The 121,896-nt window shown below is 44.5% G+C and overlaps 1 protein-coding gene across 2 annotated transcripts; it reads left to right on the forward strand.

Moving 5' to 3' along the window:
* Positions 1-37,334: 37,334 nt before the first annotated feature.
* LOC138549734 (4-hydroxyphenylpyruvate dioxygenase-like protein) lies at positions 37,335-121,049 on the forward strand. Of its 2 annotated transcripts, none has more exons than XM_069642360.1 (2): positions 37,335-37,511; positions 119,423-121,049. In XM_069642360.1, exon 2 carries the CDS (start codon positions 119,448-119,450, stop codon positions 120,705-120,707), a length of 1,260 nt encoding a protein of 419 aa, XP_069498461.1. In that variant the 5' UTR covers positions 37,335-37,511; positions 119,423-119,447; the 3' UTR covers positions 120,708-121,049. The 2 variants fall into 2 exon arrangements, with proteins under 2 accessions (XP_069498461.1, XP_069498460.1); XM_069642359.1 differs by having other exon boundaries at positions 119,426-121,049.
* The last annotated feature ends 847 nt before the right edge of the window (positions 121,050-121,896 follow it).

The following is a 121,896-nucleotide window of genomic DNA, read 5'->3' on the forward strand; positions in this document are numbered from 1 at the left end:
TGGCCATTGAGCCACCTTAAGCAGCCTATCGCCAGCCGGTAGGCGAAGCCGGCCCACTCCCAGCAAGGCCCAGGATAATAAGGCCAATACCTGTCTTCACCTGTCCTCAGCCTTCCTCGCCATTCGCCCGGACCCCCTGCCGGATTCCAGACCAACCACAACGGTAAACGCCACTTCGCTTACGCAGCCCGTGGATAAATTGAACTGCTTTGATTCTTGAAAAGGCTTTGTTACCACAAGCTTCTTAATGCCATTCTCGTGCACTCATGCCTTATTGCATGATGTATCTGTGCCCAAAGATACTTCGCACTGCATATGTTGCTCCCCTTGCTCCTAATCCATGCACAGCATCAAGCGCAACTCCACACATACCTCTGTCCTCCCCCCCTTCGCAGCCATTCTGTCGACAACGCTGCCCGTAGGTTTAGATTTGCAACGGTGCATCACTCTCTACTGTAAACACTTTACCATCATTTTTATGCTCTGCATGCTTGGCCGCACCTACCTCTCTCCCCAATCTGATCTACATGCTCTCCATTGAACTTCTGCACTGCCTTTACCACTAGCCTTACACTATGACACTCGCTAACTCTTGAACCTAGGTGGCTGCACCTATTGTTACCTCATCTTGCTATGGTCCCCCATGATCAATGTCTTGTGTGCTGCCTGAGATTATAGTCTATAGACCTGAGCCATCTGCAGCCATTTATAGGATCCTGCTACGATGCTGCTGGCCTGCTATGCATACTCTCCAAGCCGCACTAGGTCAGCCCTCTCTGGGGTTATTTCTTAATTGACCCTGCCGCAGCAAGCCTAATTGTGTTGTGCCTTAAGGTCGCTTACAGACCATTCAATTGTGTTGTGCCTTAAGGTCGCTTACAGACCATTCAATTGTGTTGTGCCTCAAGGTCGCTTACAGATCATTCAATTGTGTTGTGCCTCAAGGTCGCTTACAGACCATTCAATTGTGTTGTGCCTTAAGGTCGCTTACAGACCATTCAATTGTGTTGTGCCTCAAGGTCGCTTACAGACCATTCAATTGTGTTGTGCCTTAAGGTCGCTTACAGACCATTCAATTGTGTTGTGCCTTAAGGTCGCTTACAGACCATTCAATTGTGTTGTGCCTTAAGGTCGCTTACAGACCATTCAATTGTGTTGTGCCTTAAGGTCGCTTTCAGACCATTCAATTGTAGGTTAAAATTGCATTTAGTGATATGTTTCTAGTCGCTAAAATGGAACTTAGAACCTAGCTATGTTTTTAGTTGCATTCTACAACTGCATACCTTTAGTTTAAAGCTGAATCTAGCTGTGCCTCGATTCGCATGCCGCAACTCCCTATCTTCAGGTTAATAGCGAAAGCTATATCTAACTGTGCTGCTATCTGCGCACCTGACTTAGTCAGCTAGCATGTACTCTCCAAAATCAAACATACTAAGTATCACTGCACTAGATAGGACAGCTAATTTACCTCTCTACGCTGCCTCCCTCATCATATTAGTGGTATTATCACTCTCCTACCTGACCATGCCTATTTCTCAACAAACCATTGGACCTACAGTAAACCAATATCAAGATGATACTACCACATACAGGGCCTGTAGTACCACAGACAGAAACCTCAAACTTCGTGCTCGCCTACCAAACTTGTACGAACTACCAGCAAAGCATATTGAACAAATCAACTTCCTAAAAATGAACATACAGCCGAAAACCACTGCAGAACACACTAGGAAAGCTCATATCCCTAAAAGACCCACACAAGAATGCTCCAAACCTACCATTATAGCAAGCACCATGCTCACTAAACATCACCTCAAAGGTGCACTCATAAATGCTAGGTCCCTAGTCGCTCATGCTACAGAAATCTCAGATATTATTCTCGGAAACCACCTACACTTCCTAGCCATATCAGAATCATGGCTTCACGATGCAGTGGGTCCCGCCCTCTCCTTAGCAGTTCCCGACAATTATACCATCATACGAGCTGACAGACACACCTCCCGAGGCAGGGGTCTAGCCATTATTGCCAAGATCAGACTCGACATAAGAGTCTCCACATCCCCCATCACGAAATCTTGTGAATGCCTCTCGGTCAAAATAGCCACCGCCAGCTCCCAAACATTAAACATTGTCCTGCTCTACAGACCTCCTGGTCCTATTGGAACCTTTGTTGAGGACCTCTCCACCACCCTGTCCAACAATTTGAAAAACACCTCCCAAACTATAGTGCTAGGAGGCTTCAACCTAGGCTATAATGATATTAAAGACACCCAGTCCACAGCTACTGCTCTGATCCTAAAAGAGCTGGGCTTTGCCCAAAGAGTCACCTGTCCCACTAATAATAAAGGTCGCATCCTTGACTGGATAGCTGATCACAACTGTGGAGTAACCATTACAGACACTGTTCCCCACATCTGGACGGACCACTTTCTACTTCTATTTACAATAGATACTAACTTAGCCACAGCCAAGCCCACACCTGCCCCTCCTATACCCATGAGGAACAAAAAGGTAATAACCACAGAAAAATTGTTGCCAATCATACTACCCCAACTAAACTCGCTCCCAGCTAACACGGAGCCTGATCTGCTAGTTGATCAATTCAATGAAACTATGAACTCAGCCCTTGATCACATAGCACCGCTCAAATTACGGACTAGTAAACCGAAAAAACATCTCAACTCATGGTTCACCCCCACCTAAAAAATCTCAGGTTAACCAAAAGAAAACTAGAATCCAAATGGAGACTTACTCCTACAGTAGAAAACAAACTAAACCTTGCAAAGATATCATCCCAATACAAAAAAGATATCCTACTAGCCAAACAGGAAAAATACAATACCAGAATATCCCAATCTAAATCAAGTGTCAGAGAACTGTTCAGTATCTTGAAAGAGCTGGAAACACCCATCATTCCCCAAGAAAACTGCACCAAGGACAGAAAATGGTGCTCAGACATTCAGTTTGCCCTTACCAACAAAGTAGTCAACCTACAAACTAAAATCGCCTTCAAAAAAGCATCTCTCACACCTCAGGACGCTCTAACCCCAGCACCCCTACATAAATCTAAACAAATAACACGTTTCTGCTTCTCCAAGGTATCTACCATTGAAGTCGAAAAAGTGATCCTGGGGCTTAAACCATCCAACTGTAAAGGTGACCAATGCCCTGCCCAATTAATTAAGGATGCTGCGAGAGAACTATCGCCATTCATAACTAAACTCATCAACTCATCCTTCACTACCGGCATTGTACCGAAAAATCTTAAAGAGTTGTGGGTCCTGCCACTCCTAAAGAAGCAAACCCTCGACCCTGCCATTCCCACCAATTTTAGGCCTATCACAACTGTGCCCTTTCTTCTAAAGATTTTAGACAAAGTGGCATACATGCAAATACAAAATTTCCTTGAATCCAACCACCTGCTCGGAACCCGCCAATCTGGATTCCGTCCCCAGCATGGAACAGAGACTGCCCTTATCGATCTCAAGGCCCAAATAGATCAATGTAGGGACAATGGCCAAGCAGCCTTACTCATCTTGCTAGACCTCTCAGCAGCGTTCGATTTAGTCGACCATACAGTCTTATGCAGCCACCTAGACTCTGCTGCTCACTTCTCTAAAGAGGCCATATTATGGATCAAATCCTTCCTGAATAACCGCACCATGAGAGTCTTCTCTCCATCAGCCTCAGCTGACCCGATCCCTATAACGTGGGGTGTACCCCAGGGATCTTGTGTATCACCAACCCTCTATAACATATTCACAAAGCCGCTCTTTGACGAAATGGATCATCTGGGTATCGCCTACACCAACTATGCAGACAATACCCAGATCCTCCTTCCGCTTTCAGGAGATTACGTCGTGGATCTGGCTTTAGTGAATAAAATTTACAACATCGTTCAGGCATGGATGGCCACACACGGCTTATGCCTGAACGACGACAAAACTGAGCTCATAATCCTAGGCACCCCGAGATACATAACTAAACTTAACACTGACTATGCCAGCTTCATTATCGATGGGAACAATATCAAAGTAGCAAAGGAAGTCAAGACCTTAGGCTTTTACCTTGACGCCACCTTAAACTTTGGCAAACAAGTCAACTCCCTAGCCTCTTCTACAGCATATACTTGCAAACTCATTAGAGTCAGCAAGCAATTCCTCTCTACAGACAGCTGCATCACACTTGCCAGAGCCCTTATACTGTCCAAACTGGACTACTATAGTGGTCTCTACATTGGGGCTAACAAACAGACTACCCAAAAAATCCAGGTCCTACAGAATAATGCCCTGAGAGCAGCGCTTAAGATCAACAGGAAAGAGCATATCTCCTCTATAAGAAGAGAATATAAATGGCTATCCACTCAGGACAAAATCCAACTCAAAATTGCCTCCCTTACTCACAAGTGCCTCAATAACATGGCACCACCCTACCTCATGGACAGGCTACACTTAAGAACCTCACCTAGACCAACAAGAATGGCCAATGCGAATTGCCTCTATGCCCCTCGCTTTAAACGGGCCACTATTGGAGGACATAGCTTCGCAGTCAAAGCAGCACAGCTTTGGAACTCCCTACCACATGACATAAGAGAACCCCAGCCCTTTGCGAAATTCAGGCAGAATTTGACCAAGTGGCTGAGAGCTAATGACATCTAACTAATCCGACCTGCTTGACCTGACTGTCCCTACTAGCGATCCACCTGCATGCCCCAGCTCTGATACCACGTTCTGTATTTTACACCATTGTATATTACTGTACTTATTCCACTGTATATCACCTCCACATTGTTAAATATTCCTGTACCCTTATCACCTCTTGTCTGGACCTAGCTCCAGCCCTGCTCAGTCTTGCTTATTGTATACTGCATTATGACCATGCACATGTACCTGTATATATTTTATTTATTGCAGAATGTACTATGATTATGTAGATGTACCTGTAACAAAGTTGAGCATATTCTTGTCTTGTGCGCCCTGATGCTCCAGGGCTTGGCGCGCCCTACAAATAATAAACTTAACTAAACTAAACTAAACTAAATTGCATGATCATGGTTGATGCAGTAATCTACGATATGCTCGCATGGAAAATGGGTGATGGGTTAAAAATAAGGCTAATGTCATGGAATGTCCGAGGCCTAAACAATCCAATGAAAGCCAGGAAGGTAGGCAACTATGTCACCAGGCATGGGCCACAAATATTGATGGTGCAAGAAACGCACACACAGAAATTGGTTAATGAGAACTTACTAGCTAAATGGGGGAAACTGCGATACTATACCAATTACTCCTCACAGTCCAGAGGCGTGTGCACCCTCATACACCATTCACTGGGCTTTCTTGCAAAGGGCCACTTAGCGGACCCAATGGGAAGATATGTGCTGGTCTGGGGAGAAATTGCGGGGAAACAATAACCCTGGTGAATACCTATGGTCCCAACTTAGACGATCCTGATTTTTACCTGCAAATGCTTGAGATCCTTGCTAATCATTATGCGACCACTGTTATATTGGGGGGAGACTTCAATGTTGCGATAGACCAGGCCCTGGCTAGATCTTCCAAAGGGAACAGGCCACCTCCCAGAGTAGCATTGACCTTGAAACAGATCCTCTCGCAATTGTCCCTGATTTTTGCCTGGAGGGTACTTCATCCAACCAGCAAATGATATACATTCTACTCCTCTGTGCATGACAGTGAGTCACGTATAGATTACTGGTTCGTGTCCTCAGACATGGCACCAGCGCGGCAAAATTGTGATATCCTGCCCCGTACGTTATCGGACCACTCCCCAGTTATACTGGAGATTATACTGAAAGAGGCGCCTAGACCGGCGCGAAGATGGAGGATGCCTAGAGGTATACTTAGTGACCCAAATGTTGTCGAAACCCTGCATGAAGAAAACGCTAACTTCTTTACAGACAATGTTGGGTCCGTAGCCCAGATATCAACAGTATGGGAAGCATTTAAAGTCTGGGTGAGAGGGGCCTTGATGTCCAAAACCACTGGTCTTCTCAGGGGCATACGCATGGAACTGAAGGGGGTGGAAAGGGAATTGAACGAACTGGAAGAAACTTATAGCCACACACATAGCGGGGACACACTGGCCAAAATACATAAACTCCTTAGAGATTTCGACATGTTAGCAAAGCGGGAAATACAGTACATGGCAGACCCGGCCCGGGCGCTCAGATATGATGAGGGTAATAAGGCAGGGAAAATGTTGGCCAACTTGGTCAAACAAGAGAAACAAGCAATCCCGATTGCCGTGATCCAAAAGGCGCAGAATGAAATAATCACGAACGAACATGGAATCAATGACGAATTTGTTAGATATTACAAGAATCTCTATACGAACAGAGATAGGAAATCCCCTGCTGAGATTAGACACTACCTCGCGGCGCTAGACCTCCCCAAGCTCCCAGAGGAGAGAAAATTGATACTAGAACAGCCCGTTGCAGCAAAAGAGCTTACCGAGGCAATCAAGGAGCTCACATCTGGCAAAGCGCCGGGCTCAGATGGACTGGGCGCTGAATTTAATAAAGAGTTTCGGGAGGAGCTGGTCCCGGTGATGTTGGAACTATGGGAGGAGGCCCTGGGTAAGCTAATACTGCCCCCACAATGCGAGAGGCTATAATTACGGTATTGCCTAAACCGAGACACCCGCCACAAGATATGGCATCGTGTAGACCCCTATCCCTGATAAATGTGGATGCTAAGATATTTGCAAAGATGCTAGCGAACCGCATGCTACCCTTTACACCCACGCTGGTACATGCAGACCAAAGTGGGTTTATTCCCCGAAGGTCCACTGCCCTAAACCTGCGTAGGCTATTCGGCATAATGGCACAAATTAACCCAAACAAACATGCTGTGGCGGTGTCTCTTGACTCCGAAAAAGCGTTTGACTCAGTCTCCTGGGAATACCTCTTCTTGGTGCTTGAGGCGTTTGTAGTGGGCCCCCACTTTATCAAGTATGTCAAACTGCTATATACCGCCCCTGGGGCGAAAGTATGCACAAATAGAACCATGTCTGGGCTGTTTGAGCTGGGCAGAGGAACCAGACATGGGTGTCCCTTCTCCCCCATTCTTTTCGCTTTAACAATAGAACCCATGGCAGCTGCAGTTCGGTTGAGACATAACAACAGAGGTATAACACTGAAAGGAGCCACCCAAATAATATCACTGTACGCGGACGATACACTGCTTTATGTCCGCGAACCGGAAAAAAACATTGACCCCATCATGGCAGACATTAACGAATTTGCACAGTATTCCGGCTACACGATAACATAGCTCTCAACTCACCCGCTTTTGGCGGGTGTCACCCGCCTTGCAAAGGGCTGACTCACCCGCCAAGCTTCCTGCACGCCCATTCTTTCCAATGGGCGTCTCACCCACCAAAAACAAAATCGGGTGATTTCACCCGCCTTTGCGAGACAAATGGTTGATAGGTATGCGATAAACAACTGAAAGTCAGAAGTATTTCCACTCACCCCTTCCATGGAAAGCCCCGCTCTGACATGCGGCCTCAAGTGGGCGGACCAAAACATTAGATACTTGGGGGTGTTGGTTTCAGGTGATAGGCAAACCCTTTATACGGACAATCATGAACTGGTACTGCAAACAATCAATACCAAACTACAGGTCTGGAGACACCTTCGAATTTCATTGCACGGCAGAATCGCAATCCTTAAGATGATAGTACTCCCGAAACTGCTATACCTGTATGTAAATATCCCCATATGGCCGGGAAAGGAATTCTTCTCCAGACTTAGGTCCATGGAGGTGTCGTTTCTCTGGAACGGGGGGGTGGCCAGAATCAGCTGGGAAAAGATGACAGAACCATATGAAACAGGCATTGTACCGAAAAATCTTAAAGAGTTCTGGGTCCTGCCACTCCTAAAGAAGCAAACCCTCGACTCTGCCATTCCCACCAATTTTAGGCCTATCACAACTGTGCCCTTTCTTCTAAAGATTTTAGACAAAGTGGCAACATGCAAATACAAAATTTCCTTGAATCCAACCACCTGCTCGGAACCCACCAATCTGGATTCCGTCCCCAGCATGGAACAGAGACTGCCCTTATCGATCTCAAGGCCCAAATAGATCAATGTAGGGACAATGGCCAAGCAGCCTTACTCCTCTTGCTAGACCTCTCAGCAGCGTTCGATTTAGTCGACCATACAGTCTTATGCAGCCACCTAGACTCTGCTGCTCACTTCTCTAAAGAGGCCATATTATGGATCAAATCCTTCCTGAATAACCGCACCATGAGAGTCTTCTCTCCATCAGCCTCAGCTGACCCGATCCCTATAACGTGCGGTGTACCCCAGGGATCTTGTGTATCACCAACCCTCTATAACATATTCACAAAGCCGCTCTTTGACGAAATGGATCATCTGGGTATCGCCTACACCAACTATGCAGACAATACCCAGATCCTCCTTCCGCTTTCAGGAGATTACGTCGTGGATCTGGCTTTAGTGAATAAAATTTACAGCATCGTTCAGGCATGGATGGCCACACACGGCTTATGCCTGAACGACGACAAAACTGAGCTCATAATCCTAGGCACCCCGACATACATAACTAAACTTAACACTGACTATGCCAGCTTCATTATCGATGGGAACAATATCAAAGTAGCAAAGGAAGTCAAGACCTTAGGCTTTTACCTTGACGCTACCTTAAACTTTGGCAAACAAGTCAACTCCCTAGCCTCTTCTACAGCATATACTTGCAAACTCATTAGAGCCAGCAAGCAATTCCTCTCTACAGACAGCTGCATCACGCTTGCCAGAGCCCTTATACTGTCCAAACTGGACTACTATAATGGTCTCTACATTGGGGCTAACAAACAGACTACCCAAAAAATCCAGGTCCTACAGAATAATGCCCTGAGAGCCGCGCTTAAGATCAACAGGAAAGAGCATATCTCCTCTATAAGAAGAGAATATAAATGGCTATCCACTCAGGACAAAATCCAACTCAAAATTGCCTCCCTTACTCACAAGTGCCTCAATAACATGGCACCACCCTACCTCATGGACAGGCTACATTTAAGAACCTCACCTAGACCAACAAGAATGGCCTATGCGAATTGCCTCTATGCCCCTTGCTTTAAACGTGCCACTATTGGAGGACATAGCTTCGCAGTCAAAGCAGCACAGCTTTGGAACTCCCTACCACATGACATAAGAGAACCCCAGCCCTTTGCGAAATTCAGGCAGAATTTGACCAAGTGGCTGAGAGCTAATGACATCTAACTAATCCGACCTGCTTGACCTGACTGTCCCTACTAGCGATCCACCTGCATGCCCCAGCTCTGATACCACGTTCTGTATTTTACACCATTGTATATTACTGTACTTATTCTACTGTATATCACCTCCACATTGTTAAATATTCCTGTACCCTTATCACCTCTTGTCTGGACCTAGCTCCAGCCCTGCTCAGTCTTGCTTATTGTATACTGCATTATGACCATGCACATGTACCTGTATATATTTTATTTATTGCAGAATGTACTATGATTATGTAGATGTACCTGTAACAAAGTTGAGCATATTCTTGTCTTGTGCGCCCTGATGCTCCAGGGCTTGGCGCGCCCTACAAATAATAAACTAAACTAAACTAAACTAAACTAAACTAAACTAAATTGCATGATCATGGTTGATGCAGTAATCTACGATATGCTCGCATGGAAAATGGGTGATGGGTTAAAAATAAGGCTAATGTCATGGAATGTCCGAGGCCTAAACAATCCAATGAAAGCCAGGAAGGTAGGCAACTATGTCACCAGGCATGGGCCACAAATATTGATGGTGCAAGAAACGCACACACAGAAATTGGTTAATGAGAACTTACTAGCTAAATGGGGGAAACTGCGATACTATACCAATTACTCCTCACAGTCCAGAGGCGTGTGCACCCTCATACACCATTCACTGGGCTTTCTTGCAAAGGGCCACTTAGCGGACCCAATGGGAAGATATGTGCTGGTCTGGGGAGAAATCGCGGGGAAACAAATAACCCTGGTGAATACCTATGGTCCCAACTTAGACGATCCTGATTTTTACCTGCAAATGCTTGAGATCCTTGCTAATCATTATGCGACCACTGTTATATGGGGGGGAGACTTCAATGTTGCGATAGACCAGGCCCTGGCTAGATCTTCCAAAGGGAACAGGCCACCTCCCAGAGTAGCAATGACCTTGAAACAGATCCTCTCGCAATTGTCCCTGATTGTTGCCTGGAGGGTACTTCATCCAACCAGCAAATGATATACATTCTACTCCTCTGTGCATGACAGTGAGTCACGTATAGATTACTGATTCGTGTCCTCAGACATGGCACCAGCGCGGCAAAATTGTGATATCCTGCCCCGTACGTTATCGGACCACTCCCCAGTTATACTGGAGATTATACTGAAAGAGGCGCCTAGACCGGCGCGAAGATGGAGGATGCCTAGAGGTATACTTAGTGACCCAAATGTTGTCGAAACCCTGCATGAAGAAATCGCTAACTTCTTTACAGACAATGTTGGGTCCGTAGCCCAGATATCAACAGTATGGGAAGCATTTAAAGTCTGGGTGAGAGGGGCCTTGATGTCCAAAACCACTGATCTTCTGAGGGGCATACGCACGGAACTGAAGGGGGTGGAAAGGGAATTGAACGAACTGGAAGAAACTTATAGCCACACACATAGCGGGGACACACTGGCCAAATTACATAAACTCCTTAGAGATTTCGACATGTTAGCAAAACGGTAAATACAGTACATGGCAGACCCGGCCCGGGCGCTCAGATATGGTGAGGGTAATAAGGCAGGGAAAATGTTGGCCAACTTGGTCAAACAAGAGAAACAAGCAATCCCGATTGCCGTGATCCAAACGGCGCAGAATGAAATAATCACGAACGAACATGGAATCAATGACGAATTTGTTAGATATTACAAGAATCTCTATACGAACAGAGATAGGAAATCCCCTGCTGAGATTAGACACTACCTCGCGGCGCTAGACCTCCCCAAGCTCCCAGAGGAGAGAAAATTGATACTAGAACAGCCCGTTGCAGCAAAAGAGCTTACCGAGGCAATCAAGGAGCTCACATCTGGCAAAGCGCCGGGCTCAGATGGACTGAGCGCTGAATTTAATAAAGAGTTTCGGGAGGAGCTGGTCCCGGTGATGTTGGAACTATGGGAGGAGGCCCTGGGTAAGCTAATACTGCCCCCACAATGCGAGAGGCTATAATTACGGTATTGCCTAAACCGAGACACCCGCCACAAGATATGGCATCGTGTAGACCCCTATCCCTGATAAATGTGGATGCTAAGATATTTGCAAAGATGCTAGCGAACCGCATGCTACCCTTTACACCCACGCTGGTACATGCAGACCAAAGTGGGTTTATTCCCCGAAGGTCCACTGCCCTAAACCTGCGTAGGCTATTCGGCATAATGGCACAAATTAACCCAAACAAACATGCTGTGGCGGTGTCTCTTGACTCCGAAAAAGCGTTTGACTCAGTCTCCTGGGAATACCTCTTCTTGGTGCTTGAGGCGTTTGTAGTGGGCCCCCACTTTATCAAGTATGTCAAACTGCTATATACCGCCCCTGGGGCGAAAGTATGCACAAATAGAACCATGTCTGGGCTGTTTGAGCTGGGCAGAGGAACCAGACAGGGGTGTCCCTTCTCCCCCATTCTTTTCGCTTTAACAATAGAACCCATGGCAGCTGCAGTTCGGTTGAGACATAACAACAGAGGTATAACACTGAAAGGAGCCACCCAAATAATATCACTGTACGCAGACGATACACTGCTTTATGTCCGCGAACCGGAAAAAAACATTGACCCCATCATGGCAGACATTAACGAATTTGCACAGTATTCCGGCTACATGATAATATAGCTCTCAACTCACCCGCTTTTGGCGGGTGTCACCCGCCTTGCAAAGGGCTGACTCACCCGCCAAGCTTCCTGCACGCCCATTCTTTCCAATGGGCGTCTCACCCGCCAAAAACAAAATCGGGTGATTTCACCCGCCTTTGCAAGACAAATGGTTGAGAGGTATGCGATAAACAACTGAAAGTCAGAAGTATTTCCACTCACCCCTTCCATGGAAAGCCCCGCTCTGACATGTGGCCTCAAGTGGGCGGACCAAAACATTAGATACTTGGGGGTGTTGGTTTCAGGTGATAGGCAAACCCTTTATACGGACAATCATGAACTGGTACTGCAAACAATCAATACCAAACTACAGGTCTGGAGACACCTTTGAATTTCATTGCACGGCAGAATCGCAATCCTTAAGATGATAGTACTCCCGAAACTGCTATACCTGTATGTAAATATCCCCATATGGCCGGGAAAGGAATTCTTCTCCAGACTTAGGTCCATGGAGGTGTCGTTTCTCTGGAATGGGGGGGTGGCCAGAATCAGCTGGGAAAAGATGACAGAACCATATGAAACAGGGGGGATAGCGGCGCCAGATTTTGAGCTCTACTGCATAGTGGCGCAGGCTCAGTTCGCAAGGTACTGGTATGATGAGGTAGATAATTCACCACACACCTGGATAGAGGAGTTCACCACTGCACCCACAGATATCAAATCAGTCATTTATGATACGAGAAACAGAGATACATGTGAATTTGACCCTGTGAGCTGCACCGTTAAGGCCTGGGGGGCGATATTTAAAAGACTGAATATAGAAATGCCATTTAACCCCGAGACTCCCCTTTGGAACTATCCAAACATCCCCCCTACATTTGATACTAGTATACAGGAGGCCTGGGACCCTACAGAGAGATGAAAGTGGGAGATATGTATATAGAGAGGAAGTTCGCAACCCTTGATGTATTCACAAGAGGCGTGGGAGGAGGCCCACTCCGTATATTACAGTACTATAGAATGAGATCTGCATATCAAGCATGCTGGCCATCATTCCCTGACGAACCCATCTCTCACCCTTGCACACAACTGGTCGGGCTGGGTATCTCCAATTTGTATAAGGTAATACAGATCCACACCCCCACGGCCAACCGGGTGAAAGAGAAATGGGAAACAGATATGGAAATGCAAATACCTGACGACAAATGGGGCAGATATTGTGCACTCACGAAAAAGGTATCCCTCAATGCGGGACTACACCAGATACAATTCAAGATTCTCAATAGGTTACACTACACGCCTGCAAAGGTTGCTAAATTCACACCAGACGATTCAGGCAATTATCCCAAATGTGGGATTCCGCAAGCGGGATCCTATCACATGTATTGGAAATGCCCGGAAGTGGCACGGTTTTGGGAACAGGTGGCCGCCATGTTGGCTGAGGTCACACAGATTCCTCCCCATTCGTCTCCCGAAAAATATCTGTTCGGTGACATCGGTAAATGCTCGGAAAAAGTCAGAAGACTGTTTAATGTATCCTGTATTATTGCTAAGAAATGAATATTGCAAGTATGGAAAAGCTCAAAGCCCCCTACCATGAACACTTTCTTGCGAGAACTAACATACATCAATGAGTGTGAGGAACAATATGTGCTTACCCAACCCAGCGCGAGCCGACCGAAGGACATCCTGGACCCTTTCAGGACATATCTATGTGACATGCTTACGGACAGCGAAACAGATATGTGAACGATGAACTGCTTAACATGTGATGATGCTATTGCTGTAAATTTACCATGAAATGCATTTGGGCTACCTACTTTCGAAAGAAGGGAGAAGGCTAACGCCAGAACGCATACAAAGTATTTCTTGTATGCCTATTCCAAAGACACAGAAAGGAGTCAGAGCCATAATAGGCATGGCTTCATATTGCCGACAATGGATTGGTAATTTTGCGTTAATTGTGAAACCAATGGTGAATTTGACTAGAAAGGATGCGGTTATGCCTTTACAGTGGGATGAGGAATGTCAGAAAGCATTTGATCAATTGAAAACTGCAATATCTTCGGCTCCAGTTTTGGGCACGCCGAATTATGAGAAGGTTTTTAGACTGTTTGTGTGTGAAAGTGAACGATGTGCATTGGCGGTTTTGACACAGGAACAAAGTGGAAGAAATAGGCCATGCGGCTATTTTGTCTTCTGTGCTGGACCCGTTAGCGCGCACTACCACAATGTTTGCGATCTGTCACAGCGGCTGCTGCGTCAGTGAAACAAACGGAAGGGATGGTATTGGGGCATACTTTAATTCTGATGGTGCCACATGCCATGGACGTTCTATTAAATAGGACACAGACGCAACACCTCACCTCTGCTAGATTGACAAGATATGAGATTATCTTGTTTGTGCCCCATATCCAAATTATGAGGTGTAGCGCTTTGAATCCTGAAGAATTAATGCCACTACCCATACAAGAAATTGGGGAGAATGAATCACCCCCCAAACGATTGCTTAATGGTCACTGAGGAAGAAACCAAAGGAAGAGTTGATTTAAATGATATTCCACAGAAAGAGCCAGATGGAGAGTTATTTTGTGACGGCTCATGTTTTAAATTACCTGACGGCACGACAACTGCCGCATACGCTATCACTACCCTAGAGAGCGTTGTAGAAAGCAAAAGAATCCCCTACAATTCTGCACAAGCCGCAGAGATAATAGGATTAACCAGAGCATGTGAGATTTCTGAAAATTTGAATGTGAATATATATACTGATAGTCAGTATGCTTTTGGGGGGGTTCATAACTTTGGTCGACTCTGGGCTGAGAGAGGGTTTTTTACATCACATGGTGCCAGAATTCAACATGGCCCTTTGATTGTACGATTGCTGTCTGCACTCATGGTTCAAAAACGCCTAGCAATAGTGAAATGTGAGGCACACAAAAAGGTAACATGCAAAGTAGGAGAGGGAAATGCGTTTGCAGACAGAATTGCGAAACAAACTGCCACTGATTTAAATACCAAAATGATGATGGTTCAGACTGAGGAAGTACCCTGTATGATAGAAGATGTAGTTGCCACTGTCAAAGAAATGCAGGCCGATGCTACGGCCAATGAAATACAAGGGTGGGCAGAGGGCTCTGCTGAGATAGATCTGGAAGGTTTTTGGGTGGACAAGGGAACTAGAAACTGGATGTTGCCAAATTCCTATGTGACTGCAATGGTCACAATGGCCCACAGCCCTACCCACATCTGTGCGAAAAAGATAATACAGCACCTATCTACAGTATGGCAGAATGTAAACATAAAGAAGAATGCAGAGAGGTTGGTGCAGAACTGTATCACGTGTTTACAACACAATGAAGGAAAGGGAACAGTGACTCCAATAGGCAGTTTTGGCCCGCCCTCTATGCCTTTTGAGGTGATCCATTTTGATTTCATAATGATGGAGAGATGTCAAAATTTAAAATACGTCTTAGTGGTGATCTGTGCATTCAGTAAGTGGGTGGAGGCATATCCCTTGAAGGACTGCACAGCAATGAGAACGGCAAAAGTAATGCTTAAAGAATATTTTTTCCCATTTTTGCTTGCCCCGTGTCTTATGGTCAGATAATGGCCCGCATTTTGTGGGTGCAGTGGTGTTACAGATATGTGCAGGTCTTCAGATCGATAAGAGAGTCCATAGTTCAAGGCATCCGAGTTCGGCCGGTCTTGTGGAGAGGCATAACGGGATTCTCAAGTCAAAGATCAGTAAAATATGTGCGGGAAGCAAGTTGAGTTGGGTGGATGCATTACTAATAGCGCTATTATGCATGCGTACGTCTGTACAGGCTAAAACTGGGCTCTCCCCGTACGAAATCGAAATGGGGAGGCCGGCAAATGTTTGGTGCGCACCTCAGCCAAAACGGCTTAGAGAGGTAGAAAATCCTTTGCTTAGTACTTATTGTGGCCTTTTAATGCAGAAATCCATAAGGGAGGGTTGTAATGGTTCTAATGGTTGTAATGGAAGGGCATGGACTGACTTCCTGTGTTAGTGATGGAAAACTAGGGAACTCTGTCCCAATTATCGTTTCTCCTGGCAGACCTGGAATAATGGCTGAGGGAAAATGATAGTTGTTCCTTGCACATGGGTGGGAATGGCAATCTTAGTGTAGATCTCTTGATCCCTGTGGACACAGGTAATTCTCAGCAAAGGGGCATTTTTCAACTTCTCAGGGGGAACAAAATTGACTTGTTCAGACGTTTACTTACTACCAGAGTCTACCAGAGCTTGTACAGGGATCCCATTCGCTAGCACTGGTTCATGAGTTGACTTAGTCAATGTCCCACAAAACAAATTACTTTGTGTTTCAATAACGTCATAAGGACTTGAACTTTCCCACTCTTCCCCTGCCATACACCCAATATCCATGAATTCGTCCTTTCTGTTTTGTGGGCAATTTCCTGCTAGATGTCCAGGCTCTTTTCAGGATAAACATACAGAGACCATCAGTTGAACTGGTCTGTTGTCTTCCTTCCTCATTTTTTCCCTCATTTTAGGGTCTGGTTTTCTTCCTTATTTTCTCCCTTTCCCACTATTAAACTCCTTGTATCTATTGGTGAAACTCATTCTTTCTCTTGGTTGGAATTTCTGGTGGAGGGCCCCTCAATTTGCCCCTCCTCCACTCGGTGTTACAGATAGAAGTGGCTATTGGCATCAGCAAAGTTTTGGGCAGTTTCAATAGTTACAGCTAGTGTGGGTTTGTTGAGTTATAAAACAGTCTGTTGAACAGAGTCAAGGAATTCATACATTTCTCTATGTTCAGAGCTTCCAATTCCTCAGGAAATGTTTCTCTTCCCAGCCATAAAGACATTGGGCTACATTACAAGTTTTCCGGTCTGGAAACAAGGGTGCCGGTAAGCTCACCGGCACCTTTGTTTCCGGATCGGCAAACTCTGAGTCTGCCTGCCATGGCGCTGTGCCCCTCAGGTCTGATCCTGCCAGGCGCTTTGGCCACGGTAGGCAGCTTGTTCACGGAAACACTGGCACCATTGCTAGCAGTGCCGGTGCTTCCGTGTCCCCACTCCCATAGAGTCCCATAGGATGCTATAGTAATGGGGACTTACAATTTTCTGGCGCCTGGTTTCCTGGGCCGCCAGACTCGAAATGAGCCAGGCATGGGTAAAATATTACGGTCCGGCGGCAACCCGCCGGTAGCACCGACAGGGTTACGGCCGGACCCGTAATGTGGCCCATTGTGTTCTTAATTCGCTCCCCAAATTCCACTAGTGTTTCCTCTGGGTTCAATTTAATACTTCTCAGTCTCCGTCGATAGAAATTACTAGTCTGTCCCACTCTTCGTAAGAGACCTTCCTTGATTTCAGCAAAGGTGGATGTCCCCAGGAGGTTCAGTAATTGGTAGGTTTGTAACTCCCCCTTCAATAAAGGACTAAATAACAGAGTTTCAAATCATCCCACCATCGAAATTGGGTGGCCCCTCTTTGTAAGGTTGAAGAGCCCCCATGTGGTATATTAGGTATTTATTGAGCGGCAATCAACCTGTCCAGCCATGTCTGGAAATGTTCTGCAGCTTGTATTTGGTGTGCCTCCAATTGGGCCAACACGGTTTCTACCGTCGCCACGATGTCTTGAGTCAAGATGGTTTTGGTTGGGGTCTCCTCAAAATCATAGAGCAAAAATAACTCCAAGCCCTCTTCCTTTTCTGGTCCTGATTCCACCTCGATTATGTTGGGTGGATGTACTCCCTTTTCAACACTTGTAACTCCAACCAACTCTGGGGAAGTGGAAGGTGTAGTTAGAGGGAAGAATTATTTTTTAATGAACAAACAAACTTAATTTCCCTGCCCGAATTAATCCTTGTGGTTTTTAAATATTCAAGAGGATTCTGTCACCTTGTTGTAATAGTAAGTGGCAAGAGTAAGAGTGTCCAGAAGGATTTGTGATTCATATATTAGATCCTGACACTTAATCGGAATCTGACACTGAGTGGCAATTGAGGTTTTGATTTTTGAAATGTTCTCCTGAGCCTGAGCTTTTTCAATAGTTTCTTTTCCTGAGGGATGATGGACTATAAGGAGCCTTTCGGCTCCTTTCTGTATGGGTTCACCAATTTATATCAATTGGGACTATCCCCCTTCTGACTCCATTTGTGAAGGCAGCGGGAAGTAGACACAGACAACTGAGTAAAGCTTAGGTTACAAACCTTTTTTTTATTTATTTTTTTTAATTACTTGTATTTAATCATAAAAAAGATTTTTACAAGAGCGCTTTCTAAACTGAGAGAAGTCCTTTCTGATTTTGTCTGATGAGTGATTCGTGCCTTGCATTTTACTTCGTTGTTTGTGCATTTAGATCCTAACTTCCGGAGTATCTTTTATTCTTTCCAAAGCCAGGTTTAAAAGTTTAGCAGTCGCCGTGTGCCATCGAGTCTTTTCACCTGTAATCAGGCGCTTCCACCAAATACCTTCATTCCCTGCAAATGATGCGGCCGTCAGGGTGGAAAAGTAGATGATCCTGGCCTGGTGAAGAGCAGGGCATCGCATCAATAGATGTTTTATCGATTCAATGTCATCAGGATTTCAACAGAGTCTACAGGGTAATTTCTCCAAGCCCGCTCTGATCGCTAAGATTTCTCCAGTCGGTAAGACGTTTAGGCGAGCTTTTAAAAGGGTTCTCATCAGTAGTTTGTCAGGGTATTTTTTACAGTACGCCATCGGTTCTTTTAATTTGTTGGTGTTCATGGGAAGGTGTACTAGAAGTTTACCCAATGAAGCTAAATCAATCGTATTGATCCAGTCCCAACATTCAAGTTTTGTTTTTATCCTAGTTGGGTTTTCTTTTAGTTCTGCTTCAGTACACACTATTTGCTGTAGTTTTTGTTTTTGGTCCGCGGCCCACTGATTCATAGTCCGATTTGAACCTTTTTCCAGTTCTGATGCCATTATTTGGTAGATTTTGAGACTCTCAGGGTGAATAATTTTTCTATATAGTTGCAGAGAGCTATGATCCACTACAGCCTTCAAAGACAGAAGGCCAGGTTCACGCCTGATTGGGGCGATCGGGGTTAAATTTAGAAGACCCAAGACGGCTCTCCATACATGACCTTCCAATTTTTGCCAAATTAAGGGAGGAATGGAGGCTGTGGCGTCCATGCCATAAGTCAGTGATGGAACGATCTTTACCTTATAGTAGTTTATAGCAGGTTGGAGTGAGAACTTTCCATATTTTCGATCAACCATTCTTAGCTGTGCTGTCAAATTTTTGGTTTTCAACCATAAAATTTCTTGCACACTGCCAGATTTCTTCGAGCTATCCAGGTGGACACCCAGATATTTGAATGAGTCCACCACTTCAATTTGTGTTTCGTTGAGATGCCAGTGAAACCGCTCCTTTTTTTTGGTGGCAGTTTTTTGTAAAATCAATATCTTAGTTTTGGCTTCGTTAATCTCCAGGTTATTTTCTTGAATATATGATGACAAATTATCCAGTTGCCGTTGGAGGCCCACCTGGGTAAGATCGAGTAGAATTAGGTCATCCACGTACAACAGTCTTGGGATTTGTGTCACACCTATTTTAGGTGGAAATGTTCTGGTCTTGCTTTGACTATCCTTAAAGTCTCCCAAGAATGATATAAACAGCGCCGGGGCCAAGGGGCAGCTTTGCTTTACCCCGCGACATGTTTGGATGGGTTTTGATGTGAGGCCTGCGTTGTTTAGGCGGACTCTTATACAAGTGTCGGTATGAAGGCTGACTATGGGCTCCAAGATTGCATTTGGATAGTCCAGTCTTCAGTTTCGCCCAGAGTTTCTGCCTGTCCACTCGATCAAAAGCCTGAGATAGATCAACAAAAGCAAGGAAAATTCGAGGGCCACCAGTCAGGACTTTTTCTTTGAGTATGGTCAAACAGATAAGGTTTGCGCGGGTGTTTGCGTTCTTCTGAAATCCAGTCTGTAAAGGATCAAAGCAAATTGCTGAGGCCGCCCATTTCCGAAAATGAGACAGAAGGATGGAGGCGAAAATCTTCCCGAGGACATCCAGGAGAGCTATCGGCCGGTAGTTCACAGGGTCATCTCTTGAGCCTTTTTTGAAAATAGGGACGATCAAAGCTTTTGACCATGATTCCGGTACTGTTCTTTTTTCTCTAGATAGTTTGAAGATTGCACTTATGAGATTAGACAACTCGTCTGGATGTTCCTTTAGATTGCAGTTTGCTAGGCCATCCGGTCCGGCTGCTCTTGATGAATTTAATTTCATTATTGTGAATTTGATGTCACTCACGTCAGACAAATCCACCCATGGTGACTCCGCCGCTCTGAGAAACGCATCCTTGTTTTCTTCCGGTTGTTGGAACAGCTTCGTAAAGTGAGCATTCCAGTTTTCTTCTGGAACTGGATTTATCATATGTGAATTAGAGGTCTTGTTTGATTTGTTTATCAGTGCCCAGAAGTCAGGGGATTTTTTGTTTGCTAGTGCCTTCAACATCTGCTCAGTGTCAGCTTGATAGAGCAGGTTTCTTGAGTGTTTCAGCCATTGTTTGTAGCATCTGGTTTCCACTTTTAGAGTATCCCAAAGTGATAGGAGATTCAAGCCTCTTGCTTCTCTTTTTCATTTTCTTAAGGCTCTGCGTTTTACAACCAAAGTTGCATTGTATTCGTGGGTGTGCTGGGTCAACTGCGTGTTCAGTGCTTTTCTTGGCTTCTTAAAGGCCAGGAGAAGAGGAATGTAGATCGATCTAGCCACATCATCTTGCAATGTTGGATCAGAGATTAAGGTTGTGAACTGAGCTTTAGGCTTGGAGACATCTGAAGCAATCATTCGTAGACGGGTGTGTTGTGAATTTGTCTCAATTTCAGGAGCGTAAAATTGCGATGTGGTCCCCTTATGTTTGAATTTAAGATGTAGTAGGTTATGATCACTGTGTTTTGTTTTGATGACATTGAAGGAGACGATGTTGGGATGTAGAGAATCGGAGACAAAGATGTAATCAAGAGTTGCCGCGGATGCATCACGTTCCCAAGTCGGAAGCAGAGTTTCGTAATTCGTCACTGTGGCCGAGTTGTGAAGATTGCAAGATTTCGTGATTCTATTCCAGGCCAAACCCCTATTTAACGAGTTCGAGTTTGTAGATGGATTTCTTTGGTTCGAGCTGGGCCCTGCGCAGTTGGAGTTTAGGTCACCACAAATCATGATGTCGAAAGATTTGTAGTTTATAGCAATTTCCTCGATTGTGTTTGTTACTTCTTTGCATATGTTTTCTGTTGAAGTCTTTTGGGGATTCCAATACACGTTTATTATAGCTACCGCATCTTGTGTTCCAGGCTTGGTCTTGAGGGTTCTTGAATCCCATGTGGTCAGAACTGCCAGGATTTCATACATCCTCTTTACCACCGTTGTGATTTCTACCCCGGAACCAATCCGGATTGCTGTAAGTAGACCTGATGACGGGCGGCCAAGTGGTCCCTTATGGGCCGGGGATATTTCAATACAGTAGCCGTCGAGTGTCGGTTTTTCACGCAGCCAAGTCTCTTGAAGGCATATGATGTCGTAACAGCTGAGATCATGGCTCTCAGAGTTGGTGAGGTGTATGTGTCCCCTGGTGTTCCAAGAAGCTATACTTAAGATGTTGTTTACTGAAGTTGTCGTCGACGAGTCGGATGCAGATAGCCTTGACTTTGCATCTCCAGGTGATTGCTATTTTCCTTGCCCTGGCGTTAGAACATTTATTAAAATAAAAAGAAGGTTGGAAGAAGGCCTATCTTGCCTTATGCTAAGGTGGGATTTCCCTATCTAACTGAAACTAATGATAGTCTGTGTCAGGAAGCCCAAAGCAAATGTATGTCTGTGTCCAAAACCTATGCTCGCATCTACTAGTATATAATGTGTAGGGATGTCAGCATCAAAATGAGAAGTGTTCAAATAGAAGTTCAGAGCTTCTTACAGCACTTGCTATGAAAATGTGTTTTCCCTTCTCAAAGATTCAGGATAGTTCACTTTTCCAAAAATAGCGGGGCTATTCTCCACGCTTTCAAGTCTCTCGATGTTTCAAAACAACACAATTCCTTGAGATACTTCCTCGCTTTTCTGTCTGAGTTGCCTTTCACCAATTTCACCAATATAACAGAGTCCCTTTCATTAATATTAGATCACTTCAGTTTCCCTTGATTTTCAATCACAAAATTATAAGCGAGTTAGGTGTCTTTTCCGTTAGGTGGGTGTACTTGGTCTGGGCGCAGTTGTCAGACCACACGGTCCAACCATTACAGGTCACGCAACCGACACAACTTACTTGCTTCTTCACAGTTATACTGCCACTGTTTCAGGTTCACAGTGATATTGGATTTATCCTCTCAGAGCTTTCTCAATACTTGTTTAGCCACCATTCACTGGTTATACTTTCAAATATTCTCAGAGCTTTTCCCACTGCTTATTCTTTCAAATTATACAGTTCTCTTCAGTTTACACAGTTTACAGTTCCTTATTTTCAGGGAATCTCACCAACTGCTTTCAATCCAATTGGTATTCAGTCACACTTGCTTTCTTTCAGTTTGGTATTCAAAAAAGGTTTCACTTCTTTCCAATCAGTCACACTGAATAAACACACACAGGTTACTCTCTTGCTGGGAAGTTGCACCCTGTTCATGGGCGTATCCACAAGTTCAAAGATTTCTGTTTCCCTGGCCCTATCTTGGCCTTGTTATTTTCACCTCGTTTGCAGCTCGGTATTTACAAAACCCTTTCCTTCAGTTTTCTCAGCAGCTTTAAGTTATCATACTTATCAACAGTATTTATTTCACGCGGGGCCGGCATTCCCATTGACAAAACGGTCCCAAGTGAGGGACCGTTCACCTGCAGCAACTATGCGCTCTACTCCACAGGGTCGCAGAGTCAGTCAGGCTTCTTTGCCTCACCGGGTACACTGTCCGCAGGTGCTGTTCTCTGCATCGGCAGACTCTGGATGTCACTGCTCCCGGCTCAGCGTGCCTTTCATCCAGGAGCTACGCCGCCTAGGTTGTACGGAGAAGGAGTCTTCCTGACTCCATGAGGCAGACAGACTCGCTCTGCTACTGGAGACCATTTGAATGATCCCGTCACAGTCAGCTTCCGCTGCAACTACTCTGCAGCTCATTGGCACTTTGGGCACTTGTCTCCCTCGCTTCACCTCTGGCTTCTCCTGCAAGTATTCCACAGGCAATCTCTTTAGCCTCACCTGAGCGGGCCATTTATTCTGCCATCTGGACCTCAGGTGGAGGCAATGTTCCTTTACTGCATAACAGTACTCAGCACCCTCAGGACCGGCCCTATCCCTTGCCGTTCCACCAGGCTACACCATCCTCAGGAGTGATACGCTTAACTCCAGCGTTCTTAGCTAAAGACCACATATGCATCAGGCAACTCAACACCTCGCTCAACGAAACCTTTGACAGCCTCTCTCTAAAATTGACCATCACCCCCACCAACAGCATCACAGTCCATGTCGTCTATCGCCCACCCGGCACCATCAAGACTCACGAGAAAGGAAGATCTACTCCAGACACTAGGTCACAAGTCAAATCTAGCTGTGTTCAGTCTTGCACTCAATTCTAGCTGTGTTTAGTCTTGTACTCACCTTGTCCTGTTAGGTGTAGGCCTCTCTCCCACTATACAGGATTCCCAATTCTAGCTGTGTTTAATCTTGCACCAAAATCTAGCTGTGTTCAGTTTTGCACTCAATTCCAGCTTTGTTTAGTCTTGTACTCACCTTGCATTGTTAGGTGTAGGCCTCTCTCCCACTATACAGGATTCCCAATTCTAGTTGTGTGTAGTCTTGTACTCACCTTGTCCTGTTAGGTGTAGGCCTCTCTCCCACTATACAGCATTCCTAATTCTAGCTGTGTTTAATCTTGCACCCAAATCTAGCTGTGTTCAGTCTTGCACTCAATTCTAGCTGTGTTTAGTCTTGTACTCACCTTGTCCTGTTAGGTGTAGGCCTCTCTCCCACTATACAGGATTCCCAATTCTAGCTGTGTTTAATCTTGCACCAAAATCTAGCTGTGTTCAGTTTTGCACTCAATTCCAGCTTTGTTTAGTCTTGTACTCACCTTGCATTGTTAGGTGTAGGCCTCTCTCCCACTATACAGGATTCCCAATTCTAGTTGTGTGTAGTCTTGTACTCACCTTGTCCTGTTAGGTGTAGGCCTCTCTCCCACTATACAGGATTCCTAATTCTAGCTGTGTTTAATCTTGCACCCAAATCTAGCTGTGTTCAGTCTTGCACTCAATTCTAGCTGTGTTTAGTCTTGTACTCATCTTGCACTATTAGCTGTAGGCCTCTCTCACACTATACAGGATTCTCGAGTCTAGCTGTGCTCAGTCTCATACTCAAACCCTGTTTAGACTAACTTGACACACATCTAGAGGGGAACAGACCGTGATAGTATTTTACCAACCTCCCCAATACCTCACATAACAACAGAGGCAACTGTGTCCTAGACCCCCCGACAACCGTACACCCAGTATCCCCAACCCCGCCTGACAGTGCTCCCTAGGATACATACCGAACCTACCTGAAGAACAGACAGCAACAATGAAGAACCCAAGCCAACCAGCAATATAGGAACCACCAATAATGCCCCAGCACAACATATTACAGTCGACCACTTGACCCGTTATCTCTGCACCGAGCACTGAAATGCCCCGGAACCGGAAGGAGAGCCGAGAAAGAACACAAGATCACTCCACAATGGACATGGACACACAAATCCAACTTACCCCAGCTGTAACAGCCTCAAATGCAGGAAATACCCCGCCAAAAACCAATAGAATCAGAACAAACTTCATAAGAGAAAAATCCTTATATCTCACACCATACCTCGCAACATCCCCAGAACCTGGATACCCCAACAATACCAAGACATCGAACCATGCTAAGAATAGTCAGAGACAACCAGAAAAAAGATGGGAGCACCCAAGAAGAGGGTGGGAAAACTCCAACCCCATACATCACTAGAACAGAAGGGCACCACCAAAACCCACGACACGCCAGACAAAACGACGATGTACGAATAACCAACAACCCAACCATTTACCTAACAGACTGATTCAATGAAGAAGCCTTTGCTGATCTTCAGCCAATCGGCAGGAACAGGGAAGCCCTTCTACTGAACAGCCAAGCTTTCAATCTAGCAAACCACTTCAATGAAGATGCAGCCCTCGCTGATCCTCATCCTCATCCAATCAATGCCAATACAGATGCACCACAACCAAACAACTGCAAACCAAAACAAGGAACAACTAATAAACTAAACCATGCCAAAAAGATCCACTGCAATTTAATCAATGCAAGGTCAATGTCCAAACATGCCACCAAAATATACGATCTCCTTTGCGATGGAGGGATCCACATCCTATTTGTAACAGAAACATGGCTAGACGACAACTACAATACAAGATCACCCTCAACAACTGCCTGCCTGAAACCTTCAGATGCGTCCAAACACGCAGAAAACCAAAAGAGGAGGGGGGAGGGGGACTGGCAATCATCCACAAGGAACACCTGGCTATTAAACTGGAAGACCCACTAAACATTGATAAATGCAAATCCTTAATCATACGCCTATCAGTGAACCCCAAAACAAACCTGAAATTCATACTGATATACAGACCCCCAACCTACGATGCAACCTTCGTATATGCCCTCATGGAAGCAATAACGATCATAGCCATCAAAGATAACCACCTGATCGTCCTCTGAGATTTCAACCACTGGTTCGAAGAAGAAACCCCAACCACACAAAAATCTCTAACCAGCCACCTAGCAGCAATGAATCTACAACAACTAGTCAAAGGAGCAACCCACTAAGCAGGGCATACACTGGCCGCAATCTTTGCAAACAAAGAACGCCTTACCAAGGCACCCGCAATTCAAATTCTGTGAAGCGACCACCTCATCATTCACTTTATAATCAAAATGACCTTGCCAGTAAATGGGCAACAAGACAAACCAACTACCAACATGGAAAGAAACTGGAGAACCATCAAAAACTCCAACCTAATTGAAATCCTGGAGCCCAGCAAACCGCAACCAACATTTTTGGAAGAAGCTGACCTGGACAAAAAAGTAGCCCTGCTCCACTCCTGGATTGTAACAACTATCAACAATATTGCCAAAGAAAAACCTTTCACTCCTTCTCATAAAAGAGCAACGGCAAAATGGTTTACACCACTACCCAACAACATGAAAAGGAAAAACCGAAGACTAGAACTAGATTGGAGAATAAAAAATGACACAGCGAAGAAGTGGAATTCCTGCAACATAACCGCGCTTATAAAAGGGAAATACAAAAACCGAAGAGAAAACACTACGACAACCGAATCTTCGAAGCAACAAACACCCAAAAAGAACTCTTCAAAATCATAAATGAAATAAATAATCCACCGGGCTGTAACAACACACCAACTCCTTCGACGTAACTATGCACTGACCTTGCAGACCACTTCAAAAACAAAATCATCAACATCAAACAAACCATACAAAGCCGACCACCAGATCATACTACGATCCCCACCTACCCTCAGGAGGAACATCCGAACATACTGCAAAACTTTCCCCAAATATCAGTGGAGACTTTCGTCAAACTGGTACATCAAAGCAACAACTCAGGCTCTCCTGAGGACCTCTGCCCCCTGGAGATATACAAATCAATTCTTAAACAAGGAACTCCCATGGAATACCACAGGAACATCCTCAACCTTTCAATCGCGATAGGGAAAGTGCCACAAGCCTTCAAATCAGCGTACATCAGGCCACTATTAAAAGACACAGTGGGTACCGCAGAGAACCTCTCCAACTACAACCTATCTCTAACATCCCGTACACAGCCAAGCTGCTCAAAACATACATATACAAAACGACCCAAGTATTCATAGAAGAGCACTGCCTATTAGACCAGGCACAAGTTGGTTTCAGACCAATGAGCGGAACAGTATCAGCTATCCACTCAATATGGGACGACCTAAAAATAATCGCAGGCTCGGAAAACAGTAGTGCCTTAATACTTCTAGACCTATCCGCAGCATTCAACACAGTTGATCACGACATCCTCATAACGAGATTAGAAGGACTCGGAATAACAGACACCACTCTACTGTGCATCAAATCCTTCCTAACAAACAGAATAGAAACCGTATGGCTCAAACCTTTCAAATCCAACCCGAGAGACTCCACATGTGGAGTAGCACAAGGATCATCCTTCTCCCCACTATTATTCAACATCTACCTATCTCTACGAATCAAAATCATCAAAAGTCACGGCCTCACCTGCTACAACTACGTCAACGACACACAAATAATCTTCAAAATACAAGACACTCCAGAAACGCTAGAAAACTGCCTTTGTGATGTATTCAACTGGATGACCTCTAACTACCTCAAAATCAACCCATGCAAAACAGAAATAATGATCAGCACGGAGGAGAAAATGACTTCATCCCTTGGCCAAGGGAACTCGGAACAACCCCAGCACCTTCACCGACTATAAAAAACCTGGGGCTCCTGATGGACAATAATCTCACCCTAGAGCCACAAGTAAACGCTCACTCAAGAAATGCTTCTTTCTCCTGCGAGCGGCAAAAAGGATCCTACCATTCCAATCATTTGCCAACAAAATAACCGCCATTCTTGCGCTCGTCATGTCCAGAGTAGACTACGCCAGTAGCCTATACTTGGGTATGCCTGAACGACTTCTAAAAAAACTACAGCGCATACAAAATGCGCCAGCCAGATTGCTTCTCAAACAAACTACCCCGAGGAGAACACATCACACCTGCGCTAAAAACACTACATTGGCTACGAATTAAACAACAAATAAAATTCAAAACAATGTGCGTCATTCACAGAGCAGTACACAACCAAGGCGCTGAGTTCCTGAGAGACGAATTGTGCCTACATCAACCAACAAGAATGCTCAGATCAAGCAATGACATCCTCCTGGAACCAAAACCCTACAATAAAAGTAAACTCGGAGGATCTTCTTTCTCTCACCTGGCGCTGAATACTTGGAATGACCTACCAAAGAACATGCGCAGCACAGGAAACCATCTACTATTCAGGAAACTACTCCAAACATGGCTTTTCACTTCATAACTAGAAGAACGCCCACTGGGGGACACACACAACTGAAACAACGATGAATGAAGAGACAGACCCCGATTCACACTAAGCAATAGACTGGGAATAGATTCTAAGAAAGACACTCTACGACATAGCGAATGACTAACCGAGAGATAGCCATGATAGCAACTAAACACTGAATACTTAGCAACACCAACACGGAAGTACTAGGATGAATCATCATCAACACCCATCCCTTAGCTCAGAAACCAGAGGGTGAGGAATAGACATACAATAGTGTATACCAAACTGAAGCCAACAGGACACCACTTTTTTTTTTTTATTTATTTGGTTTGGCTGATAAAATCAACCTTTCAAATACAACAATATACAAACAATTACAATATAAAAATGTCCAATATATGAAATTCATAATTCATAAGGCGCATATTTAAACACACTAATATGCAATTAAGATGACAATGAGGAGATTACATTAGTCAAAAAATTCAAAATACATAGATCGCAATGGTTAAATACTAAGCAGATAATCATTCTATTTCATTGTCAGCATTTGGTAAAATGGTGCTTAAATATTGCGTTATTGCCACTCTGATTGCTCATTTCTTGCTTCTGAATAATTTTATCCATATTTCATTTTCATCTATTGGGGTATAAACACATAAAAGATCAGTCAAATAAATGTTTCTTACTGAGATTAGAGCTGGACAGCTCACTATTAAGTGCTGCAGAATTTCACAAGAATTCATGTTTTGACAAAATCGACAATAAATGAATTCCTTGGGAGCAATGCCTCTCCTTACGAATATATCCATTGTCGGTAGAAGATTAAACCTAAACCGTAGATATAGACAGCTAATGTGCAGCGATGGGAATTTAACCAAATAATCTGCCATTGTCCGTAATCTTTTTGGCCCGAACCACTGTTCATTAAAGTCCTTATAAGTGCAGCATTTAGCGGTGTTACATATCCAATCATACTGGAATAACTTTAACTTGGCTCGGTCAGGGTTTGTTAGCAGTGTTTCAAGAGATATGGATGCATCAGCTACGGCATTCAACACAGAAGTACGCCATTTAGATACAAAGAGAGTTGATGAACCCACAAGATTGGTACGCAACTGTGCTTAGGATGTTAATGTTTGTCAGTGCCAATAAGCATTTTCTGAATAAGGCACACAACTTCCACAACGATTGTGTAAATAGCGAAACCAAACCCAATTCAAAGCGAATCATGGGAAGAGGAGTACATTTCGGAAGTTTCAGCACAGACCTCCAGAATCGTGCTTCACATGCATCCCATATATTACTCTTCATTGGCATTTTAGCATCAACTCCATACAGTAAAATTGGCACCACTTTTGCGTGATAAAACAACATAATATGGCTGTATGAAAATTTACCATACCTATACACTACTATGTTAGCCTGAGATTTCAATGTGTTCAGTTTTAAATTCAGGGAGGCAATATAGCCAGTTTCACTAGTGGTGTTGTAGAGGGTTAAGCCTAAATATTTATAGTTTGTGACATTCATTAGTGCAACATTGTGTAGATGCCACTTCTATTTTTTACCATGGGAAGTGTTTTTGATTTTTTGACAGACCACAACTTGTGTTTTCTCTAACTTGATGGTAAGATTATTTGCTGAGGAGTAAGTGGATAGCTTGTCCAATAAGTTTTGTAACCCACTTGGGGTCTGTGACAAAAGGACTAAGTCGTCCGCATACAACATCCAAGATATACGTTGGTGGCCCAATTTTGGAGCATCACTAGTGATGTCTGCAAAAGATTCTCCAAGATCAAGGATAAACAAATTAAACAGAAAGGAAGCAAGGATACAACCTTGCTTAAGTCCTCGCCCTCTAAGAATCATCTTAGAAAGTAACCCTTCCATTGTAAGCCGGACTTGCCTCGAAGTGTTGGTATGAAGTTGCTTTATGATAGATATGAGAGACAAAGGACACGCAAAGCAAGTTAATTTCTGATAAAGTAAATTACGATGAATTGAATCAAACGCAACCCGGAAGTCAATAAATGCTAAATATAGCGGTTGACTCCGGGGTTTGGCTGATAAAATCAACCTTTCAAATACAACAATATACAAACAATTACAATATGAACATTTCCAATATATGAAATTCATAATTCATAAGGCGCATATTTAAACACACTAATATGCAATTAAGATGACAATGAGGAGATTACATTAGTCAAGAAATTCAAAATACATAGATCGCAATGGTTAAATACTAAGCAGATAATCATTCTATTTCATTGTCAGCATTTGGTAAAATGGTGCTTAAATATTGCATTATTGCCACTCTGATTGCTAATTTCTTGCTTCTGAATAATTTAACCCATATTTAATTTTCATCCATTGGGGGTATAAACACATAAAAGATCAGTAAAATAATGATTTCTTACTGAGATTAGAGCTGGACAGCTCACTATTAAGTGCTGCAGAGTTTCACAAGAATTCATGTTTTGACAAAATCGACAATAAATGAATTCCTTGGGAGCAATGCCTCTCCTTACCAATATATCCATTGTCGGTAGAAGATTAAACCTAAACCGTAGCTATAGACGCCTAATGTGCAGCGATGGGAATTTAACCAAATAATCTGCCATTGTCCGTAATCTTTTTGGCCCTAACCACTGTTCATTAAAGTCCTTATAAGTGCAGCATTTAGCGGTGTTACATATCCAATCATACTGGAATAACTTTAACTTGGCTCGGTCAGGGTTTGTTAGCAGTGTTTCAAGAGATATGGATGCGTCAGCTACGGCATTCAACACAGAAGTACGCCATTTAGATACAAAGAGAGTTGATGAACCCACAAGATGGTACGCAACTGTGCTTAGGATGTTAATGTTTGTCAGTGCCAATAAGCATTTTCTGAATAAGGCACACAACTTCCACAATGATTGTGTAAATACCGAAACCAAACCCAATTCAAAGTGAATCATGCGAAGAGGAGTACATTTCGGAGGTTTCAGCACAGACCTCCAGAATCGTGCTTCACATGCATCCCATATATTACTCTTCATTGGCATTTTAGCATCAACTCCATACAGTAAAATTGGCACCACTTTTGCTTGATAAAACAACATAATATGGCTGTATGAAAATTTACCATACCTATACACTACTATGTTAGCCTGAGATTTCAATGTGTTCAGTTTTAAATTCAGGGAGGCAATATAGCCAGTTTCACTAGTGGTGTTGTAGATGGTTAAGCCTAAATATTTGTAGTTTGTGACATTCATTAGTGCAACATTGTGTAGATGCCACTTCTATTTTTTACCATGGGAAGTGTTTTTGATTTTTTGACAGACCACAACTTGTGCTTTCTCTAAGTTGATGATAAGATTCTTTGCTGAGGATTAAGTGGATAGCTTGTCCAATAAGTTTTGTAACCCACTTGGGGTCTGTGACAAAAGGACTAAGTCATCCACATACAACATCCAAGATATACGTTGGTGGCCCAATTTTGGAGCATCACTAGTGATGTCTGCAAAAGATTCTCCAAGATCAAGGATAAACAAATTAAACAGAAAGGAAGCAAGGATACAACCTTGCTTAAGTCCTCGCCCTCTAAGAATCATCTTAGAAAGTAACCCTTCCATTGTAAGCCGGACTTGCCTCGAAGTGTTGGTATGAAGTTGCTTTATGATAGATATGAGAGACAAAGGACACGCAAAGCAAGTTAATTTCTGATAAAGTAAAGTACGATCAATTGAATCAAACGCAACCCGGAAGTCAATAAATGCTAAATATAGCGGTTGACTCCGGGGTGCATACTGAGATTTTAACATATTCAATGTTATGATGTTTGGTGCTGTTCCTAAACCTGACACAAACCCAACTTGAAAGGGGTCCCTTCTCTTTAAGCTCGATGCCAATTTATTCAAATCTCTGAGTACAAAACGATTGAAGATTTTGCCTGCCAACAAGGCTATGGGTCTATAACTTGCAGGATCGGATCTGTTGCCTTTTTTATAAATTGGAAGTATGATTGAATGTCTCCATGAATCGGGTAATGCTTGCGTTTGAATAATATTTGAAAAGATATTATCTAATATTTCAGACCAGATTTCCGGATGTTGCTTTAACATGAAGTTCGAAAATCCATCAGGGCCTGGAGCTCGTGATGGACTTGCCTTGTTAATGAAAAATAAAATATCATCTTTATCAAAGGATAGAGAAAATGTTTCTGTTAATTGAGGAGTTCTTTGCGTGACGGGGCTTGAACAAGGGAGATATAAATTTGCGAAATGTTTCACCCATGCCTGTTCTGACACATTAGTAGATTGATAGGCAATTTGATGGCCTGCAGTTGTCTGATTGATGACTGACCAAATTTGTGATGTGTTCTTTCCTGCTAACGCACTCAACATATTTGAGCTATCGTTATGAAATAAGACCACTTTATATGTTCTTAGCCAGTTCTTATATTGTGTCCTTAATTGAGTAAGGACAATATATCTTTTATTTTGAGGCAGTCTGAAAGGCTTGCCGTTTTTCAAAACGAAAAGTCCTTTTTACAGCTTCCACTTCCTTATCAAAAACATGTGTGGTTTGTCTAGAAATTACTTTTGATTTATACGTCTTATACTGAAAGAGTTGCATTAGATTATGATAAGGAGTTTGATGCCGTTGATCTGCCTTCGTGTTAGTCAAATGTATTGCATAAAAATGACTAAATCTTTTCAAAGATGTTGCATTCCAGCACAATCTATTACCACCAGGGTTTACTGTTATGAAGTCTAAAGTATTTTGAATTACCAGAATATCTGCTAATTCGCTTACGTTCCAGTACATTGAGAGGCTGTAGTGGTCACTCAGAGTTGTTGGATTTATTTTGAAATCGGAAACTTCAGACATAAAGGGTTGATTCACATAAATGTAGTCAATTATCGCCAAGGTATTACCTCTGTGCCACGTTGGTTGTGGGGGTATATCGCTAGCAAATGAGCCATTTAACATTTGGAGGTTATGTGTGTCAATGAAGTGATTCCATAGTGATAGTCTGCTATTATACTTGTTGTGATCAAAATAATGCAAGATTAAGTCTCTTGTTATGATGACAAAAATAATGGTCTTATCGAGATATACTAGGTCCATTAGGGAATTCATGTCTCTCATGAATAGGGCACCACTTCTCCCACTGCCTTACTCCCTCTCCACTTGACTAACCCTACCCGCCCTCATTCTTGGTTGCAGATCCGCCAGAGCACCTGGGGACCAATTCCATTGGTGACGGTGTGCTATATGAATACCTTTAACATAACATAACAATATAAAGCCCTCCTCACAAGTGACTCTCATTGGGGATCTAAATATCTGCCTTAACGACCACACCAACCTACATGCCACCTCACTATCAAACTCACTACCGCCCTAGGCTTCAGTCAACACATTTGCAACCCTATGCACATTAAAGGATGCACCATGGACTGGCTAGCAGACCTCAATTGCCATATCTCAGTCAAGTCCAACACTTCCTGCCTGTGGTCAGATCACCATATCATCGCCTTCCTGGTCCCTCTTGGCATGCGCACCAAACCTCCTGCCAAGCGACTACCGTTGTCACTGGCCGGCAGTTCCAGGAAACTAACCAAGGATAATCTCCTACCTTTCCTTGATGTCGTAAACCATGAACTCTTAGAGGCATCAGATCCACAGATCCTAGCTGATGTCTACGGCAGTAAACTAACTAATGCTGCTGACTCCATTGCCCCTCTAGCCCCAAAAAAGTGGAACCCGCAGCTCCTGCCAATTCTTGCTACACCCAAGATCTCTCTGACCTCAAAACGAAAAAAAAGACTTGAGAAATCTAGCTGGAAAAACACCCCCACCACTGCCCTTAAACAGAAGTTCACCACCCTGTCTTAAACAATATAAACAAACTGTCATCCGGGCTAAAGCTACCTTCAACACAAATAAAGAGAGCCTTGTATATGATGGTAGCACAGCCCTCTTGAAAACAATATTACTTCATATGCTGGAGGAAGACAGCTGGTGCCCGTGGGGCACCTATGACAGCGTACAGCCACCTATGCATCCAGTCCAAATTTGAAGCCATATATTCAAAATGGAAAAGATAAAACTACAAGTTACAGAATTCCAAGATTTAATTTGGACTGGGACACGTCTCAAGGGTGGAATTGGGAAACCTATAATCATTATTGTACCTTTAAGTTTTGTTTTTTTCTATCAAGTTCTAGAAGGCGCTTGGCTGAAGGGCCAGGAGTGGCTGAAGGTGCCAAAAAGTACACATTGGCAGCCGTATGAGAAATAAGAAAAACACTGGTTCTGCAGAATCATAATCCCTGTCCGCCTTTGTCACTGTGCGGTACATTTGAGTGGCACATCGCTTGGCAGGGGAGCCGATTTAGGAAATTCCTGGGAGGTGCCCAAATATAGGAAGGGACATCACCAGCGGTTATATGACCGCATTTGTACGTTGTCGCCAACTTGTTGCGAGGGGGGTGGGTAGGTAAGCCCTGAACAGGGGAAACATTGGCTAGCATGTACTGCATATACTAAAGTCAAGTAAGAAGGAGGTTTAAACCATCCCGTTGCATTCCAGTAGGCCACCACTGCCCCTACTCCACCCCTCTACAATCATCCAGGTTGTAGTAGCCCCCAAAAGGCAGAGCAACACAACTAGGATGGGAGAACGAAATGCCATCCCATCCTGTGAGTGTGTCAAAACTCAGAGCAAAGACTATGCGTGTGCCTCCTACCTTGGAGCACAATCTCACTAATTTGGTGCAAATCTCGCAAGTGGGTGCATGTGAATCCCATGCATGTGTGTGGGCTGCAGGCCCCGGATCACATGCTCACTCCTTCAGTGTGAAACTCTGGCCAAGGCTCTTTGGGCAAGCATTCAGGATGGGTCTCACACCTTTAAACAGTGTGATATATTGAATGTGCACCTCACTCCTTGGAGCATAGTATACCCATTGCTGGTAATCTCACTCTTGGTCATCTCAGTGACCCCATGTATATTAATGGCGACAGTCTCACAATATATTTTCTCCCCTTTGGTTTTGTCTTTTTGTTCTTTTTATCTCAGTTGAGGCATGTTTTCTTTTTCTTGTTTACTATGTTTCACTCAAAAGAATGTCACAAAGAATAATGAAGCCTCATTTGTTTATAAATGGCAATAAAATGTTACATTGAAAAAGAAAAACACTCTGAATTCTTACTCCAGTGTTTTCGATTTATAGATCATACCATATTCATCCATTGTGTGTGCAGGGGTGATAACTTGTGTCTGAGAGAGCTCATTCTTTCATTAAGGAGAGATAAAGGGGTAACAACCCCCTGTAGGTGGGATCAGGCTCATTTTGCCCCATGGCCCCTCACTCCAGAATGAGTGAGCAGGTTTTAAGACCCTGCTGATTCTGCTATCTTACAGGCTCGAGCCTTATCTCCCTTGCCCCATCACGGCTTCCAACATTCTGATCGGCAGCTTAAGTACAGCAGGCAGCTCGTGACATGCCTGTTGCCAAATGAATGTAGCCAGATCTACTATTTAGACACTGGGAGAGTGCCATGAACCCACATTGGTGGTGAAGAAGCACTCAACATACAGAACACAATGGTATACTCTTGCAGTCCTGCTGAGAAATGACAATTTGGTCTGTTTAAATGTAAAGCAGAGTGGCTGAGGAGTGCACGCATTGTGCCATTAAAAATAAAGCAGCTGTGGTGGGTGGAAGTGCTGCTGCGGTGGCATCAAGAGTATGCAATTCCCTGCGGGGTAGTGTTGGTCATTTCCTATTGGAAGTATAGCAGCCCGATTGAGAAGTGCCATTAAAAGTGAAGCTGTCCAGTAGGCTGGATCAGTGCTGCCCCATAAAAGGTGTAGAGGCCTCTGTGAGAAGTGACAGTACTATCCCAACGGTGAGAAGTGTAGTATTTTCACATTAACTATGCTTAAGCACTTTGGATTATTGAATAGTGCTGCAACATTCTGAGTAATTCCATCCCTTTAAATACACTAGCTTGTATAACCACGACAGTGTTGAGTTATTCTGATGATGATATCAGACTTGCTCAATAGTTCTGGTTCTCTATCATTAAAAGTACTTCAGATCTTCAGAGTCTTGGGAGGATAGCTCAGGGGCAACGTGCTTGCCTTGGAAGCAAGACAACATGGAGCAACACAGGTTCAATCACTCGGTCTGCGCTTAGAAACCTCTGGGTATTACGTGCATAATAAATAACCAATTAAAATTTAAATAAATCTGCTGAGAAGTGCTGTGGCCTTGTCAATAAGAGTGTAGCAGCTCAACTGAGAAGTGCTGATGTTGTCCCATCAAATGTATAGCAGCCCCACTAAGATAAACTAGCATTGCCTCATCAAAAGCATAGTATTACAATTATTGAAGCCCTGTTGCCAAGAGGGGTGCACAGATGTACAAATACATCCAACCCAAAACTATTTTTAGGAATTGAGGGACAGACTTGCTTTGCATCTGTTCCTCCATTTCTTAAAAATCGTGTACTAATACACCCAATCCAAAAAGATTTTTAGAAATCGAGGGACAGAGGTGCTTTGCATCTGATCCTCCATTTCTAAAAATCGTGTACTAATACACCTAACCCAAAAAAGATTTTTAGAAATTGAGGGACAGACTTGCTTTGCATCTGTGCCTCCATTTCTAAAAATCGTTTTGGGTTGGGTGTACCTCTACATCTGTGCACCCCTCTTGCGAAGGCACAGATGTACAAATACACCCAACCCAAAGGGATTTTTAGAAATTGAGGGACAGGCTTGCTTTGCATCTGTTCCTCCATTTCTAAAAATCGTGTACTAATACACCCAACCCAAAAAGATTTTTAGAAATCCAGGGACAGAGGTGCTTTGCATCTGATCCTCCATTTCTAAAAATCGTGTACTAATACACCTAACCCAAAAAGATTTTTAGAAATTGAGGGACAGACTTGCTTTGCATCTGTGACTCCATTTCTAGAAATCGTTTTGGGTTGGGTGTACCGCTACATCCGTGCACCCTGGTGCACAGATGTAGAAGTATACCCAACCCAAAACGATTTTTAGAAATTGAGGGACAGATGCAAAACAAGAGCATCTTGCTTTGCATCCGTCCCTCAATGTTTAAACATCGTTTTTCACCCTGCTTTCACCGGGGCCGCCAGAGAGACACAGTATGGATGGAATAATGGGCCATCCATGCTGCGTCTCTTCTCTCCGGCCCGGGTGGGGCTAAGCCCTGACTTCATCTGCGGGGGGTGCCCAGGCCGCTAAGCCCCGCGTACCCGTCGCCCCTGGACGTCGCCTGGTCGAGGGCAGCATCTCTTCGCTGGGGGGTGTCACCTTGAAGTTGGTGTCACCTTGAAGAGCAAAAAGCCTGCTTTCCCGCCCCCTTCCCCTCCCCCGCAGTGGAGGGTGCGGCCGTTAAACTGTCAGACACTTCCTGACGCATGTCCTCGCGTGCACCGCAAAGCATTACTGGGAGTCGGTCCAAGTGACGCAGTCTAGGTGAGCAACTACAAAAGCCAGAAAACTGCGAACACAAAAGCTTAGCAGTAGCGGACGTTGGGCGAACGCTTCGGTGCGGCTTTATGCCATATAACGACAGAAATGTCCTCCATTCATTCATTCATTTTGCCTGACCTCAGTGGAACAATCATGTTCCTCTGCAAACCCGGCGCATGCGCGTTTAAGCTTGGAACTGTTATGTCAGTAAGACACAAACTACGTATTCAAATACATTTTGTATGCGGGTATCGTGTTCCTATTTTTTAAACTATGTTATTTAAAATGTTTCAATAGTGTGCGGGACCGGTGTTATGCAATGTTTGGTACCCCATCCCTTTCCGGTATCCCCAGGTCTTCGGCTGTGTTCGGGGAGCCACCTTCTCATCGCTAATTGGCTGCATTAAGCCTCTCCTCTACTTAAGTGCTCCTCTACTTTTTTTAATTAAGTTTTACCACTCCTTTACTTTTATTTTAAAAAGAAACCGTTCCGGAATGGTTTCGTTTTAAAATAAAAGTATAGGAAGAAGTTGAAACTTGCACTTTCACTGCAACGCGGTCAACGTTTCCTTAAGCAGCATGTGCAAGTGTTTGGGGGGGGTGTATTGTGTGTGGGAGGTGTTGTGGCAATGGGATTTGTGGGGAGTGGGTGCAGCATACTTGCCAACATTCTGTGACCAAAAAGATGTAGTATTTTTCAAGTTTCAAAAATAATAATTAGCATAGCAATGACATCACAGGAAAATACAAAACATACAAACAGAACAATATGGAAAGATGTTGAATTGTTAAAAATGTAGAATTCTGAATGGTAACTTAACACCAAATTGTCGGCAGATGCTGTGTGATGGTGTTACACTCTGCCACTTGCTTTCACTGGTAGTTCACCTAAGGGTTGTCCTGGCAAGAGTGCAGGAGAGAGTCACGTAGCTGACAGGTCAGTGGATTGGTCTGAGTCAATCAAAGTAATCACCTACCAGTCCACTGTACAGACAGACTAATTAATGTGTTGCATTCTTTGTCCTGGAGCCTGCCTTAGAGTGTCATAAATTACTTGCCACTGTAAAAAGCAGTAGGATCTGTCACTGAAATCTGTAGGCGGTAGAACTGCTTCAAAAGCAGTAGCCTACTGCCGAAATCTGTAGGGTTGGCAAGTATGGGTGCAGGCCAGCAGGGAACGTAGCTCCACTACTTCTTTTTGTAGACTTCGATCACTGGCGTACACCATAAAGATATATCCGAATGACAGTTGTCCTGTTTGTCTGTGGCAGCTGACATTACTGTTTACTGCTAGCCATAAACCGAGGGTGAGGCCAGGTGGCTAAAGGAACAGAAACCACGGTAGCGTCCAGATTCCTGGGCCATTTACCACCCCGACCAGAACATATACAAAATGCTGCAGAGCAGTCCACGCTCGTAGAGGAGGTTCTCGCCATCGGAAATGGAGACAATTGTAAAATTAGCCTTCTAGGGTGCGAATTGTGCAATTTGTCTTGTTTTATGTTTTGGTTACTTAGAGCCATGAAAATAGTCTGTATGCTCACATGGATATGAGGGGCCATACGTTGCTTTGGTTAAATATTGATCCCTCTAAATCTGTGTGCATGGGCAGAAAGGGCAAGGACCCTGCACTCATGTACTATGTAATCAGCCAACGGCGGGGTGCAGAAAAAAAATATATAATATTTGTTTAATTGTATGTGCAGGAACGGTCGCAGGACTATCTACACACGATGTCCAAAGGAGCTCTGCACTCGGACCATCTGACTGCACCAGCATTACATCCTCAAGGAGGGTGTGGGGCTCATAAGACAAACACTGTACAGTGCCTATGGTACACTAACATTGGGTTTGGTGAGGTTATTAGTAGACTAGACACAGGGTGCAGAAAGAAGGGGCAGTGTATCGACCTGATAGCCGAAACGGAACTGTTGACTCATGCTGGGAAGGCTCAATTGTGTCCTGCACTCAGGAGTCCCGCCTTGTCCCGTGCTCAAAACGTGGGCAAAGAAGACCCCTGCCAATCACAGCCTGACATATTATTTGTGAACACTTCTTTCTTTTGAAAATCCTGATGTTGTGTCCCCTCTTTATTTTAGTTGCCCTGTTTAGGGGAATCGAGTCCCCTTTCTATTGTTGTGTATGTGTGTGGGTGGGCTGCGACCCACGGGAAGTAGAAGGGCGGGGTTACCGCTGATGCGCCAGTTCGCGCTCATGATTAAAGGAGTTTTTGAAGCAGGACCCGCGGGCTCCTGCGTATTATTGCTATACTTGATAAGCCTTGTTTTATTGTCTTGATTGCAGCCTCCGATGCATGTCGGGACATAACAATGGCGACAAAGGTATTCCCGCTGGGTTTTTAAGCCCAGCTGACCCATTTCATCGCGTGGCGGCACAGTGCGAGGGCCGCACCGGCAAGTCTGCTGTTCCACTGCCACATCGCACGCTTGCATCATTTCGCGCCCAGGCAGCGGCGAGAAGACAAGCCCCGCTCGCATGCATGCTCATTTGTCGCGGCACCGCCACGCAGGAAAGTGCAGCCCGGGACACAAACTGTCCATATAAGCCACGTGGGCCCCATCCATAGCGGCTCACCGTTCACGCTGAAGGTTAGCCGGAGCTACAGGGTGTGACTGACATCAGGGCACGTCAAATCACTGAAAATCACACGTGACTGCCATTATGTCTGAAGACAACCTGGATAGTAGTCTTCAAAGCCCTCAAACGAGCTCCACCCCGACACCGGCTGGCAACAGAGAAGTAGGCACCTCTGAATCTTTGCAACTCCAGGCAGTACTGCATTTTGACATGACAGATACAAATAGCCTGGCACCTAGGTGGGCCAGATGGTTAAAAGAGCTCAATATCTACATCGACGCCTCCGGAGTGAGAGAAGAGCGTCGGCTAAGGGGAATCCTGCTTGATTCAATGGGCCCCACGGTACGTGATAGCAAAAAGTTGCTGCAGAAAAGCAGGACTCTGCGAGGGCTAATGCAGCGTTGACTCTGCAAACTGAATCGCTTGGTAAAATCACCATCACACAAAATGCCAACACAGCAACAGTATGCCCTATTCGCACTCCGGCTGACTCATCAGATCAGAAGAAATGCTACGGATGCGGGTTTCGATTTCCTCATGTAGGGCCGTGCCCTGCGATAGACCATCATTATGATAAATGCGGGGGAGAGAATCACTTCCAATCCGTTTGCAAAAATATAACATTCTTCCGTAGTGCAGAGAATAACAGAGAATCCTGGAAACAAGATGACAGACATTCAAGGCGGGAAAGTCCACGCAGATACTCCAATCAATCTACCCCGTCCAGCAGACGGCGCTCACCCAGCTCATCCAGAGAACACATGTCATCCACTCGGTGGCCGGAAGAAAGGAAGGACACCTCTAACCAGCACCGGAGCCGACATCACTCTCCGCACCGCAAGCCAAGACAAAGAATTAGATACCTGGACGAGTCACCACAAGAAAGAAGGACTACCAGATCATCATCATCCAGCGGGGAGAGAACACGAGCCTACGTGCATGCCATAGGCAACGACACAGCAGCTGAATACATCCCCACATTATTGCTTCAACTCAATGGACACAATTTGGAATTTCTAATTGATACAGGTGCCACTGTCAACGTCATAAGTGAAATAGTATATAAGGATCTCGAAATAAAGAAAGAATTACGGAAAGCTGACACATTAATATACCCATACGGCTCAAACAAACCGCTAGACTGCAAAGGCATGTTTACTGCAAAGTGTCAATATAGAGATCAAAGCCAGAAAGTGCAAATATACGTGATCAAAGGAGAAGTACCCGGAGGAAGCCTCCTAAGTTTCCGAATGGCCATACAAATGGGATTGATCAGCATTATGTATCAAATCATGTCGGCATACACAGTCAATGTGAAGGACATGATTCAGAAAATGTTCCTGTCCATCTTCAAAGGCCTGGGTTGCTTAAAAGACAGACAAATTAAACTACACATCAACCCGCGCATACCTCCCACAGCTCAACACTATCGAGGAATTCCCCTCAACATACAGCAACAGGTGGAGGATGAAATACATTCGCTGCTACAACAGGACATTATTGAGCCAGCGTCAGGCCCAACACCCTGGGTTTCACCAATAGTACGGGTACCCATGAAAGATAGCACATCAAGCATACGCATCTGTGTAGACATGCTTGCCCCAAACGTGGCCATTGAGAGGGAACGACACTTAGCACCACGCATGACTGATATGATACACCTTTACATGGAGCCACTGTTTTCTCAAGCTCGACCTTAACAAAGGCTATCATCAGCTTGAACTTCACCCCTCTTCAAGATATAGCACCACATTTTCAACCCACCTATGCCTCTTCAGATACAAGAGATTAAGCTTTGGAGTATCATCCGTCGCTGAAATCTTCCAAAATAAAATGCACCAAATAATCAAACATATCCCTCACTGCTTGAACTATAGCGACAACATCCTCATTTTCGGCACCTCCCAAGAAAGTCACGACGAAACCCTGAGGAGAGTCTACATGGCATTAGAAAATGCTCACCTTACACTCAATCCGGAGAAGTGCGAAATCAGTAAAACCACACTAAAATTCTTTGGACACATATTTTCAAACAAAGGCATGCGCCCAGATCCAGAGAAAGTGCAAGCACTGGTCGATGCTCCCACTCCCACCTCTCCATCAGCTATAAGACCATTCCTAGGGATGGCCAGTTATTGCACCAGGTACCTACGAGATTTCGCGTTGGTGAGCACACCACTAAGACTCCTCACAGGAAAAGATCGAGACTTCCAGTGGACAATAGAGTGTGAGGAGGCGTTTCAAGAAATCAAACGGCGAATAGCCTCGGCCTCATGCATGGCATATTATGATCCTGCATATGACACTGAACTGACTGTGGATGCCAGTCCAGTTGGTCTTGGCGCGATACTAGCTCAATCCAGACCAGGAGCATCACCAAACTCACCGAAGCGCATAGTGGCTTATGCCAGCCGAAGTCTGTCACCTGCAGAGTGCGCCTACTCTCAACCTGAAAAAGAAAGTCTTGCGGTTGTGTGGGCGTGTGAGCACTATCACCTCTTTCTATACAGGCGCCCGTTCACTGTTGTCACTGATCACCAGGCGCTCACCACGATTTACGGAAAACCCACCACCAAGATGCTACCCCGCATTGCCAGATGGGGTTTAAGGTTACAAGAATATTCCTTTACCATCATCCATCGGCCAGGGAAAGACAATAACCCAGCAGACTTTCTATCCAGATACCCCTTACCGGCACAAGAAGAAAGACAATCCTCTAAAGCGAATCAATATGTCAACTTCCTCCTTAACAATGCGCTCCCTAAGCACATTTCCACAGCCCAACTCGTGAAAGCCATGAGCACAGACAAACTCTTGCAGGTCGTACAAAAGTGCCTACAGTCAGGTCGGTGGCACATGAAGAATGATAAACTTGCATCGAGCCTTTCTGCTCAAGAGTAGGCACAGCTCCACACATTCAAACTAGTGCGACACACCTTGTCCATGTCCCCTGAGGGTTTGCTTCTCAAAGATAATAGGCTCATAATTCCATCCAGCCTACAAAAACAAATACTAGACATATCACACGCAGGACATCGTGGAGTGGTATCCACAAAAAGACAGCTGAGGACCAAGGTCTGGTTTCCAAAAATGGACGAGCAGGTGGAGAAACTAATGAGAAAATGTCTCACATGTCAGGCAGAAGCCCAGAGAACGTTCCCATCTCCCCTACGGCCCTCTGAAATGCCTCTGCAAGTGTGGGATGAGGTGGCAGTCGACATGTTTGGTCTTCTAACAAATGGAAAATATGCACTAGTAATTGTGGACGAAATGTCACGCTTCCCAGAAGTACATCTCATACACTTAACCAGCGCACAGGCTGTAATACCTGCACTTGACAAAACATTCGCTGATTATGGAATTCCTTCAACTGTAAAGTCGGATAATGGACCTCCTTTCAGCGGTCATGACTTTGCAATGTTTGCAGAACATTTAGGTTTCCAACACAGGACAGTAACCCCTTTATGGCCACAAGCCAATGGAATGGCTGAAAAGTTTATGAGCAGTCTCAAAAGGACCCTGCAAGTCTGTTCCATCACCAATGGGTCATTCATGCAAGCAATTTACACACTACTCAGAGAATATCGGAACACTCCACACAGTACCACGGGCGAATGTCCCTCCACTCTAATGTTTGGCCGGATCATACGGACATGACTACCACATAACCCCCGTGTCATGATGCCTACCCACAGAGCACCAGGACAGGCCCGTCACCCACTGGAGCAGGCATCATGCCCTCGGGTAAAAGCCCAGCGGCCCCTAATAGGGGCTCTTTGGACTTTGTCCTGGAGCCTTTGGCGCCAGGCTCATGTTGGACATCAGTCCTGGCGCCATAGGCGCCAGGCTCATAAAAGAGGGTGTTTGGTGCACTTACCTGACACAGACCATGCTGCATGAAGCCTCAAGCCCAATGAGGCTTAGGAGGGACTATTTTATCAAAGGAACTATTTTACTTGGGTGGGGACCGTGGAAGAATACTTACCTGGAACTTCTTCCAAGGCTATTTAAACCACGCCCGGATTGCCACACGTGCTTCGCGTTGCTCTGCATCTAGCAGCTGAACGCTCACCGTGCCTGCTCCTGCATCTTGCCTCCAGCCACACCCGCCTCGATCTTGGGATACCTGAAAGGAAGGAAGGGAAGAGAAAAGGTGAAAACCAAGAACTTAATCTAACTTCCTACCTGTGTCCGGAACCATCATGCCAGCGATCCTGAAGATATACATTCTTTAAAAGCATCACGCTACTTGTTGCAGTGCCGCGCATCACTCACCTGCCTTGTGGGCTCTTCACTATCCACCGCGACCTTCTGGGCATTCCGACACATCTATGCACCTGCAGGGGAGAAGAAGAGACAAAAGGTGAGCAGGAGGAACAAATGAGGAAAGCCTGATTTTCCGTCACAAGACTTACCTGGCCATATTTGACGGAACCACTCCTCATTTCGGTTCGGTGCCACTTCTTGGCCTGGTACCGCACCCCGGCCCCTAAGGGGAAAAAAGAAAGACATTACTAGAGGGATTCAAAGACATTTAAAGGGATCATTTTATCACAAACTCACCTGAGTTTATCTCCGGCAATATCCCTCGAAGCATCACTTCCACTCTGCACCTGAAAATAAGGACTGATCGAAGGTTAAGAAAAGCAAACAAAGAGAAGACTCTACTCTGGAACCTTTTAAACTGCATACTTACGGCATTTCGCCTTCCGAAACCAGTGAAGTAACTGGTCAAATACGCGCCCCTGCACCAGAAGCAGGATGGAGAGCTCATCCATTCAAACATTAAGGTGAGCCTTGATTGGGGATTTCGGAGATGGTCAGAGAAGAGCAAAGGGGAGGTGGGAAGCAATCACAATACTCTGCAGTCAGTTAATCCCCTTTCTCCACCTACAGAAAGATTTTTCTACGGGCCAGACAAGCCAGATTTGGGGGTCCAGTTCAGTCGGTGTTTCGAATCCTGCGCATCACGCTTGAAGAGGTCACAGCAATCCAGACCAGGTCAGCGCCTCCGTGGAAGCCAGGTGAGCGTTACACCCCGTGTCCATCCACCTGCTACCATCGTTGATGATGCAAGAACAAGAAACAAAGCGAACAAAGAAAAGATGAAAACATATGCAGATCAAAGGAGATAAGCCAAACCGCGCCGCATTCAAGTGGGCGACGTAGTATTGGTACGACAAGATCAAAGCACCAAGAAATCCCTGTGTTCAGACCAGAACCCCTAACTGTGACCCATACCAATGGGTCCATGATAACAACAGCCAGCCCTCATGGAACCATCACAAGAAACTCATCATTCTTTAAAACTTTCGAAGGCGATACTGAACCTGGGGGAAACTCTGCCACGAACACTTATGACTCCTCGGACATAGAGTCGGAATACCACGCGGAAGAAAGGGACACTGATGACAGCGATAGTGACACCTCAACACACCGGACGGTGACACCAAGGCGAAGCCCGTCGAGACGGACCGTACGCCGACCCACTCGATGGATAGATTTCTTATTTAAGTTGCGGGGAGATGTTGTGTCCCCTCTTTATTTTAGTTGCCCTGTTTAGGGGAATCGAGTCCCCTTTCTATTGTTGTGTATGTGTGTGGGTGGGCTGCGACCCACAGCAAGTAGAAGGGTGGGATTACTGCCGAAGAGCCAGTTTGTGCTCATGATGAAAGGAGTTTGGAAGCAGATCCCCCGGCTCCCGCGTATTATTGCTATACTTGATAAGCCTTTCCAACGCATGTCGTAACATTTCTTTATTGATCGACTCGCATCTCTTCAACACTAGCCATACATAGTTACTTGTATTACAACATTGGATAACGGCTGAGTCCATTCTGAAACAGGTACAAGTCCAGATAGAACATAAGATCAGGCCATCAGGCACTGTGACACCACATTGCACACAGAGGGGAGTTTACAGGGAATGAGAAATGTTTCCAGTTCACTGCTATTTCCCCTGTACCGCCCCCAGCAGATGCGTTATACTGTAGACTTCAGGCAGACCAGGATACGTATCAGTCTGAGTTACCCTCCCTGGTTAGGAGAGATGCTGTGAGGGGGTTCAAAATGTTTTTAGGTCGATTTTGTAGCCCACAGAGGGTTGCATAATCCTTGTCCGTGTCACTTAACCGAATTAGATCTTTCAACCACATAGTCACCCCCGCGGGGATTGCGCTTGTCCATTTCCTCAAAATATACATCCTGGCAGCTATCATGCAGGTTGAGAGTAGCCTCCGATACTGTCGTGGTAACGCTGGTAGCCATTCAAACATGCAGCACTACAGCACACAAGGCCCTGCCCGCCCCAGCATCTCTGTCATAATACCGGCCACCTCTTCCAAAAAGGATCACAATTTAACACAGCACCACAGCATACATAACAGGACAGCTAGGTTCACGTTGCATCTGGGGCAGTTAGCGATTTTGGCACTGTCATACTGATGTGTGCGTGCAGGAGAGATGTATGCTCTATGCAGGGTCTTGAGTTGGATTTGATGCAGCCTAGAACTGAAGGCACCACTGTGTGTAGTGCCACATATCACCGCCCACTATTTGTCTGTGAGGGGCACCCCAGAGTCCTCTTCCCACTTACTTTTGCATTTCATGGGTACCCGGAGCGAATCAGCCTGAATTACCTTATATATTGCTGAGACCACTCCTTTGGACCCGGGGGAACACCTGATGTATTGTAAAAACAGAGTTGTATGTGGAACTTCCGGGAACACCGGGGACCACTCTCTGAAAGCTACCTTCATTCTAAAGTATTGCAGTGTGCATTGGAAACTGCTTCACATTTTGTCTACAAACAGTTCCCGAGATACGAACACCCCATTCGGGTACATGTCATCCAACCGAGTGATGCCCGCCCCCCCCCCCAGTTGTATAATGGCCTCACCGCAGGTCGGTGCAGGGTCTCTATATTGTATAGTGAAATGCCAGGGTCAAATGGGTACTCTACCCCTAGCCTTTTCAACGCTCGCCTCCAAGCATGCACCATGCAGGCCACCGGGTCAAATCTACATTTGTCTGTGGTTTTTCCAGATATCAGCACTTTATGGAGGGAGGCTGGGTGCAGGAGTTCCGTTCAATGCGCACATGCAGAGTTATCTGCGCTCCCGGCATCCAACATTTACCAAAAGATAATTGTGCCACCAGGAAGTACAATTCCACGTCTGGAGCACATATTCCTCCCTTCTCCCAAGGCTGTGTTAGTGCTTCCCAGCCAATACATAGATTCTTCGGGTACCAAGCTAACTTAATCAGTAGGGATCACACTCCTTTAAAGTAGCCCACCCCGGGCCACACCGGTGTATATTCTGAAACATGTAACAGAGTTTGGGGATTACTACCATTTTAGTTACCGTGATTCTGCCCATGAGTGCGAGAGGGAGCCTACACCACCTGCCCATGCTGGACTTTAAGATTTGTAAGTATTTATTGTGATTGTCCTCAAGCAGGGTCTGTCCATCTCTACTAACCTGTACCCCTAAGTAGTGACTGCGAGCTGCTCCCAGTCTTATCCCCCAGTGACAGGAGGTTGTGCAGTAGCCTTGTTACTCTTTCTATATTTGGTTGTAAGGATTTGGCAATATTTTTTTTTTTTAGTATAGGACACTTATTTTCACAAGACGCCACAAGGACTGTGTTATTTTCATTTGATGGTCGAAGCTTGCTCCCATCTTAGGTTCAGGTTTATATTAGGTGTTTTCCAACCTGCATACAGTTTAATAAACACTGTTGAACTCTGATCACTTGTGTCTGTTTTTACTGTTTATGTATTTTTATGTTTTTTATTTATTTATATAGCGCAGCCAGGCCCGAGGGCAACCGGGCGCATATCTTGACAATAGTATAATACAGTATTAGTTACATTTTGAGTTAGGAATTACTGCAACATATACATAATACAATTATACAAAATATACAATATGATGTGCAGAGATATCTACAGTTGCAGTATAGCTGTACATAGTTTACAGTGTGCTGTGCACAATATCTACAATTAGCAAGATTACATACAGGCGAGGGTAGTAGCAGAGCTGAGAGAGAGTCCAGGAGTATGTTAGGTCATTTAGGTCTCAGTGGTCGCTAGCCATGTTTTAGTTCTTTGTTTGGAGAGTGTAGGAGAATGTTCAGATTTAATAGGTAGAGGAATCGAGTTCCAAATTTTGGAGGCAAGGACAGGGAAGCTAGTTCCCCCGGCTTTCTGCAGTTTGTATCTGGGGATGGTCAGACAGTGTGCTTGAGCCGATCTGAGTAATCGGGTGGGCATATGGTGAGAGAAGCGAGAGGCTAGATAAGAGGGGGCCTGATTGTGCAAACATTTATGTGTGAGGGTGAGAGATTTCAGAGAGATTCTTTGTGTTACTGATAGCCAGTGTAAGCTTCTCCTTGTTTCAGAGATGTGTGAGGATCTAGAGGTGTTGAGGGCAGCTCTAATGGCATTATCTTGCATAACCTGGAGTTTGTTCAAGTTGCGTTGGCTAGTCCCAAGATATAATGCATTGCAGTAGTCTAATTTAGACATAACCAATGTCCTAGCCAGGATAGTACAGTTATGTGTGATGAGGAAGGGACGGCATGTTGTAATAAGCTTACATGTGTAGGCGGATGCCGAGATAACTGCGTTAGTTTGTCTATTGAGTGAAAGGGTGGAGTCGAGGTAGATTCCTAATGTTTTGGTATCGGTAGAAACTTTAATAGTGTTGCCATCAATGTTGAAAGTTTTGAAGGCAGGGTTGAGTCTGTTCAGTCTTTGTTGAGAGCCTAGGATGAGGAGCTCTGTTTTATCATCATTAAGACAGAGCTCGTGTTGGGCCATCCAGGCTTGGATGACTTGATAGATGTCATTCAAGGCTTTCGTGTCCACTAGGTAGTCGCCTGTGGTTGGGATGAGTATCTGGGTGTCATCAGCGTAGTTGGTGTAGGTGACACCAAGATAATCAAGTACATCAAACAGTGGTTTAGTAAAGACATTATAGAGCGTTGGTAAGGTACATGAGCCCTGAGGTACCCCACAAGGTATAGGTGTAGGTAGGGGTAGGTTCAGCAGAGGCGGTGGGTGAGAATACCCTCATTTGCCTATTGTCCAAGAAGGAGCTGATCCATTTGGTAGCTTTTGCGGAGAAGTGGACAGCAGATTTCAAGTGGCGACAGAGGATTTGATGGTTGACAAGATCAAAAGCTGCCGATAGATCGAGGAGTAGGAGTAGGGCCAATTTACCGTTATCTTTTTGGTCCTCTATTTGAGTTTTCAAATCTAGTATGGCTGTTTCCGTCCCATGTTTGGGACGGAAGCCAGATTGTCTTGTGCCAAGCAAATTGTTGTTATCTAAGTATTTTTGAATCTGTAAAAACACTGCCCTCTCTAGAATTTTCAATAGGAAGGGGACCGTGGTGATCGGCCTTTAGTTAGTGGGGATACTCGGATCCAACAATGGTTTTTTCAGCAGTGGGATGACCCAGGCATCCTTGAGGTTATCGGGAACAATGCCCGAATGAAATGAGGAGTTGATAAAAGCAGTGATGAAAAGGGCAAATTCATGGGCAGATTCCTTAATGATAGGGGCGGGACAGGAGTTACCTTGACAGTTAGATGGTTTCAGTTTACTGATGATACTTTCCACCTCAGTAATAGTGAGAGGTGCAAAGCTGAAGGGAGTGTGTGTAAATGGGTTTTTTTTAGGTTGATTGGTCAACGGATTGCTTTGGGTGGGTGTTTGTAGGCAATTTAGCTTGATATTAATTTTAGCCTGTAGTGTAGACATTTTAGTAAGGAGAGCTTTTTGGATGTTTTCACACCAGGTGCTGTCCTTATTGCAGTTATCTGTAGTAGGGGATGGGGTTTCTAGTTCCTTAAGTATTTTGAATAATTCCTTAGTATTAGATTCGGCCTGTGAGATGCGTTGGTTGTACGTTTCTTTTTTGGCTTGTAAAATTGCTTCCTTGTAGTTAAGGGTTGCTAGTATGAGGTTGTCTTTATTTGACTCGCAAGGTAGGCTTTTCCAAAGTGCTTCAGCACTCAGCTTTACTTTGCAAAGTGTTCTAAGATATGGCGTGAACCAGGAGTTGAGGTGTGCACGCTGTTTAGGTTTCCTGGTTTTAAGAGGCGCTATAGTGTTAATGGCTTTGAGTAAGGTTTGGTTGTACATGTCCACCAGAGCCGTAGGTGAGAGAGTATGGTTATTAAGTAAGGGCATGATCAGAGGGAGAAGTTTGGCCTTGGTAATATCCTTTCTATTTCTAGTAGGGATGGATGGCGCGATATTGGGTTAAGTGTGGGATTAGTGCGACCATGGGTTCCTTGCACAAACCAAATTCATCTATAGTCCTCACAGATGCTGAGAAAAGATATGCAGTAATAGAAAGAGAGACATACGCTGGGTGTCAAAACATTTCCAGACGTTCTTGTTGGGTTTCCCTTAAATCATAAGGATGGACAATAAACCACTACTATAAACCACTCACTTATATCATGACACCAATGGGCTAGGTTTGGTATCTCCATGGATTTCGAGGTGGATGGTGGACCTTCCAGAGTGTAATTTCTTGGTAGCATATGTGTTATGACAAAAATTGTGGTGGCTGATAGTTTGTCAACCACAAGGTGAGGAAGGTGTTAACGAAGACCATTTCGGAGTGGTTAAACAAATATAGAAATGATCCCCAATTATCATGGATTTACAAGGGTTTGTGCAAAGGTTGGAAGAAGGAGGAACGGATCGGTGCGGGAAAGGAGTATGCCATGGTTTTAGATGATTTGACAGAGGGACCGTGCAGTGTCACGAATGGTGACGTGTTCGTCCCACTTATGTCGTTGAGAGGGAGACTGGTCGATTTGCCCAGGAGAGACATTTTGACCAGACTCTAATGAAAAGAATGTTGAGGGAATCATATTTTTAGCCAACCATATGTAAGCTGTGGCAAAGGGCTGCACAGCAAGCAGTATGAGTAACAAGAGTCAGGTGTACAGCCACAGCTCATTTGTTCCCGGATGAAGTAGCGTTGGACCTCGGACAGTCATTTAATGTTTTCAAGGGAGGTTTGAGATTCCTTCTTGTAATGGTGAAATATACGTCAAGTGGGCTAGAGGTAGTTTGGTCATAGATAATAGGGTGCAGTTTGTATCCCATGAAATGACGTTCTTGGGGGAGTTGGGTATTAGCTATCATAGGATGACATAATGCAACCCTGCCGCCAACGGGTTGGTAGAGAGATTAAACGGGTTTGTGCAAGATGTCATACAATTAGTTGTCATAAACAATTTAGACTGGCCGGTGCTCACTTAAGCAGTTAAAGCTCACAGGTGTACTCCTTCAACATTTATAGGGTATTTGCAGTGTAAGATGATGAGGGGCAGAAAAACAGGGTTGAAACTTAGACAAATGAGTCTGGGAGGTGGTGCCTAAACCGTGGTGGATTTGAAGGATGTCGTAGAAAATGCAAGCATAGACAGATGGAAAGGGTGAATCATGACAAGTGGTCTGGACGGTCTACGCAAGCGTGTGTGGGTGATGTAGTTAGAGTGTGTAACACAAGGATTGGAGGCGAGTGAAGGCAGTCTGAGCAGTCTGCCCTTCTGCTTTACTATTGGAACAGTCTTTCTACAGTGTTTTTCCAAACCAGGAGGAGCTGCAGCTACAGCTACAAAAACTCATTTCTACCGCAGAGCGGAGCGGAGTGGAGGCGAGTGAAGGCTGCCTGAGCAGTCTGCCCTTCTGCTTTACTATTGGAACAGTCTTTCTACAGTGTTTTTCCAAACCAGGAGGAGCTGCAGCTACAAAAACTCATTTCTACCGCGGAGCGGAGCGGAGTGGGGGCGAGTGAAGGCAGTCTGAGCCGTTGTTAGGAAAGATTTCGTAATTGTAGGTAATTTTCCTTCCATGTGGCAACCCCTAAACTTTTTGCTGTTGTTTTTCACCTTGTTCTTGACTTTGCCAGAGAAGTGCAGCCTTCTGCCGCACTCCTCTGGGCTTTCGCTCCTTTCTTATGGGGAAACTGATATGCCCTTAAGACAGTCAGTACCGGGGAACTCTGTTTCCCGTAGTTTCTTTTATCATGTTGCGGCTTTCGTGCAACATGACACAAGAGGGCACTGTAAGCTAAGTTACAGCTCTCTTGGGTCTCTAGCCTTCTACAGGCCCTAGATACTCGTTTAGGATTGTATCTGATCGGTGCAAGTGATTCAGGGACGGGAATGGTGGCAGCGATCGTTTCTTGTGTTTTGAGCTCCTTTTGGCGTTCTAAGCGCGTTTCTCGCGCTTAACCCAAAATGGTGGCCTGGCTCCCAAAATGGCCAGACCACGAGGCTCCTTTGTCCTGTCCGCTGACTGTCTTGCTCCCTTCACCTTCCCCAGGTCGAGCCGACCCGGGGCCTTCCTTATTTGGGCATGTACTTTCCCGCAAAACACGGATGCTTTCGCGGGCTTCTACATGTCTTGTGTGTGCCTCCAGGATGTGGGCTGGGATGTCTGGTCCCAATACACATCCTGGGTGCCAGAGAGTCTAGGGTGGTGTGAATGCCTGGGACCACCGTGGTCCGTGATTGGTCCACGAATGGTGTGAGTGTTGATGAGCGGATCTCCCATTGGGTCCCCTCCGTTTTGGCGCGAATGGAACCGTGGATAAGAGGGGGCTGGAAACACCACTACCATGTCGATCTCCTGAGTTCTCACGAACGAAGGAATACAGGAGCCAAGTATCCTGCAACCAAGAGGCTGGACCGAGGAATCGCTGGTGACCCGCTGAAGGACTTCTCCTCTGCACTGCTGTCGCCTTGTGAAACCCTTTTCACCTTTGATCGAACCAGAAGGCCTGTACTGGTACTTCGACCCTTGGAATAGCGGGAACAGCTATTCTCGGCATCTTCGCCATCTCCTGCCAGTAAGCCTTCGGAAGCGTCTCTGGGCCATCCAGTAGACTGACCAGTTTACACGGGAGTCTTGCTCTGTAACCGCCGCCAGGTTGTGTAGTATTTCGAGTCCCTGTCACTCTCACACGCTTCGTACACTTGGCGTTCCCAGGTCTGAAGTGAGTAGTGTACATTTGGCTCAGATACACACGGCCGCTCCGTTGCCCTGCTGTGGTAACAAACTGTGCGGGTTTCTTCGATTGGGACGTCTTTTTACTCAACACGACGACGAGGCGTTCCCTGCTCTTCTGAACCTGCCAGCTACTGAAACGGACGCGGAGAAGCCTGGGTTCTCCTTGCATCGGGGCCCGGTGAGTAGCATAGTTAGGATCTGGTCGCCCTCCTGCAGGAGCCCATTGCTTTTCCCCGCTGTGTCAAACAGCACCCCTTTTCCGTACTCGCGCTCTGTTTCTGCCCACTGTGGAGGCTGCGCTTGAGTCGCGGAACTTGTTCTTCTTCTTTTGTGCACTAAACTGAACTGCCTGATTTCCCTCGAAGAGCTGCTCCTTTTGCCCGCTGGCACGAGCGTGCAGGTACTTTTGATCACAAGGCTCCACTCTTCACAGGGCTCGGACTTCCATCTAGTTAGGTGCCTCTGAAGGCGAACTGGGTCTAAGCATTATTGCGCACTGCCTGTTTTCCCTCCCTTTTAGGTGGACTACACATTTCGTGCATATAACGCTTGAGACTTGTTGTATTTGTATATATATTGTGTTGATATGGTATGTGTTGGTTTACTATCGTTATATTGTGATTTTCTCGCTACGGTCATTGTTTTAAAGGCCTTGAAATAAATGTGTATATATTTTTAATATAACAACTGTTTGGAGTAGTTTGTAAGTGATCTTGCTTTGTGTGCTCATTGCAGGCTTTCAGTCACCCTCACCCCTCTTGAGACCTAGTCTTGACCGCGGCGATCGCTACCTTGATTGGTCTGGCTCGTCCAGAGGTTACCCTGTTCCAAGTAATTAGGTTGGCCTTCTGAACTTCTGCGCCACCAGGACAGAGTTCAGAAATCCGTCTTAACAAATTGGTGGCAGCAGTGGGTTACAACTGAAGGTATCCAGTGTTGCGCACGAACTAAGGCATTTCAGGTTACTCCACCCAGGACACGTAGTGAATTGTTGTAGTATAACTTTAAAAAGGCCATAGTCCTATCTATCAGTATGGAAACAAATACCTTGTTAACTTTAAATGCTTCCAAATCAGAAACATTGAAAAAGATGTGTGCGGAGAGAGGTGTTTCCTCTCAAGGCACGAAATTGGAAATGATCCAAAGAATCGTGGCATGGCAAGAAGCGCAGCTTGACGCTATAACTTCTGAGGACAGTGCGGAAGGAGGTGGGGCTGCTCTCACTGGTAGAACCGACGGTTCTGCCGCTGCACTGATCCATCGCGACCACGAGGACAGGGAGGACGAGATGTCTAATGTTTCCTCTGCCAGTGCTGATGGGGAGGCTATGCTTGAATTCAAGAAGCAAGAGCTGCGGTTTAGGCAGCAGGAGCTTGAATTCAGCATAGCCAAACTAAAAATCGAACAGGCAGAAAAACAAAAAGACTGGGATCACCAGTTGGAACTGGCCAAGATTCAGTTTGCAAATGGGTCCAAGGGTCCTGGACATGGGTCTGGGGCTTCCTCTCATCCACGGTTTCTGAAAGATCTGCTCATTGTGTATGAAGAAAGGAATGACATTATGGACTGGCTGAATGTGTTTGAGTATGCATGCGAAGTTCAACAAGTTGACAATGCTGATAAGATTGCCTGGTTACTCAGCAGACTGCCCCATTCTGGCTGTACTGCCATTATGGAAATGTCGAAGGCTGAGGGAGCTGATTTCGCAATGTTAAAGCAAACTCTCATTTTAAAGTTTGGGAAGACTCCGGCCCAATATTTGAAACGTTTCAGAGAGTATAAGAAAAAGGAAGGTGGTACTTGGGTATCTTATGTCACTGAATCCTTGAAAAACTTAACTGGCTGGGTCGAAGGTTATAAGGTTTCTACCTTCGAAGGCATGATAAATCTTGTCATGCTGGAACACATTTTTGCATCTTCTTCCCCGGAGCTTAAGCAGCATTTGGCCGATTCGAAGGAGATAGATCCTAAGAAGCTGGCCATTGCAGCAGACTTATGGGTGTCACATCGAGTGTCCCATAAGGACAAAACTCATCCTGGCAAGCAGGAGGAAGGGAAAAAGTCCAAAGATATGGAGGGTGGAGAATCTGATAAATCTTCTTCTCATAAGGGTCACAAAAAGAAAAATAAGGGTAAGACACAAGAGAACTCACAGGGTAGTGGAGGTCAGCCTCCGAAACAGAACTCTGGTTACAATAAGCCTCCCTATGTAAACAGACCCAATGGATCTTGTTTTGCTTGTGGAGCAACTGACCACGTGAAGGGGGATCCCCGGTGTAAGGTTAGACCTTTGGGGGTCCACTCCGCTAATCTGGCCTTCTCCTCCTACGAGGAAGAAGAGATTACAGGAGCATCCTTCTCCTCAGACTCATTTCCCATGTGAATCATGTGTTGAATGGGTTGGACGAATTCTGTCTTGCATATCTGGACGATATAGCAGTTTTCAGTGCCACCTGGGAAGACCATGTGAAACACCTCGGGATTGTGCTCCAGGCTCTTCAGAAAGCACACCTGACCATAAAGGCTAGTAAATGCCAGATTGGACAGGGCTCAGTGGTTTACCTTGGACATGAAGTAGGTGGAGGGAGGATACAGCCTCTTCCCAGTAAAGTACAAGCAGTACAAGACTGGCCTACCCCCACTACGCAAACCCAAGTGAGAGCCTTCTTAGGACTCACGGGGTATTACCGCAATTTTGTGGCAGACTTTGGCACCATAGCTGCCCCTCTGACTGCCCTCACAACTCCGAAGAAACCCAAGAAGGTAACTTGGACCGACGAGTGTGAGAAGGCCTTCAATGGCTTAAAAGACTCCTTGTGCCAGGCCCCTGTCCTCAGGGCCCCTGATTATCAAAGACCTTTTATCGTGCAGACGGACGCCTCTGACACTGGGATAGGAGCTGTACTATCACAAGTAGATGAGAAGGGTAAGGAACACCCTATTGGTTTTATTAGCCGCCAGTTTAAGGACAGAGAGCTCAGATGGTCCACGGTAGAGAAAGAATGTTTCTCTGTTGTGTGGGCCCTAAGGAAGCTGAGGCCCTACCTCGATGGGACCCACTTCACTGTGCAAACTGACCATAAGCCCTTAAAGTGGCTAATGAACATGAAGGGGGAGAATCAAAGTTGCTTAGGTGGTCCATAAGTCTACAAGGCTTCGACTTCACTATTGAGCATAGGCCAGGTGTCCAACATAGCAATGCTGATGGGTTGTCCAGAATGTTTAACCGACCTGAACAAGAGACTCATCCAGGGGTGGATTAGTTCCCCCTGTCCATAGTCTGGGAGGGGCGAGTGTTAGAAAAGATTTCGTAATTGTAGGTAATTTTCCTTCCATGTGGCAACCCCTAAACTTTTTGCTGTTGTTTTTCACCTTGTTCTTGACTTTGCCAGAGAAGTGCAGCCTTCTGCCGCACTCCTCTGGGCTTTCGCTCCTTTCTTATGGGGAAACTGACATGCCCTTAAGACAGTCAGTACCGGGGAACGCTGTTTCCCGTAGTTTCTTTTATCATGTTGCGGCTTTCGTGCAACATGACACAAGAGGGCACTGTAAGCTAAGTTACAGCTCTCTTGGGTCTCTAGCCTTCTACAGGCCCTAGATACTCGTTTAGGATTGTATCTGATCGGTGCAAGTGATTCAGGGACGGGAATGGTGTTAGCGATCGTTTCTTGTGTTTTGAGCTCCTTTTGGCGTTCTAAGCGCGTTTCTCGCGCTTAACCCAAAATGGTGGCCTGGCTCCCAAAATGGCCAGACCACGAGGCTCCTTTGTCCTGTCCGCTGACCGTCTTGCTCCCTTCACCTTCCCCAGGTCGAGCCGACCCGGAGCCTTCCTTATTTGGGCATGTACTTTCCTGCGAAACACGGATGCTTTCGCGGGCTTCTACATGTCTTGTGTGTGCCTCCAGGATGTGGGCTGGGATGTCTGGTCCCAATACACATCCTGGGTGCCAGAGAGTCTAGGGTGGTGTGAATGCCTGGGACCACCGTGGTCCGTGATTGGTCCACGAATGGTGTGAGTGTTGATGAGCGGATCTCCCATTGGGTCCCCTCCATTTTGGCGCGAAGGGAACCGTGGATAAGAGGGGGCTGGAAACACCACTACCATGTCGATCTCCTGAGTTCTCACGAACGAAGCAATACAGGAGCCAAGTATCCTGCAACCAAGAGGCTGGACCGAGGAATCGCTGGTGACCCGCTGAAGGACTTCTCCTCTGCACTGCTGTCGCCTTGTGAAACCCTTTTAACCTTTATTCGAACCAGAAGGCCTGTACTGCTACTTCGACCCTTGGAATAGCGGGAACAGCTATTCTCGGCATCTTCACCATCTCTTGCCAGTAAGCCTTCGGAAGCGTCTCTGGGCCATCCGGTAGACTGACCAGCTTATATGGGAGTCTTGCTCTGTAACCGCCGCCAGGTTGTGTAGTATTTCGAGTCCTTGTCACTCTCACACGCTTCGTACACTTGGCGTTCCCAGGTCTGAAGTGAGTAGTGTACATTTGGCTCAGATACACACGGCCGCTCCGTTGCCCTGCTGTGATAACAAACTGTGCGGGTTTCTTCGATTGGGACGTCTTTTTACTCAACACGACGACGAGGCGTTCCCTGCTCTTCTGAACCTGCCAGCTACTGAAACGGACGCGGAGAAGCCTGGGTCTGCTTACATCGGGGACCGGTGAGTAGCATAGCTAGGATCTGGTCGCCCTCCTGCAGGAGCCCATTGCTTTTCCCCGCTGTGTCAAACAGCACCCCTTTTCCGTACTCGCGCTCTGCTTCTGCCCACTGTGGAGGCTGCGCTTGAGTCGCAGAACTTGTTCTTCTTCTTTTGTGCACTAAACTGAACTGCCTGATTTCCCTCGAAGAGCTTCTCCTTTTGCCCGCTGGCACCAGCGCGTGCAGGTACTTTTGAGCACAAGGCTCCACTCTTCGCAGGGCTCGGACTTCCATCTAGTTAGGTGCCTCTGAAGGCGAACTGGGTTTAAGCATTATTGCGCACTGCCTGTTTTCCCTCCCTTTTAGGTGGACTACACATTTCGTGCATATAACGCTTGAGACTTGTTGTATTTGTATATATATTGTGTTGATATGGTATGTGTTGGTTTACTATCGTTATATTGTGATTTTCTACCTACGGTCATTGTTTTAAAGGCCTTGAAATACATGTGTATATATTTTTAATATAACAACTGTTTGGAGTAGTTTGTAAGTGATCTTGCTTTGTGTGCTCATTGCGGGCTTTCAGTCATCCTCACCCCTCTTGAGACCTAGTCTTGACCGCCGCGATCGCTACCTTGATTGGTCTGGCTCGTCCAGAGGTTACCCTGTTCCAAGTAATTAGGTTGGCCTTCTGAACTTCTGCGCCACCAGGACAGAGTTCAGAAATTCATCTTAACAGCAGTCTGCCCTTCTGCTTTACTATTGGAACAGTCTTTCTACAGTGTTTTTCCAAACCAGGAGGAGCTGCAGCAAGCGCTACAAAAACTCATTACTACCGCGGAGCGGAGCGGAGTGTAGGCGAGTGAAGGCAGTCTGAGCAGTCCGGGCTGCCGGCTGTCGGGTTTTGATTTATATCGGATATTCCAAGCGCCTCTTGTACCTCTTGCTCCGCGCTTGTGACGCTCGACCTTCCCGACTGGGATAATTTATCCTCTGCGACACCTCAGTCGAAGGCACGGATAGTGTCGCGTTTCAACTGCTGTCGGTGGTGACTGTCGGCGCATGCCTTTGAGCCGCCCGAACACTACGTTAATGGTTGTAGCTGTTTAGCTGTGTTGGACTGTTGTCATCATAGCGGCCCATAGTTGGCGTTCTACTATTCAGTCACTCGGATTCACAAATTATTGGCAGGTGACTGTTGTTATATTAGCGCGGTGACTGTTGGCTATTGCCTTTGAGCCGCATGAATGCACTCATTTCGGTCAATTATATTAGTTTAAATTTTGCATTTTATTCGCCTGCTGCGCTCGTGTGGTGACTGTTGGCATACTGCCTTTGAGCCGCCTGAGCCCAATTTCTTATCTCCTTCAGTTGCACTAACAGCAACTTATATAACTGTTTTTTTTTTCCACAGTGCTGGCAGTGCTGGCAGTGCTGGCACTACGCACTTTACCTTTACACCGGTGGAGTAAAGGTTCTCATTGCTATAACGTTTGACTGCTCATTTGGTGAAAATAAGTAATGACTGTTGAACTCAGTTCTGAAGCCATCTGAGTTGCTCTCTTTTTCAGGTGGTGATTGTGGGCACCTCTCCTTTAAAAAACATAAAAACAAAGACACCAAATTGATCCATGCATCAATCCCGTGTGTCAAATTATTGTGCCTAGGGAATTGGAGTGTTGGATAAACAAGAATTCAACTTCATCTGCGCTAGCACTTATTAAGAAATCATAGTTAGAAATTAACCTTATCAAGAGACAGAATTATGAAATTACGCAGCAACCCCTTAATGGACGACTTACAGGCACCTGAATGGGATGATAGTGAAATTTCAAATAAGGACCATGTTGATGGTTCAAGATCTGAAAGTGCTCATATAAATACAAGAACTAACATCACACCATCTCCTGAGAATCAGACAACTTTGGTGCCAGTTCACAAGGAGAATAGTCACTCGACTCCGACAAGATCTGTTGGTACCTCAGGAGCTGATTCAATTTCAGTGATTAATTGAAAGAAGGGGCTTGAATACACTGTGACCACCTCAAAAATACAGAAAAAAATCGATCAACATTTTGGGGAGGTTAAATTCATAACTCAATTGGATCTGGAAACAAGTGATCATTTGTTAGAACAACTGCCCTCCTCGCGATCTGAATTAAGTCAAGAGTCTTGTGTAATGATTGATGAAGAAAATGCAAGATCAACAGATATTGATCCAATTATTTTAAAGCAACATGCAGAATCTATGAAAGACGTGGCACAACCAACTAATAATACCCTGAGTGCACTAAACTACGTTTTAAGTTCTTTAGTTTCTGTTTTTGAATTGCTTAAAGGAGAAGTTCAGTCCCAAACTGGATCCTTACTTGAACTAATAAGAGATGTAAATACACTGGATGGGGCTGTAGTCAGCTGCTGCTATACTGTTAATACAGATCTTAAGCAGATACTACAGGACCTAAAGTTGGAAATGACGAAACAGGGTTTAGATCTCTCAGCTATACAGAGATCTTTAATCACAAAAGGTGAACTTGAGGAAACGGACTGAAAAATGCATCAAGAGAAATTGGCACAATTGCACCTGCTAAATCAGAAGACATCAGATCTTGCTCAGAACGAGGACCATTTTGTGGAAATGGATGACACTCCTTTGTCCGAATCTACTCTGGAGGAGTTTAGACGTTTGGCTAATGTGGAGGAGGATTTTCAAGATGGTTGCACGCAGGATAAATCAGAAACAACTAATCCTTCTGTTCGAAACCAGAATCAGGACGATTTAGTACAAGAGAGATCTTTGCAAATTGTTATTCCATCGAGAAAAAAAGAGAGAAAGAGACAAGCAAGGAGGCAACGGCGTCAAAAAGATAGAATTAGTTTACAGAAAGAAGAAAGAAAAAAATTGAAAAAACAGAGAAAATTAAAGCAAACTAACATCAATTCCAGTATTGCTGTGAAAAGAAGTTTAAACACATGATGAGATGAACATGGATTTGGCAATGGTTGAGTTAAATATATCCAACAACCAGTGTACCTATACATCAAGTAAAAAGATCACAAATAGTCAAAGAACAGCCATGGACAGATCTGTAAATGAGGTGGATGAAGGAGTAATTAACCTGAAAGAACAGATTCATATGAGAAAGTCTAAGGGCTCACAAATCGAAAGACATATGGACAATCAACTTTCCACTAGATCAATAGATTTTCCAAAAAGCGATCTTAAGATAGCCCGATATTTCTCAAATTAAACCCTGAGAAATGTTTAAAATCAGCCCCAGTCACGATAGACATCACAGAGAAACCAACTACTACTCTAAAGATTGCTTCTATTTTCCTAAAAAAATCACAGATAACCCAAAGAGTCAATACTGCTGACCAGGATATAGAAATAAAATTGGGGAAAGGAAAGTATAGAACTTTAGAGGGAAAAAAAAACGGAGAACGTTCAAAGTGTGACAAGAACCATCGAGAGTGGGTCATCAGAAGTTGGACAGATTATGAATGGAAAAAATGATACGTTGCAAAGCTCTATGCGTGCCGCTTGCCCTGAACAATTTAATGGGAAAACACGATCGTCAAAAAAATCTAACACATTAGCTTCTAAAGAAATCTCTAAGAAATATCAATTGCAAGCACAAGTACGCAAAAGTAATGATCAAAACAGCCGTGTTTCTAATTCATCCACTGAAGAACCAGTAAATGACTTGACTGAAAACATCAGTTAACTGAATGAATCCACAAAGTCATCTGATAAATCTGCTCCTAATATGACACGTAATCATAAAGATGTAATTTCTGTTAATCCATTGGATTCTTCATCACAGATGTTGGATCTACATAGAAAAGAGATCAGGCATGCTGTTGATGCCTATATGTCAGCACAACCATCGCAAAAATATCTAATTCATTGTGACCCTAGGCTAAACAGCCAAAAGCAAGAATCCTATACACAATTGGCGGAAACATCTTGCGCATCTGCATCAATGAGAAACCCTGGAAGCTGTATTCTATCTCGAACCTCCACAGTCCCAGTAGGTGGAGTGGAACAATTAACGGATATAGTCCCTGAACTAGCGATTAGAACACAGAATGTAACAGACTCCACTTCTGAGAAATATACCTCGAGTATAATTTCAACATTAGCCCCAGAAATTTATCGTTTAATTGAGTCAGCTATTGCAAACTCCACTGCCTCGAAAATTCAAGAAACCTCTTCATCCAATGTTACTGTATCCTCCGGCCAGCCGTTGGTAAAAAAGACTGCAAATGTGATGATCAAACGACCAGCTTTATACTCATTAGACATCTTGTGTCGTCCACCTCCATGTGTACAATATGTTTTGAATCGGCAATCCATACTGTCAATTTTTTCAGAGTTACCCGAGTTGGAAGATATTAATTCTGTTGACATTCAACTGGTTGAATTTGAGAACCCACAGTGTGTGACATCGGTGAAATTATGGGTAAACTCAAGGGTTGTTTTAAATACTATCTGCTTGGCAAAAAACCAACTTTATGAGCTGGTATTCATTATAAATACGAATAATGTGACATCTCAAGTCATAAAAACAACCCATTTATCACATAATCTATCACATAATTTAATGCCTGCACCCTTACCAGAGAGGAATGGTTTAAATGATGCCAAACAAACCAATTGGGAACAAAAAGGGAAGACAGCAGGCAGCTGTCAAACAATGCATTAACTAAGCCACTCTGTAGGTAGAGTTAACATCTTTCTTGTTAGCTGGAATACGAGGGGATACCAGCACCTATTAAATAGTCGAAATGCAAACCTGGATAATATTGATATTGTATTATTTCAAGAAACATGGTTAACAACAGTCCCAATCTGGGATAAATATGATGTATATTTAAATGTAGCACAAAAACCGAGTATCGGTAGGCCCACTTCTGGACTACTGATAGCTATAAAACAACATCCGCTAATCGAATCTGAGCAGTGGATATCTCCAAATCCCTTCCTGCAAATGGTAAAGCTAAAAATAGGCACTGTAGCCTATGCCCTGATTAATGCTTACTGGAATCCCCTTGGTATTTCTGTAAATTCCTTCATGAGAGATGTGACTAATCTTTTGGATTTAGTATGTCTTGATAATACTGTCTCCTTTGTCATTCTAGCAGGAAATTTGAATATACATTGTTTGGGGAAATCTGTACATAATTATAGATTAAAGGTTTGGAATCACTTTATTAAGTCACAGAATTTACAGATGTTGAATGGAACATTTGCTGATGACTTGCCTCCAAGACCAACTTGGCATAGAGGAAAATCGACAGCAATCATTGGCTACATTTATGTAAGTCAAGAAATGATTACCGATGTAACTAAATTTTCCATTCTACCGACGACTTTGAGTGATCATAATTGTCTATTCATGAATTGGCAGATGAATGAATCGCTGCCTAACCGAAAAGACAATTGTCCAGCAAGTGTGGTCTCAGTAAATAGTGGAGGCAATAGACTACGATGGTCTGAAAGTTCCTTGGAAAGGTTTAGTCATTTTTATGCTTTAGAGCTCACTAAAGCAACAAAGGTGCAATGTGATGAAATTGTATATCATGACTTGATGTTATTATTCCAACCGAGGAGGAAAAAATGTATAATGCCCGAATTTCAAACGCTACATGAATTTAACAAACAAGTACAAACAGCTAAAACCATCTATCGCTTTAACAAGCGAGAGCCCATGAAACTATCGCCTAATATTAGAGGTGCAATATTAAACAACATCAAAACAAGACATAAAAATTGGTTGCGACGGTATAGAGCCTCTTTATATCAGAACGATGGTGTTTCCATGTTACGAGCTTTAGCTGGGAAGAACACAGCTCAAATTTGGGCCAGTCTAAATCAACCTACTGCTGGACATCAATTTAAATATCAATCCAACAATGTCTCTGAGCAAGTCTGGATTAAATATTATACAGATTTATGTAAACAGCCAGTAAGTAAAAATAATAGTCACTTAGGAAGCTCTATTAATGAATTTGCATTGAGCTTTAATAGGGAAGACATTGAGTACTATATAAACAAAGCGAGTCAGTCGCGTGCCCCAGGACCAGATGTTTTATCGAACTATGCCTTAAAACAACATCCTAAATTATGGTCTGAAATATTGTATACCATGTTTTCAAACATCATTCAAACACAAATCATCCCACAATCATGGAAACATTCGATTATACTCCCGATTTATAAAAAGGGGGATAGATCATTATAGGCCTATTGCCTTGTTGGATGCCCCGGGGAAAATATTTAATCGAATTGTCCTTAGGGATTTAAACAGGTGGGCGTCAGACCGAGAGAGAAGAGATCCGTTTCAATCAGGTTTCATCTCGGGATTGGGGACATCCCCAAACATCATGACATTGAATATCCTAAGATCTCAATTTGCCACCCGAAAACAACCATTGTATCTTGCGTTTGTTGATTTTCGGGTGGCTTTTGATTCTGTTGATCGTGATATGCTGTATGATAAAATGGCTCAGTATGGTTGTCCTTCCTCTCTAATTTCGATCATCAAGCAATTGCATACCAACACGACATTACAAATCAGACTTACGATAGAAAGTCTATTGTCTGCATTTATTTTGACCGAGCGAGGGCTTAAACAGGGTTGTATTTTGGCCTCTTTTTTATTCAACCTTTTTATCCTTGATCTGGGTGAACGATTAATGCACTCTATAAATGATGCGCCAAAAATGGGTGGACAACGAATTGCATGGATGCTTTATGCAGATGATTTGATTTTGTTATCGCAAACTCCCAGTGGATTGCAAAACTTATTGAATGAACTATCAAGGTATTCTACAGATAACAATCTCATAATCAATCTTGAAAAGACCCAAGTAGTCACTTGTCACCGTAATAAGTCCATCTCTCTAAAAAGTTATAGTTGGCATCTGCAGACTATAAAATTAATGAATGTACCTGAATACAAGTATCTGGATACAATGGTGTATAATGTTCTCTCAGATACATCATATATTTCAACACTGAATGCAAAATTGCAGAATTTGAAATCGCAAGCAAACATTCTAGTATTCAAATTTGGGAGATTCTCATGCAAACATATCATGATGTTTTATCAAAGTAAGGTGGTCCCGATTTTATTGTATGGGGCGGAAACAAAACTACCTTTAAAATGCAAACTGTGGGATGTATGTGAGAGTAAGTTCTGGAAATCAGTGTTGAAATTACCAAACTGCACTCCAATATCCATAATCCGTTTTGAATTAGGTCTAATATCACTTTCTGCTCAACTATTATGGAAAATGTGTAACCTTTTTCGTAAATGTCTGTTGGGTCTTGGAACAAAGAATATTTTGTGCGCTCTTGCTTATCATCTAATTAGCTCAGATCATACTTTTCCTTTACAGTGGCGAAATTATGTACTAAACGCACTGTCAGATGCGTGTATATCAATTGAGACATTGCTAACGAATCCTAATCGCGCGAAAACGAAATTGTTCCAATACGATTGGATTTGTAACAGAGCAAAATGTTGTACCTATAAAGACTTTGACGGAAATTTATTTGTATCAAAAAAATATAGAGTAATGGCTGATTATCTGTTAAAATGTCCATCTTCGCATATTAGACAACAATATATGCGATTTAGACTGAATCTGTTACCAACAGTTGAAATATTGCAAAGAAGGGGTTACCTTTCAAAACATTCAAGTCATTGTCGATTTTGCTCCAATGAGAAATGTCCTGAAACATTGAAACATTTGGTTGTTATTTGTCCTGAGTTAACATCAATAAGGAAAACTTATTTTCAAGGTCTATTATGTGTGTACACTCCCATGACTGAAGATGAAATTTGGTTTGTAATTTTTACTAGTAGAAAATTGACAGTCAGAATTGCGACAGTGCAATATTTAGAAACTATTTTGTCATTGGTTAACATTGACACAAATCACAAATTAAGCAAATAACTGCAATGGCAAGCATGATCACAGAATGTACGTTGCTTGTTTGCATAGAAATATTTTTCTGACTTCTTTGTAATTCTCCTTGTAGTTAGCTTACTTTGTATATGAATTGTTTGATTTAGGATTTCCTTATCTTTTACCTTTTTATTTTCTTTTTATTCTTCTATTTTCTATTTTCTATTTTATTAAATCTCTTTTCTTTTTTGGATATTGTGTGAATAATGTATATATTATATATTTTATGCGATTGTATTACATTGTTATTCCTTTTGTACTAATTATTTGAAAGGTTGTTTTACAACCAACCAAATAAAAAATAATAATAAAAAAAAAAAAGTAACTCAAGGATTGTAGCTAAACTGGGTGGAGGCGTGGTGACAGTAATTTTGGTTGGGAGGGGCTGATTGAAATGTACCTCCCATCCCGTTAAGGACAGCTAAGGTGGTGTAGCCACAACACACAGTGGGGGCAGCAAGGGGGTAGTGATAGTGAAAGGAGTGTCCATGCCTCCTGGCCTGTCTGGTGTAGATTCCACCTTGTCAAGTTGAAGACCTTTTGAGTGTAACAGATGTTAAATTCGGGCTGGTTTAAAGAGGAAGGGAATCCAACAATGTGGAAGGTTTTGCAAACATGCATATATGATAGTCACCTGTGTCAGTCATTTAATGTTAATTATTTAGATATGTACTCGGTATGTATAATACTTGGTGTTGGTTATCATATTCTTATGTTTGTCTTGTTGATAGTTATGTTAATGGCCATGATTAGAACTTGCTTTAGTGATGGAATAACATGCTGTGCTAATTTAAGGCAGGCCCAAAAACAATCAATAAAAATAATCCAAGGGGTCAATAAGCAGTGCACACTTTGCAAGAAAAACACGTTTTATTGTTTTAGTACATGCAAGTACACCGGGGAGGGATCAGCTAGCTCTGTACAACTGGTAAAACTGAAAGCCTGATCAACACCCCCCATTAAGTTACATGTTTTATAGCTAAAAACTGCAACATCTATATTTGCAGCATATATCAAATAGAGGTCAAACCTACATTTCCCATTGGCTAGCCCACATACAGAAATCTAAGCTTCACCTATATTGCACTATCCCATTGGGTGATAACGCATCTCTGACGGCATTAATACGCCCCCCGGCTAATGACCTAATTGTGCAGTCAGCAGAATTGTCTTTGTTCTGAATGGCCAATTGTGTTCAGATAATTTGTTGCAACACTAGACATTTCCTATTGGCCAAAACATCTTCAGATAACCTATTATGTGCATGCACGCCAAAACAGATTAATCATCAAACTTATGTGAACAGCAAAGGGAACACCCTGTTATAACAAAAATGGACTTGGTACTGCTTGTTCATGAGGCCAAACAATTTGGCAACCCTGAACGTCTCCTTTGGCCTTGCAGCTGCACACTTGTCAACACCTCTTGCAACTCCCATTTGGAAACATGTTCCAATCCTAGTACACATCCTTACCTATCTCTTCTGGGAAGCAGGTGGCTTCATAAAACACTCAGCCGAGACACTGCTCTTGGGCCCAATTTCTCATATGTAATTACTATATTTATCTTGCCACCTGCAGTTCCAATGAACCTGCTGTTTCTCAATGGGGCAGTATATCCACAGCCTAGTCCAATATTCTGGGAATATCTCAACGCCATGTCTTGTTCTCACCCGGACTACCCTTCGCACCTGCTACTAATCTAATTGTCAGGAACAAGCTGACCTGATGCTTTCCATTCACAGCTCCTGTAGACTGCTCTGCCCTGCACCATTTGCTATTATCTGCGTAGCGCTTCCCCCTTCCTTCGGGACTGTGGCTGTCTGAATGCTTGCTGGGGGAAAGCAAGAATAAAATATATTTAAACAAACAGAACAGAAGCTGTAAGATGCTGCCTAGTGTTCTAACTGGCAAAAAGCTATAACGTCTAACAGGGCCTAATTCAAGATGACCGGGCTATGGATACCTTATGTTACTACACATTGTGAGGGTGCAGGAGTAAGGCTTGGACACTATGATGGCATGTTTTTTGGGAAACCTTTATTATATGAAAAGGGTTGGAAAATGCCTTTCTATCCCTAAAGCTAAGAGGGGTTCCCTGCCTCTAAGAACAATAAGGAAACTGTCAGAATGTCCACAACTATAAAGCCTGTCACTGTCATATCTCAAAAAACCTACCTCTGTCCCTAACAATTATAACTTAAACCAACTGCTGAAGGATGATCTCTTCCCAAAGTAAAGTGTTATTTGACGATCCAACCAATAGAAAAGTCCCCAGTCTCTCGGGTAATTAAAAGTGGTAATTACAAAGAAATGTTAGGTCATAATGTAAAGTTATGGTCGTAATCCTTTCCGCTAGATTTCTTCTTATAGTGTTTCTCTCCTTTGGGGGCCCCTCAGGCCTGTTTTTTCTTATACAATTGTCATTAGGCAGTTCACAAGAATATGTTCCTTGTATTTCTACTGTTTATTTATTTGTACATTTATAGACGCGTGCATAGCCCATGGGCATCTAGGCGCTAGCTACAAAGCAAACAGATGTGGATTAGTGGGGGAAAGGGCGGGGGAGGGAGGAGTCAGTTTATCCCACAACTTGGCACACCCTTTTTAACAAGCAGAGAATTTGTTCCACTATATATTCAGAATGGCTTGGTGTACTCTCCTGCCAAACAATTGTCCTCTCATGGACTGTCCCCCTTTTGGGTCAGAGTCCCAGACTCGCAATATTTATAACTGCTTGGTTCACCCTTCTGTCAAGCAGTTATCCTTTCATATACTTCTCATTTGGGAGCGGGTCCCAAACTCGCAATATTCAAACCAGCTTGGTATACTCTCCTGCCAAGTCTTTGTCCTCTCATGGACTGGGTGCGAGTACTAAACTTATAATAATATGATTCCCTTTGTTTCTTTTTTTCATATGGGTGTGGGTCAAAGACTTGCAATATTCTGATTGGCTTTAGTTTGTTTTTCATATGGGTGCAGTTCCCAGACCCGCACTTCGTTTCCATTGTCCCAGACCTTCTTGTTCCGGCATACACCTTCACCCCATTGCTCCCCTGGACCTCCAGCACCTCTCGAGTAACCAGCGTAATTGTTTGCTTCTTCCTAGCATGTGCCAGTGTTTTTCCCGAGCAGCTGCTGCATCTCTTGAGGCTCCGGTAGCGTTCGTGACTCTGTCACGGTCTGCAGTGGCTCTGCGGATGTCTGCTTCTCCCCGACGGTGCGTCCTCTCGCATGGATGCTTTGCTGGTGTTCTGAATGCGCAGATGTTTTTCTCAAGAGAAGTCCAAGCAGTCCATGCTTCCTGGGTTCTCCTCCTCCGCTCACAGTTTTTCTCCTGCTGGTTCTCATCTGCTTGTCCGCTGCACAGCTCAACAGCTTTCTCCTTGAACGACAGTTCCCCATCCACATTTCAGCTGTGGTGTATTTAGACTCCTGCAATGGAAAATGGAATTGCTTTGGGTCAATCACATTAATTGAGAAGCTAGAGCACTCACCCTACTTCTCAAAAGTGATCTTTGGACTCCTGGTCGTCTTCTTCTCAGTACGCAAAATAAAGTCAAATGTAGCATATGTTGCATTCTCTAATGTTTCAGTCTCATACAGTGGATTACGTTTCCCAATACTTGAAGCAAAGCCTTATGCAGTATACTTTGCATTCTCTGATGTTTGAATCATGCCAAGTATATTAGGTTTCCCAATACTTGAAATAGAGCCATATGCAGCATGTTTTATAATTTCTGATGTTTAACATTGTCAATTATATTAGGTTAACTAACTTGACCATAGTAGACATTGGCCCTATCAAAAGAAGGGTTATGAGGATTTAAAATTGGGGAAGGGTTTCGGTGTACCGACAAAGTGGGATAACACATTCACTGAGCATGGTTGTCACATATGCCATAAGGAGGTTCCTCCTCCATGTGATCCTCCCTTGGTGCATCACCCCCATGGGGACCATTGTACTCTGGACGCACTGCCCTGACCCTTGGGAAAGGTCTCCCTGTAGGGGAGAAGATACGACATCCTCAAATTTATAACAACATCAACATATAGCCTACTAAATGTTTGCTCTACGTGGCACTTCTGCCACCTTTCAACCAACTTCCAAAGCAACATATTCTGAGTTCTCCGAAATGCAAATGGAGCACAAAAAATATACTAGACTTAACTCTAAACATAATGAGCAATATTTTTGCTGCTCCTCCTTTCACTGTGTAGTGGTCTTTAAAGTGTGTTAAAGCTAACTACAAAATTACACCTGCACACAAATGTTAAACCAAATGTCAAAAAATGCTGACACCAAATGACCAGCCCTCTGTGCTAATAGAATTTCCTCAATCTATACTTCTTTTCACATTGAAGACGTGCCTGCATCCCAACACGGCTTCTATCTAGAATCCCGTGGGCATCACAGGTCCAGCTAATCAACTGGGATCAGTTAGAGGCTGGCGTGGGGCTGTGGTGCTCAAATAAACCTCTCTTCTACATTTAAGGTCTCCAAGCGGTTACTTTAAAGTACACCTTGTCAGTCCATGTTGTCATTACATAGCGGATATTGCAGCATTGAATGGGATTTGGGATGTTGAGGGGGTTGGGGCTGTCCGTAGGGGTCTCTGAGCGACACAGACACATAAGGCATGTCACATCTATCTTCACATATTTGCAACTCTATTAATACATGTTATCCACCCCTCCAGTAGCCTACTTGTCTGTTTTACTGTCCAGAACTAAGAAAACTTCCCAAACAAACATAAAACAAGCATTGGCAATGCCAACCATTTGGGCCTTTGTGTAGGCATGGGAAAGGCACTTTCCAGGCACTGCCGTAGTGTTATTAACTGGCTAACAAATGTAGAAGCTCCAGAAAGGTGCGAGTACAAGGGCATCTGATAGCAGCGCCTGGCAAATGCCTAATACTTATACACAAGCCAAAAGAGTTGGCTTTGCCAATGCTTATTTTTGTTAAGTGAAGGACACACATCATGCTTTTAAGTAGAGTGGCTGAACCTGAACCTGGCTAAGACATATTTCTTACACTAGTATCGAGTTTACAGCTCCAATTAAGTCATTAACTCTCAGAAGACTGCTTTGAAAAAAACTGGCAGGCACTTTTATTGATAGGTTTTATGGTAAGACCTGATTAAATCAAGATCAATGAGTTCCCTTGTGGCAGTGTTTTGGGCGGCGATGGGCAGGAACTAGATGGGAATGGCTAAAGAGCTTACTGTGCCATGGATGGTGTGGTGAACCAGAAGAAGGACTCTGACGCAACAAGGACATTTTAGGCATCTTTTTTTCTTAAAAGAAAGAAAAGGTCTATCTGACTCCAACAATATGGGGATGTTCCCTTCCTAACCAAACTATAGTCAAAGTCCTGTAAACTATTCCTGTCTGGCCCTACCACTGAATATTTAGCTGTATTCCTTCAGGCTTTGTTTCAGGGTTTTCAAAAATACAAGTTCTGTTTGGCACAAAGTCAGTATGAAATATCTCTCCTCTCACTACTGTTCAAACAAATGAGCCTCTGCAGCAATTGATATAGGGTGGAGGCGTTTGCCTCTGTAATCCTCAGATATATTTTCCTCTTATTCTTCCACTTCTTGTGTTGATTTTCTCTTCCCTTTTTCCTTTTATGTTTACAGATGTGCACTGCGTGTTATTCCACTCTCTTACTATTGCTTTCCTCTTTAATATCTGATGCCATTACTCCTGGGACCTCTCGTTACTATCTCCTCTTAAATGTCTCTGAATTTGACATGGTAATCTCTGAATGAACTCACTTGGTGTCTCATTGTCTTTTCTCATAGACTGCCAATGTTTATCAATAGTTGTCCTTTACGACCCTCCTGGGTTCTCCCCACCTATCGGTTCTTGCTTTCTCAACTTTTCATATTCAACATGACAATTTGATAGCGTTTATCTACTCCCTCAAAATCACTCTGGTACCTTTGTTTAGTGTGGGCTGATTCACCAGACTCTGTTTTATGATGTATCCGCTATGGCTACTCGTCATGTCAGCTTCCTCGCTTTCATTGTGGGCTTGCTGTCTTCCTCCGGTACTTTCTGGACAGTCAGCACAGGATTGCTGAATGTAGGCGTTGTTACTCGCTATCGCTAAGTTTTCAGCGTTCTTTGCTGGGTTCCAGACCAGTCACGGCTGTCCCGTAGCGACACCACCACTTACGCAGGTCATCTCGCCTTCAGGCGTACAACGGCTTCCCCACTGGTCTCTCCTCCTGGCTCTGCATGTCTTTGCGTGGTTTTTATCCTGTGCATTCCTGACGCTTGGCACAGGTTTGCTTAATCTAGGCGTTGTTACTCGCTTCCGCTAAGGTTTCTGCGCATCTTCCTTGGATCCCAGACCAGTCATGGCTGTTTCGTGGCGACACCACCACTTGCTTGGGTCGGCTCGCCTTCAGGCGTACATCAGCTTCCCCACTCTCTGCCATGCTCCTGGCATCTTTGCTCAGCTTTTCCTATTCCGCAGGTTCTTGTCGGCTCCGCGGCTACACTCTGCTCCACATCAGAGGGATTCCCTGGCGTATCACTCTATCTCTTTCACATTGTCTCCTGGGAAAGGGGGCGTGTAATTTTTTTCTGTGTTCAGCATTACCTGACGCCAATAGATATGAATCCACACTAATTATGTTTGGGGGCAGTCCCAGGTAAGCAGACAGTGAGGTCCCACTTGCCCAGACCCCTAGGGAGGATCTTGCTAAGTGGGCACACCTCCCTAGCCTCAAAGGGGGTGGCTCCCTCCTGGGGAGAAGGGACGAACACTCTGGATTTGTTACAGTGGCCAAAGAACCAAACAACACCTGCATGCTGGGTGGCCCTCCTCATATGTCATTTCTCCCTATCTGTACTCTAATGTAATAGTTTCAGCTTATAGGTGTTGCAAGCAACACGTAATAGCCCAAACTAAACAGGGTGTAACACATACATTGAAGACTGCCCCTGTCTGAACTGCTGTGTTGATGTGCTCAGACCAGACCTCAGCAGTGGTTGCTACTTTGGAGAACTGCACTACTATATGGTCTGATTAGAAGATAGTGATTAAAAGAAAAAAACATCCTCATTTCTGGTTATTATTGGACACTAATAAAATTTGGTTAACAACAATAACTCGGTTAACAACAATAACATCTATATTCATAATTATTACCCGGCGAGGGTCAATGAGCTTGTTACAAGCAAGCTCATTGGCCCTCGTTGGGCCTTACCACGCTGAGAAGGCTCTGAAATCTCTGCTTCACCGCTGCGGCTCCGGGGTTCTTTCAGAGACTGGCCGCCCTGGGAATGGAGAAGGCACCACACGTAGTCCCTACTCCCTATTCCATGACAGCCATTTTATGTGTCTAATTTTTTTCCCATTCGTCTGAATGGTCGCTATAGAAAGAGAGAAGGGACTACAAGTAGTCCCTTCTCCCGATCCCCTGTGGCCATTTTTTTGCTTTTTTTTCTCGATTCGAGAAACAGTTTGCAGCAATGTGTCTCAACGTGAGAAAAATTACAATTAGTACTTCGGTACGATGTGCCGGGGTACTAATGACAATATGACCCTTCCGAGGTGGGTCATTGCCGGTCGGTTAATGCCCCCAGGGCTCTGTTAAAGCCCTTGCTTGGCTCAGGCTTCTAACTATGGCCCTGAGGGCATCCCGACCGGTAGTGGCGCCCCTCCGAGAGTCATATTGCTTAATTAATATGTATTTTTGCTTACATAAAAGTACGCCAGTCAACTTTAAGTACTACTTTTATACTCTCTGAAAATTCCTTTTGACTCCCAACCACCAAATGTAGGTAGTAAAATACACGCTGCGCCCTTAAAATATTATCTGTGATCCAATGTCCTCTTATAGGTTTGGTGCAAATAAGCAGTCTGTAATTCCTTGCAGCATTTTCAGTGAAATCTTGGATCACTGAGTAAAAATAGCATTATGTTCACTATTGTGCTACAGCTTGTGCATAACCTGCTTTTCCAAGATTTTGTCTTCCACTAAAAGATCTAAATGGGTGTATGTCTGTATTTGTCTTTTTTAGCCAGGGAGCAGTGATGTTTTTTTGAGGATCCTAGGCCCTCAGGCATGATTTGTGGAAGAGTTCATTACTTTTGTTAGTGCTGAGAGCATGGTTGAAATTTGCTCTCTGGTGAGGCAGACAGGGAAGTGTGGTCTTTAAGCACAGGAGGTCTTCCTTGAGCTCACTGATATATTTAGTAAAACCTCAATTGTTGGACAAAAGGAAGGTAAAGGGGCATTCATGTAAGGTGGTCTCTTTGTAAGAGGGGTTAAGCATAGATTTTTGTTTTGATATTGCCAATTTCGTTAGTGAAAACAGACACGTGATCTGCTAGTGTCAGGACAGAATGGCCAAGTTCTACACCGAGGGTCCGATTCTGATGTTGGTGCAGTGAGCGTGCTAAAGAGCACGCATCACGGTGCTACATCGGGACGCTCAGGCTCCTCCACCATTCTCAAGTGGTCCTGGGCATCTTCTTAGTGCACAACAGCACCGCCTTAATTGCGTCTGTTTCAGGCAACAAAGGGCGCAATGGAAATTCTCGGTAGAACTTTCCTTAAATAACAACATAATCGTTATTTTACAAAAGTGCTGCCGAGAGAACACCTTAAATAACAACATATTCTTTATTCACATGCTTTAAAACAATGGGACTGCTGTATGCCAATATTCACAATTACCCAAACATCCATCCCACCCCCAACCATTAATCTTTGCTCACCCTCCTGCACTGCGACCGGCTTCCTGAGGCACTCCTCCACAATACCGGCACCAAAATGGTACTGTATGTGTGCGCCACTTTAAGGCACATTAAAAAGTACCCATCTTAAATGGCATGTAACGAATGTGGCAGTGGCTAGGTTGGTTTCCAACCGCCACATATATTCGAAAAGTGGCGCATTCATAACGACCTCGGAAGAAGGCGCCACCTTCACAATAGGTCTTAAGTACCGAAAAGGTTATTAACGCTTTTTCCGACCTTTTCGGTACTTAACACCCACATGACAATCGGGCGCCTACTCTGTTCTAGCTGTCACCAGAACAGTTTCTGGTAGACACTGGCTTGGATTCCCAAGATTAGCTTGTTGAATGTTGTACCTGTTGTTTTTAGGTCTGCCATATCCCTAGTGGTGGATAAACCATGTGTTGCCTGCCTCAGTGACTCTGTTGTTTCTGTGGATTCTGAAGCCTCCGGTCAGTCAGACATATATGCCAGAGGTTAAGCTGGAAATGTGATTTTCTGATCCCTGAATCGAGTTGTTGATGGTAGGCTTGTTTTCTATGGTGAACTGGGCTTCTATCAGGTCCAGCATTAGATCATTTTGGAGGTTAGTTTTTGTGTGGTTGTTAATTTGCAGTTCCCCTTGATTTTTTCAGACCGATGTCTACCATATGATGCTTATCCTTTGTTGAGAGTCTTAATTGTGGCACCTCTGTAAACAGATTTCCTGTTCCATATCACTTATGGAATAGTTTTAAATAGTGTATTTTAAAGCTTATTAGTATAATAACACAAGTCTCCACAGTGCCAAGGTAAGCACATATTGGCAGATAACATGGTGCCTTCTTCCTATCTTCTCTCTGTGTCCTGTGACAAATTGAGATTATTCGTCCCTTCTCCCCAGGGGGAGCCACCCCCTGTGAAGCGAGGGTGGTGAGCCCGCTTTGCAAGAACCTCCCCAGGGGGTCTTGGCAAGTGCGACCTCACTGGGAGTGACTCCTCTCTAGGGGACAAGGACTCTCATTAACGCATGGAACTCCCTATGCAAGCAACACTATCTGCATATATGGGCTTTCAGGAAATACCAAGTGATGTGCCTTCCTCTCCAGGTAATGCTGGATCAAATATGACACCTGAAGGAAAACGTAACACCCCTTTAAATGGGGACTTGTTTGTAACAGCGATGAACCGATCAAGAAGGGACCGAGAGAGTCATACGCAGGGGAAGCGATCTGCTGTAGTCATGTCTTGGAGGGGCAGAGCAGTGTGGAGGCGTGGAGCCCATAGCAACCCGCGAGGGAGAGAACGCCAGAGGAGGCCACCGGAGGTCCCGTGTAACGAACAGTGGAGACCGTCTTACGTGGTGACGTTACCACAGGAAAGTCGTGGTGGTCCCGGGGCATATGAACATTGCCAAAACCAGAAGGAATTGGAGTAACAAAAGCTCCCGTCGGAAGACCTATGCCAAGCACACAGACATAACGAGACCTAAAGAGCGACTCTGCGCTGGAGCTGAGAAAGCGTAGACAGAGATTAGAGGAAGCAAATCGATCCCACTCTAAGCCTTGAAAATCCACCGAAGTCAAGTGAAGGTACCAGGATGCATAAGGAGAGGAGGGAGGCAACAGGGTCTATATGCATTACAGGAAAGGAACTGCAATATTAACTATGGGTCCTGGAGAAAGCACAAACCAATATATTGTGAAGCACCAAGAAAGTTGCCAAGGATAACTGTTGGTGAATTCTGGAATCTGTTACTAAGAGACATTGAGAAGCCCTCTGAATTAAGGACAGGTACCAAACCCAGAGAAAGTAAGCAGAAACCAGAGGAGAGGCCGCAGGGGTGGAGGTGCCCCAGCTTTAACAAGGGTATACTGTACCCCAACAGAGAAAGTTGAATGGAAAGAGTCAGAAGGACTCAAATTAAAAGGAAGACTTTTAAGAGATTACATGCAGAAAGACTGTCAGAAGATCCTTGAGGATATTAATAGGTCTCAGAAACTCTGGGATATCCGACATATGAATATGGACCATGAGCTGCAAAAGCTCATGAAAAAGAATTTATAAACCCAGATAAATATACGCTACTGAGGTGGTTGAATTTCTAGAACTGGTTGCAATTGGAAGACCCCTGTAAGAAAACCCAGGAAACCCAGCTAAAGGGAATGTGCCAGAAGATATATATTCCGGCCATCTTTAGTTATTAGATCAAGTGGTAGGGGCAGGTAGAAGTAGTCTTTGGTCATTTGATGATTGACGAGCACTGTTAGTTAGTTTAGTTAGGAAGGGATCATTCCCTTGCTGATAGGGCGAGTTAGGTATTTTGATATTATTTCAATAAAATGTCCAGGAAATGTCTGTGTGTCTCATTCCTTTTTCTGTTCCACTACAGTCCCTACCCTCCTTTCCCCACTCAGCTCTTCTCCCCATCTGCCCTAGCTCTTCACTCTATATTTTCTTCTTTCTCTAATTTTCTGAAACTATTCTTGCTCCATTTCCTTTACTCTCCTTCATCACAAGCTTTCTCCTTGCACCTACCCTGTTTTCCTTCTCACCATTTTCTTCTTGCTCCCTCTTTCTTCTCTTCTCCCTACTCTACTCTCTGCTTTTCCCCTTGTGCCTTTTGTCGTGCGTTTTAAAGGATTTGTTTGTAGAGACGGGGTCTACTTAAAGCTTGGTTCCTATACCTTATCCCACTTACATATTCGGGGCTAGAAGCCATTTTACATCATTAGAGATTTAAGCAAAACTGTGTAGCGTGTGGTTTGCATTGATGTGAGTGAGTACATGTTTGTTCTAAACACCATAACACTGAAAGGATGGCCAACTCAGGAATCCTTAGAAGTTCATTTTGTTAGATAATTCTTCAGTGCTGCACCAGAGTACCTCCTCTAACCACTTTCTCTTATGTTCTCTCTCACGTCATTTGTTTTGCAATCCCTAGCGTTCTAAATTCTAGAGACTGACTCATACTGGAATGCTACAGTGTACTCAAAAGTACAACTTATCACCTACTAACTGTATACATACAATTTTGAACTAGAAATCCTACATATTTTATGTAGATAACTATTTTAATGTCTCTACTGAATGCTGAGAGATTAAAATTCAATCACTCACCTGGATATTGAAAGCTTAATATTCAGTCAACCCACATATTCGCTCAGGCAACATGGTTTACAACATTCTTTTCTGGGCTTCCTAATCATACATTCATCTGCCCAGTCACACAATCACTCCAACACCCAGAACTTCTACTCACCCTTTTAACATTCTATACTGTTCCATCAGACACTAACTGCTCCATGTAAATTCTCAATCACCCTCATGGGTTTGGACCAACTGTGTCCTGCTTCCTTCGTCACACGTTTCACACGTAGGAACCCACTTTCTCTGGATCTGTTTTCTCTTGTCGCCTTACGCACATCATATATTACCTTGTTACCGTCCTGTTTCTCCTTGATTCTCTCATGAACATTTAAATCAATTTTGCAGACACTGGCTCTCCAAAGCTAGGCCGGACACAACTTAGTATTTGTTTTTTTTCCCCTAAGCATCTCGAAAAGAGGCACGCCTGTAGTAGAATGAGGTGTAAACCTATATGCTACAACTGTGTTCTACACTGGCTTTTTCCAAACCTTCCCCTCCAATCTCGCTCCCCGTATGGTGTCTTTGATGACCCGATTAAATCTCTCAACAATACCATTTGTCTCTGGGTGATATATAGAGCTGGTACTGTGCTCTATACCTACTCTATCTCCTCATATACTAACTATACTCAACTATACTCAAGCCAACCATGCCATACTGCTCAACTGTCTCTGTGATAACCTGGGTATCACTGGTCAGGCCCTGGCATGGCTGACTTCTTTCCTCTCTGATCGACCCTCCCAGGTCCAACTTGGGTCCTTCCTCTCCTTTATCTCTATCACCACCTGTGGTGTCCCCCAGGGGTCTAACCTCTTTAAATGGCTGTTCAACCAATACCTGGCACTTGTTGCCGACCTCATTGCCTCTCTCTGCCCCAACTTTCAGTGCTATGCGGATGACTCTCAGCTCAATGTCAGGCTACCTTCGGCCCCCACTTCTCCATCTCTCATCTCTGAATGTCTGTCTGCTATCCAGGAGTGGTGAGCCGCCAATGATCTCTGCCTTAATGCCAGTAAGACTGAGATTCTCCTCATCGGCACACCAGTCACTCGCTGGCTGGCCTCTCTTGGCCCTCTTCCTGCTCCCACCTGGGAGGCTAAAAACCTCGGGGTTATCTTCTACTCCACACTCTCCTTCTCTCCTCACATCTCTGACGTCTCTAAGAAGTCACACTACCAGCTGCACCTCCTCATATGCATTCTTCCTTTCCTCTCCTTCCCCCAGAAGCTCACTGTCTCCAGAGCTCTGGATCTCTCTAGACTGGACTACTGCAACAGCCTCTTTCTAAATCTGCTGCTTCTACCCTCTGCCCTCTACAACTCATCCAGAAGAGGACTGCGAGACCCTCTGCATTGTCCACAAGGCCTTCTGGGGCTTCAATACCTTCAACTCTCTCTTCCTAATTATGGTCCTCCTCGAGCTCTTCGCTCATCCGCCAACTCCCTCGGGCCAGTCTCTTCTCCAAGCAACGAGTTGATGGTAGATCTCTTTCCTCGGCCATGGGTCTCGCTCTGGAACAGCCTCTCTGCCTCCCTGAAACTTGCGGAGAACCATCTCCGGTTCCGGAAGCACCTCAAAACCTTCCTCTTCACTTCTGCTTTCTCTCCTCCTCTCCCCTGCTGAATTCCTGACTGAACTGTACTGGCTACCTGGCCACCCTCTGATCCCGGGCCCAGGCCCCTCCCCCACCAGTTACACATCTGCACTGCCTCCCTGGCAACCCCCGCACTTGGGGACTGTTTTTCTGTATCCCTACAGTCCCCCACCAGCATTTGACACCTGATGTCTGCACCTACCCTTGCACTTGCCACCAGCTGGCCCTACTTCTCAAATTGTTTATTTATTCTATTGTTCCCATGTACTGCACTGTCCCCACCCCCTCCCAATCCGCACTTTCCTCTTCCCCCTTCCCTTGCACTTGCGTGATCTGAATGACACTTGGCCTAGTAGGATCGTTGTCTCTGTCTTCCCTCTGTTCCCCCCTTCCTTGCCTCGTCGTGCCTTGTGTCGCACCTTGGAACACTTGTGGATAGGCACGTAATAAATGCCTTATCATACCATATCATATCATACTCCATTATCCGTTACTAAGATGGAGGGATATCCTTCTCTTTCATAAACAGCCTCCAAAAATAGAATTATGTCTTTGGTACACATGTTTTGCAGCCATGTGGTTTCAACCCATCTGGACAACATGTACACTAAAACAATGCAGTATCTAAGCATCCCTTGATTCCTCACAGGACCTACAATGTCTAACCCCACCTGCTCCCACTGTATGGAGGGTATGGACATCAAGGTCATAGGATTTGTTCTGCTGGTACAACCCTTTGCAGAATTCTCACACACATTGCACTCCCTAATCATCCTTTCTACTTGCACATCCATTCCTGGTCACCAATTGCTTTGTTTTGGACATGCCTTGATGGCCCTCGTGTGCAACATTTAAAATCTTGTCTCCAACACTTTCAGGGGAAAAAACCTTGTCCTCAACATCAAATTCCCTTCCACATGCAATTCATTACAAACCATCCTCACAGCTTCCCAAACAGTTCCTTTACATGCTTCTTCATTTTTAGACCTTTTCATTTCTCCTTCAATTCCATTAGCACTTTATCGGTCATAATAGCTGCACAACATTCCTCCTTGGTTACTATCTCATGCACTACATCTAGCACTTTATCATCTTTTTCTTCATCCTTACTTTGTTCTTCCACTACATTGGTCAAACACGATAGACAATCAGCTGCTCAATTTTGAGTACCAGGCACATATTCTATATCCCACGTAAAGTCTTGTAAACCTGTCACCCACTGTGATGCTGGAAAGGCATCAGAGGGACAGGGCCCACATATCCTTGTACTTTACTGCCTTTTATCGTGTGTTCTGTCGTGTTTTCTGCGCAGGATTTCATGTCGGACTCCTGGAGGTGCAGCTCTCTCTTTTGGTTTTGGTGAACGGACCCATGGGATACCCTTATGGCACCCATGGGTGGGGGTACAACCTTGTGCCCCTAACGTATGTTTTTGGGCACCTGTGTGCGGCCCACAGAGCAGGGTACGGGCTGGTGACAGCTCTGTGCTGAAATGACTGGTGCCCTGAGTGTCCTCCATTTTGGGATGCCCAGGCCCTGTCATTGGAATCGGGAGATTCCTGATGGAGACAAAATGGCCCCCATGGCCTCTTGCCTTCCATCACCTGTTACCTTGATCTTCCCGAAGTCCCGGGAAGCCCTGACTCTGTCCCTTCCCCCTGACTGGCTGCTGGGTGGAAGTTCCATATATGGTAGTGTGGGGAAGTACTGACCAGACTGGCTGGAGCCTTCCCAACGACCATATGTTGTGGTTACACCTGTGGGTGGGACCTGGGTTAATGGAGTGTGTGACGAATATGCACTTCTTGTTGTGGATGTCTGGTATCTAGTGTTTGACACAATGACTGGGACAGCCCTGCCCGAAGCTGGTATGAATGCAGTGTGTAGTGTTGAATGGCGTGGTACTTGTCCGAATCCACATTCTGTGTTATGAGTGTCTGGATGGAGAAGAATGGCCTGAATGCACCGTGCGCCTGATTGGCTGACAGACTGCTGAATGCCCTTCATAGTGATTGGATGCTCGAGTGTGACCCAGCGGAATGAATGGGAGATCAACAGTATATCTGGGGACCTCTCACTGTTAGGAATCGTGTTCAGAAGTGTTCAGAGCTGAAGTCCAAACTGTGAAGAGTAACTGGAGTGAAACTGACGCTTGACCTTGAAGCCCTGCTAGAAGAGAAGAATTGCTGTTGCTCTCCTTCATCAATCTGAAAGCTGCTGTGTCTCCAAGGACTGACCCAGAGAGGACCTGGTAAGTCGCCCTCTTCCCGAGCTACGACGGACCATCGTGCACCAGCTGATCTTTGCCAAAGCTCCCTGGTAGACAGAGCTTCGACAGGCTGCCGACCCGAGACGGGGACTGCTGCGGAATCCCAAGGAGAAGCGCCCGAACGGTTGTCCGCCACCGATGACGACCGCTGTCACCGACCGGAGCCGCCGTGCTCCCGTCTGCCTAAGAACTCTTGATTCAAGGACCCGCTGGAGAAGGCCAGACTGTCGACATGCCGAGGAGCATCCGCCGGTGGGTTTCCCGCCACCCAAAGACCACAGAGACACTGACGACTCGACTCGACGCCCTTGCTGGGCCACAGTTCTTCAAACTCTTTGCGGTACAGAACTATCGACATCAAGGTGCCCTGCACGCCTCTTCCTTGCAGGACGTTTACGCTTCTCCGTCAACAAGCACCGCTAGGAATGAAACTGCCACTTCACCGTCGTAGCTCACCATGTTCTCCGACGGACATTCGATGACCTGTGACTCCTGCCTTAAAGGGAGGACACTCGAGAAGGGCCGTCGATTCCCCGACGAGGAACGCTACAACGCCAGGTACTTTGGGGTTGCAGAACTATTGGAAAGTCTCTTGTGAACAATATATGGACTGGGCTTGTGATATACCTTTATTCTACAGGTTGCCCAGGTGGGGGATCTCCACACAGAACTGTGTCTAGGTATCGGGGCCAGTATACTGCCAATTGTTCCAACCAACTGCTTTCCTCTTACCTCTATTGTTGGATTCCTTTACGAACTGATTTGTGTGCCATTTAACCGTACAGTTGATGCACTTTAAAGAGATCTAATAGTAATTGTGGTACCACGTAGAACTGTATATTTGCCATTACAGATAACCGAGTACAAAGTAAGTTATCGTGATATTGTACATAACCTTGAATATTAATTATATAAAGACTGTGTTTTAACTGATACAGTGTGCGGACATTCCTTTGTGGGTGCTTGAGGACTACACTGTACTTAAGAACCAGCCTGCATCATCTCCTGAGAAGCTAGGCCTTCATTGCACTAATAATAGAAACTCTTGGCTGGGGTCCTCTGTGCCTCTCCTCTACCATATAGATAGCGGAAGTACAGATCCCCCATCCGGCGTCTTTACACCCACTTCCTTAGTCTTAACTACACTTTATCTCTTTATCTAGGCCTTTTGTCGTTAATATCTCTTTTAAAGGCTTCTGATATGAACGAGTTGTAAATCTTGTTCCTCACAAAAATTGTCTAAATGTCTCAACTTCCCACTTGACCGCTAACAATTAATTTTGTTCTGTCTCCTTAAGTACTCTGGAAGCGACAGCTACTGTACATTCTATCCCTCCATCACTCTGTTTACAACACAGACCCTAATCCATGGTTACTAGCATCTGTAGTCAATATGTTCTTATTAGGATTTCATTTATTCCCAACAGGAACTTTGTTGCCAGCAAGCTTAATTTTCTTGAATTCTGACTCAAAGCTTGAGTCCCACTGGAAACTCACTCCCTTTTTCTCCAGCTTCTTCATGTTGTGTGTCTTTCTAACAAAACAATGAATTTACATGGAGTAATACTCATCCATTTAAAAAAAAAGATGAAACTTGTTCCTTGTTGCTTCAACTAGGAAATTCGACAATACTGTTCACCAATTGCTCCTTCAGTCTGATTCCATCCTTTGAAATTTCATGTCCCAAATATTGTAATTCTCTTTTAGGAAACTTGCATTTCTCTTTACTGAGTGTCATGCTGGCATTCTTCAAAATGTCTAATACTCTATCCAATCGTCTATTGTGTTCCCCATTTCCTTTCCATATATGAGCACTGTGAGGATGGCATGGTACCAAGCAAAGACACAGACACAATGGATACAAGTTTCGAAAAACCTTTATTTACTAATTTGGTTGGGATGGTAGAATTCCTAACTGGCCCTAGCTCTAAAAATGGGAGTAATCTCGACTATTAAACAATAACAAATACAGCCAAGTCGGTCAGGTCAAAATAAAAAGGCCTAAAATACAAATACCCAACCTTGCCCTCCTTCTCAAGATAACACATGAGATAAGGAAATACAAAAAGGAAAATAGTGTCTCAAAGAGAAATGTCAGAATGGCTTCAGTACTAGCTCTCTTCCCCATGTTCAACCCTCTGGGGTCTAGAGAGTCTCTTTATAAACAAAAGAAATAGGTGGATGGAACAGCTCTATCAGTCTTACACACCTTAGCTTACTGGTACAGTTCAATCTTTAGGCTTTCAATGTCTGGTAGTTCAATCACTTCCACAGCCTTCCCGTGCTTTGCCAACAATACTCAGTTCATATGTTCTCAGGTTCTGCACAGGCTTCTGCCTGCCGGGCTCGAGCCTATCTTGTTTCACTTTATCACAAAGTTCTGCGCAGGCCTCCCTCTGCCGGGCTCGAGCATGTCATGTTTTTCATGGGGGTTCCCTTCCCCACATTTTATCTAAGATTTCTTTCACTGTCAAAGACTTTCAAAACTGCAAGAAATTTATATAGACCACATAGACCTCTCTTTCAATAATCCTTCATTTTAATCAATACTCATCTTCTGACACCAATACATTTTGGTACTTATAAGTCTCACTCTCTTTAGTCTGCCCTCTTGGCCTATTTAAAAGTTTGTGTGTAACACCAATACTTCTTGGTATTTCTTTTCCTACAATGTCTCTTGCAGCACCAATGCCTCTTGGTACTTGTAGTTCCTATTCTCTTTTACTCTCCTTCTTGGCCTTTTCCAATTCTTATGTTTTACTTTTTCCCTCTTGGCATATTTCAAAATTCAAATATTTCACTGTCCTCTTATTCAACCTTCTTTCCTTTCATCTCTGCGAGGGTCGGACTGGGACAAGATATAGACCCGGGCACCTAAAAAAAGTTGCCTATTCCTCAAACCATCATCCGTGAATCATGTAAATTCATGACTTTACAGAAAATGCTACTTATGGAGGGTTAATTCGTAATGATCAGCAGAGGCACATCATTGCCAGGGGGATGGGAGGTGGAGGAGGACACGGTGGGCAGTGGCACAATATATATATATATATAATTCTTTTTTATTTGAAAATTGATTTAGTTGAATTAACAACTTTTTCAATTAGTTCATCAGTGAGTGGTGCACTATTGCCATCAGGATCCAGTCTGTTTCAAACAGAGGCATCACCGGCTGGCAAACAGAGCCCCCCTCCCACCCATGCAGGAATATTCAACTGCTCACACTCACACACAGTATGCTCCTTTTCAGAAGCAGCAGAGGGTGTCCCCAGTGCCACCAGTAATGAGCAGACAGTTATCTATTGCTGGTAAACAGTGATCTAATTAAAGATAGGCACGCCACACACCACCACAACCATGTATGACTTTCCATTTCTGCATACAGGCACACAGCAAACAGTTTGGGCTTTTGTTATTAGGCATGGGAAATGCATTTTCAAGGCACAACTGTATTTGTAAGTGGCCATAAATGGTAGCAGCTGCAAAATGGTGTAAGTATCTGTGCATATAATAGCAGTGCCTGGCAAATGCCAAATACGTTACTTTGCCAATGCTTTTTAACAGGACTTCAGTGAAGTACATGCATAGTGCTTTTAAATCGAGTGGCTGAAGGCAGACCCGGTTAAGACATTTCTTATTGCAGTAACGCCTTTACAACTCCAATCAAGTCATTAACTCTCAGAATATTGGATTGAAAAAAAACTGGCAGGCGCTTTGAGCATAAACTGTGATTGTAAGACTTGATAAAGCTAGTTCAATGTGATCCCAGGAGGATGTGTTTTGGGTGGGGAGGGTCAGGGGTGAGTGGGATTAGTTGTAAGGATTACCATGGCCATGGGCAGTCAATGGTTGGGTATTGGGTAAATACACAAACAACACCTACAAGCTTTGTGTTCCTCCTCACATGCCATTTCTCCCTACCTGTACTCAAATGTAATAGTTTTGGCGTATAGGTCGTGCCTTAGCGCCATCTAATAGTCAAAGCTAAAACGGATGGTCTGGAGAGTTGGCCAGAGCTTTGACAGTGTTTTTTGATGCACTGAAAACCTTTCAGTCATCATTCTTCTGTCACGTACTGGATTATGAAAGACATGCCAAACTTCACTCTGTGTGTAAAGCAGACAACTCAAATGCCCCTGAACGCCAAGTCTCCGTGATTGTCTTAAAACCTCCCTGATCTGGACATTATACAGACATTGCTCTGACTACAGCACCTAAACCACCTTGATAATTCAGCAATTGGTAGGGAGCTGCTGATGTTCTGTTAATCAGCAAATCTGTTTCTATTAGGCAGATATTTCACAATTCGGTTCATGAGGACAGCCAAACTAGTATGCTCACTGCCACTAAGGCATTTCCACTGAGAGTATGTGTTGCGTTACCCTCTGCCAAAGAGAAATGGGGAGCGGAAATATACCTTAACCAAAGGGATTGTAAGATTAAAAAAAGAAAATGTAAACTGACATTGATCCTTTGTAACTGGGCAAATAGTCTGCAAAATCGGCAGGGGGTGTTTTCACAGATGCCACGCCACCTGCTATGCTGTACACATATCTGTACATTTGCTTTCTTTTCGGCGGGTGCTCTACATGTGGCACTCAAGATCTCTCAACACACATATAAGATTTTACATCTCGTGTGTCTCTTAATTGATCGCTTATCTTCGTGCGATCATGGTGGTTCTAGTTAAACAGGTTTATTGTTTGCTCATTTCGCAAATAAATCTGCAGTGTTTGACCCTCTAAAACATTGTAATTGTGCAGCTGAGCAGACCCGCCACACAGATTATCGTATGAGTCATTGGATACATTTGGGCAACCTGAAGAGGTTAATTGCATTAAGTTCCTTGCTAGCTCCTATGGATATACAAGAACGCACAAGGGGGATCTGTAAGTTAGGCAATTGTATCTCCATCCAGATTAACGCTGGGTAAGAGTGTTCAGACATATATGCCATTTGTGTATTCTGTATACTACCAAAGGTGCTGCAGGAAAGTTCAGTAAACAGCCACCAAGTGTGTCAGTATATTCTCTATAGTTTTTTTTAGAATCTTTGGGTGTTTCCTAAAGCGCCACGGGGAGAAGAGCAAAACAGCGACTGCTTTGGGGGGGGAGGAGGGACAGATGGTCGAGGTGGAAGAAGTGAGAAGACTCCACGTTCGTTCAAAGGTTGACCAACAACCACATTCCTGAAGCAAGAAAAAGTTGGGAGCATGTGTTTATAGCATACATACATACATATAATGAGGAGGATTTTACGAGAGTAAATGCTAACGTGTTATAAACCCGGCACTCCCTCACAGCCCGACAAAAAGCATTATTTATTGTTCGGTTTATGAAAAAACAGTGTTGCCAGGTGTGGAAGATGACACCACTTGCACTAACCCTTGGAGGTACGCTGCTGTGGTTGACCCACACTTGTGGATTGCAGCACTATTCTTCCCCAACACTGTGGCATGCCATGCATGAATGTGGCATGTTAGCTGAAATGGACTATACCAATAACTGCTGACAGACAGTCGCCCGCTCTGGTAGATGGTATAGGTAAGATTCACAATAAAAGTCCTGGAGAGTCTGTAATAAACGTGAAAAATACTGCCATTGCTTGTTTTTCAACTCGCCTTTCCATGGCCCATTTTTCAAGTCCGAGTATGCAAAGTGTGCTGCAGGGTAAAGAGGCAAGACGGGATGAAGGGGATCCTAATCACATACTGCACGTCATTCGATGGATGTAGTCTCTTGATGTTTGCAAGTTGAAGTGAAGTCTTATGGTAGAAGGAAGGTCTAACATTTTTGAAAGAACAGGAACACATTTGGGATTAAGACATGCATATTTTCTATTAATTGGGGCCTTTTGATATGATATGATATGGCATTTATAAAGTGCTTATACATGAGTGTTTCAAGGCGCGACGAGGCAAGGGAGGGGGAACAGAGGGAAGACAAAAACAACAATATTACTAGGCCAGGTGACATTGAGATGGCGGCAAGTGCAGGGGAGGGGGAAAGGGTAAGTGCAGGGTTTAAGGGAGAGGGGGCAGTGCAATGCATAGGATCAGTAGTAAAGAATAAATAAAATAAATAAACAATAGGTAACAGTGAAGCCAGAAGTGGCAAGTGCAGATAACAAGTGTCAAGAGCGGGAGGGGACTGTAGGGATACAGAAACAGCCCCCAAGTGCAGGGGTTCAGCAGCCAGGTGACCAGTGCAGATTCAGTCAGGAGTTCAGCAGGAGTTCAGCAAGGGAGACGAGGAGAGAAAGCAGAAGCAAAGAGGAAGGTCTTGATACTCTTCCGGTACCAGAGATGGTTCTCCTCAAGTTTCAGGGCGGCTGTTCCAGAGGGAGGGCTCAGCTGAACAAAGAGATCTACCACCAACTTGTTGCTTGGAGAATCGACTAACCCTGAGGGAGTTGGAGGCGGATGAGCGAAGAGCTCGGGAATGAAGATATTTAGGAAGCGAGAGTTGGAGGTAATGAGGACCCAGGCCCCAGAAGGCCTTGTGGACAATGCAGAAGGTTTTGAACTTAATCCACACATCCACTGGGAGCCGTTGCAGAGATTCCAGTCCTGGAGAGATAGGATCCCTGGCCTTGAGGCCAAAGACATGTCTCACAGTACTGTTCTGGATGAGTTGCAGAGGACAGAGAGTAGAAGCAGGCAGATTTAGAAAGAGGTTGTTAGGGTAGTCCAGCCTAGAGAGAACCAGAGCTCTGGAGACAGTGATCTTCTGGGGGAATGAGAGGAAAGGAAGAATACCTGTGAGGAGGTGCAGCTGGTGGTGTGACTTCTTAGAGACGTCAGAGATGTGAGGAGAGAAGGAGAGAGCGGAGTCGAAGATGACCTCGAGGTTTTTAGCTTCACCGGTGGGAGAAGGAAGAGAGCCAAGAGAGGCCAGCCAGAGAGCGACAGGAAAGGAGGGAGCAGGTGCGCCGATGAGGAGAATCTCAGTCTTACTGGCATTAAGGCAGAGATCGTTGGCGGCACATCACTCCTGGATAGTGGACAGACAGTCAGAGATGAGAGAAGGAGAAGCAGTGGTGGAAGGGAGCCTGAAAATGAGCATCGTCCGCATAGCTCCGAAAGTTAGGGAAGAGAGCGGCAATGCAGTGGGCAAGAAGTGCCAGGTATTGGATGAACAGCCAGAGAGAGAGGTTAAACCCCTGGGTAACACTAGAGATAGAGATAGAGGGGAGGAAGTACCCAAGTTGGACCTGCGAGGGTCAAACAGAGAGGAAAGAGGTCAACCAGACCACGGTCTGATCAGTGATACCCAGGTTATCACAGAGACTGTTGAGCAGAATGACATGGTCACCCGTGTCAAAGGCAGAAGAGAGATCAAGTAAGATGAGGACACAGGTGTTATTGGAGTCAAGGATGGAGAGCAGGTCTTCACAGATTTTCAGGAGAGCAGTTTTGTGCTTCTGGCGGCTCTGAAGCCAGACTGATGGTCATGGAGACAACCAACCAATTCAGTGTAAAGATTAAGCTGGGAGATTGCCAGCTGCACCATGCCACTGGGAGTAGGTGAAATAAATGCATTGCTTATTAGCGTGGGTTGCAAAGCCAGCTGGCCAGCCTCACAGAGAATTGCACATTTTGACGTCCTTGCAGAAATTATACAGTAATCCGTGCTTAGTTAGATATTAAAGTAATTGATGCTCACCTGTTGCCGAACCTACCAACATGGATGCAGATAAGAATGCAGCTGTATAACAAAGTAATAGCGCTATGAGGTGCCATGCCAATTCCTTTTGGCACCATTACAGGTGGGCAAAATCTTACGTCCTACCCACATCATCCAGCAGAAAATGTCAGTCTTAAAATTCAGAAAATCTGCCTTTGCGACACGCTGCCGGTACAGACGTATGTTTTACTATTGGAATCTACACCTTTTTTTAACAAATTAATTTGGTTTGTAACTGTGGCAACCAAATGGCTCTGTGTCCCAGAGACCTTTGTGGGCAGTCATTTCAAAACATAATGCCTTCTGGAGGAAGTAGTCTTGGAATGTGATGTCGTGTTACAGTAGATTGCAAGGTTGAGGCAGAAGTCCTGAAACCCTGGCATCTTTGTGAAGTGGTAAACGCATTATCGTGTGCGAGTTGGACTCTGTTCATAGGGTAGTCAGACCTCCTTGCAGAAAATGTACACTCATCCTTATTTGACAAATGGTCGTTTAAGGGGCAGCATTATACATGTATCTGGCCTGTGGAGATTTCTTCCGTCTGCCCACGAATCAAACTTCTAGATAGGCTACAAGTAGCCAAGTACACTGTCCCTAATTGTGCTGCAGTGTGTGACGAACAGAGTCATGACAAAACAGCTGAAGAAACACGGGGCCTCCAAACCTACAAAGTGGGCCCCTGCCTTCTCCATGGCCAGAACGACTGTGCCTGAACTGCACACTGGGAGGCATAATTGGTCGTGGTGGGTTGAAAACTGCACAGGATTGGGAAACCCTGCTCTCTCTCTCTCAGAGCAACAACAAACCATGGTCTTATCAGACCACCGCAAGCGTCAAGCCACACTCTCCCTGAATCGTCAAATACTTCCAGGAAATCGCATCTGGCTCAGCTGCCTTTCCATGATGCACACAAGCCCTGAACAAATGGCAAGCCCTTGTTCGCAAACTTCGAGTTGCATCCCACTTTCGGCCATAATCGTTGTTCTTTCCACATCACATAATTATCTAAATCCAAAGGTACTGATAGACTTGGCAGTGTCGGTGTGTAGCATCTCTACTGATAACATGCCTTGTCCCTGCATTGGTTTCCTTCCCAGTCGCTCACACAATTTTCTGGTGGCTGGTTCAGAGTGAGAAGTCCGTGCAACATGCTTAATAGCCTTCCCCAACCGAAAAGCCGTCAAGTATCGTAAAGTAATGCTCATGCGATATGTACAGAACAAAGTAGTGCAATGGAAAAATATATGTATACGCCACAAAGCCCCAAGGGCTTTATGTGTGAGCGAGGGGGAATGACTCCTAACGTTGTCTCCAGGGTTCGTTTAAGGGAGCACGTCGATCAGCATCACCGTGGGTTAATTAGCGGGTGACATCGACGGGCGTGTCTCAATTGGCTTTAAGGCCATGAATGAAAAAGACACGTGAGCCGTAGGATTTTGTAACGTCCTTTTTTCTAAATATGATTCACCTAAAGTAGCCTATCCTATGCATTTGGATGCAAGCTCTTCCCACAGTTTAGGGCGATGTGTACACTGGGCACAATTGATTAGGATTAATATAATGCCTTTTTTTAACCTCCTTAATCCATTAACAGGTCATTAATTAATTATTACTCTATTTTGTGACTCCCATAGTGACCATTGTGGCCCTCTGGGATGAGTAAAACAAGGTGCTCTTCGCCATAGAGTCTGGGCCATTGCGCCTCCAGATGCGGTTTCTGTAATCTATTAAATGGCTGATTTATTCACTGTTTGCATCACACTCGATCTAGCGGCAACAAGTAAGAGATTGAACTTTATTATGTGTCACACCATGTCTTGTCATTTGTTGGTTTTTTTTAAATACATTTTTTTGTGTTAGTATACAATTAACCATCTGTCAATATTGAAGTTTTTTGATGTTGTACTTTGTAAATATCAGAACACAATGTTTGGTTTATAGGACTATCAGGCTGATCTGTTGTAAAAAATGAATTTATCAAACTGCCTGTAGTAACCTTTGTAGTAATCTCTGTTTTTTGTTCTTGCGTGTACCACAAGGTAACCATTTGTATATACATCTCTTTAGATCTATGACGTCACTTTTCCATCATTGATAAGGCCAATTGTGAAGCAATCATCTGTCTTGAAGATGGCCACATTACTCACCTCTGTATGGACACCTGAGAAAATGTGCAATCCATCATTTGGCCGAAACATGTCGACACCCCTCATCTCGAAAAATGTCTAAATTTAGGCTTTTTAGCAATTATGTTATAGGACTATAGGGTGTATTGATTTACCCATTTTTTTCCTTTTTCATTTCTTCTTGAGCCATTATCTTTTTAGTGCAATGATTAGACACATCTCTTTGTGCCTTTTATAACTCACGGATGTATTAATCTGTTTTTTAGCTTTGTTACATATATACGATTAATACATTTTGATTTTATGTTCCCTTGTGTGTTGGGCTATTTTTGCCTACATTTGACATTCATGATTACCATTCACTGTTGATTCCTCGTGAACATGTCTACATGTGTCGAGCACTCTGGCAGCCCTCTCCCCCTCTGTGCAGACTATGCATCAGTCGTTCTCCCTACCGTCTTCCGGCCCAGATTCCACCCGGGCCCCCTGTGGACCTGGCCCAACCAAAGCAGCCAGCTTGATGGAGATCACAACCCTGCCACAGTCGGGAGTCGGAGGTCCAGCAGGGGTGGACACCCCACCAACTGGAGACTAGCAGATGGAGGATGTGCCAGCATCATCAGGCAGGGCACATGGACAGCAGCAGCAGGCTCAAGGTGGGAGTGATGATGGCTTGGGGCCATCAACATCAGAGGGGCAGGCATCGGCCGGAGGGCAGGAGAACCCTGGAATGGGAGTGTCTTCCATGTGGCAGCGGTTGGGCCAGCGGATAGATGCGGAGCAGCGGCGGGCGGAAGAGGCACGGCTCACTATGGTCAGGGCGGAGTACTCCATGCGCAGGGCGTTGAGGCGGGCTGAGTGCCTCGAGGCAACTCGCAGGGATTTGGAACAGGCCATGACTGCATCCCTGCGAGACCTCGGGGACAGGGAAGAGGCCCGCCTCCGGGACATCGACATGGAGTTCGATGATGCCCTGCCCCGGGACATCACAGAGTGAGCCGTAGGACTTGCCCACCGCCATTGTATATAGTTAATTAGTGTTAGGTTTGCTTTCTGTTTTTATTTCTTTTGGGGCGCTTGGACAATGCCCCACCTTTTTGTATATAGTTGTTCCTTAGGGAGGGTTTTTTGTAGGTTTCCTTTCAATGGTTGGGGTCATGGACCCTGGATTTGTACTTTGTATATAGTTCAACACTGGATTTCACTTCTTTTTATTCCCTGGATCAATGGTTTTGTCTTATTTTTTCACTTTGGATTAGTTTTGACGGACAGACACTTTGGACCCATGTGCTTTTGGATTGATTTGGATTCTGCTTTCACACATTTTTATTTTATATTTTGGACATGCAACTTTTTCGTAATTATTTCCATTATTGTGTGTTTCATTTCATTCCCTTGCTTTTGTGTTTAATACATTTTTATTTCATACTTCAATGTGTTGTATTCTCTCATTGGTTTCATGCATGTCACAATGTGGGTTTTCACATTCACTTGCATCCATTGTGTATGTGTGACGGACATGTATTGATGTGTATACTTGCCATTTGGGATGTTTCATGTAATGGAGATTTCAATATGAGGTGGATGGAATACTTGTTTAAGGGTTTGGACTGGGGTGGCGCGGGGTGGGATTTGGGCGGCCATAAGGGCCATGATTGTAGATGTTGATGACGTGTTGGGGGGGACATGTGTCGGGGCCTGCTGGCAGGTGCCCGTCAATGCTGGGTGGGTGGGGGTGCAGGGGGACATGAGTCGGGGCCTGCTGGCAGGTGCCTGTCAATGCTGGGTGGGTGGGGGTGCAGGGGGACATGTGTCGGGGCCTGCTGGCAGGTGCCCGTCAAAGCTGGGTGGGTGGGGGTGCAGGGGGACATGAGTCGGGGCCTGCTGGCAGGTGCCTGTCAATGCTGGGTGGGTGGGGGTGCAGGGGGACATGTGTCGGGGCCTGCTGGCAGGTGCCCGTCAATGCTGGGTGGGTGGGGGTGCAGGGGGACATGAGTCGGGGCCTGCTGGCAGGTGCCCGTCAATGATGGGTGGCAGGTGTCCGTCAATGCTGGGTGGGACATGTGTTGGGGCTCACAAGTGCATGGGGCCATGTGGGCTGCCTGCGGGGCATGCCCCGGGTGGATGGGCTGCCTGCGGGGCATGGCCAGGGGTGTAGGGTAGTCCCCTGTGGTGTCGGCTGCTTGCAGGGCCTGGGGAGGTGGGAGGGGGCACACCCGGGAGGACGCACACTGACAAATACACGTACCCCGCTCGCACAGGGCTTATCGCGTGGCCGCAGACTATGCACCCAAGGCCAAAGTTATAAGCAGTGAAGTTATAAGCCACCATGGTTTTGATATGCTGCGATGGTTGCGGGTAGGACCTACAGTCTTGGTTACTTGGCCGCAGGGTGTAGGTCGTAGGTCATACATCCAAGACTCTAGGCCCCTGCCTACAGCCACTGCACCATATTACTGCCATAGATCAGACATATAGAATGTGTATGACATGTGTGAAATTATACTTACTGTTTACTTTGTTGAGATTCGATATATTTCTTACATGACTTTAGTACTTGGCGGAAATAGCCTTTTTTAATTTCTGTGAAAAAAGAAAAGAGCATGTTAGTGTTTGTATTTTATAAAGACCTATTACACTGTACAATATACATTTTAGTATTTTTTTTACCCTCATATTATACAAACCAGTGTACTGTGCATTTTGCTCAGTTTCTGTGTTTGTTTTTCAAATCCTTGGGTCTGGGGAAAAAGAATCCTTGTCGGATTAAAAAAACCCTTTCTTTGCTATGCTAAAACTATTTCTTTGTTTCCTTGTTGTTTCTGATTAATGTTATGTATGTTGGCCTGTTGCCGATTTTTTAAACACCTGTTGGCGTATTCTAACTGTGTATTTTTTGTTACGTATCTGTGGTATTCATTTATCTGTGTGGTTGTTATACACTCTTGGGCAATTAGATACCTGTTGGCATATTCTAACTGTTTATAGTCTTTTACTTGAATTTTTGTTAATGTTGCAATACACATTAGTTATTAAATGTTGGCTTTAAGAAGATTAAATACGGGTTTGTAAGATTAGCTGGCAATCTCTGCTTTAGAGTAATGGTACTATCATTACATTCGAACCATCCACATTTCTTTTTAATATATGCAGTGTAGTGACCTGCATTGGTTGTGGCTCCTGCCTGTTAGATTATACCTATTGTTGTAAAGGTTTTCTTACCAAGTGACACTTGAACGTTTGTGAATCCAGTCAGCTTGCAGTTGTTTTTGGTACCATCTGCATTGTAACACAGAAGCATAAGTATTATGTAGTTACTATGTGTTTGTATCAGTAAGGTGGAGCGATTATCTGAATTGCAGATAGTACATAATCTGCCATGGTTTGCATTCTGTAGAAGTTGCTGAAATGGATGTGAAATGGAATGGATTCACAATTAGGTATGGATACATACACAAATCGCTCATTTGGGATTTGTTCCTGTGTCACATTGTTACAGAGAGTGCATGTTTCCACATGTATGAAATTGGAAGATTTCATTCATAGGTATTTTTTTCTTTTCCACTACTTGTAGTAAGTACATTAGAAATTCTTGTGGATCTTCTTGTGAGTTTATAGTGAATCTCACCATTCCAGCACAGTAGTCCAATTCTTGTCTTATTCCGTGAACACTATACATGTTGTCAGGATTGTTTGTTGCGTTTCGATGAAGGAATAACATTTGCAAACACAATTAGTCTGTACTGTGTAAGTAAATATTGTTAACAATTGGTGGCAATTGAAATAGAATATTCATTGCTACATTTGCGTAGCAACTTACACCAGTTTCATTTGAGAAATTTAATGGACCAGCTAGTTCTTTCTCCAAGTGATTTTCTCAGAGTTTCTGTTCCTTCTTTGACGAAGTACCTGATTTACTTTCCCTAATAGGTTCTACTTTGTGGTAATTGATGAAATGTTAGCTTCTTTTGTTTTCTTTGAAGGATTTGCTGTCAGATTCTGTTGCATTTCTGTTTCAATTAGTTTTCTTTTACCATGTTTTCCTTTTTGTGGAACAGGATATGATTTCAGATGGGGGGTGTACAACAAATGCAGTCTATTGTATTCTAAAATGCAAGGAATATCAGCGTTCACTTTACTTGCATCAAAGTTGATTAGAAATAGACAGTCAAGTGTACGTAAGCGTGATAGTGCTACGTAGCTCATGCCTTCTTTAAAGACTGTGTTTCCTATATCTATCAGTGCTTTGTCTAGGGTAAGACCTTGGGATTTATGAATGGTGACTGCATATGCAAGAGTTAGAGAAAATTGTTCTCTACGTACATACATGTCTTTGAAGAGAAGGAATCGAGCTGTTGAGCGCCCTATCCTTTTCACTTCTGAAAGTTTCTCAAAGTGAATATTGACAAACTGAATGTTGTTGTCATGTGGGTATGTTTGAAAGCCAACAACTGTACCCAGTGCCCCATTAACTACCCCTTGCTCCACGCCAAGTTTACATTTAAGCATTACTCTACAATTTAAGGATAATTTTAATATTTTTTCCAAACCAGCTGTGTTGGAGATTGAATTTTCTTTTTTTTTTTTTTACTTTTATTTTTGACGGAAGAGGTACACAGCAGGCACACAAATTGAGGCATTTAATGTACATAGCAGGTATACTTTGGAGCAGCACATTGGTCAAAATACAGAAATCAAAGCAATGTCAACAGAGCATCACATGAAAGGATAGGGTATGGGAGTTCATGATGTAGGGGTAGGTCCTGATTGGGCAGGGGACAAGCCAGATCCAGGTGCACTTTCACCTTGATTGTTAAGATAAGTATTAAATTCGACCCAGATATTCTTGGGGCGAGAGTGGACGGGGAGCATGGTTAGATATTCTTCCTTGCAGTTTCGGGACCAGGTGAGCAAGAACAGCCATTTCTGGAGGACCGGGGGGGGGAGCTTTTCCAATTCTGAAGTATACACTTTTTAGCTATCATACAACTTATGTTCAGGAATTTAGCCATGCGTCTGGTGTCATCTGTTCTCCATACTCCAAACAGGACTGCTAGAGGGTCGGAATCAATTACGGTATCAGTAATTACAGTAAGTGTTTCTAAGATGCTTTCCCAAAATTCAAGCAATTTGCTAAAGGTCCAGAACATATGAAAGTGATACGCTTCCTCTGCCCCGCAACGGGGGCAGGGGTGCACAGCGGTGCAAGTGAACCTCAAGGTCCTGTGTGGGGTATAGTAAAGCCTGTTTAGAAGTTTATACTGCATGGCGCGGTAGCGAAAGTTGAGGGAGACCGTTTGAGTGTGTAGGCACATTTTTTCCCAAATCTGATCAGTTATTTCCAGGCCCAATTCCATTGCCCATTCATCCCGTGCCCTGAGAGGTTGAGTAGGGGCAGTGTCCTGTAGGATCTTATACAGTGAGGAGACGACACCACGGGCGCCTCCCGAGTTGGCAGTGTATGCAGTCGCCGGGTTATCTGGGGGCTCATCTGGAAAGGAGGGCCATCTGCTGCGAAATGCAGCCCGAAGTCTGTAGTATTGGAGGGTCTCCAGGGCGGATCTGGTGTGTCCCAGTTTCCATGTCTGTGGGTCAATGAACCTGCCATCGGGGTAGAAGTCAGACAGTGCATGGTATCCCAAAGCCCCCCAATGTCGTGCAAGAGTGGTATCGTGTGTAGGTTCCAGACCAGGGACGCTCCACACAGAGAGCCATTTATAGTAGGGGAAGGACTCCGTTTTGGGGTGCAACAGACGGGTCCAGGCCCGGAGGGTCGTGTTGATTGGATCAATAGGAGAGTCAGGTGTGTAATGCTGGTGCAGTATAAGGGACATTATGTTGATACCAGCAGCAGCCAGTCCCTCCAGTTGGACATGTGGACGCGTTGGAGAGCCTGGGTACCAATGAGAGGCGTGTTGGGCCTGGGCCGCAGTCCAGTATAGCGTCAGATCATAAGCCGTGAGTCCACCATGCTTGTATGGAAGCACCATGTCGGTCCACTTCTTGCGCACCGTGCCAGAGTGCCATACGAACTGTGCACATAGCGTGTGTAATCTGGCAAAGTATTCCCTCCCAGGCCATACGGGTATGTTGCTAAAAGTGTAAAGGAGCTTGGGAAGTAGAATCATCTTAATGAGGGAGAGCTGACCAGCCAGAGATAATGGGAGAGTGCGCCACTGTGAGATTTTTGTCTCGACTGTTTGTGCTGCCGCCAGGTAATTTTCGGGCAAGGTGGGTTTGGTTAGGGATATCTGTACACTCAAATATCTGACACCATCCGGGGACCAGCGGAGAGGGTATTCGGTGGTGGGTTGTTGGGTAGATCTAGTAAGCGGAAACATCTCAGATTTTGAGTAGTTAATTGTAAACCCGGAGTGGGTGCCAATGCGAGTGATGTCTCTCAGTATGGGGGCAAGATGGGCAGTAGGATCTCTGATGTATAATAGAGTACATCATCCGCATATAGGGATATCATTTCGGGGTTATCTTTCAATCTTATTCCCTTGCGGGCATGGCGTGCACGGTATTAATTCGCCATTCGCTCTATTACTAGGGCAAAAAGGATCGGGAAGAAGGGGCATCCCTGTCGGTTACCCCTGAAAAGTGTGAACAGATTAGATGTTAATGAATTAGCACAGACTCGCACCACATGGGAAGCATATAGAAGTTTAATATACCCAGTCATGTTTGGGCCAACGCCCATTGTCTCCAGCACCATCCACATATACCTTCATGAGACCATATGGAAGGCCTTCTGAGCATCTAGGGTGACCGCCACGGCCTGCACATCTTGGTCAATGCGGGACATTACATTAAACAGCCTCCTGATATTGTGGGAGGTGGAACGCCCAGGAACGAAGCCTGCCTGATCCTCATGAACCAAGTATGTCATGATGGGCAGAAAGCGATTCACTATGATCTTGGCGAAAACCTTGGTGTCAAGGTTCATGAGAGAGAGAGGTCTATATGACCCACATTCATCATCAGGCTTACCAGGCTTGAGCAGCACTGTGATGGCAGCTTCACGCAGGGAAGGGGGAAGGATGGAAGTGCGGAGTGATTCATCCCAGACCTCGAGCAACCTGGGGGCCAGTATAGCGATGTGTTCCTGGTAGAATTCAGTGGTAAGCCCATCAGGAACCGGCGCTTTACCCTTGGGCAAGTCTGAGATGGCCGTAACTATCTTGTCCAATGTGATCGGGGAGTCGAGTTGGTACCGGGTTAGGGGGGAGAGACATGTGGTGGGGATCTGGTCAAGGAGCTCACACATGTGCTGTTCGGTGTGATCAGCAAGCATGAAGTACAGGGATCTGTAAAACTCAGTGAATGTGTCAAAGAATTGTTGGTCCTCCCATTGTCCGTTGCCTTGCTCGTCTTTGATGGAGGTAATCTGGGCCCGGCCAAGTTCCCCTCTTACAAGTGTCACTACTGTTTTGCCCAGCTTATACCCCTCACCATATTTCCGGGCGGCTTGCGGGCGGCTAAAGTATTGGACTTCGTTGGTAGCAAATGCATTGTATGCCTGGGGGCCAGCACCAGTGGAGCACTGCAGCTCCAGTTGCCTCAGTTTGGTTTTGGAGCGACCGAGGGTGGCTCTAATTGCTTTCAAAACCCCAGCCTCCCTGGAAATAGATATACCCCTAATATACACTTTGAAGGCATCCCACCTAACCCCAGCAGACGTGGCCTGGAGGGAGTTGAGCTCAAAGAAAGATACAATGTCAGCCAGTATTTCAGCCTTGAACACAATGTCCTTGAGAGCTTCCGATTTAAAGCACCAGGTACTGAACGTCGGGACAGGTGTTCCCAGCTTAACAGATAGTGTGATTGGGACCTGACAATATGCGAGGTAAATTCCGGGACCCTTCGACCCTGCCCAAGGTTTCACTTGATACGAGGAACAGGTCTATTCTGGATGAGCTATCGTGCACCGACGAGTAATATGTATGTTCCCGCCGTTGAGGGTATAGCGTCCTCCAGACATAACAGATGTTAAGTGTTCTGATGTGGCCGTGTAACTTGCGTGCATCGCTGGACAGGGATCGGGTAGCAGTCCCAGTTGTCCAGGACGGTGTCTAGGATGAGATTCAGGTCCCCCTCCATACAATCTGGATTCCTACATAGCCTAGTAGTATGGTGGCCACAGTGTCAAAAAACTCAGGAGAGTCTACATTGGGACAGTAGGTGTTAGCAAGCAGATACTCCTTGTTATCCAGCGTGCAGTGTAGTATGATATAGCGCGCTTCAGGGTCTATGTAGCTTTTGTGTAGTACAAATTTAATAGACTTATGGATCATCGTGAGGACAGCCCTAAATTGGGTGGAGTAGGAAGTGAAGTACCTAGCGGGACCCCACAGCGGCGCCATAGTCCTTGGCATATGACCATTGGAATGCGTTTCTTGTAGGAATAGTATTTTACAGCTGTGCCTATTAGCGTATGCCATGATCTTACGGGCCTTGGTATGGCTGCTCAGTCCCCGGACGTTCCAGGACATTATGACAGTAGCCATTTCAGTGATTAACATTTAATCCCATGACACCTGTCTAGTGAACATCCCAGGTCCGGAGGCCGTGTGAGCTCCAAAGGTTGGAATTGAAAGTGCGCTTGTGCCCCCACAGTACGCTTGCCATGATACCTCATGTACCTTTTTGGAATAACACCCCATACCCTCCCACCACCCTCACCACCAACCTGAGATTAGTAATGTGAACATCACCCACCCTTACCTGTACACAGCTGAGCCCTCCCCAACTTGGCCCAGCCCATGCAAAAGCCCAACTGGGACTAACCCTTAACAGAAGTGTATCGAAGAACAGTGCAATCGCAGTGGGGTGCGCCAGTGCCGTGCACTAGCAAGGTTGGAACCATAGAGGTTCCGTTACAAAACAAGCAGTTTTAGCGGTCATGTAATGCTTGCCCCTGCATCCTTAAGTGGGGAATGGATACCTGCAAATGAAACATGTGAGCGTTGCAGTTTGAACATTGATAAACGATAAGTATGATCAAGATAAACAGTTAGTATTGCATTAGCTCAGTGGTGTGTATCTCCAAGATGCTAGGTGACGTGTATACAGCTGGAGCTGTGCAGCAGGGTAGATAAGGAAACATGGTTAACTATAGGTAAGGTCAACGCCCTGTGAGATTCTTAATTCACATGTGAATGGAACATTTAGAAGACGTGGGCCAAATCTAGAGTTCAGTTATTGTTCATGGAGTCTTCAGCGGGAGGTTGCGGGGGAATATGTGCCTCCATGAACTTTACCGCTTCCGATGGCACCGTAAAGAAATACAGTTTGTTGTTGAATGTGAACTTCAGGCGTGCGGGGAACAGTTTGACATACGGAATATTCCTCTCTCTGAGCAGTTTTTTTACTCCAAGAAATTGACAACGCTCCTGCTGTACTCCAGTCGAGAAGTCAGGAAAGATTCTGATCACTTGTGATTCCATTCTAAGCTCCCCCTTTTCGCGTGCAAGGCAGAGGATCAGGTCACAACCTTTAAAGCTTAGAATCTTTGCAATGATGGGTCTCGGGAAGTCTCCAGGTTTGAGGCGCGGAGACAGCGCTCTATGGGCTCTCTCAGTGGTGAAAGAGGGGGATATGTCAGGATTGCCCAGTAGAGCTTTCAACAGGTTCTCAACTGCCAGTTCGAGACGGCCCTTCAGTGCGTTCTTCGGGACTCCGATAACACGTTTATTATTTCTCCGCAATCTGGATTCGAGATCATCACATTTGGCTTTTACTGATTTCATATCAGTGACCAGAGTGGACACTGTACCCTGTAGTGTAGTTATATTGTCCTCATTAGCTCTGATCCTGTTTTCAGCTTCCGTGATTCTCGTTCCCTGCTGATCTAGTTTAGCCCTGAGTGACCCCACATTTGCATTAATGTCATCCAGCTTTTCATGGAAGGCTGCAAAGTTTCTAGCCATTGACTCCATCATTACCGTCAGGTATGTGGCAGGCGCCTCTGCTGGAGGCGTGTCGCCCACCTGGTCGCCTGATGTGTGGGCCGAGTCAGACCTCGCAGTGGCTTTAGCGAATTTGTCCATGGCTCCGGTTTTGTTAGTGTTCCTGGATCTGTTGGACATCGTGCAGTATGGTGAATGAGCACTTAGTGCTCAAGGACGGATCTCATGCGGGTATTTTGCACCAGGAGGTCATGTGGCGCAGAGACGGAGAGAGGATCCACCGCAAGCACCTCATTGAGAGAGGGGCGAGTTGGTGGAGAGAGTCAGTAGCCACAGCGTTTGTGTGGGCAGTCTAGAAGAGGGCAACAAGGCTACAGGTGTCTGGGGAGCGTGGATATGTTGCCAGAGTGGTTCCACCGTGGTGAATATAGCGTAAACACAAGCAAGTCACAGTCTCTCTGCGTTAAGTGAGGGAGGCAGTACAAGCTCAAGGTTCAAGGAGTTTATTCAGGGAGCAGCCTTTTCCCCCCTCCAAAAAGATCAAGGAATTTATACATGGAGCAGCCGGGCCCGCGTTTCAGGCCATGAGCGGGTCTGCGTCTGAGGGTTGACTTTAGGGCCAGGTAGCCATGTGGTGTGGACAATGTCAAGCGACCTCTCAAAGTCACGTTAATGCGGAACTGCCAAGCTGAAGAGCGAGTGGAGTGGCAAGTGAGAGGGCATCCCAGTGGGGCCCCCCGTTGTTGTGAACAGCTCTCTTGTCAAATGTCCAGCACTAGGGCACAGTGCTATCCAACAAGAGCTATCGTTGCCTGGGGCAGGAGATCAGGGGAGATATTGCTTGAGCAGGCACCCGGAGGTCAGCTGGGGCGGCACACAGTATCAGGACATCCAGGGTACAAATATGGTGACTGGAGCAGAATCAGTATATATTGGCAGTGTCCCGGGTCCGCAGGACCACGGGGACCAGCCACCACCAGGATGTAGCAGTTAAGGCAGGGGGACAGCGGTCGAGATCAGCGTATAGTGGCCCCCTCCAGCTCCTCACCTGTGGCGCAGCCCGCGACTCGGGCCGCGAGTAGCTGGATGTTCAGGAGGACCGCAGAGCAGGGGGACGGATATGAAGGCGTAGTGAAGAGGCAGACCGCAGATGTCCACAGATGAAAAGCGGCAGTGCTCGGAGCGAAAAAGCTAGGCAGCCATCTTGTCGGCTGCTCAACAGGGCCCCTTCGAGATTGAATTTTCTAAGGTATTTAGCCTTGTTGTGGCTTGCTGACACATGGGTAGTGTCATACCATGTACGTCCAGTTTGTCTGTGGAGCAAATTTCCATTATTGGTTGCATTTCTTTTTTTAACATTGTTTCATTGAATTTGAAACAGCTTGCAAGAGTTGGCATTAAGGCCATACAATTGACATTTTTGTGCGCTAAGTGTTCCATAACATCAGTAGCACATGCGTTATCTCCATAAAGTGCATGCTTGTGCTTCTTGAGATAGTACATCAACTCTAATACTTTTTAAAATGTTGGCGTAAGTGAGATCTGCAGATTGACTGCATGTTTTCTGTTAATTCTCTGTATTGGAAATGTTGCCAAAGGTTGACATTTCCTATGCTGCCAACAGTTTTACGGCACAGTTTGTGTCCTAAGGTTTTAAAAATAGGTTCACCTTTCACTGGTGTCAATTGTAGAAGATCTCAGAAAACGATAATGTGTTTCCCTGCAAAGAGTTCTTCGCAGTTTGTTTTAAGTACTCCTTGGAATCTGAGGTGAATCAAAGCCAACATTAGGTTGGAGACCATGCTCACTTCATCTATTAGTAGCATTTTCATTTGTTTTAATACTCTGCGTAGTTCCATTGCAGCTTCTGCAGAAAGTTTGTAATAGTCTAATTTGTTTTGGTGTTCTACTGGAAGGAGTAGTAATCGGTGTAAAGTGACACTGCCTATGTTGTAGGCAGCTAAACCTGTGGGGGCAGTTACAACAGCTGACAGGTGGTTGTTTGTCAATTGTTGAAGGAACTTGTTAATGATTTTGATTAAGAATGTTTTTCCTGACCCAGCTTCACCACTGACATACAGCAGTATAGGTTTGTAATTTTGGCAGGTACATTCTTTATTTTCGTGTTGTACACCATGTGTAATTTCTTTTTGTTACTTCTTCAAAAATGGTGCACTGATCTTTGTTAAGTTTTGATTGTAGTACAGTTAAGTCTTCTATATCTTCTTCATAGTGACACATGATGTTTTCCACTTCTGTCATAGCTAATTCTGCCTCATTTGCTCATTGTGGCTCTTCTAGTGGTTCTTGACTTCCTGTTACAGAAGGTTGACTACTATTGGAAGTGTCCTTATCTAGTTGGACCTGAAGTTCTTCTTCGTGTTGCTGTTCATTGTGCAACATTGTTTTGTACTGCGTAAGGTTCACATCAGTGATAGTGCTTTCATTTGCTTTGAAAGCATCTTTATAGCAGTCATAGTTATCTAGTATGTCTTCCTCTTTTCTCCATGGTTTAAAAGGTTGTAGCAGGGACATGTAATATAGTTCTTTCTGTTGAGGAGTTTTTCATGACAATTTGACATGATTAATTAAGCTTTGTTTGGTAAGTTTCACTAAGCTGCCTTCACAATCTGTCACTCTATATCTACTTTTGCTTTCATCAGGTTTTATATTATTTTTGTATGCAAAGTTTTGAGCTATGTGATATAGACACATGCTTTCCAAAGTGGTACTCCTGTTCGGATAGTATGTGTCCAGTAAATTGTTTTTTAAATTGTTTTTTAAATGTCTTGGCTGTTGGGATCATTTTTGGCAATTGTTTCTATGTCCTCATATGATTTCAGAACTCTTTTTCTAGATTTAGCCGGACCAAAACTTGGCCATACTATGTTTTCTGATTTTCCATACAAAGCTGTACCGGTTAAACGATCTGCAGCTTCATAGGCGCCACATTCTCTATGAGAGAACATGTTTATGCATAGGCTGTACAATTTATGAGCTAGTGTTTTGTCTGATGATAGGTCATTCCAGAGGTCTTGAAGCTCTGTTTTTTCTGCTCTTGTTAAGTATGCTGTAACATATTGTGCAACTGCAGTGGAATTGTCTGCAATGTACTGCACATCTATGTTTGCTTTCCATAAGAGGCCAATGATTGCATTGTAATCATTGATATATTTTGATTCTTCTGTTCTTTTTATGTAATACGTGTTCTTAGGTGATTTACCTTTAACACTATGTCGAACTGAAGACATGAAGTGGTTCACTTCACCTGTTTCTGTAACTGGTCTAGGGAAACCAAAGCGGCATTTGGTGTAGTATTTCCCTTTGCTTTTGTATTTGCGACGACAATATTTGCCACATTTGTGTCTTTGAAATTGTAAAATCTGTTTATGAAGGTCACTGTGTGTCCGTTGTGAAGGGATTTCACAAGTGACATATTTTTGGATGAACTGCAAAACAGTGGCATCACTGTCCTGACCAAATTTAGGTGCACCTTTGATCCATAAAAGCATGTGAATATGTGGCGCTCCTCTGGCTTGGTATTCTTTTCTCCAAAAGAAGTGTTGCACTTCTTCGAGGGGAGGAACAGTTTTATTACAAACAAAGTGTAGCATAGCAATGAAACAATGATGGAAATATCTTGACACATTAACAGGATCTAGAGAGCAAAGTTCTCCAGGTGTTAGTATATCTATGTTGGTTTTGTTGTTGTTTGATATGCATAGGAAATCATGTAAATCTTCCCATGCATACTCTGCACAACTTAATGTAACAAACCAAGTGGGTGGTCCAAGGTTTCTGATCATACAACGTACATCTCCATGCCGTCGGAACCAGTATTCTTTCGTACCACGCATGTTTGCAAACAGATTTGTTATACTTGATTGTAAAACCTCATCTTTTTCTTGCACTTTTTGTATTAATTGCATAGCTGACATATTTTGAAAGTGGGTTCCAGATTTCAATATATGTGCAACTCCGTAACATAGGGTTGCTAGTTCACTTTCAAAGAGTAGGTGGAATATGTAGTCCACATTTTGTCTAAATCTGGGATCTTGAGAATACATTCGTAATGAGCGGTATTCTGATGCCGTAATCTGAGTTGGTCTATCATCGTATCTTCCGCCTTTGCCAGTAGGAAATAGCAGTGGAAAAGCACGTGCTTCTATACTTTTTTCCCATATGCTTATTGGTGACCCTTTGGTTTGTCGCATTGGTAAGTTTCTAGTGCATCATGTATGCTCTCATTAGAGTGCAATGGATGAATTGTGTAATGGTCCAAAAGAGTGGATATTGCAGCAGAATCCAGATGTTCAAATTGACCAGTTTCTGATGACTCTTGAATTATTTCAGTTGTTTCCCTTAAGCTTTCTTCAATATTTATTTCTTTTTGTCTTTTGTTGGTACACCATTTACTAAGACAATTAAAGAATGCTCTATTGGACGTTGCACTCCTAGAGTGTGCACATTTTCTGTCAGATCTAATGGCAAATAAACTACTTTGCCACGAATGCCTTTCACCAATTCAGAGGGAGGTAATTTTGCTGTTTTTGGTTGAAGGCGTATTATTGCTTGAAATGGGTGAACTGTTTGAATTAAGATGCTCTCATACAAATTGAGTTGTTGCAGGGGTTTTGGTAGTGGGAATAATTCCAAATTATTTGTGATAGCACGTGAAGGAGTTTGGTTGTTGTCCAGTGTTGTAGTGCAGTAACTGCAACATATTAGGGGTTCACTTATTTGGTATTTGTTTTCTGCTAAAAGGTAGAGAGCTAATTCAAACCATTTGGAATCTTCATTGTCTTCTATTTTGTATGTTACGTCTATAATTTTTGTGTTCCTTTTGTAAAATGTTCTGCGGCAACACACACACACACACATGGTTTGGTACTTCAGCCGATGTACTTTTAAATTTTAGTATTTCTTTTTTGTATGTGTGTAATAGAAGGTTGCTATGTGCAGAATTGTTGCTGGTCTGTTCTAAAACTAGTGCATTTTGTAAGTGGCTTTCACTTCCAAAATATTTTCTCTGGATACGGTCAATTTCTTCTTGTAGGTATTTTGGTGTACCATGCAGAAGAGTGTTATTTAAATTGGTTAATTCTAAAGCTGGACTTTTAGCATAGTACAGTTTATACACTAGATTTCTTACATTTGAATGATGCATTGATATCCTTTTGATATCATGGAAGGTGCTTTTGGAAATAGGTCCTGAAATGCAGGCAAATGAATGTCCTTGTTGTCCTGAATATTTAAGCATTGGTCAGATATCCATATTTTGCAGCACTTTCATTTTGATTTTGTCTTTAACTTTCACATACTGATTGAGGAACTGACGTAAAGATTTGAAAGATTTGTTAGGAATGTTACACATTGACGTGCACGGCCGTTTGTATACTGGACGGCCTGGTTCTGTCAAATGGAGAGGTACTTCTGAGTTTTCAGGGGATACTTTTGTAAGCAGTGTTTCTTGTTTCATGATGGTATTATTGATTTTTTCATACCCTCGTCCACTGCTATGGACGCCAGTTGTGTTTGTTAGATTTTGTTTGTATGCTTCTTTATTAAAATATGGCTCTGTGGTTGTTGTGTGACTACATTCACCTCCACAAATATTTAAGAAGTTATTTTTGTTGAAATTCTGTTTATTGAGAAGTTTCTTTTGTAGTTTAGTACTTAGTTTTGTTAGTGGTTTCATCCTATTTAACACTAAAATAAATAACCTACTTTTGAGAAGGATTGCACTGTCTACGAGAGCTTGTAGGATTACTTTTCTACGGTAGGTTTTAAGGGTTGAGGATGATTTCACTCCTCTTCTTATTAGATTCTGAAGGACATTTTTGCTAAAATACTTTTTTTACTATGGGTTCTTGCTACTATATCAGGATTCATAGGAGCATTGTTAGCAGTACTGGTAGCTGATTTTTTGTAAAGCGTTTTCTGTTTCGTGCCACATTTTGATAGAGGAGCCAAAGTTTTGGTAGTTGAAGCTTCCTTTGTTTCGCTAAATGACTACTAGCTGTTTTGTTTCAACGTTCTGTACAAGTCTGCTAGAGATGGATGCTTACTTTGGACACTTTTATTTTCATTTGCTCTATTTCTGCGTTCCTTTCTACGGACTTGCTTTTTGGTAATCATTCTTTGGGGTCTGTTGAAAAAAAAGAAGGCATGGTTTGGTCTGTTTTACAATGTATGTGTGCAGTGTGCATGCGTGCATGAGTTTGATGGGGAAGCTGTTTATGGTGGTGTGTGAATGTGCATTGGGCAATTACAATGAGTTGGGAAGGCTATTTTTCTGTTTGTATATTACTACACTGTGCTTCAGATGAGAGTAGAAATTACCTAGTGGTGAGGAGAAGCATTAATAGTAAATGTAAGGGTATAGAATTAAAACAGCTATTTGTTTTGTAGTACTAACATTCTAAGGTTTCTGTATGTTATTTGTGTTTCAAAAGCACAGGGATTGTGTGCCATTCTGCCTGTTATTCTTTGTTTAATAAATGGGGATTTGTGGGTAGAATGGTTCAGAAGTCAATGTTTTTTGGTGCGTAAATTACATAAATAACACACAGTCTCTTTGAGGAACAGTAAGAATATATAGGTAGTACTGTACTTACTTTTTTTTTGCAGAATGACCAGGTTTCTTCGGATATGTTGTTTGCAGTGTAGATGCGGTTGATATTCAGGAGAGTAGTCTTCACTGCAATTGTAAAAGGAAGAAGTTAATAACTTTGTGTGTTTAAAGCAGTGATGTTAATGTACACGTTCATTTTGCATCTTTCGTCGGAGTATTCTCCTCTGATGTCTCACCACAGTGCATGTGGGCATTTCATTTAACTATGTGCAGCCTTTATATGTTATTTGCAGTATGTTAGTTGAACCTGCTTTGCAAATGAGTACAATTTTCAGTTCATGTGTTGTCCAAAGCAGAAAGTTTTGTAAGTGATAGGTCATTAAAGTAGATGGGAAAACTTTGACTGCTTTCATATTCTAAGTACGAATGCGAAAAATCAGGAGAACCTCAGAGGGAGATGTCACCACAGCAATCAGGAACGTTTATTTTTCTCATACGATCGTATTGGAAGTAGCATTAATTTAGGTGGAAGACAGTAAAAAATTGTGACATTTTCTAATGGAAAATCAAGTTTCGCGCCTAAATCGGGAGGGTTGTTACGTATGTATAGGTTATGCGGGAGACAGTAAGAAGTAGTGCAGTTTCTCAATGAAAAATCGGAAGTCTTGCACTTAAAGGGGGGAGCGTTGGTATGTATTAGCTATGCAGATTTAGTGCCATTAATTTGTTTAAATCAAATCATAAGAGTTGCACATGTTCTCTGAATAAATATGCATACCTGCAGTTTGTACTCATGCATGTGCGTATGCATAGAGCTATAAGTATAAATCTGCAACACTTGCACAGTAATTTTTGAAGTAGGTGCTTTGCAATGATATGCAACTTGCATTCAGAGTGATCAACAGTACATTTGAAGTGCGCAACTCTGATGACGGAGTTAGATGTAGAGATCTTGAATGTGATTGGTGGATGGTTGTGTGACTGCTTAGCTGTGTCCAATGAGGGAATGGATTCGCGAGTGATGTGGAAAGGGTAGAAGGACTGGCTAAGAGTTACGTGCCGAACAGACACTGCGCTTGTCCACGGGTAGGGCGTGCCACATACAGGGTTCTATAGCAAATCCTGCATGGAAAGGGGACTGTAGGCATCAGCCAATCAGATGTTCACATTGTTCATTTGTGTCGAAATACAGTGCGTGTAGTGAAGATAGCAGAGGTGGAGACAGTCAGGGTATTGATGCTCGGAGATATTTTTGTCCATGGTTTACACCACTATTCCGAAAGTAGGCATGTGTCACACAATTTCGATGTCAGAGGAGTGGAGGTGGTGTGGAGCGCTGCGACTGATTGCAATGTTGCGGCAATTTTCCAAGTTTGCAGAGATATGCGTAGGATGACCAGTCCCCATGTGGTAGTTTTGCACTACCATGCTTGCCATTTGGGCTACGTGAGTTCACCTACTTTGTTGGAAGATTTGGAACCGTTGGTGCAAGCAGTCATTAACATCTTCCCAACTGCGAAAGTAATTTTTTCTGGCTTACTCCCTAGAGGAAAATGGGACAACAGTTCTGTTTTTGTCCTGATCAAAGTATTGGGAGGTGTACCATCAATCGCCGCATGCGTGCTTTCATGTTACGAGCTGACATGTTTTTCTACAGCCACAAGAACATTGTTTCCAGTAATGCGGCTTATTTTGAAGCAAATGGTGTTTTGTTATCTTTTTTGGGAAATGCCATGTTCTTTTGGAATGTAAGGCTTGCTTTGGAGAAGGTTCTGTAATGATTGTAGAAGTAAAGTGGGAAGAAAAAAAATAAAAAGAATACAAAATAATTGGTGTCAGGCATCTGGCCAAAAAACAAAAAAAACAGCTCTTTTCAGAGCCCACCTTAAAGGGGAATACTATTTAAATGTACAGTCGTCATGCTCAGATCCTCTATGTGTCCGCGGACATGGCGGTAGTTTGCAGGCAGCGTGTATTACCAACAGGGTTTCTGGGGTGGAGACGCATGCAAATGAGAATGAGCAAAGCTAGGGATTGGTCAGTAAAGTTCAGTGGGTGTATTCTGAACGGAGAGATTTAGTGAGAACTTCTTTATCCTAACAGGAGACCAGACAGCTAGGCTCTGTGTGCTCGAAAACAGATTATCTGGATTTTGGGAGACTCATGGATACATTGGTTGAAGGTGCATGCAGAAAGTTGTTGTATATCTGCAGATCTTGGATTTTCTCATGTGGAAGTGCACTGGCATGGAGTGTGTGGAATGAAGTGGCTGGACTTGGTACCTCTCTGTGCTACTTTACAGGCAGAGCGTCATCCTGATATAATTATCATTCATTGTGGAGGAAACAGTTTAGGGCATGTCTCTGGAATTTCTTTGCAATTTGCAATGCAGGAAGGATTTGCGAAGGTCATGGACGTGTTTCCAAATTATATTGCACAAAAACAAATGTGGCTGCGTTCTTCTGCTTTTGGTCCACAAATGGAGAAAGCGAGGCGCAATGTCAATAAGGCTGTTTGTGCCTTTCTAAGAGATGTTGGCATGTCCTCTAACAATTCGGCTGAACTCTTTAAAATCTGCAAGGAGCTGGCCAACCCTGCTGCAGTCTCTACCTCTTCTGTCCCCTCCCAGGCCCTCTGTACGGCATTGGCCTCTCACTTTATTTCAAAAACTCAGGACATCCTGTCCTCACTCTCCTCCCATCACCTCCCCCCTCTATTCCCTGCCCGTCCTCTGGCCCTTCTGCAGCCACCCCTCCTCTCTCCTTCTCTGCCTTTCCCCTTTTTTCTGCTGATGAGGTTTCGAGACAAGTCCAATCTATGAAAGTCTCGTCAACACAGGTCCACCCCTGCTCCTCCAAAACTATTAAGGACCACATCGACTCCTTGGCTCCTGCCCTTGCTGACTTCTGCAATCACTCCTTCGCCTCTGGAGTCTTCCCTTCCCCTCTCAAGCACTCCCTTGTGCACCCCCTTCTTAAGAAACCCTCTTCCGACCCATCCTGCCCAGCTAACTATCACCCTATCTCTATCACTCCTTTCCTGGGCAAGCTCCTGGAGAAACTTGCCATCTCCCAGCTTAATCTCCATGCCGAATCTGTTGGCAGCCTTCATGACCATCAGTCTGGCTTCACAGCTGCCAGAGCACGGAAACTGCTCCCCTGAACATCCGTGAGGACCTGCTCTCGAACCTTGACTCTAACATTCCATGTGTTCTCATTTTGCTTGATCTCTCTTCTGCCTTTGATACTGTCAACCATACCATCCTGCTCAACTATCTCCATGATAACCTGGGTATCACTGGTCAGGCTCTGGCTTGGCTGACCTCTTTCCTCTCAAATCGACCTTCCCAGGTCCAACTGGGGTCTTTCCTGTCTGACATCTTCTACCTGTGGTGTCCCTCAGGGTTCTAACCTCTCTCCCTGGCTGTTCAACCAGTATCTGGCACTTCTCGCCCACCGCATCGCTGCTCTCTGCCCCAACTTTCAGTGCTATGCGGATGATACCCAGCTCATTTTGAGGCTACCCTCGGCCTCCTCTTCTCCTTCCCTCATCTCTGACTGTCTTTCTGCTATCCAGAAATGGTGTGCCACCAACGATCTCTGCCTTAATGCCAGTAAGACCGGGATTCTACTCATCGGCACACCCACTCCCTCCTTCCCTGCTGCTCTCTGGCCGGCCTCTCTTGGCCCTCTTCCTGCTCCTACCTGCAAGGCAAAAAACCTCGGGGTCATCTTCGACTCCACACTCTCCTTCTCTCCTCACATTTCTGATGTTTCTAAGAAGTCACACTACCAGCTGCACCTCCTCAGAGGTATCCTTCCTATCCTCTCCTTCCCCCAGAAGCTCACTGTCTTCAGAGCCCTGGTTCTCTCGAAGCTGGACTACTGTAACAACCTCTATCTAAATCTTCCTGCCTCTACTCTCCGCCCTCTGCAACTCATCCAGAACAGGACTGCGAGACTTGTCCTTGGCCTCAAGCCCATGGACCGTATCTCTCCAGGAGTGAAATCGCTACACTGGCTCCCTGTGGCTGCGAGGATTAAGTTCCTAACCCTATGCATTGTCCACAAGGCCTTCTGGGGCCTGGGGCCAAAATACCTTCAACTCTCCCTTCCTAAATATCTTCCTTCTCGAGCACTTCGCTCATCCGCCTCCAACTCCTTCAGGGTCAGCCGCTTCTCCAAGCAACGAGTTGGGGGGAGATCTCTCTCCGCAGCAGGGGCCTCCCTCTGGAACAGCCTTCCTGCCTCCCTGAAACTTGAGGAGAACCATCTCCGGTTCCGGAAGCACCTAAACACCTTCCTCTTTGCTTCTGCTTTCTCTCCCCCTCTCCCCTGCTAAATCACTGAAACTGTACTGAATCAGCAACTGGGCCACTCACCAATCTCGGTCCTTGGCCCAGCCACTCTCCCCTGCACTGACTTCCAGGCAACCCCTGCACTGCGGGACTGTCTCTGTATCCCTATAGCCCCCCTTCCCAGCACTTGTCTGCACTTATCTTGCACTTGCCACCAGCTGGCCCTTATTATTTATCTTGTTCGTTACTAACCCTGTACTGCACTTTCCCCTCTCCCTTTCCCCCTCCCACTTTTCCCGTCCTCTCTACCCATGCACTTGCGCGATCTGAATGACACCTGGCCTAGTAGGATTGTTGTCTGTCTCCCCTTGTTCCCCCCCCTCCCTGCCTCGTCGCGCCTTGAAACACTTGTGTATAGGCGCGTTAGAAATGCCATATCATATCTTATCTTTCCACAATGAAAACATTTTGTTTCGCCGCACTTTCATTTTGAGCAGAGATGGAGTCCATCTCACATCTGCTGGCAATCAGATTTTTCTTCGAAATGTACACAATGCATTGCAACCTTTTTTGAATTCATAGTCACCTATTTGGTAATTCGTTTTTTTGAATCCACAGTTTTTCAGAGCCACCACTTACTCCCAGCGAAAAGTGCATTGGTTTTGCTCCGCTTGCACCCTCCATTTTTGTGCATCCTACGACTGTCCATGGACTTTTTGAAAAATGCGCGGGGGCCTACACTGGTCACTTGATAGTTCCATTGTTAAACTGAGAAAGGTGGCTCTGAAAAGAGCCTTTTTTGTAATTTTTGTTGATTTACATTTTTTAATTTTTTTACACACAACATACTAGGAGAGCAGGGTAAAGGAGGGTAAGGAAGGGACACCAACCACGGGGATAAGAAAGAGCAGGTGGAGAGAGAAAGATGTAGGGTGCGCTTTACTACAGTAGGGAGCAGTTCTTCTGGTGCTCCGTGCCCGTAGTCTCAAAAGCACTTCGAAGACTCTTCCCCCATGCAGAGTACTGCATTGCAGTACATACACAATATTGTGACCCTCGCAAGGTAAGGGTCAACAGCATCGCGAATGGCCTTTGAGGCAGCTGGAGGGATGCGCTCTCCAACAGGAGTGTCTCTTGTAGTGAGAGGATCAGACACAGAGGATGCTGCGGAGGAACTCAACCTACTACGTTCTTCACATGGTACCACCTTACGAATGTCCGCACTGTGGAATGAAGTTAGGTGTCGCTTCATGGTTTTCGTACCAAAGCTGTACGCACCAGGTCTCCCGCGACTCAGCACCAACTTGCACTGGTTACACCTGACCTGGTTCGCACGTGCTTTTTGTACGTTTCCAAAAACGGTAAACAACCGCCACACCCACAACTCCCGGCGAGTGCTTGTAGGGCGGCGTTCCTCCACCTCATTCTCTTCTTCCTCTTCTTCCTCTTCTTCCTCGCTCTCTACATCCTCACGCGTACTTCCCTCTGCAGGCCCTTGGGAAGGTGGTGGCGGTGGAGGGTTTGGGGGTGGGGCTGAGGCTAATGAAGCAACAGCGGCCATGGATGCCATTAGGGTTGGTCGGCTAATCTTCGCTACAGCAGTAAAGGCAGCAAAACTCAATCTGCTATAGCCAGAAGTACAATGAAGATGAGCTTGGGGGTGTGGCCTTTTATAGGGGTGGAGGGGTGCACCTCAAAAGCGTTGCAAAAATTCAAAACAAGTTGAAAGGTAGGGCCAATGGTGATTTTATGCTGTACAATAATTTCCCATGTCTGTATAAGTTCTTTTGAAATGTTGCAGAAGCAGACAAACTGCGCAAATTAGGCCACTCGCTCAGCGTGGGGGCGGTCACATGATGACGTCGTGAACACATCCGCGAAGGAAATAGGTGCCCGCTGGACACCAAATGCAGAGTAACGGACGTGCGCATGCGCACGGGTGTTCTACGCACAGTGTTCGGGTCCTGAAACTAATTAAAAGTGCGACACAAGTGAGATGGACAGTTACGGACAGGCGCGATGTTCTCAGAACATATGGGTGTGGTGCGCATGTGTGTAGATGTTCTGCTGACTGTACGGCCATGTACAGTGTCCTTAGGACACCTCCATTTTGTTTGACTACGGACATGCCGGCCACCGTGCCTGTTCTACAGACAGTTCCATCTTGGCTGCGAACGGTACGGACAGGTATAGTGTCCTTAGGTCACTCCCATTTTGTTCATTTACAGACATCCCGGACACCCGGTGTGTTCTAAGAACATGTTTTATCTTGGTTGTGACCAGTACGGAGAGGTATAATGTCCTTAGGACGCCCCCATTCTGTTCATTTATGGACAACTTGGACAGCTGGTGCGTTCTAAGATCAGTTCCATCTTGGTTGCGAATGGAACGGGTAGGTGTATTGCCCTTCGAACATCCATATTATATTGATTACAGCCAGCCCGAACAGGCACTTTGTCCGCGGACATTTTAACTCTTTTTTAAAAAAATGTTTTGATCCAAACCATTCCACTACAACTAAAATAAAAAATGTTTTAACACACACACATACATCAATCAAGAGAAATACAGGGGGAAGCAGATACTGAAACGAATATAGGGGAATTAGGGTTTAACACGGGCTGGTTGTGAGGGGATGAAGGGATGGATGTTTCGTCAAAACGTTTATGTTCTTCTTGAGGGTTTGGGGATGGTTCACTAGGAAATGGAGAAGGGGGACAGGTACAGGTGGGACAGTGATATCTTATTTTTCCTCTCACGTATTCCTCCACAAAATTGCCTTAAGCTGTTATAATTCTCATTTAGTAAGTCCATTTTCTCTTCTATCCGTTTCAGGCTGTCTTGCTCTGTGTCCTTTGGTGGAATGTCTTCTTTTTTTACCTGGTCTGTTAAAAATAAATATATATATGTTAAATGCCCATAAAATACTGACTATTAATTTGCTTATGCAGAGAAGTGTATACCATTATTATCGCTATCTTCCGACATTTCCCCATGTGGAAAATTCTCCTCCAGCCACTCCAAAGTACTGCACATTTCTGTGTCAAAACAACAGACATACATTATTTTTTCTGCACCTCATACAAAAAAGTACACACACATATAAGAAAAATGAAGTTCACTTACTATTTTCTTGCACCTAGATAGGACTTCGAGCGTTAGCATGCCCGCACCTATGTGAAACCTGAAGACTAGCACAGGCCACACCTAGAATTGTGGACACTGGCCTACGTCGCATCTAGATGGGACTGATTGAAGGATAGCAACCCGCGCCTAGATGAAACTTGAATGTTGGCGTCTGCCACACTTGAATTGTGAACACCAGCCTGCGCCGCATCCAGATGGGGTTGCGAATTATAGCATGCCCACACCTGGACAGATTTCTGGACGCTACCTTGCGCCGCATCTGGACGGGGCTGTGAATGTTGGCTTGCCCACACCCAGATAGAATTCTGGACATTGGCCCACGCCGCATCCAGATAGAGTTGTGGGGGTCAACTGGTGCCACACTGGGACAGAACTGAAAAGGCCAGCATGCCAAAGGTCAGGTAACCCACTAACCAATATAAACTCAAACTCTGCATACTTATCTCACTCAAACTCACACAACCATCTCTTGCACAACAAGCCACACGCACTTCACAACACTGCAACAACACATAAGCCGAACCAATAGCACACGCGGCCTATCACAGACCCGATACCCGCACCAAAGCTCAGCATCTGGTGTATACCGAGTTGAAGCTGCCAACAGAACACCACTCCTCTCACTATCCTACTCCCTCTTCACCTTACTAACCCACCCCACCCCACCTTATCATTTACAGATCCGCCAGAGCGCCTGGGGACGAATTCCGTTTGTGACGGTGCGCGGTACAAATACCTTTAACATTTAACATTTTAATTTATCTTCGTTGTGCTGTGTGCGTCTACTGTCGCTCCTGGCTGCACAGTTTCTGTGAGGTAGTTACGTTGGAGGCATATCTTTTTTTTGTTATGGTATAATCCATTTCATTCCACATGATAATTAAATGCATGGGTAATGTTTGAGACGTGTAGGTTCAATTGGTTACTTATTAGTACTTATAATGTGTTTATGTGTTCTTTTTGAAACTTGTGCATTTTTCGTATGGCACAATAGTACAATTTCAGATACCCCCTGACTGTTTGGGTAGTGTTGATCTCGTCTGCGCCTGTCCGCAGACAGGCGCTCAGTCCGTGCTTTTCAAATATCATTAGCGAGGGGGTTCAGTATGTTCTATGTTACATGTATATAAAGTAAGGGAATTATAGTACATATCTCCCAAATTCACATGATGAAAGTGTATATTCAGTCAAAAAACTTTGTTAACGGGATGTTATGATTAAGTTGCCCTACAAAAAAACTATGAAATTCAGTAAAAAAACTTTGTTAAAGGGACGTTATGGTTAAGTTGTGCTACTAAAATTTCACAGGTTTTTAGTAGCGCAATAGATAATAAGCCTCAGCATATCATCCCTACTTTGAGATGGGGCTGGCAGGAGCAGTCCATCAGCTGGGAATTACAGATGGAGGTCTCGTTCCATTTGCACTTTGCATCAGATTGAAGGCTCCTATAGGTTTCTAAGCACTAGACAGCACAGGAATTTGTAACGAACGTCTACGGTTTGCTAATGATTTTCTTCCGGGTGTGCCATTTGTGTACTGTTACCAGCAGCATACATTATCGGAATAGCTTTTGCAGGCCATCCATGAACCTCACACTCACTCTACTTCTTCTTTGGATATCAGGCCACCTGATTTACTTAAACAAAAATAATATATAATCTCGCATGGCACAAACATGGCACATACTCTCCATGACTATATTTGTTTAAATCGAGGGGCCATGCTTCATCACCTTTACCCTATATGTTTTAACTACCACCTTCCTTCTGTTACGAAGATCATTCTCTTTTAGAAAGATCTTCTCTCGGACTAAGCCACACGTGGATTAGGCCTCGCTAAATCTAAATAAGACACCAGGCTACAAGTGTTGCCCAAGCCACCACACACATCCAACATTACACTGTGCACCAATATATAAACCTCCACATTCTCTAACCTTAGGACAGCCTACCCTTTATCTCTCCAGGTTTACGGTTCACCTACTACTTGAACCAACACGTACCCAGGCCAGTACAAATTAACCAAACAATTAGTGGTACACAGTGCATGATGGCAGTACACATTGAACTGCCTACTATATACTCCTACTATACACTGTGACTACCCGTATGCACAGTTCTGTGCACATATGACATTACATATCCCATCTGGTGGTCTGCAAACCCCACATAAGCATGATCCACGAGTGTGGCAGGAGTGCTGTGACAATGTTATCATGCATGATAAAAGTAATACTAATAATTGTTCTTCTTATACAGTGTTTCATGCCAGATTCCTCCAACTTCTAGGCTATGTAATAATAGGTAAGATTATCCTAATTAAAGATAATCATCTAACTTGGCAGGATGAAAGGCTTAAGCAGCGCGGTCCTGAGATTCGACCTTGCAACATGCCGGGCGGCCCCATTTGGGAGGCAAGGGCTGGCCATGTAGACTATGGGCCTCATTACACGGATGGCGGTAAGGGTTTACCGGTACCGGTATTTTACCGGTACCGGTAAATCCTTACCGCCTTACTACGAGGTCCCTTTGCGGGTTGGGGAATTTAACGCCTGCTTTTTGCAGGCGTTAAAAACCAACCTGCAAAGGGACCCAGGGAGCTAATTACGGTACCGCAATTTGCGGTACTGTAATTAGCGCCTTCCCCATTCCCATTATGCCCTATGGGGCAAAAATGGGACTGGGGAAGGGCAATGGTGGAAGGCGGAATTACCGCCCCGCCAACCTTGGAATGGGGCAGTAATTCCCCTTTCCGCCAAGGCGGTGCCAGTATTTTACCAGCATGAACCATGGCGCTAATAGCGCCATGGATCTCCGCCATCCGTGTAATGAGGCCCTATCTCCCATTACCGAGTAGAGTTCACCATTTGTATTAGAAGGGCTTGCCATTTGATCAGGAACACTAAAATTTGTTTCCATGTTCGTCACAGGATTTGTCTTACGGCTGAGCAGCTCAACTGTCGCTGGTAACTGTGATCATGAGTTGCAATGTTCTGTCGGTTTCCTTGACTTCCTAAGGGACTTCTTCTTCAAGTATGCATTGTGTCTCCTAGTTCAGGGTGCACAAGGAACTTCTTTGCCTGGTTCCAGAAGTCAACAACCTTCCGCCTGTGCACAAGCTCAATACAATCTAGGAACAATATTTTCCCTTCTTGATTCAGTCCGCAGCTTACTCTCATTTATATTCTCTCTGGTTATCCCCCCTCCAAATTCCACTATGCATTCATCGTTATTTAATCCAAATTGCCAGTGCTCTGGGTATCTTCTCCACTAGTTGGCCTAACGATGCTGCTGTAAACCCAAATTGGTTTTCAAGGCAAGGCTGAAAGGGAGGCGGAATGGGCGTTACGTTTCCACCTCTCTTTCACCTTCCGCCATCAAAAACAATTGTCTTTACGCCAGCATGAGTATTTCATGCTGGTGTAAAACCAACGATTTCCTGTGTAATCTGCCTGTGATTTACACCTGCAAAAAGTCAGCAGATTGCACAGGAAATCCCTGCAAACACTGCCTGCCATGAGTAAATGGCAGGCTGCATTTACCCATTTTGCACCGTGCAGTGCAAAAGAAAGGTGTAAAGATGCTTCCATCACCACTTTACACTTCTCTTTTGCACTCCACAGTGTAAATTATGAATATTGACCCAATGGGACTTTTTTTGAACGTTAGTGCAAACTTAAGCCGTCCTCTCTGATCTATGTGCGCTCATTTTGAAATGAGCTATAACTATGGTTCAGAAAAATGGGTCTCTTGGGAACTGGGAAATGTTTGTAGTGCAAATGTGAATTTGTCCTATGATCTCCCTGTTATCGGATCAGATCATCATGACATTGCACACACTGTGCGTTTAGTCTGTTCCATTACCAGGAGAGGAATTTCTCAGGGACCAGAGCCAAGGCAAATACAGCTAACTGTACGTATGGTAGCTGTACTGCTGCTCTAGAACACCGTCTATGGGAATTTAAAGAATCCATTTCATTGGCTCATGTGCTCCAGTGATGAGTTCATGTCTTTGCATCATCTTAATGTCTGGCCAGTCATGTTGTTTTTCTTTGCTTCTCTTACTTATGCATGTCATTCTAGGAAATGTCTAAAGTTTGCTGTACTTGCATGGCCATTTAACACATGTTCATTTGTTTTAGCAGACTTCTAAAAAAGAAACCAGTCATGACGCGATGGCTGAGCCAGCTCAGCCACATCACCTTCCGAGTCAATAGTGCCCAGCAGCTGGCCAGCAACTTAATCAACCGATTCCGCTTTCTACCCCTGGCATTCAGGATCACCAAGGGAGCCCGCCAGTTTGCCCTGAAGCAGGGGTCTGCCATCTTTGTCATCAATGAGACACCAGTCATTCCAACCAGTTCATCTGGACAGCGACCAGTAGCGGGGAACCTTGAGCCGCTCTTGCAGGGCACAATGGCTTCTTCAGAGGAAGACCTCCTCTACGATATTGGGTTGACTTCAGCAGTAGACACAGTTTCCAATGTCTGTTTCGAGGTTGAGGATATGCAGAGCCTCTTCAAACATCTCAGTAATCACGATTGCAGAATACTGGTCCCGCCTTCCAGAGTGGAAGATGACCTTGGATTTGTAACATACTCAATTGTGAAGTCAGTGGTGGGAAACGTCTGTCATACCTTGATTGACCGGTCCAAGTACACAGGTGAATTCCTACCAGGATTCCAGATGATTGAACATCCTGGAACCAAAGCTGACGATATAATCACACACTTTGACCACCTCACCTATTCCTGCCCTCGTCAAAGCACCTGGGGAATTTTAGAGTGGTATGAGAGGTGCTTTGGCTTCAAGAGGTTCCAGCTCAGCATGGACGATGATCCCGAGGAAGGCTACATAATCAAAGGGGCAGGTGTGGGCCTGCGGTTAACGGCAATGCACTACTGGAAATGCAGCGAGGTTGGTCTATCGCTCCCATCCACTAACCAGGCAAGGGACTGCAAGTTTGTCATTGCTGAGTCGTTACCAGGGCAAGGACGAAATCAAGTGGATACTTTTCTTGAGCTGAATGGTGGGGCAGGAATCCAGCATGTGGGCCTGTACACACCAGACATTCTCACCGCTGCCCAGATGATCAGAGACGCTGGGGTGCCATTTGTTACACAACCCCCTGACTATTACAGGGAGATTGCCAAGAAGGAAGACATCTGTGCAGCTGGACATGATCCCCACTTGCTTTCCCAGCTCAACATTCTCCTAGACGGAGAGTTAAGGGGAAGTAAGACCCCTCAGGGGGAGGCCAGAAGGCAGTACCTAATGCAGGTCTTCACCCAGCCCATCTTCTCAGAAGAAACGTTCTTCTTAGAACTTATCCAGCGTCACGGCGCCTCTGGGTTTGGAGAAGGAAACATCAGGGCATTGTGGAGAGCAGTAGAGGCTTACATGGACCGCCAGCAGAAGGCTTTGTAACCCTCCAAAAGTAGTAACTCATGAGGCATGTTCCAAATATATATTTAAAATATACACTCCAAGTGAGTTCAAGCTTCTACAGAACTGTTTTTAACCTGTAGGTCACAGGTTTGACTCCTGCTTACATTCTGCTGAGGTTCACAAAATGAGTTCGTTTCAATTGGGTACTGTTGGCACCTGCAATATGTATACGTATGAGGTCTGGCAGAAAACACAATATAAAAAGTGATATGTATTGTTAATATTTAACAGTGCGTATGATCGTCTAAAGTTTATTTAACGCTGTTAAATCTGCTTTTCAAGATAATAAAAGGGCAATATACTCCAATTCAGTGAAACAAATGTATCTGGTATCTTCGCTGGACTGATATCTTGCTGGAAGGGTGCAGAAATGTAAACAGGATCGTGTACAAATGTCAGGATTCTGACATTGCTATATGAAAGGAACATCTCCCCATTCCTATATATATATATATTCCTATATATTGAATAGCTTCTGTAAATATATTGTAACTTGCTGTATAGGATCATTAAGAGAATATTTCCCTTTTAGTATGTATTAGTCACGTTTAGCAACTATAACTACGATGGTAAATACATGTCTCTTATATTAATCAGATCGAACATCTTAATGGATATGCACTTTCATAGATAAATACAATTGCAATGGAAATTATTCTAAGCATATGAAAGCCTTATACATAAGATTGTACTAAAAGAGATATAGTTCTTCTCCACTAGAGGGCACTATGTCCCACATCTATATAGGAGAGCTTTGGTGTTTTAAGAGTTTGTTGTTGTGCCGTCTTTGGCTTTTAGAGCAACACAAACCCAGGGACGTAATGGGTTAAACTCTTGTCAAGGTTGATAAAGTTTACCCATGGTATAGAAAGGTGCACTAGCGCAATCAAACACAAGTAAATGTTTAAAGAAATTTATAATTTTAATTAGGGAAATGCAACGTGGAGCGAGGAGTTTTCTGTCCCTTTACTCGCATACTAAGATGGCACATATTTTATGGCCATTGTATTGTGTTCATAGTAAACACAATGACTATATAGTCATTCTATTATGGTGGCCCGCTTGATGTAAGTTTCAATGCGGTATTTAGCGATCACATGATCAGAGACAATGAGAGGGGGGAGGAGCTGCTCGCTCGAGTTGCTTTCCTTAAGTTTTAAATGGGTTG

The sequence above is a fragment of the Ambystoma mexicanum genome, chromosome 1q, assembly GCF_040938575.1.
Source record: "Ambystoma mexicanum isolate Mex_15411 chromosome 1q, UKY_AmexF1_1, whole genome shotgun sequence".
NCBI lineage: Eukaryota > Metazoa > Chordata > Amphibia > Caudata > Ambystomatidae > Ambystoma > Ambystoma mexicanum.

Coding starts and splice junctions, on each gene's coding strand:
- LOC138549734 (XM_069642360.1), top strand. CDS start 119,448: ATGACGCGATGGCTGAGCCAGCTCAGCCACATCACCTTCCGAGTCAAT.